This window comes from Pogona vitticeps, chromosome 3 (assembly GCF_051106095.1).
Source record: "Pogona vitticeps strain Pit_001003342236 chromosome 3, PviZW2.1, whole genome shotgun sequence".
Classification (NCBI taxonomy): domain Eukaryota; kingdom Metazoa; phylum Chordata; class Lepidosauria; order Squamata; family Agamidae; genus Pogona; species Pogona vitticeps.
In genome coordinates, this window is record NC_135785.1 from 242,263,126 (window position 1) to 242,368,348 (window position 105,223).

At 39.5% G+C, this 105,223-nt stretch overlaps 1 protein-coding gene and 3 long non-coding RNA genes across 14 annotated transcripts; 2 read left to right on the plus strand and 2 right to left on the minus strand.

The window, feature by feature from the left end:
* Positions 1-3,246: 3,246 nt before the first annotated feature.
* Positions 3,247-77,719, minus strand: TNFRSF19 (TNF receptor superfamily member 19). 10 transcript variants are annotated; one of them, XR_013543368.1, is made up of 13 exons: positions 77,609-77,719; positions 76,860-77,114; positions 76,525-76,655; positions 58,520-58,618; positions 49,924-50,034; positions 40,505-40,683; positions 34,122-34,207; positions 13,797-13,961; positions 12,715-12,840; positions 11,364-11,466; positions 7,427-7,820; positions 5,962-6,157; positions 3,247-5,487 (listed from the first exon to the last, which is right to left on the minus strand). XR_013543368.1 is itself a non-coding variant. In XM_072993709.2 (12 exons), exons 4-11 carry the CDS (start codon positions 58,583-58,585, stop codon positions 7,433-7,435), a joined length of 1,224 nt encoding a protein of 407 aa, XP_072849810.2. In that variant the 5' UTR covers positions 58,586-58,618; positions 76,525-76,655; positions 76,860-77,114; positions 77,609-77,715; the 3' UTR covers positions 3,247-5,487; positions 7,427-7,432. The 10 variants fall into 10 exon arrangements, 7 of the variants coding, with proteins under 7 accessions (XP_072849810.2, XP_072849811.2, XP_072849812.2 ...); XM_072993709.2 differs by lacking the exon at positions 5,962-6,157 and having other exon boundaries at positions 77,609-77,715; XR_013543369.1 differs by lacking the exons at positions 76,525-76,655; positions 76,860-77,114; positions 77,609-77,719 and adding an exon at positions 67,607-67,733.
* On the plus strand, positions 17,119-28,025 carry LOC140705597 (uncharacterized). Of its 2 annotated transcripts, none has more exons than XR_013543371.1 (3): positions 17,119-21,452; positions 21,835-21,953; positions 22,258-28,025. It is a non-coding gene; the product is annotated as an uncharacterized LOC140705597 (long non-coding RNA). The 2 variants fall into 2 exon arrangements; XR_012085001.2 differs by having other exon boundaries at positions 23,795-28,025.
* Positions 40,687-46,975, minus strand: LOC144588047 (uncharacterized). The gene is made up of 2 exons (XR_013543372.1): positions 45,350-46,975; positions 40,687-44,865 (listed from the first exon to the last, which is right to left on the minus strand). It is a non-coding gene; the product is annotated as an uncharacterized LOC144588047 (long non-coding RNA).
* LOC144588048 (uncharacterized) lies at positions 67,458-76,471 on the plus strand. The gene is made up of 2 exons (XR_013543373.1): positions 67,458-67,870; positions 68,030-76,471. It is a non-coding gene; the product is annotated as an uncharacterized LOC144588048 (long non-coding RNA).
* Positions 77,720-105,223: the final 27,504 nt, after the last annotated feature.

Genomic DNA, 105,223 nt, shown 5'->3' on the forward strand with positions numbered 1-105,223 from the left:
CATGTTTCTGTGTAAAATGTTCATACTGTTGCAGTCTTACTTGATTAGTAGCTGTTCTTCCCTAGTAGTAGAAGATATACAGGTAAGAGCAATCAGTTTATGCACCCCGCTGCTTAGCAGAGTTACACACAGAGAGAGACAGATATTATCTTTTATAATTCTGTCCTAGATGCTGGTGAGAGTTTCCTGTTACATCAGGAATAGGCAAAGTGGGTTGCATGTGTGGTCCTTAGTCCTCTTCCCCTCCGCCAGTCCAGACCCTGGGCCTTCACAGACCCTCTGAAACCTCTCATCACACAGTTTGCCTCAAGATCACAAATGATACTCCTACAGAAGCTAACGGTGTGTGTGTTTGTAATTTGCTGTTAAACATAAACTGGACCTCAATGTCTGTTTCAAACACTGCAAGTCCCATTTGTAGCAACTGAAAGTAATGGGCTGGATTTCTGGTTTGGGAAAACCCCAAGATTTTTCAGAGTATGTGGAGCTGGAAGCTGTGAGAGGCTTTCCAAGGTACAGGGGAAGGCAAAAAGAGTCTTGGGACCCTTGGAAAACGCCAACCAACATTATCTCTGGCCCTGCTGGATCATCTCCCTTTGCACCATTTTATTCAGGCATAACATGCTGCTGTGTGTAGGTAGATATGTCGGGACTGGAGCCATTATGTCACTGATGGAATTTTTATTCACACTCTCTCACACACATATATAAATAATTGATGTAGTAACAACTTTTAGCTTGAGTTCCTTTTGCATCCTGCCTCAATTCTGGTTCCCAGCAGGACTTTTTCAAGGTTCAAAGGACAGCAACAGTCTGTAATCCTCTTATTATCTGTCCTGTGAAGGCTGAAAGAGTTCTTTTCCCAGCTTTAAAAACATCCCTTCTAACCGATGATGCCTTTGAACTTTTTTTTTTACTGCCACAGCACTAATCAGCTCAGTCAAATCTGAAGCCATCTCCGTTCTCATCTCTTTGAATTCTGAACGATTTTATTGAATTAACTTGAAATCAGAGAGAATTTCTGCCTGAGCCTTCATATTGAGTTCAAACATTTGTTGGAAGAAAACTGCTCACTTTGAAATGTGAATCATGGTTGTGTGCTGCACAGCTGCAATGAAGAAAAGAATGATTGAAATTTTTAAAAGGGCAGTAATCTAATTCTGCAAATGTTTAATAGGCATTTCTGACCTGGTGAAAAATTAAAGGAATTAAATTCCCTATGAGGATGACTGAGAACTCTATATAGAAGGGATGTCATCCTTCATATAGAAGATACTTTCTTTCTTTCTTTCTTTCTTTCTTTCTTTCTTTCTTTCTTTCTTTCTTTCTTTCTTTCTTTCTTTCTTTCTTTCTTTCTTTCTTTCTTACTTACTTACTTACTTACTTACTTACTTACTTACTTACTTACTTACTTACTTACTTACTTACTTACTTACTTACTTACTTACTTACTTATTTATTTGACTTGTATGCCGCCCGCACTCTGCAAGAGTCTCTGGGTGGCTTCCAACATCAATTAAAACAGTTCAGTTAAAAACAGACCCTAAAAACCAATACGGCCACATCCACTCTACAAAATCAAAATCAAAAACAATATACAAAATCAGTCTAGATCCATGACTCTATTATTAAAATTAAAACTTTCAATTAAAAACATCCGGAACAGGAAGGGTTTAACTTTTAAATGTCAGTAACATTGGCGCCCATCGGATGTCGTTTGGAAGGAGATTCCAAAGACCGGGGGAAGCTGCCAAAAAGGACCTCCACCTACAGGCCATCTCTCTCACCTCCCTGAGGGACGGCTCTTTCAGGAGGGCCTTCTGGCTAGATCTCAGTGGCTGGGTAGGTTTGTATGGAACGAGGCGGTCCTTCAGGTATCCAGGGCCCAAGCCGTTTAGGGATTTATAGGTCAAAACAAGCACTTCGAATTGGGCCAGGGCAACAACGGGTAGCCAGTGTAACTCTTGAATTAGACTTCTCAGCCACACTAGACGCTGTTCCAAGTCCTCCATACAGAGCACAATACCATAGTCTTTCGAGACTGAAGGATGCCTAATCAATTTGCTGCCATGCCACCCTACACAGCTCCCATCAGTACAATATAACAGAATATTTTTGCTAATCCCATCCTTTACTACAGATGTGAAAAACAACAGGTTTGCTGGCACATCCACCTGCAGCTATTCTGCTGTATAGAAGGGTCTGCATTGCAGTATACAATCAAAAGAGCTTCTGTGCAATGTGCGGGCCAAGGACAGCTTGCTAGCACTCTTGCCTAATTCAAGTATGGATTAAATTGCACCCTGCTAAAACAGAGTGTGCATTGTGCTCCTTTGTTATGCAAGTATACTAGTCACAATCTCTTCTTGTAAAGAGCGCACATTAGCTCCAATAAGGGGTCTTTGTTTTGTCCTTTTCTTTCTTTTTGAAAAAAAAAAAAGAAGTGACTGAGTTGGAATGTACTTCAGGTAGTAATATAACCTCCCAGTCACAGGGCTCAGAAGGGAGGGGGAGAACATCAATTCATTCCATGGGAGATATGTTGGAGGGAACTTTATGGTACACATAACTGAAGTTCTTCCAAATGCCCACAATAAAGAAATCTTAACTATGCTGCACTTATATTGGACAAAAAAGTGTCTCACTGACAGCTAGCTGTGCCTTGTAACACCACATGGTGATTATTCTGCTGGCAAGAAATATAGTAAGAGAACATTTTAAAATGCAAAATATTGTTTCTGAGGTAAAATGTTAATAGGATACTAATATGTACCACATTGCATCTTGGTGGGTTGTTCATAGTCAACTTGCCACTTGAAACTTACACATGATGTACAAACCTTAAACTGGTCCTGTTTAAGTAGAATAGCCATGTTCAATTTTTTGATAAAAATACTGCCATGACATACTTCTAATTTGTATGGTAATGATTAATCACCAAGTGCTCTCTGTGTGTACACATCTTTCATATTACTAACCCTAGTGTCCTTTTTCAAAGAAGTCTGTCAATTTGGACTCAGAAGAGAAAATCTCCTTTTCTATCCCTGCTTCACACCAGACCTGCAATCAGCAACAAAGGAAGTATAAAATGACCTTAAAATAAACTCAGAATTATAAATACATTAAGAGGCTGAAATGGCCAGTGGATTGTCTAAATAAAAGAGTTTGTTTTACAACAGTTGGCCAAAGATATCCCATATTATTTATATGGAAGTCTATACTCTGAAACACACATATAAATTGAGATTATTTCAATGGCTATTTATTAACAAATAGAAAAACATATGCATATAAAAATGTACACGAGGTTGCAATTTACAACTTTCAAAAATTCCTGCATATAAAATAATATTGGAAACACTTTCTTGTTTGAAGGCAGTCTAAAAATATCTGAGTTTTCTATTGGCATATACATGCTCACCATAGGCAACATAAATCAAGACCAATCTGGTTAAATCAAACATTTTGTAAACTGTTTTTACACAATACATACATTTTAAAGCCCTGTTATTGCTTTATTGTTAATATTTGATCTTAAAGAAACTGGTAAAAAATAATACAAAGTGTAAATTCCAATGGCAAACTTATGCCTTAATGAACAAAAATAACAAAGAGGCATTTTCAAAGCAGTTACAATAGGTAAACAGTTGTCTCTATGTATAGTCTATTAACAGTTTTGCAGAATACTGAAATGCATGTTGGATTCTTTTATTTACAATATTTACACAAATACATGTCTTCATGTAAAAATTATACAGAACGTTTGCTAGTTTTTCTTAGTGTGAATTTCATAGCAACAGCTTTATGACACTCTAGTGCAGGCTTGTCCAACGTTGGCCCTCCAGATGTTCTTATACTACAGCTCCCAGAAGCCTTCAGCACAACCTCTGCTGGTCAGGATTTCTGGGAGTTGAAGTCCAAGAACATCTGGAGGGCCAAGGTTGGACAAGCCTGCTCTAGTGCCTGATACTATGCCTCTTTACTTCAAAGTTCCAATGAATTCAACAGGACTTGCCTCTAATGTGTACACAGAACTGCAGCTTTATTTTTATATTTCAGATACACTTGTCACTCCAGTACAATCCTATATCTAAGTTCAGCTGTATTCAGTGGGAGTTATTGATAGGTAAGTGGTTAGATGATAACTAAATTTTATTCCTTTGTTAAAACTTTAAAAAAATAGGATTAAATCAATTATTGACAAAAATCCAGTTGCTTAGCACAGTAAAATCACATTAAACTATTAAATCAATGGGGATTTAATGAGTGCTAAAGTACCTTACAGTTACAGCAGACCCATATAAATCAGGGGAACCTATAGAAAAATTGATTCACAAAATTGCCATTGATTTAATGGGCCTACTTTAGTGCAGTTTACTAAGTTATGCAACAGGTTGTGGTTATTGTTATCAGACCAGACCCATCAAACATTGCTGCACACATTTATATGTAAATTCCATTGATTCAATGAGCCTACACTAGCTGGGACAAAGAATTACATTTAGCCTATAGGTAAAATGTATCTTTAGGCTAAATCCTCTTTTAGTGCAACAAAACAACCATTCCAACAGAAATGAAACAAGAGTCTTTTTTTGCTAGATAATGCTAACAATTTTGTATGCCATGATAAAAATGCCCCCAAAATTATGGGTGAAATGTTTCACTTGAAGTTGAAATAATTTTAGCAAAGAGAAGTTGTAATAGAAAGTTGTTGCCCTATTAGGATTGCAGTCCTGATATTTCCTTGAGAGTTAACATCACTGAAAACAACAGAATAGAGTTCTAAATAAATATACATATGATTACATTGAAAACATTGCCAGAAAAACTTTAGTATACTTGCAAGTTTCGTAGCAAGTCTTTCCCTCACAAATAATTAATGCACACAGTATTGTAACAGTCACATAGTGTAGTTTCCAAGTTCACAATCAGTTTGTACAACAAAGTATTTTATTTATTTCAATTTATTTACTTTTCTTTTTTTAAAAAAACAGCTCTCCAATACTGGACTTATGGCACATTCTGCAATGAATCAGAGTGGCCCAACATATTAGAAATCCTATAAAATGCTTCCTTTTGCTAAAAGCTAAAAGACAACACACACCCCTTGATGTGCACACCTACTGTTAGTAGCCATATACTCATACAAATCTGTTGCTCCTTATATTTACATAATCTGCTTAGCTGTGATTGCTAAGCTTTGATTGTATGTCCATGAGGCACAGAAGTTTCCCATTCAAAGAAAAAGAGAACAGCATGGATCTGCCTTTGGTCTTTTACCAGGTTTCTCCTTCAAGTTTTCCCATACAGCTGCTGTGTCTCAAATACAACTGCCCCAATGCTTTGAAATGCTGCCAATTTATTTCAGCTGTTTCTGAAACCTTGTAATGTCAATATCCAGGCTGCATTCCATTCACAAGTGTTTGAAGAGAGGCATGGAGGGAAGCACTCCATTTTAAAGACCGCCAGGAAATGTCCTTTAGACTCCTAAAAGCAAACAAGATGGCAGATGTTAGTCAAATGTTTAAACACATGCACTATACCTTCCCATATTCTAAATCACAGTTACTATTATAATAGGATACTTCTTCCATTAACTTTGTAGTTTTAACTAAAACATGGTTTTGCAACATAAGGTTTGTATCCAAAATGAAAAGTCATAAGGATGGAGCCTGCCCATCTGTAGCTACTAACCTAACATCTTAATTTGATTGGACAATGTTAAATGTCTCAAATTGAGGTTGGCTGGTGTGGGACAAGGATCTCTTTCCAAAATACATGGAAGGTACATTTTTTAAAAATAGAATAAAATAGAGATGTGAATATGCACAATATGCATGTTATTCAAAAACAGTACCATAGTCTAAAAATATATGCCCAATAATCCTAAAGAATATTACCTGAAAAATAGCAGGGACAGTATTTACATGTGTGGCACCAGCTATGGCGTGATTTAGATACCTGTTAAAAAGCTCCTTTCTTCACTCGTGCCTTCCTTAGCTCATTTTCCTAATCATTTTGTAAATGGCTGTGTCTTACTTTTTCTGGTTTCAGATATTTTAATTGATGAGAACGTGTATATATTTTCATGAGGTTTGTCTTGCTTACTTGATGTTGAACTGTAAATTGCTTCAATTTTTTACATATGGTAAGCAATCTACGAATGGAGTAAATAAATAAAACAAATCCAACATTATCCAGTTCAACAGGAGATTAGTATGCAAATTATGCAGAAATAACATTCATCCTGACCACCTAGATAAATATTTTGATGCACTAATACAGACATGTCCTCACTGAGGGCCAATACTTCTTTTAGTTGACTGTGTATTCTGTGTCATCAAGTCAAAACTGACTTATAGCGACTCCAATAAAGCTTTCCTGGTAAGTGAGATATTTAAGGAGTGGTTTTACCAGTTCCACTCCCCCAGTCAATTTTCATGGACAAGAGAGGATGTGAACCCACTGCAATGTAAACTGATCCTGCACCATTATGACACAGTGGTTAAATTGCTGTACTACAGCCAAAACTGTGCTCACAACCCGGGGTTCAATCCCAGGTAGCTGGTTCAAGATTAACTCAGCTCCCTATCCTTCTGAGGTCGGTAAAATGTACCCAGCTTGCTGGGGGAGGGGAGCAATGTGTAGCCTGCATAATTAACTTATAAACTGCTCAGAGAGTGCTTTAAGTGCTGTGGGGTGGTATATAAGCATGGAATTGCATCTGCATGACTTTCCACAATGGCTTTAATGCAGGAGTGGGCAATCTTCAGAGGTAAAAGTGTTACACATCCCCATCCGTAAATATCATAGCACATCTGAAGGAGCCTTGTGGTGCAGTGGTTTTAAACTGCAGTACTGCAGCTAAAACTCTGCTCATAACCCAGGTTCAGTCCCAGTAGTTAGCTCAAGGTTCACTCAGCCTTCCATCCTTCCAAGACTGGTAAATTGATACTGAGCTTGCTAAGGCAGGGGGGACAATGTGTAGCTTGCATAATTAAATTGTAAACCACCCAGAGAGTGCTTAAGTGCTATGGGGTGGTATATAAGCATTTTATTTGCTCCTGTGACTATTATCCCCATTTTTTCTTACGAAAATGTAAGGGGGAACTGAAAACACCTCCTTCCTCCCACAATGGCACATCTCCTGATTGTTTTGAAAGTATTAGAAGCTGGTGTTCTGAATTATACACAGAAATACTGAGACACATGCTTACAAACAGCAGCACTAGAAGCTTGTCTCAATTTGTGTAATTCTTCTGGGTCTTTTTTCTGAGACATGAAGTTTATATAGAAATAATAAGACTTAGTGGTTGAGGACTCATTTTAATTAGATAAGGATATCATTACTCAATAATAGCAACCTTTTCAGTGATATTGCATAGCAAACTATTTTCTATGTAACTATTAATAGCTTTATCCTTACCTGTCATCAGTTTGTGGAATCACTAACAATCCTGTCAGGCTGTGTCACTGACAGTGGTTCAGCAACTACAAACTGGTTTAAAGTAGCATTGATATAATACGTCTTATTTGGAAGTTCAGTTGACTCTGTCAAACTTCCAAAAGGAGATTTAGAAGATGCTAATGTACTTAGATCCTGTTCATTATCCGAATCCATAACAGCTACTTTTTCAGTCTCTATGCTGAAAGAATTTTCATCTTCTCCTATTAGCTCAGGATATGATTCACAGAAAGAGATGCTGTCACAACAAGTTGGATTTTGGATAAGGGGCCAACCATCTGAAATTTCTCCACACGCAGAATGTGAAAGAGAACCAAGGAATGCAGGAATCATTTCGCCAACAGAATTTGAATTCCTGTAAAAAGTGATGGCAAATGAGAACTAATTTTAACAAGTTTCAAAAATAATATTACAATCAAGAGTTGATATTAAGATATAGTGACCTTCCTTCACTCCTAGCATATCAGAAAATTCTACATAGTATCTGTATCATGTAAGTATATTTCATACCATATTCACATCTGAAATACCTAAGAGGATGTTGGGTGCCAAGATTAAAAGTTTACAAAGTGACAAAATAATGGCATTTTAGCCCTGCAAAACTGAAACAGCACTTCAATGGAAATGCAACCTTAAGTATCTGCTCTTCCACTACATTTACTGAAAATATTCTTAGATGTTTTGCTAGTGATAGTAGCACTGTTTCAAGCAAACTGCCTGTCAAGTCTATTACATATAGCACTGTACACATCAAACACCAGGGAACTGCCTCAGTTTTCTAGTTCTCTCAAAGACGATAAACAATTGTGTGGGTAACCAGCCAGAAATAATTTCCTATGTTTTTAATTTGTCAGAATTCAGACCATAAGAACTGACTCTCAGAGTTTTTTTGGTACAAAACTATGGACAGTTTATTTGCAACTGTGGCTCTTTGTGTGGTCAACCTATAGCTTTTGTACTTGCACAAAACCCTGCTTCAGAACCTTCTGGAGTTTAAGAATTTCATCAGGAGTTCCACTGCTTCACCTCACAGCACAAGCACCAAGGAAAGGCTACTGATGATTTTAGTCAGAACACCACAGTATGTCTAACAACAAAGAAATGAGGAACAGTGTATTGTGTGGTTGCACATATGACAAGTCAAAGGATCATAGTTACAAGTGAACAACTTGTTCTTATCTTGTTTTCAGGCATCACACATATCATTGAGCAGCAAGGTGAGATGAAGATACAGAAGACAAGAAAGCACCACTCAGCCAAAAGCATTGTCTGCTTGTGCCTAGATATCAAGGTGATGGGTTGAACCAATGTACAGTGGTGCCTCACATTGCGACGTTAATTTGTTCAGCAAAAATCGCTACAGTACGAAAACGTCGCTATGTGATATTAAAAAGCCCGTAGAAACACATTGAAACCCCTTCAATGCGTTCCTATGGGCTTAAAACTCACCATTCAGCGAAGATCCTCCATAGCGCCGCCATTTTTGCTGCCTCTTAAGCGAGGAATCCGTCCCTAAACACAGCGGGCGGCCATTTTGTTTACCCAGTGGCCATTTTGAAACAACCGATCAGCTGTTTTAAAATCGTCGCTTTGTGTTGCTCAGTTCCCAAAGCAGGGAAACGAGCATTGCAAAGGGAAATTCCCCCATAGGGAACATCGCAAAGTGATCACTTTTGCGAGTGCAAAAAATGCGTCGCAAAGCGATTTCATCGCTAAACAGAGCGATCGCAATGCGAGGCACCACTGTAGATGGCTGCAATCATGCAACAGCTCTGCAAATATTAATCACTAGCACAGCCTTCAGAAATGCTACAAAGTGGAGACAGATCTAGCAGAAAGGTTAGTAAGTTGCTCAGGTAACAGTAGTTCAGCTAATTGGGAATTCAATCTAATTGGGTTCATAACATATTCTGCAAAATGTTGAGAAGTTACTCCACTCTCTATGGATTTCAAGTAATAAAAGTAAAGAAAATAGGTCTTTCTAAGCAAGAAATGTGGTCAACCTAAAAGCCTGGAGTATCATGTTAATCTAATTCACTGCTGAGGTAGTTCTGAGTATAGAGTAGGGGAAAATGCTGATGAAGATATACAGTAATTCAGAAATCAAGTTAAGCAGAAAGAATGCATCTGCTCTAATGATCATTTTATCCCCAAACCACAGCAGGAAACATTCATCAACCCCTAAGGTATCCAATACACTGGCCCTTTTGGTTGTTGGTTAATATCACTGTAAGTTCATGTTGAAGGTGACAACCTCTCTGAGTACTGACTATAAACACCACAAAGCTGCTTCTTAACATCTGACACCATGAAGAGAGGAAAGCAGGAAGTTTATAAACATTGATAGATGAGAAGGCTAAATGAGAATCAACTAATGGAAAAAGAAATGGAACAAAAAAACCTTCCAAGAATTGGAATAAGAATGTGGCTGCAAACCTAGTCAATCAGCTTATGCACAACGCTCTTCTTATTTGTAAGAATGTATAACTGATGGCTTCACAGACACCACTAAAATTGAAAGGACTCAGATAACTTCCTCATGGCCAAATCCTGAGGCTATGAGCTTGAGACCTTTAATGTCTGGATATAGCACATACTCTCCTTTTCCTGGAAGAATGTGACCAGCTAACAAGGAAACACTGCGCGCCCACACACACAGTGAAATTTGACAGACACAAAGTAGACCAGGTTTTTTGTGTCAGGCATATAACCATAATGAAAATGTGAATCATCCTGTTGAGATGAGTCTTGGCCACTACGTTTGCATGAAGCAGAAATGGAAGGCAGACTTAAAAGAAGATTATGTTCTATTAGTGTAGAAAGGTATCACTGAAGGAACTCAATCTATAGTTCACTTGAGTGCAAACATAGTGAATCAAAAATGATTTTCTGAACTCCCCTTTCATGTCATCTTTCTTTCAGGTATCAAGGCAGTCACACAAGCCTTGGAAATAGCCATACATTAAAGGATGTGAAGAAGAATCTAACTGAAACATTCTCAAAGGAGAATTGGACTGTATCATCTCTAAATACGAGTGCATGACTCCAATATAAACAGCAGTGCCAACACAGCTTTTTGATATTTACATTTTCTTTCTCCCTTATGCTTCCCATAATCCAATATATCTACCCAGTATTGTCTGTGGTGAACATCCTCTCCCACAGGCTACAATGTTGTAATTATTGTTGTCTCCAGTGCTTTGATCCCAGAAACAGTAGCCCAAGGGCTAGAGCATCTGGGATCAACACTTGTTTTCACAGTGACCTAGTAAAATCAGCAAGGGGACCTACATTTCACAAAGTCATATAGCAGACATCTTAGGAGAATCTTTCATGAACTAAATAACTTTTTCCTGCAGATATGGCTTAAGTCTCTCAGTCTGCTATTAACCCAGTAAAAAGCTAGAAAAATTAAATGAAGTATCACACAGTGAACTGTGATTAAGAACAAATAAACACACACAAATACACACACACACCTGGGAAAAGGAAAAACAAAGAACTGGCAAAATAGAAGCAGCAAATAAGAGCATGACTATTTAAAAGAAGACAACAGCTCCTCAAACTATCCCAAAACTCAAGTTACATGGGTTATTGCTGTAGCAGTTAAAGTAGAACTAAGTGGTTGTCTTGCAGTAAGTCTAAGTTGGGTCTATGCAGTAAAGTAGGGGATCCCCCCCAAAAAACTCGACAAGTTTTTGAAACAGTGTTATATGCAAATAAAGAACCAGTATGTACAATCAACAGAGACCATGATAAATAATGATAAACTTTTCCATGAAGCAGGTAGAAATTCATCCCACTGGAATAAGTATACCCTGTAATAAATCTAATACTCTATTAGATTATTAACAGAGAGAATAATTAGAGATGTACGTAAGTGAGAAGGATAAATTACCTTTCATGAAGTGTAGTCCTAGAGTGAAAAGGACAGCTATGGCAGCTGTGTTCCAGGCTACATGTCTCCTCACAGCACAGTGATGGAATCAAATGCACTGGGCCTTAAAAACAAACACCACATTGAATACTTAGTTAACAAATGGTACATATCTAGATATATTGCACATTAGTCCAAAGCCTAAAAAAATCATAGATCAACCTTAAAAATTAGATATATGTACAAGTATAACTGGCTACCACTAGCAGCCTAATTCTTAATTTATTCTCAGAAGTTCAAAATTAACACTTTTTTCTAGAACTATTTAGGATTTCTTTAGAATCGACTATGTGCTGGTTCACATAAATTCTTTTGATTAAAACTGATGCCTAATATGTAACAAGAAACAAACTGTGTATAGTTCACAGAGCAAGAGAACTGAATGTATTTGCATACATACGCATCAGTCATCTGATCAACTTAATTTGGAGGTGGTGATAGGAAAGATCTAATATGAATCAGGAACATACCAGTTTATATACACTGGAGGAAGCCTTTAACTACTGAAACCTTACTAGCAGTATTGTTGTTTCACATTATATACCATCTCATAGTGTTAAAGCACTCTGTTCCCCACAGCAAGAGTCAAAAAGGAACTAAAACTTTTGAGTGGCGGTGCATGCATTGTGTGAGAGGGTGAGGCTAATGGCTTTTTACAAGGTGTAGAAGATTCCGGCGATGCCTGCGCAGATACAGAAGGAATAATTGGTGTGAATCACAGAGACCATGAAAAACTGTGTTTTATACTGATTAAACTGCAGATGAGGGTATTATATATAGTTAGTAACTAGCTACAGTGTTCGTTATCTCTGCATCTTTTGTGCCTGTTGCTTGGATTAATCTTGCTTTCAAAGAATTCCCATGAGAGAACTGCACTTACGACTAGGGGTGAAAATTCCTGCATATCCCATTCTTGTGTTTGAGCAAGAGAAATATCATTTACTTCTCCTTACCTACAAGTCTTTCTGTTAACCTCAATCACTGTTTCCACATGTGAGAGACTAACTTTTTGCATTAATTGCACAACTGTACAAAACCGTGATATCTGACTGCTGCTCTTCACATGGACTTTTCAAAGAACTGTATGATCAACCAACCACTACTTCTGTGTTTAAGTCCTTGTGTTAGCTTTACAAGGGCAAATGACCCCTGACTGCAAAACACTCAACAAAATAACCGTACTTATCTCACACTGATGGCAAGACATATCTTAGGGATTACAGAATACCCAGGAGATTGTCTTGGCCTGTAGAGGTAATCTGTTTCAATGATAATGAGAGAACGAACAAGATTTTTTCAGATCCCTACTTACCACATATCTGTGATGGGTCCCGCTGACACTGGCAGCATGTTCTACGTGCATAGACATTAAGCTGTGGTCTGTCAAAACATGAAAGTTCAGAGCCTTCATAGTGAACATCCTGTGATCTTGCAAACCCTTCAGAGTAGAGAAGACGTTGACACTGGATATTATTAAACTGTTTTAATAGTATTAAAGCATTCTCTAATCATAGCTAGTAAAATTTCACATTCACATATAAAGTGTAAATTGGAACATATATTCAAGGATTCCAGAAGTTCAAAAATAAGATTAATAATTTAATTTCATTCAGATCTTCATGCTCTAGACCAGTGGTTCTTAACCTTTGTTACTCGGATGTTTTTGAACTGCAACTCCCAGAAACCCCAGCCAGCACAGTTGGTGGTGAAGGCTTCTGGGAGTTGCAGTCCAAAACTCCTGAGTAACCCAAGGTTAAGAACCAGTGCTCTAGACTATTGACTGTTACTATGTATGAGTAATTGGAGTTCACCACTTCAAGATAAGGAAAACTTAATTTATTTCAAGCCACCAGTCCAGAGTGGCTTCTGATTCACATTTCAAGCAGAAAACAATCCATAACTGATGGAAAAAGTTTCCTTTATTGTTTTTCTTTTTAAAGGAAAAATGCATATTTTAGTATTGTTTGTGAAACAAGAAACCCTAGGCCTTCTTCTATTTCTCTCAGTGCTGATTCATAAAACTGTTTTCATACAACAAACCATTTTTGGGCACTCATCTTGCAGTATTTGTACAGTCTTGTTATGGGTTTACTATGTGCCAGGCAAAACTAACAAATCAGATACATTGTCAGGGGTTGGGCATATGGTCAACTCATCCACACAGCTGGCTGACACAATTTTCCTCTATGATGCAATTGTTCAAAGTAGACAAATGTTTTACAGATTAGATCCAAATTATAGCTAATGAATCAAAAATGATTTTCTGAACTCCCCTTTCATGTCATCTTATTGTCTTTGTGGAAAAAGAGGCTCAACACGAACATTCTATGATTTTTTTTTAATGAAATAGGTAGCAATATTAATTCAAAATACTGTATAGTGTAGGAAACTTACAGTTTGGTTTCTTTTCCATGAATTGTCTTTTGCAGTAGATAACACACAGAATGAGGAGAGCTAAAAGTACAGTAGCCAATGCACTGCATATCACAGCAGCTAGAGCAGTGTCTCGTGGGCTAGAGGCAGTTGATGGAATTTTCATCAGATTCACTTTGGCAGTGCCTGAAGAAAGATAAATGCAAACCTCTTTTTTGCAATGTGCACTCAGCATCGAGAAATATCATTAAAAGATGTTACTGCATAAATGTCTGCTTCTATAACAAAGTACTGTTCAAGCAGGAAATGTAACATGAGTATGTTAATTTAACTTATTCTTCAGTGCATTCCAGGTGGAAATGTGTTATCATTTATATTTTGTACAAGGATAACTTTTTCAGATATTCAGAAAAAAAGTGACAACTAGATAGCCACACAGTCTCCTTCAGTTTTACATTCAGCTAGGAAAAATGTATGCTTTTTTTTTTTTTTACTGTGATCCATGGCTATTTCTTGAAACTTCAAATTCAAATTTTAGGAAGAGTCCATGAATTTGATTCCATGAAAAAAGATGGTATAATTCAACAACATATAAAATATCAGTTTGTATAAAAATCACAGAGAAACTATTTTTTTCAAGCTTCTCTTTTTGATTTAGTTAAATAATTAGCTAAAACATGGCCAGTGGAATGCTGAAAAAGGTGTTAAAATATTGTAATAATTGAATTATCTCTGAACATTCAAACTGTCATTTCAAAAGAAAAAGAAGGTGTAATTGTCATTATAGCAAGCTGAAATATATATTAATAGGAAAATATTTCATTTGCTCTTTTCAATCTTTCAGTCTTTGTAGAAACAAAATACATACATATTTTTGTTTAATAAATAATTTTTATACTAGATAACTATTCCTTGGGCTGTCTTCAATAATCCCCCCCCTTTGAACCAATAACTGTTATGCAAATTTTATATACATGGAAATAATGTCCCCCCCTTTTTGCAGGAAAAGTGAGGTTGATATTAAACATATAATTCCCAACTTTGTCATAAAAAGAATTGCTAATGTGCAGAACAGCTTAATTCTTCCAGCAAACTTACAGTGTGTACTCAGCCTACATTAGAAGAAAATAAAAGTAAAAATTTGCTTATTTTATCCAGCATCTCCTACCCTGTCCTGTGTCATTATGAACTTTCCAGTACAGTGGTGCCTCACACAACGATGTTAATTGGTTCCAAAAAAATCAACGTTGTGTGAAACATCGTTCTGTGAAACACCATTTCTCATAGGAATGCATTGAAAACCGGTTAATCCGTTCCAATTGGAACGGATTGCCATCGTTCAGTGAAAATCTGCAGGTACATGGACTATTAATGGGGTATACAGTTTTGCTGCCAGTGATTTAGTTGTGTTAAGAACATAATAGCTGAAATCCTGTTGCTTAGAGTAGTAAGCCACATTTAGAATATGTCCAGTGAATCAATGGAACTTATAGAATTGACTCACCAAATCACCACTGATTCAATGGGCCTACTGAGGAGCCTTGTGGCATAGTGGTTAAGCGGTTCAATCCCACATAGCTAGCTTGGGGTTCACTCAGCCTTCCAAGGTCTGTAAATTGAGCACCCAGCTTGCGGAGAGGGGGCAATATGTAGTCGGCATAAATATGCTTTATGCCCAGAGTGTGCTTTAAGAATTGTGGTATATAAGTAGCACATTTTTACTCTGGTTTTACTCTGGTTGCAACTTACTAAGCAACAAATGTTCAGTCGATGAAAACTGATGGATGATACCAAACGCGAATCTATATCTGCTCTTTGTTTGCACAGTGGTCAATCACAGCCTATGGGAAGCCCCCAAGAAATACTTGAGTAGTACAGCACTTGTGCTTATGTTATATGTACACTTAAAATACTATATTTTCTCAGTTGTTTCCCACATATATAATTTATCGGGAAGAGACCAGATGTTTTTCTAGAATAGATACCAACAAAGAAATATTCCTGTTTTCTTGGACTTCTCTAAGTTGTTGAATCCAGCGGCACCTGAAAGACAACCAAACCTCTTAACCTTCAAAATGCCACAAGACTCTGTTATTTCTGTTGTAACAGTCTATCAAAATAATTTCTCCCTCTGCACTAGATGGCAGTTTTTGGGAGAATGGTGTGCTTTCCTAATTTCTAAAGACATCTGAACTACAATGGAAAGTGTGAATAATTCACAGATTTTGAGATGAAACCATTTTTTATTTTTGTATTTTATTTATACAACTGATTTAGCAGCATTACAATTCCTAATACACTATCATTGGGCTGTGTCATTTGTTCTATAGTCAACCCATCTCCTCAGTCAAAAACATGGGCACATCAATACACTCTTCTTGTACTTTCATTCCAAGGAAGTTAGTACATCAGGTGAGCTCTATTCTTTAATTCTCTAAAAGGGCAGACCTCTTTTATTCTCTCTCACCCACATCACTGGTGATGCACTATATCAGAAAGTGGGATAGCTGGTGGGACTGTGCTGTAGTGTTTACATAAGATGGAAGTTAAGGTACATCTAAGTGCCCATTTTCTGAGTGAGGGGGGGTTGATCTGTGGTCCAAATATCTTCCCTTTGAGGAGGGTATAGTTTCTAAAACTGAGTATTTCTCTCTCTTTTTTTAAAATTGAGGAATATACAGATATCCACATTGGGAAAAGTATTTTCTTGGCTAAGCAGCTTAAGGTAAGAAGATATTATTAAAGCCACCACATACATATGGAAACAGTCAACAAACAACAACATAACTTCAACTCACCAGCATTTACCAAACAGAAATCTAAAAACTGGATCTCTAAAGAAATCGCACCAGAAAGAATGTAACAGGGCTGAGAAGTAGAACTGCAAGTAAATAATGGCCACAATAAAAGGTTGCCAAAAATAGAAAATAACGCTTCTTTCTTTTGGTGGTGGGATAACAGTTCTCATCAACCATAACTATATGATGGCTAAAGTCACTATACACTTAAAATATTAGGTCTATGCTGCATTCCTGCTATTGCCCCAAAAGAACAGCATCAAGAGTTGCCCCACAGAAACTAGTATATATACACATACATACATACATACATACATACATACATACATACATACATACATACATACATACATACATACATACATACATACATACATACATACATACATACATACATACATACATACATACATACATACATACATACTTCCAGGCATGTATACATTACTGAAATAGCGATGTCTACGTTGGCTTGGGTATGTTATGAGAATGGCTGATGGTTGGATTCCAAAAGATCTCCTGTATGGAGAATTAGTGCAGGGAAATCGCCCCAGAGGGAGACCACAGCTGCAATACAAGGATATCTGCAAGCAAGATCTGAAGGCCTTAGGAATGGACCTCAACAGATGGGAAACCTTGACATCTGAGTGTTCAGCCTGGAGGCAGGCAGTGCAGCATGACCTCTCTCAATTTGAAGAGATACTTGTTCAGCAGGCCGAGGCAAAGAGGCAGTCCCGAAAGCAGCAAAATCAGGGAGCTGGACAGGGGACAGACTGTATTTGTCTTCACTGTTCCAAGTTCTCCATACAGAACATGTTATAGTGTCTTGAGACTGAAGGATGCCTGCAACTTCCAGGCAAAGTTTTTCACCCCTTCCACCAAAGCAATGATTCTTGACCTTTTGTATCTTACATCCCACCAATCTTTCTATGAAAGACTCTGGGTCCTACCATGACAAAAACACACAAACATAAACAAACCACTTTTCTGAAGTTACATTTATATGTTTACAGGTATTCAATTAATGTATTTATTTATATTAAGTTTTAAATTCATAATTTACAGTAGTATTGCTGAGAATAAACACAAATTAAAAATAGTAATTCCATGAGTAACTGAACATTTTTATACTACTTCTGTATATAAGTGTCACCTATACTGCAACTGTTCAGCGCAAAGATGATGGACAGGAGAAAAGGATGTAAGGAGAAACACCATGAATATCCAATGTTACTACCAGCATTTCAGATGTTACTACTGGTTGTTACCAAAAGCTGACAGATGGACAATCCTTTGTAAGTATGATTAAGAAGAGATGGGACATTGTTCTTCCAGGAAAGCATGCTGATTGAGATACTGCAAATTTCTGGGAACTATTATAAAAACCTTGCAGCTCACCCACAATACATCTGAAGAATCTTACACATATCCTGTGGTGAAAACTGTTGTCCTAGAGTGCCTAGCAACTTGTTCATAAGAGCTCTGATCATTGTCCTATTCCTGCTTGTTGTAGAGCTAGTTTGTGACAGACTGCCTGTCTGCTGGAAACCTGGGAAGAACAAGCTAATGCATGCACCCAAAGGAAGTTAGACATTCCACCTGGGAATTTAGGGACAGGGACACACCTGATACTTCAGTGGCCCAAAGTGGTAGCACTCCTTCAAAGAAGGAAGGGTGATATGGGTGTCGGGGCAACAGGATTTCATCCTTTATTAGAACTTCTAACTTCTAACCTGAGGAACTACAAAACATGGTATGTAATATAAATAATAATTTGCGGCCAAGTCAATTCTGACTTATGGCAACTCTCTTCAGTGTTTTCCAGGTAAAGAGCACTTCAGAAGTGGTTAACCATCCCCTTTTCTAGGAGGTGTCCTGGCACTGGGCAGCTTGCCCAAGGCCACACAGTCTGGCACTACTTGCAGGAGGTACAGTGGAGAATCAAACTCCCAACCTCTGGCTCTGCAGCCAGATATATAAACCACTGAGCTCTCCAGCCAGTATGGTATGTATAGCCTGGGGTAAAAAAAAATAGCATTTTTGAAGTATGTTACTTCATTATACAGACAAAAATGAAATGTCACTAAAAACCCATTTCAAGACATTGAAGCTGATGGTACTGTAAATTCTGAGCACAAACAACAAATATATGATAATGTCCTTGGATAAGAATCATGCAATCTATTTGTTTAATGAGCTGTATCTAGCAGATTAGTCACTAATTAACATCAAATGTTGCTTTCTAAATTCAAAGTATGAATACACAAGTATTGTAAAAGCCCTTAAAGGTCAAATAAATAAATATGTAAGAAAAACCACAGAGGGTATTCATTCAGTATAGGTCAATCATTATCCCATTCCACCTGAAGAATTTCAAGTTTGCCTAAATCTGATAACTGAGCAGCTATCTCTCTGTTAATAAAAAGTAATGAATAAGTTAAATATTTTGCAGACATAGTATACCTAAAACAAACACTCACTCAGCCTCTGGCAAAGAAGGATGCTAATTATAAGCTTGACTCATAAGATGAAAGGTACATTCTAGTACTAACTTGTGCAGAAGTTGGTTATGAGAAATACTGATATTCTCAAACTCTGTAGCTAAAATTAACACTTTCATTTCCTTTCTCAGAAAAAAATGCCAAATATCACAGACTACTGAAACAGCATTCCTGAATACAGCAGGATGCACATAGTGCACAACCAATGATTAACTGATCCATTTACTATACAATACAATATGTTAAAACACCAATGTCTAAAATTATAAAAGTAAGAGAACACTCAAACATATTCCAAACCAGCCAAACCACTTGGCATACAATTTTGCACAAGAGATTTAACAATTTAAAATAGAGCCATAAACTAAAGAAGGGTTCAATTCAAGTATTTTTTAAAATTCTACATAAAATAAAACATGTTATTTGAACAGGATGGCTTGTTAATTCCCATACCCTACATCCTGCTCCCCAAAAGTCAGCCAAACTTTTCACTGTTCAGCATGAAGTGTATTCATGTGATCAGAATTGCTGATCACATTAACACACCGCTGCCTCTTCTGAACCTCTGAGTGACTTCTGGGTGGAGGAAAATTTGGGGCACATGACTTGTATGTGTGCTGTCCTCTTCACCATGCATACAGCCCCAAACAATTACAGTACTGTTTATAATACCTGAATAGGGCCAAAAAGTGTTCAGGAACAGAACATCACAAATATAAGAAGACCACTGAAAAGGTTTCCATCTCTTTTGCTTACTAATCTGCTAATCATATTGATAAGCATATTAGCAATTGATCTTAGTACCCATGCAGGTCCATATGGGTACAGAAGCAACCTGGTAAGCACTTGATTCCCAAATTCTCTTAAAAGCAGGCAATAAATAAAGCCATATATAAACCTAAGTGGACAGTAGCCACTGCTACCACAGCAGCTGCCTGGTAAAACAGATCAACCACAAACCTGACGGCATAATCCCAATCAGAATTAGCTGCAGCCTACATTTTTGTGGTCAAATTTACAGCAACTTTTCTGGATTAGTCTCCAGTCTGCTCATCCTTATCCATGCCAAGGAGCTTTCAGACACTTATTCAATAGTTTAATGGCGACATAGGATAAATAGATGAAAACAGATAGGATTAGATTTCAACCTTGGACTGAAAATATCTTACATCAATCTCTGGATGGTTTCCTCATGTAACTTTCAGTATGAGGGACTTTCAGGAACCTTATGGTACACCCCCCCTCCCAAGTCTCATATCAACACTGTCCATGTTTGCTCCATCAGAAAGTCCAAGAACAACAGTGTCTTCCAGGCTGACTGCAGGATCATATCTTGATTCTTTCACATTGAACACTTGGAAGCTAGGAGGATATCCTGATTCTTTCACATTGAACACTAGGAAACATGTCATAATAATTTAGTATCTTGCTCAGAAATGGAACTGAGTATCTGCATAATATGGCATATCTGTAGAACATTCAGGCTCAAAAGGGGCTTAGTATCCAAACTAACCATACATCCAGAATTTGGTCAGTAGCCATACATTAAAGATATTTGACATCTATACACACAAATGTATATTCTAATGAAAAAGAGACACAATATCTATAAAGTGAGAAGTATAAGATATTCTATCTGTGGATCATTAATATAAAGCCCCCTCCCTTTCCAAGTAAAATTTAACAAGCAGAATGAATAAGCATATATGCAACTGACTTCCAGACTGCTTGGAAGACATAATGGAGCAAAGATCCCCTGGGGTGCAGGTGAACTTTCACTCATTTGGAGTCTCTTCAGGAGGGTGAGGCTCCATCAGAGAATAAAACATTGAGACTGTGCTTTCAAAGGCAGCTTTTAAAAAGCTAGATGAAAAGAAGCTTGAACAGAAATACAAATGTACAGTAGTTGCTAATCCAGAGGTACCTCAGAGGACCTCTCAGCTCCAGGGAAAGAGAAGTCTAGACAGAAGATGATGAGTGGGGAGTGCAATGCATTATAAATAAAATGATTTTACTGTTGACAGAGAAGCCCTGACTGTTGTGTTTTTGGGCTTCTATTACATATCTACTTATTACAGAGGCTGGATGCTGATGATGGGGGCAAACAAGACTTGGGGAATAATTTGAAGTAATGCGATTAGATTTTCTCTCTTGTCTGGAGGAAGAAAGGCGCGAGCTTGTGTGGAATCTGTGCATGTGCCTATATAATGAATAATCTTTCTAGGTCTCTAATTTGATTTCTGTTTGTTGACAGCGAGACCGAGATTGCGAAGGAAGATAAGGGTGAAGTGAGTGTCTCGTTGGGCCTTGCAACAGGAATGAGCTACGAGGAGCCAATTGTTGATATATGGAAATATGAGAATCGTTTGCAACCTGAGGTAAGCAGCTACCGGTGCCATGGTGAACACTCTTGGAGCTGTTGCAAGGCTAAAAGGAAGCCTTTTGAATTGGTAGGCTTGTGATCCTAGCTCAAATTGAAGGAATTTTCTAAGGGATGTAAGGAAATATGGAAGTATGCGTCTTTGAGATCTATGACAGTAAACAAGTCCTTTTTGCAGAGTCAAGGGAGAACTGATTCGAGGGTAACCATACAGAACTTTGTGGTAATGATGCATTTGTTTAACTCTGGTAGGTCTAAGATAGGACAAAGACCTCCATCCTTTTTGGTACGGTGAAATAGCGAGAGAAGAACCCTTTGTTCTGTTGTGAGATGGGTTGTATGGCGTCTTTGAGGAGTAAATTTTTTATTTCCTCTTGTAGTGTTGGAGATGGTGGAGTGATGGCGTGTGTTGCCGGAGGAAGTTGGAAGAAATGGATGCGATAGCCATTGCAGATGATGGACAGAACCCAGGCATCTGTAGTGATGGATTCCCAAACAGGTAGGTGTTTCCAGAGGGCAGGATGGGTGGAGTGGTATGCAATCTTGGTCATGGGAACGTCAAACATGATGTTTGGGCCTGCGGTCGTTGCACCTAGTAATGGGTTTTTGGCGGGATTTATTTCTTTGATTTCTGAAATAGGGTGTATAAGATATTTGTTTTGGAGGATCACATTGGAATTTTTGATATGAGTTGTACGATTATCTCCGTTGGTTTTGTTGGGCGTATTGTTGGTAAGATGGGTAAACTCCCCAACATCTAGCTGCTGATCTATTCTTTTGCACGTTTTCCAAAATATCATCAGTTTCAGCATTAAAGAGGCCTGCCCCCTCGAATGGAAGGTCTTTGGTATGTGCACGGGCATCCTCAGCCAGGCCAGCTGTCCTTAGCCAAGAGAAACATCATAAGGCTACTGAAGTGGCCATGGACTTTGCTGTGGCGTCTACCATGTGGCTAGCAGAAAGCATCTGTCGTTTGGCAACAGAAAGACCTTCTTGTTGAAAGGTATGAGCGAGTAGTTTTTTATCTTCTGGTAAAGATCCGATAAAGGTTGACATATTGTCCCAAAGGAAACGTTGATATGCACTCATGGCTCCCTGGTAGTTAGTGACACACATGGTGAATGCTGCTGATTAATAAAGCCATCTCCCCATTGAGTCAACCCTACTGTCTTTATTTGGTGGCATGAGGGTTTGTCAAGATCTGGATTATGAGGCTTCGACAAAAATAGAGTTTGGAGCTGGTTGTTTTTGAAGAAATAGACCTCCAGGATCATGGACACTGTAGAGGTTATTGATTCATTTAGACATGGTATGGGAAGAGGCTGGGTTTGTCCAGGATGGTTGAGCGGTGCTGAGTAGAGACGGAAGCATCAAGATGTGTACTGGAGTAGTTGTATCTTTAGAGATTGGGTCATATAGACAACTGGCCTGTTCTGTCAAAGGACGGTGGATTTGGAGATTGAGAGACTTAGCTATACGGATCATACGTTGGGAGTAAGTTTGGAAGTCTTCCACCAGTGATGGTTGGTCGGCATTGACAAGGTCGGATTCCGGTGAGGTAAGTAATACTGACTGCATCTGAGGTCTGGATCCATGATCAGAATAATCGGGATCGCATTGGGAATCGACGGATTGTCGATCGACTTCGGTGTTGATAGGTTGAGTGTCCTAGTATTGATGTTTGTGCTTTAGACTTATGCTGTTTAGATCTTTTAGGCGGAGAAAGTTCCAGAACCAAAGAGGCTTCAGTGGACATTTGACGTTTAGTGGAGAGCTTTGATATCGAGGATTTTGGTATCGAGCACTTCGATTTATGGGTTTTTGAAGTTTTAGACGAAGTGGATGGAGTGGGATGGTGTGGTGATGGACATTGTTTTGAGGCTTCAGAAAGAGCCTTCTCCATTGCTTTGGTTTGTGAGGTGGCCTTACAAGGAGGTTGGGCCGTTTTGGTTGGTTGAAGGGACTGTACCCAAAGACAGAGTTTTAATCTGAATAAGCAAGAATGGAGGACTTCACGCTTGAAGTTCTTACAATGATGGCAGGAAGATGCCTGGTGTGCCTCTCCCAAGCAAAAAAAAAAAAAATGGCATGGCCGTCAGAGAGTAGTATTTTGTTATCACAGACCACACAGTGTTTAAGCGGGCCCAAAGGGGCCATGAATAGGAGAAAAATAATTTGAGGAGAAAAAGCGATGATGGGGGGGTTGCTGCGGCCAGAGGTCAAACGAAGCAGAAAGGAAAAAATCTCTGATATAATGAATTTGTATCTAAAAATTTAAAGGAAAAACGATTGATAACAGGAAGGAATCAAGAATAAACTCTCTTTCTCTTTTACTCACAGAAGCAGAACTATGAGGCTCTCAACATGGTGGTTGAAAGAAACTGAAAGGGGAGTGTTGGTGCCAAGGTACTTATACGAGGGGGGAGGGGCCTTATTCTAATGTGTTTCATGCTACCACAGAAGCTCTAGAACTTTTTGATGAGGCTCCGCGCATGCATGGATCACCCAGAGTGTGATTCACAGAGGCCAAGAAGAAGAACCTGCTTTCTCAGTTTTCACATAGCAGTGGAATAACTATGGAAGTTCTTGCCACGTCTTTCTTAAAGCACTTTAATTTATTTAAACTAATGTGAGATCTTTTCCAAAAAAGTGAATTTTGGTGTATCTCTGAACAGCACTTCAATAGCATCACAATCTCAACAGCAACTACATCAGTCTTAAGCCAAACAACATATGGTGGAATACAGTAGCCAATATAGTGGGCAAATTTTCCCTTCCACAAGCTTCAATTAATCACTAGCTAAATAAGGCCGCATCAACATGACATCCATGCTCAGAAGCTTCCTCTTCAGACGTACTGCACTTTCTTATTCCTCCTCTGATCTCCTACTGAAATACATTCTTTTCTTCTTTCACCTCCTAGGCTTCCAACTTTTAAAAGTTGATCATCAGCAGTGCCAGAATAAGTCTATTCCTTTCTTCTTTCATTTCCTAGGCTTCCAACTTTTAAAAGTTGGTCATCAGCAGTGCCAGAATGAGTCTATGAGGACAAAGAGTTATTGCTCCTCTGGTTTAGTTGCCTTGACATCACAACAGGGCTGGACTGCCTTAGGTAAAGGTAAAGGTTCCCCTTGACATTTTAGTCAGTTGTGTTCGACTCTAGGGGGTGGTGCTCATCCCCGTTTCCAAGCCGTAGAGCCAGTGTTTGTCCGAAGACAGTTTCCGTTGTCACGTGGCCAGTGCGGCTATACACGGAATGCTGTTTACCTTCCCACCGAGATGGTACCTGTCTACTCGCATGCACATGCTTTTGAACTGCTAGGTTGGCGGGGAGCTGGGACAAACGACGGGAGCTCACTCCGTCACGTGAATTCCATCTTACGACTGCTGGTGTTCTGACCCTGCAGCACACAAAGACTTCTGCAGTTTAGCCCGCAGCACCATCACGTGCCTTACAGAAGTCAGTTATTCAGCACTAAGAAACATAGGAAGTTATAAGCAGCTATGGTATGAGCAACTAGGGTGAAGTTAAGGCAGCCATTATGGGGTATGGATTTGGCTGACAGAACAAGGATAATAACTGTGACTTATAAAAAAAGGACAGCTTGCAGGAAACCACTGTAAATTGACTGTACTCACAGTGTGGGAGGGAAAGTTGTGATAGTATAAGTTCACCACACAGAAAACAGTTGTCAGTGCAAGATATAGTTTTGTGAATCTGTTTTAGGTTCACTTACAGAACACAGTGGCCAATAAACTACAATACTAGAATTCTGTATTATCAGCCTCAAAGACATCTGGAATTAGATAAATGAGAAAATCATTAACAAGCTAGGAAGACTTAAGCATTTGAATCAAAAAACTTCATTCAGGAAAGAACACTGTGATGGTAGAAAAGGAAGTCAGAATAAAGTTACAATAAGCCCCTTTTCTTTCTTTCAGACTGTCAGATTGTGTAGATTAATTTAAATCACAAGAGTCTATATTGAAAGAGATCATCTAATTCACAAGAAGTCATATGTGCCTGATCAACCAAATAAACCAATTACATAATGAAATACTTTAAAGTCATCTTGTGACTTGCTTTGCTGGCAGCTTTTCAGAATCCTGTAAAGTTTCAGCAATGATAAATACACAAACACAAAGCTACAGTTAATATTAGGGTCCAGTGTTATACTGGTATATCAGCCCTGTCTGCTGTGGCATTGACACTCCTGGCTTAGTAGCTGCTATCAGCAGTAAAGGAACATGTATGTGGCACAGAAACATTAAACATGTGAGTGAAGACAGCAGAAGAGAAGAAGAGATGAACTCATTACCACATCCTAGGGTCCGCATACTCAAAGCTATGTTTTTTCCAGTAGTAATGTATGGAAGTGAGAGCTGGACCATAAAGAAGACTGACCGCCGAAGAATTAATGCTTTTGAATTGTGGTGCTGGAGGAGACTCTTGAGAATTCTCTGGACTGCAAGGAGATCAAACCTATCCATTCTTAAGGAAATCAAGCTCACTAGAAGGACAGATCCTGAAGCCGAGGCTCCAATACTTTGGCCATTTCATGAGAAGAGTCCCTAGAAAAGACCCTGATGTTGGGAAAGTGTGAAGGCAAGAAGAGAAGGGGACGACAGAGGACGAGATGGTTGGACAGTGTCATCGAAGATACTGTCGTGCACCCCCAGTGTCCCCTGTTTGTTTTCCCACTTGCAGGTCTACTTTTGGACACGACTTGTTCTTTTTACCCTTTTACGCTGCCTCCAGAGGTATTACCCTCACTGTACCAATCATGAATCTCAGATTATCGCTGCCAAATATAACATGGTTTATTTATGGTTTGGTAGGTAAATCACAGAAGCAAAATCATCGATGTTCTTTTATTATTCATTCAATAAATGTGGCTTTGATCACATGTAAGCTTGCTGGTATTTATTCACTTTAATCAAGGTCTTAATATATTCTGACTATGTATTTCTTATTACTTTTAACTCTTTTATATTCTCTAACACACCAACTTTCCAATCTCTTGTCTAAACACTTCACAATCTTCTTCCTAACTGCTTTTCTGTCTCTCTCAGTTCTCTTGACTCTGCCCCTCCTGTCCTGTCACAGGCTCCTGCACTAGAGCTCTAAAATAACTGACAGGAGTGATGTGTGGGCTGTCCGCCTCAGCTACCAAAATGAATTTGACCAAACTCCAGGAGGCAGTGGAAGACAGGAGGGCCTGGTGTGCTCTGGTCCATTGGGTCACAAAGAGTTGGACACGACTTAGCAACTAAACAACAAAAGCTAGAATCATGGTCACTTACACAACTGCAGATGGGCAACTGTGCAAGCATATCCTTCCAGCAGATCCTTTTTGCACAAATGATCACTGACTACTTGTTCCTGTGCAACCAATCATGTATAGACTAAGCCTCCAGAGGGGAAACCAGCTGTACTACTACAGTTGCACATGATATTTGCCTGTTTCATTCCATATTCTGAAAATACACTAACAGCTCATCATTGTCTTGAAAATTTATATATTCTTTATTTAAAACTGGCTCATGTATCTCACATTTCTGTTCTCAAACTGTGGCTATAACCCTGTTTCCCAAGTTATGTGATGTAATTGTGTGACATCAGGTGCAGCTGTGCTGCAGCCATTTTAGGGATATTAAAAGTTTCCTTCCCCACCCAAGTTCTGGGGATCCCTAGGGAACAACCTGGGGAAGCTCTTGGGAACCACAGAATAGAGCAAAGAATTCTTTAATGCCTAAAGATCACTGCTGCCAGTTCCAGCCCCGTTGGGTGGATTTATGGTCGTGATTTTTTGACATTAAACAATTCCTTCCCTCTTCCATGGTTCCCAAGGACTTCCTGAGATCAAAGTGGTTCCCTAGAGATTCCCTGAGGGAGGAAAGAAGCTTTTAGTGTCCCCCCAATTGGCTGCAGCACAGCTGCAGCTGATGATGTCACACAAATTACACCACATAACTTGGGAAACAGGATTCTAACCTGTATTTCAGTCAATATTTACTCCTAGGGGAGCCATAAGAACAATTCCAAGCTGAATTACAACGCAGACGGTAGTAAGACCTGGACAGAATGTAAGATAGTAATAGTTTCATTTGAGTTATTTTCTCAAGTCTTTTTTTCTAGCAGCCTACTCATTAACAGCGAGGTTGCAACATATTTAATGATGAACTTGCTAAAGAAATCCCAAAATTAAAACTGCTTTTCATTAACATCTAAGGCAGTCTGTGGATTTGGCAGGTATTCAGTTTAATTGCAGGGCTGATGGAATTCACTGCATTCATTATTGCTGAAATCAACAAACAGGTTCACAGATCAATTGATGCAACTGGAAGCATTTCTCCAATTGTTATAAGGAAGTATTTAGAGAGGAGTTTCTGGCTGGTGGGAAAAGAGCTAAAAGTTCACATGCCATGGCCTCAAACTAGCTCAGCCTCTGGCCCTGCCTGATCCAACTATTTATTAAAGATAACATCTAGTTTCTGTGTCTTATAAGCATGACTTTTTAATTTTCTGGTGAGTCCATTAATTCATGCTAAAAACCATCTACAAAACAAACACTCTAACTCCACCAATTTTTGCACCTGAGTGATACAACACCATAAATTTTATAACCCTAGTTCTTGCAATGAGAAAATTCAATACAGTGGTGCCTTGCTAGACAATTGCCTCTTGGGATGAAAAACCCGCCAGACAATTGGTTTTTGCGATCACTATGGTGCCACGCAAGACATTTTTTTTCTATGACCATGCTTCGCAAGACTTTTTTTTGAGACCGATGCTTCGCAAGACTTTTTTTTTAGACCGATGCATAGGGAACCTCGCAAGATGATTTTTTTCATAAGACAACGATTTTCGCAGAATGAATTAAAATCGTCTTGTGAGGCACCACTGTATAAGAATGTTTATGCTTAGCCAAACAGCTGCGGAAAAGGAATCAGATGGATGGCATATTTTGGCACCATTCTTCATTCACCTTCAACAGGAAGCCTCGTGTTGCAGAAAGAAGTCTTGCACACAGTAGACTATGTCTAGATGGGCGGCATATAAATGCAATAAATAAATAAATAAATAAACAGTAGCAGCTCCTGGCGCCCCCAGGAACACAGATCAGGCTAATCATGCACATACAGATCAGGCTAATCATGCACATTCCCAAATCAGCCAAGAGTTTGGATATGAAATACTCTGTTCGCAGGTAGCCAGTGGCACTTACAGCAAAGCCTGATGCTAAGAAGTGTAGTTGTTATGCCTTCAAGTTTGTTTTAAGTTTCTTTGCTGGGAGGGAAGAATGGGACCCAAACCACAAACAGAACATAGAGCTCAGAACTTCAGTGAAGTGTACAGGAATTCAGAAACATGTTCTCAAACTTTGATGAGGAGCAAAGTAGGTGGTTAAAACTAGTAATGAAGGCAAATTAGTAATTTAAAATGAATGTGTATGTGCTGATAAGAAAAATAGTAATGGTACAGCTGAAACATGACTTCTGGGCAAATGTAACACTCTCCTACATCTAAGCCATACCAGCAGGTTCTAACTGAAGTTGAAAAGCTGCTAGGACTTTCCTTTGACTGTGATTTGGTGTAATTATTTCTATTTAACTCTCACTATTGTTTGTTCTTTTTGTAATTGTTACATGCTGCCTGGAAGATACATCCATTTACTGGTTCTGCTTAATTTATTTTTAAGATGTCATTCTGCTCACAACAAGAAAAAAGGCTGACTAAATCATCCCTTAATTTAGCATTCTTTAAAAGAAGTTTTTAAAAATGCAACCTGCACTGCCACTACAAGGCTCAAAATTCTACCATAACAAGATGCAGATGTTTGAACTTGGTATTTAAAATAAATTTATGCAAAAACCTTATTTGCTATTATCAAGTGACAGAGAATTCAATGTTTACCTTACAAAGTTTACCTAGGAATATTTACAGTTCTCCTGGCCTTTTACACTCCTTACTTGTCTATTACAGAATCCTTTCAACTTTCTGATGGTCTTTTAACAACCACAACCAGCTTTTTCATGAGTAAATATTTAAACCACAACTCTGTTTTAAAAGGTCTGCAGACAGAGAGAAGATGAAAGCTAGCTCTGAAATTTATAGCTAACTGGGTAATAATCAACTGCTACCAGCATTCTGCAGTTCTCATTAATGTCTCAGTCCTATTAGGAAACTTTTAGCTCAGGAAGTCTGTGTCCCCCACTCAGGTTCAAGAACAAATGAAAATCTGCTACAGCATGGACATTATAATTAATTTATGCAGAAACATAACATTTAATAGTTGCTCTTTTCATATACATCATCCAGAATTAGCTGCATTCAAACCTTTAGTTCTTAGATGAAAGACTCCGAACCATTATATGCATAAGTAACCATTCTAACTGTTCAGAATGTTATCTATATAATATTTTATTATTTTGTAACACCAACATAGATGTTTCTTTAAAAATGAAACAAATAAAAATAAACTAGAACAGTGATGGTGAATCTTTTTGGGCCCGAGTGCCCAAACTGCAACACAAAATCAACTTATTTATTTCAAAGTGCCAATACTGCAATTAAAACCCGAATGCTGAGGTTTCAGTTTAGAAAAACAACAACTGCTGCAGCACTGCAAGGGTTAAATGCTCCCCCCCCATGGGCGGTATTAACAAAGAAATACTTACTGGTCCTCCAATCCCCCATTGGGCTAGACTGGTAATGGTCGCCATTGCATCCTTCTGCTGGAGCACTACACCAGCAGAGAAGAGTGCCAAAATCCGGGATTGGAGGACAGGTAAGTATTTCTCTATGGCAACTTACGGCTCATGTGCCCACAGAGAGGGTTCTGTGTCCCAGCTGTGGCATACGTGCCATAGGTTCGCCATCGCTGAACTAGAACATAAATTTGTTATCTAATAGTAACAAATTATCCAAAAAGATTGTTTGTGTTTTTAACTTATGTTCTTGAAGCTTGGAACTTAATTGGTGATCAGCACAGTTAGATTTTATGAGAGCTTACTGCCTCCAAAGCTTTTGTACTACAACGGGGGAATGATAGAACATACAACATCCATCATGAAAGAGTTAAAAGATTGCACTACTTTAGTTTTGCATGAACATCTATTCTACAAAGCCAACTCTAAATGAAGTCATTTTTGTTAGCTTATATAAATGTGGATAACTAGTCCATGATTACATTTTGTATAACTCCTCTTGTTATACAAAGATGTCTGTCTTTCTGTTTTTAATGAATAAATTTTAAAAACAAAATTAAAAGTACACTATGACCATTTTGGCGGTTACTTGGAGTTCCCCCAAACCTGATGACAACACTTTCTTGGGCATGAGTGACTATAACCACTGTTGCCGTCCTAGCTATGTGACTCTATTAAAATGAGTTCAGAAATACAGCAGTACCTTGACTTATAAACGTCCCTACTTACAACCATTTCAAGTTACAACCAGCTCCAGCCGCAAAATTTTGCTTCTGCTTGCGGCCAGAGCTTCCACTTATGAATAGAAAAAGGCAGAGGGAAAAGGCGGGAAATTCAAATTTCTAACTGTAGGTGGCAACAAGGCTGCTTATTTGTAGCTCTTTCCCCCCAGCGGTTAGTGTGTGTGCAATTGGAGAAGGCTGCCTGGTTAAAAACTGTTCTGGGTGTTTTTGCAGCATGGTTTTGGGATGAGGGGTTATACTTCTGTGCTGTGATGGGTCTTGGGTGGTTTATTTGGTTTTTTGGGGGGATTTCCCCCCCATTTCCAATGGGTCTTGGGGGTTTGTTTCTTTGTTGGTGCTTTGCTTTTTCCCCATTTCTGATCTGTCTTGCATGCTTCGCTTGCTTTTTGCATTGCTCATTTCCGATCTGTCTTGCATGCTTCACTTGCTTTTTGCATTGCTTTTTCCCCATTTCCGATCTATCTTGCATGCTTCGTTTGCTTTTTGCATTGCTTTCCCCCCATTTCCATCTGTCTTGCATGCTCTGCTTACTTTTCTTTGTTATTTTATTTATTTATTTATTTATTTTATTTATATCCCGCCTATCTAGTCACTTAAGACCACTTAAGACCGGTAGGGATTAATCGTGTTTCCGATGGGTCTTCCAGTGATTTTTTTTTTGGTAATTTTTTTTTCATTTCAATGGGAAATGGTACTTCGACATGACCATTTCGACTTATGCCCATCTTCTGGAACGGATTAAGTTTGTAAGTCGAGGCACCACTGTAAAGCACACTGGAGAAACAACAGAGTAACCCGACAGGTCTGACAGCTAGACCTGAGGATCTAAAACTGATCCATGATAGAACAAGATATAGGCAGTGATATAGGCACAACTCCATCAACAGTTAAGTTTTTTTAAAATTAAGGAATAGATAGTTAACATGGGAGATAGAATGTGAGATAATTAATTTAAGTCTGTTGTTGTCCCATGTGCAAATAGTTGTATTAAGCTTTAAATGATTCCAGAGCTAAAGTTAGTTTAACTAGTGAATGCATCGTGTTTTAAAATTTTGATCTTGAGTTTTTGTTCTTCACATTGATCCCTGTTTTCCATTCTGAGTATATATGCTGTACACTGACCCTTATTTCCATCTGTAAACCCTATCTTTTTGCCCATAAATAAATAAGCCCCACTTAGAACATTCACTAAATCCTATGGTGCAATTATAAAGATTCCTTGTTTGCATACTTTATCCTCAACCCCACTTATCAAGTCAAGGATTATTAAGTTGAAGTGTATTCTTCGGGGAATAGGGCAAACAGCAGGTGATAGGGATGCAAATATTAGGTCAATGTAATTCTTGCAAGTGAAGTAAAAATATCAGAAATTTTCTCCTTACCAGTAAAGATCATGAATAGTTTTGTCTATTCTTTACATTTCAGAACCTTTTTTCAAAATAAAAATCATGGCAGTGTGTGTGTATGTGTGCGTGTGCATGGTGTGTGCAAAAACATATTTTAAAAATATAAAATACTTTTTGTTCTGGCTAATGGTGTTGCTGACAAAAAAAAAACCTGGTTTTTTGCTTTCATCCAAAAGTGAAAAATGTTGCAGAGATCATCAGTTTTCTGAATAGAGTGCCTCAATGCCTCTAGACACTCTTTTACATCAAAGACAAGGAAATTTTATATCCTTACAGAAGGGTGGCAATGAGACTACCTGAATAGGCTTGTAGTATACCTAGTCACTGGTAATGCAATGCCTCATAAGATCTAGGAATGTGACATACACAAAACATAATAATCATCAATAATAAATATGGGCACAATTTTCAAAGTAATTGGAATCATTGCAATTGTGATTACAGTGGGAAAGATACAAACACATGCATTGCTTTCCTTCTGAAATGTATGTGAGCTATATGCGTTTAAACTGGATCACCTTTATTTCCCCATTATTTTTGCTTTTTAAATTGTAGCTGACTTCAGTGATGTGACATTTACTTTTTTCAGAAAGTTAATTATGGGAACAAGCCAATTTCAGTGATTTATTGATTTATTTATTAGATTTCTATTCCACCCATCTGGACCAAGGCTCTACTCTGGGCAGTTTACAAATTTAAAAACAAAAACATATAAGTCCAAGATGGCGAAGTATAAGTAATTAAGATATGGCAGTTAAGATCTGGCAGGAGGGAAAGCCTGCCCAAATAGCCAGGTTTTAAGTTTATTCCTGAAAACACCCAGAGAGGGGAGCCAGGTGGATCTCCACTGGCAAGTTATTCCAAAGGCGAAGGGCCACTGCCAAGAAGGCTCTACTCCTTGTTCTTTCCTTCTGGACCTCCCTCGGCATTAGGCCCCTCAGCCACCTGGCCTGGCTGGAACGAGTGACTCCGGCAGAACTGGGTGGGAGAAGGCTCTCTGCCAGATATCGAGGTCCTAAACCATTTAGGGCTTTATATGTAATTATAAGAACTTTGAAATCAACGTAGAAATGGATGGGCAGCCAATGCAAGGCGGCCAGCATGGGGGAAATATGCTGGTGCCTTTTCACCCCAGTAAGAAGTCTGGCTGCCACATTTTGTACCATCTGAAGTTTCCGCATCAGTCTCAAAGGCAGCCCCACATAGAGTGCATTACAGTAGTCTAATCTTGAGAATACAAGCGCATGGACCAACGTAGTGAGCACCCCCACATCAAGATAGGGACGCAGCTGGGCAATCCACTGAAGGTGGAAATGTACGGAATGGAGCACTGATGATACCTGGGTCTCGATGGTGAGCGCCAGATCCAGATGTACACCCAAACTGCGAACCTCACTCTTGGTGGTAAGAATCATCCCCCCCACAAAGGAAAGGGAGTTTCCCAGACCACTGTTATCTGGGACACATGATCTGTTTCAATAAGTTTATTTGTACTTTAAAAATTCCCAAATGTCATGTGTGACGTTCACCTCCTACGTTTTGTGCCCTCACAAAGGTTCCAGTTGTTCTTCAGATGTACACAATATTCTCTTGCCATATAACGTCCACCAACTATATCTATTTATCTTAACCAGTCTCTAATTCAATCTCTATCTCTTCTGTCTCTGACTCTGACTAACTCACTGACTCTCTCCTGACTGACTCCTCCTCTCAGGCTCCGCCTCTCAACCACATTTGCATAGAACATGACTTATACCTAACAAAGGATGAACGCTACATCATTATTTTATTATCAAGAGTACTTACAGTGAGGTTCATAAGGGGGAGGTGGATCACCACAAGGAACACACTCCATATCCTGAAAACCTCCAAGCTTTGTCTTTCTATAGAATCTGCAACACAGAGAAACAGTGTAAGTCGAAGAGTGAGAGAGACACCCTCCCGTCAACCGCTGAGAAAGTAAGTCAAACCCCACCTGTTCCCCTACCTAGGAAGACAAGGCCTCCTGGACCTGACCTGGGGCGCACAGAGAAAGATTTAAAAGGACTAATGGTCAAAGAGACTGGGACTATCTTGGCAGGCGTGGGAGAAAAAGGGCAGGTGGTGGTAGAGGTGGAATTAGGTGATATAAAAAGAGGGGAAGGAGAGTTATCAGCAGGCTGGGAGTGGATTTGGGTTGAAAATCCCTGGACAGGGAGGACAGAAAAACTGAGGGTCCCGAAGGAAGAGGCGGATGCCCGGAGGAGAGAACATAACCCCAAACCATCATTTTGAGGTGAGAAAGAGACAAAGGAGTGGTGGAGGAAATTGAGAGAGGAAAGAGAGAGGGTTGAAAGAGAACGACGGGAGAGATTGGAATGGAGGATGTGAGAGACACAACAGAGGGGATTCCTGGAACCCCGTGGCAGATGAGGGAATCCACCCGGGAGTGTGACCGGGTGGACATTTGAGAGGAGGACACCATCCCCTTGCTGGAAGGAGAAGAGGGACTACTATTAAACTCCAATACCCCACCGGAGTGGCTGGGGCCCTGGAATGACCAGAGTGGAAACCCTTTCAAGTTGGAAGAATGGAACCCTCCGTCAGACCTGTTGTCAAAAGGGGAGAAGGTTTGTAACACGTTTGTAGATACAGGACTCTTGTTGAATAACCCAATAAATGTTACCTCTATTTCTAAACTGAAGAGATCTGTTGCGTTATTTGAAAAAGAACCAGAGCTAACCACTGAACCCTCACATACAGATTTCATATTTCTCATATATGGTTACTGACACAGCTTAACATAGGCCCTGATTAGTTCACTGCTTTTTTTTCTGGTCACACGATGCACAGTCAACATTAAATTATTTTCCTAGCCAGCGGTGTAACTGTGAAACATTTCTCCTTCACTGTGAGAGTTGTGTTATTTTGTACTTCTGTTGGACTGGTGCATTCCTTACTGGGACTGCCTGTGTGCTCAACCTGCCCTGCTTCTTTTCATAATTGAAGCCAGGAAGGTGGCCACTATTATTGCAGTGTGTGTATTGATTTTTTAAATTTTTCACAGCTAGCATGTCAATACGGTACATTGGCAAAAGAATTTCATGGGAGGGCACCATCATTATATTACTGGCGGGTAATAATTTTTCTTTATTTCTGTGGAAGATACATCAAACCTGATGACAGGTATGCCACTGTCATCAGGTGGGGGTGATTGCCAGTATTGCGCATGGATTTCCCCCCCCCACATTACCTGTGCATAGCTGCCTATTTGTACGTATGTCTAGGCACTAGCTACCGTCCCTTCTGCTGAGTGTGCGCTTTCTTTTTTCATAGCCACCACAGCCATAGACGGTGGTCCCATGTCCATTGTGTGCAATGCATTTCTGCAGGAGCAGCCAGTGCAACAGAGGACACTTTCCCAAACAGAAAGCCCTTGCTGATATATCAATGTATCGATAAGTATTTTAAATCAATCAATCAATCAATCAATCAATAAAGGAGCTAAATTGCCCCTTGAAGCAAAAGAGAAAATAAACTGGTACCGTGGAGTAGCTGGCCATAACAATTCAAACAGGAGGAAATAAATCGGTAACGTTAAATGTTTTGGGGACATTATATACCATATGATTGTGATTCAGTACAACAGAGGTATGGAAAGTATTGGAAGAACTAGACCAGGATCATAGAGAACTAATTTCCTAGGTATGCTAAATAGTAATAAGCAGACAATCGTAGGGATGGAATTTTTTTTTACTACAAATCCCATAATTCTGCATTCTGGGAGTTCTATCTGCCAAATAGAAGTCTTTCTAAAAAAAACTCAGTAAATTACATTCAAATTCATCTGGGAATATTTTAAAATACTGCCCCAAATCCTGTTGTGAAGTTACACAAAAGGTGTAACTTTTAGCAGCAAATTGCCATAAATTAAGAATTATCTACAAGCACTATTTGTTGCATATATGGTGTGCAACAGATAATATTTGAGGAGATTTCTTAATGTATGCTAATTCACTGATAAAAGTTACACCTTTTGTATAACTGTGCAACAGGATTTTGGCCACTGTCTTATAAGTACAGTGGTGCCTCGCATAGCGATCGCTCCATATAGCGATGAAATTGCTTTGCGATGGACTTTTTGCCATCACAAGAGTGATCGCTTTGTGATGGCCCCTACGGGGAAATTTTGCTTTGCGATGATCGCAGGGAAGCGATCATCGCAAAGCCCCCATTTTTGGCCAGCTGATCGGCGGTTCAAAAATGGCCGCCAGGTAAACAAAATGGCCGCCCGCTGTTTTGCCTCGCTTTAGAGGCACTGAAAATGGCCACCACAATGGAGGATTTTCGCATAAGGTTAGTTTTTAAGCCCTTGTGTAGGCATCCTTCAGTCTCGAGAGACTATGGTATCGTGCTCTGTATGGAGATCTTGGAACAGTGTCTTGTGTGGCTGAGAAGGCCAATTCGAGAGTGACAATCCCTTCCACACTGGAGACAAATCCAATCTGTCCCCTGGCCAGCTCCCTGGTTTTGCTTGTTTCGGGACTGCCTCTTTGCCTCAGCCTGCTGTACAAGTGTCTCTTCAAATTGGGAGAGGCCATGATGCACCGCCTGCCTCCAGGCTGAACGCTCAGACGTCAACGTTTGCCATCTGTTGAGGTCCATTCCTAAGGCCTTCAGATCCCGCTTGCAGATGTCCTTGTAACGCAGCTGTGGTCTCCCTCGGGGGCGGCTTCCCTTCACTAATTCTCCATACAGGAGATCTTTTGGAATCCGACCATCAGCCATTCTCACGACGTGCCCAAGCCAACGTATACGGCGCTGTTTCAATATTGTATACATGCTGAAAATTCCAGCTCGTTCTAGGACTACTCTATTTGGAACTTTGTCCTGCCAGGTGATACCAAAAATGCGTCGGAGACAACGCATATGGAAGGTGTTCAGCTTTCTCTCCTGCCGTGCACAAAGGGTCCAGGACTCGCTGCAGTATAGGAGTGTGCTCAGGACACAGGCTCTATAGACCTGTATTTTGGTGTATGCCGTCAACTTCTTATTAAGCCATACTCTCTTTGTGAGTCTAGAGAACATGGTAGCTGCTTTCCCAATGCGTTTATCCAGCTCGACATCTAGGGAGAGAGTGTCAGAGATTGTTGAGCCAAGGTACACAAATTCATGAACAACCTCCAGTTCTTGCATGGAGATAGTAATAGAGGGAGGTGAGTCCACGCCCTGGCACATGACTTGTGTTTTCTTCAGGCTGATAGTTAGTCCAAAGTCTTGGCAGGCCTTGCTAAAATGATTTATGAGTTGTTGGAGGTCTTCAGCAGAGTGGGCAACAATGGCTGCATCATCAGCAAAGAGGAAGTCCTGCATGCATTTCAGTTGGACTTTGGTCTTCGCTCTCAATCTAGTGAGATTAAAGAGCTTTCCATCTGATCTAGTCCGGAGATAGACACCTTCTGTTGCAGTTCCAAAGGCCTGCTTCAGCATGACAGCAAAGAAGATCCCAAACAGGGTCGGCGCAAGGACACAGCCTTGTTTTACTCCGCTTCGGATGTCAAAGGGATCTGATGTTGAGCCATCAAAAACTACAGTGCCCTTCATTTCCTCATGAAAGGACCTGATGATATTAAGGAGTTGAGGTGGACATCCAATCTTGGGAAGTATTTTAAAAAGTCCATCCCTGCTAACCAAGTCAAAGGCCTTTGTGAGATCTATGAAGGCCACAAAGAGTGGCTGTTGTTGTTCCCTGCATTTCTCCTGCAACTGTCTGAGGGAAAATATCATGTCGGTGGTGGATCTATTAGCTCGAAAACCACACTGTGATTCTGGATACACTCTGTCTGCAAGCACCTGAAGTCTCTTCAGCACAACACGGGCCAGCAGCTTCCCTACCACGCTGAGAAGAGAGATACCACGGTAGTTATTGCAGTCACCCCTGTCGCCTTTGTTCTTATACAATGTGACGATGTTTGCGTCCTTCATGTCCTGTGGTACTCCACCTTCTCTCCAGCAAAGACAAAAGAGTTCATACAGCTCAGTGGTGATGATCTCTTTACAGCACTTCAAAACTTCAACGGGGATGTTGTCCTTTCCAGGTGCCTTGCCAGAGGCAAGGGAATCCAAGGCCGCTTTTATTTCTGCTAAAGTTGGTTCACTGTCCAGCTCTTCCAAGAGAGGCAGGCACTCAATGTTATTTAGTGCCTCTTCCGTTACTACATTCTCTTTAGAATATAGCTCAGAGTAGTGCTGCACCCAGCGTTCCATCTGCTGTGCTCGGTCCTGGATGATCACGCCTGTAGTAGACTTCAAGGGAGCAGATTTCTTCTGTATTGGACCTAAAGCCTGCTTGATACCGTCATACATTCCCTTGATGTTACCTGTGTCCGCTGCTATCTGTATCTGAGAGCAGAGCTGAAGCCAATAATCATTGGAACATCTCCTGGCAGTCTGTTGGACTTGGCTACGAGCAGCTCGAAGAGCCTGCAAGTTGTACTCACTAGGACAGGCTTTGTATGCTGCTAGAGCTCTCCTCTTATCCTCGATGGCTGGAATCAGCTCCTCTGAATGGGCTTCGAACCAGTCAGCCGTCTTTTTGGTCTTCTTGCCAAATGTGGACAGGGCAGTGTTATAAACAGCGTTCTTGAAGTGTTCCCATCGTTCAGGTGCATTCGCATCAGCTGGGCCTGGAAGGGTTTCCTGAAGCGCTTGGGCAAATTCCTCCACTTTTCTTTGATTGTGAATCTTGTTGATATCTATACGTGGCCTTCCTTCCTTTTTAGTGTGATACAATCTCTTTGTTTGCAGTTTTATTCTGCTACATACCAGGGAATGATCAGTATCACAATCAGCACTCTGGTAACTGCGTGTGATCGTAATACTAGATAGGCTAGAACGTCTAGTGAGGATCAAATCAAGCTGATGCCAATGCTTCGATCTTGGATGTCTCCAGGAAACTTTGTGTTGAGGCTTTGTATTAAAGAACGTGTTGGTGACACAAAGACCATAATAACAGCAAAACTCCAGCAAGCGTTGGCCATTTTCATTCATCTTCCCAATGCCAAAACGGCCTAGGCAGGTGGGCCAAGAGTTGTGATCAGCACCAACTCTAGCGTTAAAGTCTCCGAGAATGAACAGCGGCTCTCTCTCAGGGACTTTTTTGATAGCAGCTGCCAAATCATCATAGAATTTGTCTTTGACTTCTGTTGTGGATGACAGTGTTGGTGCATATGCACTGATAAGGGTGACCAGTCCCGCTGATGACTGGAGGAGCAGAGTGGGTAGGTGGGACTCGTCAGCCATGTAAGGCAGCCCATCTAAGAGAAGGAAAACTCTGATTTCAAACCTCCACTGCCTTGTGGCTATATCCACTGATGGAAAAGGCTTCAGGAGATAACCTCGAGGCAAAATCCAGAGCCGGAGTCCCGTAGACAGTTCGTGTTGTTCTGCAAACTCCTGCGACGTCGCTGGAACCAGTTGTATTGGCTCTTGCCTCTCCACTGGACTATTTCAGTGACGTGGAGAGGGGGGATTTGCTGCTTGGGTAACAGCCTATCCTCCATATTATTCTACCCAGACTTCGTGCTCTGGAGAGGACACTCCAGCTTTGCATACAGTGTCGAAATAACAAAGGAACTAGCAGTTTAAGCCCATAGGAACGCATTAAACACGTTTTAATGCATTTCTATGGGCTTTTAAAAATCGCTTAGTGATTTTTGCTGCACCGATTAACATTGCTAAGCGAGGCACCACTGTATATAGTGTCTTCAAAGATAGTGCCACCTATTTAACACAAATGTATGTGCACTGATGTGCAAGGAATCAGGTCAGTAACACTAAGTAAGCATTTTAAATAGGGAAGACATTGATAAAGTTAGTGTGATCAAGATTTAGAATATGTTTGAATAATCTGTTTAAGTTCCCAATGATTTTAAATTGGACCAGGGAAGAGACGTACATGTTATTTCTGAGTTTATTACCTTTGAAACAGTGCTTGATTAAATAATTAATTTCAAGGCACTGAAATATCTACTGCTAACACAAATTAGTGTTTGAGATCCATATCGCTTTTCTTCAGCTGAAAGCAATCTGGTCAGAGTGACAGAGCAAGCCAAGACTAAGACCATAGGATTTTCTGAATCTAAGCCCTCTTCTACTGGCACTGCAGATACCTTATGTGCAGATTTCTTGGGACTCTTTTTACAACTCACCCTGGTAAGCAGTCTCCACATACAGCATTGCTGGTAGCAGAACAATTGGTCTTCTGAAACCGATTTACTATAGCACAGTCCAAACATGGTTTGCACTTCTGAAAACCCCAATCCTCCTTGAATCTGTTTGGTCGGCATGTCATGCACTGGGCATCTTCACCATATCCAAAGCCACATTCCTGATGGGATTAACAAGCAAGAACACGCTATTCAGAAAACATGAATAGAAGGAGACTGCAAGGATGAAATGAAGACTCAGTGTAATTATTTTCTGAGAATAAGGACTGCCTAGAAACAAAAGCACACTGTTCAGTGAGTTCACGTGTTTCTTCAACTACTAATAATCTCCTTTACTCTTATAAGCAATACTTATTCATTCAGTTAATTTTAGGAACCATGAGCATTTGAATGATAAAAGGTTTAATAGCCTCCCACTGTTACATTATTACTAGCCTATTGAAATTACTGAGCTGTCCATTTTTTAATTAAGGCAGATATGTGAAACTTCAGAAGCTGGAATATGTGAAGTGTTCCGTGAACTACACAAAAAGCAAAAAATATAATTTTGATGTTATGAACCTGAAAAAGTGTATGAATCAAAAACAGCTGTTCAGAATACCTTTGTTGTAGGCATTGTGATTGACAGGAAAATGTAGATTAATATTTTAAAGAAAGGGTTTGATGGTTCTAAAAATGCCCATAAATTCTGAAAAAAATATTATGTATTCATACATTATTTAACAGCAGCTCCAGATTTTTAGGAGCTGTTGCCATGCCCATACATACTGTAGCAAATGTTCAATTTTAAAACAAACAAGAGTGCTAGTTTATTTAAGGAATTGCTATACTAGTCTTCAATATAGAGGCCTAATGTAGCCTCTATATTGTACAAAAGTATACAGAATAAATATCTCTTAAGAGGAAGAATGTAAACCAGCAATGTAAAATACTGTGGATTGGAGATAACTTGAAGGCACATAACAAGAAAATACTATCAAGTTAAAGGGTATTTGCCTGTTGCTGAAAAGGCATTAACAGAGGAACCAAGCAAACTTCCTCAGTAGACAATCCAACTAGTAAGGTGTCACAACTGAGAAGGCTTTCTCTCCAGTATGGATACACTTCAATTTGGATGAGATTACCCATGAAATAGTCTTTGAAGAAGGACCTCAATGGTCAAATACATTGCTACAGGAGCAGAATATCTATTAAGCTGCCATTTGAGATGGGGTAGAGGCTTCATTACAAAGCTTTGCTTTCTTTTTTCTCAAGTGTTTTCACACTTGTTTTGTAGCCACTGCTACAAGCTTTGTTATCTATTCACATTGCCAGTTATTTTATGAAATGAAAGACATTCTCCCTGAATGTTTGTTTTGGATCATATTAACAATATACTTTAGAAGATGCTGCTAATTTATAATTTATAATGAATAAATGCATCCTCTCACATTTACAAATGTTTCATGAAAAATATTCAAATTTGTCACAATTTCAAAGAGTTACTAATGACTTAATGATGACTTTTTAACAGACCGATTCTCTGTCATATAGAGGAGGCGCAGGATCTCTTCTCGATCATCCTAGAGTGCAGGACACACAACAATGGGCTCAAGATACAGGAAGTCAGATTTCGGTTGAATATCAGGAAAAACTTCTTAACTGTTAGAGCAGTATGGCAATAGAACCAATTACCTCATGGTGAGTGCTCCAGTACTGGAGGCATTCAAGAGAAATTTAGACAACAACCTGGCAGATATCCTTTGCTTTATATTTCTGCATTGAGAAGGGGGTTGAACTCCATGGTCTTATAGGTCCCTTCCAACTTCACTATTCTATGATTCTATGAAAACAAACAGCAAGCTTTCGTGGATGAAATCTACTTCCTCAGGTTCTAAGCACATGCCCTCCATGGATGGTGCAAAATAATTGTCCAGAAATTGATGCTACATATCTGACAGATAAGGTCAGTTCTGGGCCTCTTACTGTCTCTCTAGCAAGGTCAGGAATTTTTCCACCCTGGCTCTTGACATCAAAAGGCTTCAACTGTGATCGGCCCTGGCTTCACACACATGTTCTCACATTGTTTGCTTGGAAAAAGTTTCCTTTAGCTATGGGGTGGGGAAAAATAACACAAAGACAGCAGCTTTCAGCACAAGTAAGGGCCCACAATTTGGTTAATTCCTCAACTAGAAATAGTCAATTGTGCCAAAGTGAAAGTCAGATTAATGTTTTTACCTGGTGAGCATAAGTTTATACTCTGGTTATCTCTAGATGGTGTGAAGAATTAATGTCACTGAGTTGCACACAATGATTAAACCATAGCAGGAATTCTAATTAATAGAGACCTGCCATTGCAGTGACATGATTTTTCCTACAGTGGAATAATGTTATGCAAGAAGATTTTAGCTAGTGTCAAGAAAAGGTTATTGTCACAAGGTGGCTAGTCATATACCTGAAAGCATTAGCCTTGTACACTTGAAACTGTGTACAAGGCTAAAAAGGCGGTGGAATTGGATGCACACATTTGAGTCTTGCCCACATGGCATCTCCTCAACTAGAAGTCAAGGAAATCTTTATGTGAGAAACCATGTTCTGAAACAGAGACTGGTAAGTGTGGTTTGGCTCACATGACTGGGGGCTCACATGACTGGGGGCTCAGCCTTATCAGGGCTCCAAGCATTGTAAGCATATTGAACCAAATGCTTTGCTTCAACCTTTCAACCATATTGAACTTACAGGCTTTGCTTCAACCTTTACATTTTTCACATGAAGATCACCTGAATAGGGCAAGTGATTACACTGTTGATGATTCAAACAGGATTAACGAATCAGATGACTTAGAGCAGTAGTTCTCAACCTTGAGTCCTCATATGCTCTTGGATTGCAACTTCCTGGGGAACCAAGGTTGGGAGCCACTGAGTTAGAGGAACTGGCCGGTCTTCTCTGAGTTATCAGCAGTAGCATCAAAGACATGCCACCACATGCTGCTGAGCCTTCCTTGCAATGAGTCAGTTCATAAATTAAATGAACTGACAGGTAAGTTTGTAATGGATTATAATGGTGAGTGGTGTACTCTGCTACCAACCATTATTATACATGTTACATAAAAAGTGGGCTACTTTTAACTTTCCAGAATCCCCACTTTTTCTCTCTTGGACAAAAACAAAAGCTTCCAATAGAAAGTAATCAAGAAGTCAAGGGTTTTAGAAATGTCATAACTGAGCAGTAGCATGTAAGACACCAGTATGATACTTTCAGCTCTGAAGTTCTAAGATGATGATAATGATAATAATCACACAGGCACTTACACAGAATAGCACTGAAGACAGGAGTTTGTGGACTTGCCACTCAATCTGATCTTGAATGCTTGTGCTCCAAGATAAGATGCAATGTTCAAGTATTTTCCATGGCACCAATGTTCTACCAGTCTCAGAAGCTTACAGATCTGTTTTGGTTTTTTTAAAGTTTAGAAAACTTATTTACTTCTTTCTATAAAGGAATCCATTGCATATGAAGACATTACTACTTTAGTTTTTAGTAGCCACATTTGACTTTCACACTGAGACACATGTGGCCAATGAAATTTAACACTGAACAGAGTAATAGCTAAAGAACAGGAAGAAAGACCTCTGCTTATGGAAACTGAAGCAGTATAAATTGTTGGACTAAAATCAACAATAGAAGTTAATATTTTAATTAATAGCACTGTTTCAAAATGTCAGGACCTTTAACAATCTATCCAGAAATAAAGATGAAAAGCAAGTCAGCTGAGGTTTTCACATAAGATGGTGCTCATCCCCCAATCTTAAACCAAACAGACTACATACCACTGATGCAAACTAAACACTGCTACAAATATTTATGCTAACTCTGTCTTTGCATCTGCTCTGGCAACAAACAATACTCCAACAGTGTCACAAACAACATTGGGGTGTTTACTTGTACCTCTTCTAATGCCATCAATAAAATCCTTTGCCAAAAATGCCTTTTTGCATTCTATTTAGAGCAAAAGGGACAATCTCCATGCAAAATGGACATAGATCTGACATCAAATGGACATAAATCTGACATCAGAAACAGCAACACACAAAACCCTTTTTCAGAATATTTCAGTCTATCTGGATACTCTCTGAATGACCTGAAAGTGATTCTTTTAGGAAAAAAATATTACAGAACAGATATGAAAGAGAAACATCTGAAATACGATACATATGGAAGCTGGATATCCATTCAAATGGACTGGATATCATCAAGAGTTCCTAAATGCTCTGCTACATAATTGTTGTTGATATCTGGCATGTGTAATGTAGCATGGAACTGCCTTGTTATGATGAGCTGAATGCCCTGGGTGCGTGTCCTATCTCCACTGTTACATACAGCACTGATGGTACCTGTCTGTCATGGGTTTGGAGGGAAAGTTCCATCCTATGGGGAGTGGAAGGCGGGACATCAGGGGGAGGAGCTGTACTGTATATATATTTGGAACTGGTGTGGAGAGTGAGGAGTTGGAGTCTGTGTGTCAGACTGAGTACAACTGTGTGTCAGTTAGTACCTACCTGATAGGTTCAGGTTTCTTTATAGGTAGCCAGAACTGATAGGTTCAGGGTCTGTGCTTTACTTTAAAGTGTTCTGTGTGAACTAATTTGTTGTATGTATGATTGAGACTAAGCCACGTTACAGTATCTTATTTAATTGATCTTTTTATTTACCCTGTTTGTTATTTAAATAAACCTTGTTCTTTTGTTTGTTAAAAATCCATTCCTGGTCTGTGTGACTTCTTATAGGGAATGGTTGGTGGCAGCATAATTAAAGTGTGGCATATTCCAGTAGGTCTGGGGTTGTCACATCCACATATATACTGTGTAACAGTTTAAATATGCGTTCACTTCCTGCCCTTCTGTAAGCATCCTGATCTGCAGGGTTTGCGTGTTTTAAAGTCCTTGAAATCCAACAACTTATTAAAATTCTGTTTTTAAAATTCTGTTGTGCCACAGTCTTTGTGACTCTAGGGGTTTGCAATTTCATATGGGGCTAACCTCTATTATTATGGTTTCATTTTGTTTTGACTATCAATTTTTGCAGAACTTGGACTGATAGAACTCTGTAACTATAAGCCTCTAGACCAGTGGTTCCCAACCTTGGGTCCCCTGATATTATTGGACTGCAACTCCCAGAAGACCTCACCACTAGCTGCAGTCCAATAGCATCTGGGACCCATGGTTAGGAACCACTGCTCTATACCAACAGAGACTTATTGCATCAAGAGTCCAAGATTCTAGACAATTGCTAAATTATATATTCTGATCATCAGTGGGGTGTGCTATATTCTTCCCCTACAGTAGTTTTTGACCCTCATTTGTATTATCTACTTCAGGGGTCAGGGAACTTTTTTACCTTTTACTCCCCCCCAAAAAAATTTATATACACCGACATTACCTCCTTGATTCGAAAGGAAGGAAACCATACATTATTCGAATTAAAAATATTATTGAATCTACACAGGCTGTGTACCGAACTAGCAGGATTCTACTTCAATTGTTGCCACATGGCTTCATTGTTTGCTGCTTGGGATAATGGTTGGGATTTTAATTCTATTGTAAACTGCCTAGGGCAGTGATCTTTCACTGAACAGGCAGTATAAAAAACAAGCATGTAAATAAACAAACCCCCCAAAAACTCTATTTTCATATAAACAATAACTCCACAACATCATTCAGCTCATGATGTCATCACATATTTCAGTTTACTTCCACACTAAACTAACAGACATGAATTAAATTGATATCTTGTTGTCACGTTACCTAGAAAAAAGCCAAATGTTTTGCAAACAATTAGAATTAATTTAAATTATTCTTCTAAGATGTACTTTTAAACGTACTTTCATCTTCACTGCAACTTTTCCTATATCCCCTTTAATAATTTTAAACCTTGTAATCACACATGTTCAATTCTTCACAATCACCAAGTATGAAATCCTGCACTGATTCCCACAGTTTAACACTTGTGTCAACAATGCTGTTCCTCCTACCTTGCATACTCATGAATGAAATTATTCACAGCTTTATTCCTTTTTTAATTAATCATTGTTAATGGTGGTAAAACAACTTATGCACATATGTATGAGAGAGAAAGAAAGAGAGAGAAGAGAGGGGGAAGAACCTATGCCCATTACTGTGGATGAAGATGAGAAAAGAATATGTTGACTAACTGTCTGTGCTCAATGTCAAAGTGTAGATTGATTTAGAAGAATCTTCTTTACTGTTACAGAAGGATTGAAGAATGTAATCAACCCACTGAATGTTTATTACAGTTGTTAACAGTCACTTGCAAAGTACACTTCCTTATCTATGCACAACACTGCATATGTAGAAAAATGAAAAGTTTATTTGCTATAAGAATGTGTAACCTGAAGCCAAACCTGTCAACCTGTGTGTAGTCTGCTCCCAAGTCACTTATTTAACATATACCAGAAACAAGTATGCACTATATGCACTAGATAGGCCACAGTCAGTAAGGATGGGATCTCACCATTCTTCTACCCTGGTACTAAGTACAGGAGCTCCCCAGGGCTGCGTGCTAAGTCCCTTCCTCTATTCCCTGTACACACATGATTGCACCCCACTGTATAACACCAATGCAATTATTAAATTTGCGGATGATACGACAGTGGTGGGGCTCATAAATAAGAACAATGAGTCTGCTTATAGAAAGGAAGTACAAAGGTTGATACTTTGGTGTAAAGAAAATCATCTCACACTTAACATCAAAAAAACTAAAGAACTCATAATTGATTTTAGGAGGAAGAGATATGTACATTTACCACTGTACATAAACGGTGAGGAAGTGGAGAGAGTTGGTAGTTTTAAATTTCTGGGTACTTACATCTCAGAGGACCTCTCATGGACTATAAATGCCAACATGCTAATGAAGAAGGCACAGAAGAGGCTGTATTTCCTGAGAATGCTCGGCAAGTTAAATTTATCTCAGCATTTGCTTCTGTCATACTATCGTAGCACCATTGAGAGTGTCCTAACCTATGGCATTCTGGCATGGTTTGGGAGTAGCTCTGTAGCGGACAAAAAAGCTCTACAGAGAACCATTAAAATTGCCCAGAATATCATCGGGCTCCAGCTACCAACCCTGGATGACATCTTCACATCCCGCTGTCTAAGGAAATCACATAGCATCCTGAGAGACTCTTCCCATCCTGCTTATAACTTTTTTGAACTGTTACCATCTGGCAGAAGATATAGAACAATTAAGACTCGGACCACACGTTTTCTCAATAGTTTTTATCCCAGAGCTATAATTGCAATTAATAATGAGCTTAAAGACCACCAGTAGTGAATAATTAGTTGGACTGTGTAACTTGGCCTGCGGTGTAGATGTTTGTATTTTTAGTGGGGGACTTTTAGTGGGTGGGGAGTGTTTGGGAATTTTATGTGTGTGCATGTGTCTGGTCTCTGGGTGTCTGTGAATTTCGTTGTATGTGTATATACTTACAATGACAATAAATTATTATTATTATTATTATTATTATTATTATTATTATTATTATTATTATTATTATTATTATTATTATTATTATTATTATTATTATTATTATCATGAAAAATACCAACTATTCCTTATGTAATAAGAGGCACATAGAATAATCATTAAATCCAGTTATAGCACACAAATGCTTTGTAACATTCATAGTGTGGTAAAGAAAGGATATGTTTTCTTTTAAGACTAAAATCTCCTTATAACTTTTAAGCTTATGGATTTTTTTAGCAAATCTTTCAAACCACTCAGAAACCACAAAGCTCCAGTTTTTTCTCCCTTGACTAGAATACAGCTATACATTTAAGAAAGGCCTATTTTAACATTTTTTAAAAGAAAGGAATAACCACAACTATTACTTTTAAAATATGAAAACCTTGATAAGCTTTAAAAAATCTTATTGGTGCATAAAATGACCTTGTCGGGGAGTCACACAATGGATATTTACAAGATTTCCAAAACAGTAACTTTGCATTTACAAGTATTGTTTCATCACATATAGTAATTCAATATTTTGTTGTTGTTTAGTTGTTAAGTCATGTCTGACTCTTCGTGACCCCATGGACCAGAGCATGCCAGGCCCTCCTGTCTTCCACTGCCTCCCGGAGTTGGGTCAAACTCATGTTGGTAGCTTCGATGACACTGTCCAACCATCTCGTCCTCTGTCATCCCCTTCTCCTCTTGCCCTCACGCTTTCCCAGCATCAGGGTCTTTTCCAGGGAGTCTTCTCTTCTCATAAGATGGCCAAAGTATTGGAGCCTCAGCTTCAGGATCTGTCCTCCCAGGGAGCACTCAGGGCTGATTTCCTTTGGAATGCACAAATTTGTTCTCTTTGCAGTCCAGGGGAATCCCAGGAGTCTACTCCAGCACCACAATTCAAAAGCATCAATTCTTCGGCAGTCAGCCTTCTTTATGGTCCAATTCTCACATCCATACATTGCTACTGGAAAAACCATTGCTTTGGCTATGTGGACTTTTGTCGGCAAGGTGATGTCTCTGCTTTATAAGATGATGTCTAGGTTTGTCATTGCTTTCCTCCCTAGAAACAGGTGTCTTTTAACTTCTTGGCTGCTGTCACCATCTGCAGTGATCATCGAGCCCAAGAAAGGAAAATCTGTCACTGCCTCCATATCGTCCCCTTCTAATTGCCAGGAGGTGATGGGACCAGTGGTCATGATCTTAGTTGTTGTTTTTTTTTATGTTGAGCTTCAGACCATTTTTGGAACTCTCCTCTTTCACCCTCATTAAGAGGTTCTTCAATTCCTCCTCACTTTCTGCCATCAGAGTGGTATCATCTGCATCTCTGAGGTTGTTGATATTTCTTCTGGCAATCTTAATTCTGGTTTGGGATTCCTCCAGTCCTGCCTTTCTCATGATGTATTCTGCATATAAGTTAAATAAGCAGGGGGACAATGTTCAGCCTTGTCGTACTCCTTTCCCAATTTTGAACCAGTCAGTTGTTCCATATCCAGTTCTAACTCTTGCTTCCTGTCCCACATATAGATTTCTCAGGAGATAGATAAGGTGGTCAGGCACTCCCATTTCTTTAAAAACTTGCCATAGTTTGTTGTGGTCAACACAGTCAAAGGCTTTTGCATAGTCAATGAAGCAGAAGTTTTTCTGGAACTCTCTGGCTTTCTATATAATCCAGCGCATGATAGCAATTTGGTCTCTAGTTCCTCTGCCCCTCAAATTTCAGCTTGTACTTCTGGGAGTTCTCGGTCCACATACTGCTGTAGCCTACCTTGTAGGATTCTGAGCATAACCTTGCAATATACATACATACAATTGCAGAAAAATATTCAAGTTAATAGTGCCCCACAAAAACAAAGAACATCTAGAAAATGATTTACATTTATATGTAACATACATACCTTAGAGAGTTCCATTCCAGGTCCACATTGTTCACACAGCATGCAATTTCCATCATGATCTCTGAACTCTTGCTCCCTACAGTCCCCTGTTTCACAAATCACATTATTTAACTGAAAAAAGAAACAAAAAGAATTAAAATCATGTATTAGTCAACCTGAAATTTCTACTTTTGCAATGCTACATACAACTATTAAGAAGTTTCCCAATAAATTCAATTATAGTTACTCCCAACTAAATGTATATAACCTAAATCTAGTTCCCTATAAAGGAGACAGACAGCTCCAGAGAGGGAGAAGGCAAAGGGCAAAGGAACCCTTGCCAAAAGACACAGGAGCTCTGCCACAGACTAAGATGGATCCACTCTCCACAGCAGTTACTGGGCAGCAGTGGTAGACACTGGCTGAGAAGGCAACAGCAATGACACTCAAGCTAACTTTTGTTAGTATTGCAGCATAGGTGGCAATGTTAAGCCCCTGCTGAACTTTCCTTACTACAATACCCCCATGATGAGACGCCCCCAAATTAAACAAGAGATAGTGCTAGAAGACAAGATTCGCAGGTGGAAAGCACTCAATCAACTACTAGGGAAAAGCACAAGTACAAATAACTCTTATCAGTAATGACACAACTAAATTAAAGCTGAAAGGACATCTAGTGGCTGACATGCAGAGAAGTAAACATAAAGTCTGATGCTGTACAACACAACTGGAACATGGAACGTGAGAAATATGAATCAAGGTAAACTGGAAATCGTAAAGCAAGAAATGGGACATTTAAACATTGTAGTGCTTGATGTCAGTGAACTAAAGTTGACTGGAAAGGGGTATTTTCAGTCAGATAACTGAAATGTGTTCTAGTTTAGAAATAACAAAACTCAGAAGTAGTGGAGTGGCTCTTGAGGCAAGTTGTAACATGGTCAATTAGAGGCTAAAATGCAGGATCTGACTGAATAATATAATCAGAATTCATGGAAAACCTATTAACATAACCATAATACAGGTCTATGCTTCAGCTACCAATGTTGCTAAAGATGAAATTGAAATCTTTTATGTAAGCATCCCAGAGGGAATTGATCACATACTAAAACAAGGCATGCTTATAAACAAAGGTGACTGGAATGCGGAAGCAGGGAATAAGATGAATCAAATGTTGCTAGAAAATTTAGCCTGGGGACAGAAATGAAGCAGGAAAACAAAATTCCTACAGGAGCAGTGGTTAAACTGCAGTACTGCAATGAAGACTCTGTTCACGATGTGAGTTCAATCCTGGTCTCAGGCAGCCAACTCAGAGTTGACTCAGCCTTCCATCCTTCCAAGTTTGGTGAACTGAGTACCTGGCTTGTGGAACGGGGGGGGGGGATGTGTAGCCTACATAATTAGGTTATAAACCACCCAAAGAGTGGTTTTTTCAGATCACTAATGCGATCGCTTAACGTTTTTCTAATCGGGGAAAATTCGCTTTGTGAAGACCGGTAAGCGTTTTGCTTACCGATCTTCGCAAAACGAAGCCCGACGATCAGCTGTTCGGCGGCCAAAATGGCCGCCGGAAGCCCGGAAATGGCCCAAAATGGCCGCGTGCAGCGTTTTCGCGCCCTCGTTAAGCGAGGCGAGGGCGCGAAAATGGCTGCCGGCCATTAAGAAGCTTCGCTGAACGGTGAGTATTTGGCCCATTTGGAACGCATTAAACCATGTTTAATGCGTTCCAATGGAAATCCCTGCCCCGTTCAACGATGCTTCAGCATAGCGAAGGTTAATCCGGAACGGATTAACCTCGCTATGCGAGGCACCACTGTACCATGTTTCCCCGAAAATAAGACACTGTCTTATATTAATTTTTGCTCCAAAAATGCATTAGGGCTTATTTTCAGAGGATGTTTTATTGTTTTCATGTTCAACAATTTACATTTATTCAAATACAGTCATGTCATCATCTTCTGGTTACTGCACAATGCTGCACAATGGTGGAGGGTGGGGTTTCACTTATCTAGAGCTTATTTTGGGGGTAGGGTTTATATTACGAGCATCCTGAAAAATCATACTAGGGCTTATTTTCAGGTTAGGTCTTATTTTCAGGGAAACAGGGTGTATTGATGACCTGTACAAAAGAGAAAAAGGGATGACAGACTCCTTTGAAGAGTAATCCTATGACAAAGAACCTGTACTTCTAGAAAATGAAGTGAAAGCTGCTTTGAAAGAAATAAGCTAGGAAGAAATAAATCACCAGGAGTAGATGCAACACCAATAGAAGCCATGAACACAAAATCTGTCAAAACTAGTATTTTGAAGGTTGCAGGAAAAAAGGAAGAGCAAATACAAGATGGATTGACTTCCTAAAGGAATCCACAGGCTATAGTTTGCAAGAGTTGAGCTGAACTGCTGAGTACAGAACACTTTGGAGACTGCTCATTCATACGGTTGCCATAAATTGGAGGCAACTTGACAGCACATAACAACAGCAGCAGCAACAACCCAAACCTTCTAAAATTAAGGTATTATACAACATCCAAGCTGAAATATCTGAGCGCTTCATTTATCTTAAACATCTTAAACTCTTTCTGAAATAAAGCTAAATGTATTTGTGGTATTTTAGAATATGACTAATACAGTGGTGCCTCGCTTAGCGATTGCTTCATTTAACGATGAAATCGCTTAGCGAGGACTTTTTTGGAGCGATCTTGCGCTCCATTTAACAATGGTTCCTCCGGGCGATTTTCGCATAGCGATGTTTGGGGCCATGCTTCGCATGGCGATGACAGTTTGGGTCCCCCTGTTTCGCTTAACGATGGTTTTGACAGCCTCATGATGGCTGTTTTTTAAATGTTTAGAAATGTTTAAAAATGTTTAGAATCATAAGTGCACTTAATAAACCCTTTGTTAAACTAATTTGACTTTGTTTCGACTCTTTTTAAATTTGTTGTAATTTTCCCCCCCACTGAGATGCATTGAATAGGTTTCAATGCATTTCAATTGGGGAACAGTGTTTCGCTTAGCGATGTTTCCTATGGCGATTTTCGCTTAAGGACGGCAATCCGTTCCCATTGGAATGGATTATCTGGTTTTCAATGCATTTCTGTGGGAAACCGTGTTTCGCTTAGCGATGAAATCACTTAACATCGATTTTTTGGGAACCAATTATCATCGTTAAGCGAGGCACCACTGTATTTTTATTTTACCTAGAACACATTCATAAACAATTACTCCTCAATGTAAGCTTAATTATTATGGGTGGAATATCTACAGAGTAGTCTAATTAAAATTAATGGAGTTCATTAATCACAGCTAACTTGATCCCAACTAATTACATTGGTCTGTTTGGCAAGATTAACACTGAATTTAGCCCCTTTATTATTACAGTAAATGTAATTTCCCTGTTTTCGATCACACCTTGACATCTCTTTTGGGAAAGCTGACAGCAATATTGTCCGGAAGCTAGACTCTGTAAAATTGTATTCTAAGAGAGTTTCATAAAGGTGAAATTGTCAAAGCCAAGAAATTACACTAACATGCATCCGTCCTCTTCAGGAATTAATAGTCACATCAGCAAAAGATAGTTTGTAGTTTCAGTGGTAAGAGAGGTAGAAAAATTATTGAAGAATAGCTACTGTGCTGCAGCATTAGTGGAAGATGATACTGGTGAACAATCTTTCACAGACAATAGTAATGACACTCAATTTTACAAAAGTAAAAGGTGACAGAAATATGATCAGAATCCTAATTGGAATTTTTCAGTGACTTCCACACAAGGACAAAAAAAAATATCTAGCACCATAATCAGTGCAAAGAAATGGATGGGGGTAAAAGAAAAAAATCAATAAGATATTCAATAAGATAGAAACATAAATGAGAAATGAAAACAAAGATTAAGGATGTTGGAAGGCCAATAGGTCACTATATTGTATTATCTAATCAAGATAGGATACAGAAACAATGGAAATAATATGCTGAAGAATTATACAAAAAGGTACAAAAATGACAGACTCCTCTGAAGAAGAATCCTTTGATGAAATACCCTCAGTTTTAGAAAGTGATGTAAAATCTGTTCTCACACCAATTCAAAAAAATAAATGCCCAGGAATAATTGGGATGCAAGTAGAGATATTTCACACTACACTGCCTAAATTATTGCTGCATGCGAGTGCAATAATGTTCCTCTGCCAGGGCAAATCAGTATTTGTTATGGTATAGAAAAACAAAGAAAAAAACAAAAAACTAACTAACTAACTATAGGGCAATTCTAAAAATGGGTGCAGTCAAAACAAAACAAAATTTATAACTTTTAAACTGGGCTTCCCGTAAGCCCCATAGTTGTAGCAGACCATCTGCTCTTGCTCTGTGTCAAATCTGGGGGAGTTTGGGCAAAGAGTTTTCAAGTTATGATATTTTAAATGTAAAACTGTTTTAACCCATGTTCAGAAACCGGCAACTCTAAACATCCCCAGATTTAAAATATCTCATATAACTTGAAAATGCCAATCTTGCTTATCTGGAAAGAGAATGGTTGGCTCCATCTCCTTTTTTTTATTTGCAAAGAATCCAGGTTAGAGGTGCTGAAAAACTGGTCTTCAAAAATGCCTTTCAAAAGGGAGAAACAGAGAATCCTTATTAAACTGGATATGTGTGGAACAGGGTTGCAACAAGACGTTTTCAGAGTATATACATTGTGGAAGTTTTGTGGACTGGAAAGGGAGTTATTGGGACAGGAAGCAACAGTTAGAACTGGATATGGAAAAACTGATTGGTTCAAAAGTGGGAAAGGAGTATGACAAAGCTGTATATTGTCTCCCTGCTTATTTAACTTATATGCAGAATATATCATGAGAAAGGCAGGGCTGGACAAATCCTGAACGGTAATTAAGATTGCAGGAAGAAATATCAACAACCTCAGAGATGCAGATGATACCACTCTGGTGGCAGAAAGTGAGGAAGACTTAAAGAACCTCTTAATGAGGGTGAAAGAGGAGAGCTGCAAAAATGGTCTGAAGCTCAACATCAAAAAAACTAAGATTATGACCACTGATCCCATCACCTCCTGCAAAGAGAAGGGGATGATATGGAGGCAGTGACAGATTTTCCTTTCTTGGGCTCCATGATCACTGCAGATGGTGACAGCAGCCACGAAATTCAAAGACACCTCCTTCTTGGGAGAAAGCAATGACAAACCTAGACATCATCTTAAAAAGCAGAAACATCACCTTGCCAACAAAAGTCTGCATAGTCAAAGCTATGGTTTTTTCCAGTAGCGATGTACGGAAGTGAGAATTGGACCATAAAGAAGGCTGACCGCTGAAGAATTGATGCTTTTGAATTGTGGTGGTGGAGGAGACTCTTGAGAGTCCCCTGGACTGCAAAGAGAACAAACTTGTCTATTCCAAATCAGCCCTGAGTGCTCACTGGAAGGACAGATCCTGAAGCCTAGGCTGCAATACTTTGGTCATCTCATGAGAAGAAAAGACTCCCTGGAAAAGACCCTGATGTTGGGAAAGCATGAAGGCAAGAGGAGAAAGGGATAACAGAGGACAAGATGGTTGGACAGTGTCATCGAAGGTACCAACATGAATTTGACCAAACTCCAGGAGGCAGTGGAAGACAGGAGGGCCTGGCGTGCTCTGGTCCATGGGGGTCTCAAAGAGTCAGACATGACTTAATGACTAAACAACAACAAAATATAAAGGTCACTGAAAGAGTCAAAAGACAAGTTTTCTTTGAAGCGTCAAAAAACCCGGGCTTGCTTTAAAGAAAGCGATGGAGTGATAGTCCTCCAGAAAGGAGATACATTTTGCCATGTATCTCCAAAAAATTAGCATACAATTTTATAAGGCATATTCAAAATATTTCTGCAGTACAAAAGCACAGAGCAGTTAGTTATGTTTGTTCCAGCCATGAGTCCTTTCACTAAACATTATCTCCATATTTCTGGAGCCAGTCTCCTGAGATGTGCTTTCAAAAAAGAAATCAGCCCTAGGTCTGGTGCACTCTGAATTTTTGAACCTCTCAATCAGGACCCAATCGAATGTTTTACTCCTTCCTGGCCAAACAGGAAATCATGAGTGTAAAGGTTAACTGATGAAAAAAGGGAGTCAGCTTCTCGGATTTTTCCTTGCTTGGTGTTTCCTTGAGAATGGTAGTCAGCACAAGTGTGTATCCTATATACCACTTTGACTGCTGCCATTGAGGCTGCCCTTTGCTGTGTAAAGCTTGGCTTCCTTTTTCCTGCTAGCAGTGTGAGCATGATATTGTGGAGCAATATTGATCCATTTCCTGGTACAGTGGTGCCTTGCTAGACAGTTACCCTGCATGACAGTTTTTTCGCTAGACATTGGCTTTTTGCGATCGCTGTAGCAATTCGCAAAACCGTGATTCCTATGGGGGAATTTCGCTGGACAATGTTTGGTCCCTGCTTCGCAAACCGATTTTCGCTAGACGACGATTTTGACAGCTCCCTCCCTGCTCGCAAACAGGAGTTTTCGGGACCTAAGCTTCGCAAGACAGCGATTTAAACAGCTGATTGGCAGTTTGCAAAGCGGCTTTCCTATGGCCAATCTTCGCTAGACAATGATGACTCTTCCCCATTGGAACGCATTAAACAGGTTTCGATGCATTCCAGTGGGGAAATGCTTTTCGCTAGACAATGATTTCGCTAAACAGCGATTTCAGTGGAATGGATTATCATTGTCTAGCGAGGCACCACTGTATTTTGAATCATGGATAAAGAAGCACAATACGTATGTTACACTCATAAAACAGAAAGCCTGTTTAAAAAATGAACTGAATATTAACAAATATAGGCTAAAAACGTGTTCCATAGTTATGCCAGTAGAAAGGAACAGCCTAATTCATAGTGGTAAGTTACCACTAATTAATGAGCCCCCACTTGGTCTAATTATGCAATGCAACTTTGGCCACGGAAAACAAAACAATGGTCCACAAACTAGAAACATTTAACGGACACTCTAATCCCAAAGACAGGAAATACCAAAGACTGCAGTAAGTATAGAACCACAGCATTTGTTTACTATGGAAGCATAATAATGCTCAAGATTTTACAACAAAAACTTTACCCATATATAGCATAAGAAATGGCAAATGTTCATGCTAGATTTAGAAAAGGAAAAGGCACTACAGATGATATTGCAAATACTGTATAATGCTGGCTACAAGAACACAGCAAAGAATTTCAGAAGACAGTAATTTTGTGCTCTAGAGATTACAGTAACAACTCTAACAATATCACAGAATCATAGATTAATGGAGCTGGAAAAGGCCTGTCAGGCCATCAAGACCAAATGCAGGGATACTAGTTAAAGCATATCTGACAGTAAACTTTCTCTTGAATGCCTCCAATATTGGAGAGCTCTCTCTCACACACACACCCAAGGCAACTGGCTCCATTGTCGTACTGCTCTAATAGTCAGGATGTTTTTTCCATGTTCAACCAAAATCTGGCTTCCTGTAACCTGAGCTCATTATTACATGTCCTGCATTCTGAAATGACTGAGAACAGATCAGATCCTGCCCCTCTTTTGTAAGCAAATATTTCATGTCTTTAAAAAGTGCTGTCAGTGTCTCCTCTCACTCTTCCCTTCTCAAGTCTAAAGATATCCAGGTCTTTCCGTCTTTCCTCACATGGCTTGGTTTCCAATTCCCTGATCATCCTTCTTGCCTTCCTCTAAACTTGTTCTAGTTTGTTTGAGATGAGGCCTAACCAATGCCAAACAGGGAAATTGGTATTTTATGTGATTTGGAGAATATTCTTCAGTGAGTGTAGCCTAAAATAGCATTTTCTCTCTTTCATAGCCGCACCATGCTATTGACTCATATCCAGCTTGCAGTCTACAACCATTCCAAAATACGGTACTTCTCACATGTAATATTGCCAAACATCCCCATCTTGTAACTGTGTGTTTGGTTTCTTATTCCTAGGTGTAGAACTGTTGATTTCATCCTGGTGCTTGAGCCTATCAAGGTCTTCTTGAATTTTGTTTCTGTCTTCCACTGCATTAGCTATTCCACCCAATTTTGTCTCACCTGCAGATTTGATAAGTATTTCTTGTACCTACTTATCCAAGTCATTAATAAAATGTTGAAGAGGAATAGGCACAATACTGAGCCCCTTCACTGGTTACCTACTTCCAGTTTGAGAGGGATCCATTGAAAAGCACTCTCTGACTACGATTCTGGCTGGGGAGCTCTAATATTGGAAAATTGCTACCAGCAGTCCAAATCAGGAACTATTAAAAAGGTTTAAAACGTCAAATTAAATATAAAAGTCTTTAGCCGTTGGTGAGAGAAGTTGCACAACAGGATTCCACTTATTAAATGTTTCTTTGGGCTAGTCCACAGTGCTTTCATCAGCTCATCTTCATCAACAAAGAATCTAATGAGCTCTACAAAGTTATTCTTTAATTGTCACAGATTTATAAATAACTATGATCTCTGAGAACACTAAGTCATACCACAGGAACTTCATATTTAAGCAAGGAGCAATTCTTCTGCTGGAACTGAGCCAATAATGTAAAACTGTAGTTAGTCAAAGTGCAAGAAAATGATATTTCTGCAACTTGTTCATAATGCACAACAAAATTGTTTATTTACTTACAAAATATATCAGAAGTATCAGCAGGTTCACTATGGAGGATCGCCCATGGGACTTTTCAGTTTCCATTTCTGAAATCTTTCAGTTAACAAAACACTAATTCTGTGGACAAAAAGAAACAGACAAACCAAAAAATATTTAATCCTCAGGATGGAGAATGTAAACTGTAACCCATAAGGCTGAAGTATGCACAAGCAGAATGAGGCATTCTCAATCTAGATCTGTACAATGCTGAAGACAGGGGGCTGAGAAAAACCTGGGATAAACAGCACTTTATATACATATTAATCATCATTCTCAGAAACTGTTCTAGTTTTCCCACTTACCGTAGGTGGTAACTGAATGGGAATAATTTCTTGGAGTAGACCCAGGTTAAAAAAAAGTAAGAACCCTTCTCTCTGTCATCTGGCGTGTGGAGGGAATAGTTTGTACAGAGGATTCAATCATGCGATTCAGCACTCCACCCCAATGACAGGCTGAACTAGTATAGCCTAGATACCACCTAAGTCAGAACCAGCCTCTGTAAAGGCTCATATGAATAAGGTGCTCTTTATGTCATTTTTGTCCCTTGCCCTTAGGATTTTTTGTCCCTTGCCCATAGTACATATGTACTATATCTAGTACATATGTACTAGATATATGTATCTAGTACATATATTCAACTAGATAGTCCTACACTGAATTATCACCAAACCAGATGAGATTCTGAAGGGGTTGGTGATATGAATAAGGTGCTCTGTATCTTTTGCCTTCTGTCTTCCTCATATCCTCAGCATTGTACAGGTCCAGTAGTTTACAACACTGACATTTTACAACTGTGATTTTTCAGGAACTTTTTTCCCCAATTTAAAAATATATTATTTAATGTGACTACTACTGTGGCAGTTCCTATATGAAAACATATATATTTAACTTTACTCAAGCATATATGTGGTTCTGCAAAAGGAATAGTGATGTTATTGAAATACAGTAGGACCCCCATATCCACTGGGGATTGGTTCCAAGTCCTCCCATGGATGTTGAAAACTGGATAATAGAGAACATCAGAGAAATCGATAGATAGATAGATAGATAGATAGATAGATAGATAGATAGATAGATAGATAGATAGATAGATAGATAGATAGAGAGAGAGAGAGAGAGAGAGAGAGAGAGAGAGAGAGAGAGAGAGAGAGAGAGAGAGAGAGTTCACTAACAAGTATTCATTGCACAGTCTCTGGCCCCATCTGGTAATACACGTGAAAATAGTTTTCTCTGGATTTCTGGATATGCCACTTTTATTTTCTAAAAAAACTTACAGTGTATTAAACATGTGGACAAATGAAAGACAATCTACTACTACTTTTAAGTACACAATTAATAATTTATTTAAAAACTAGGTGTACTAGTTTTTATGATATGAAGGCCTAAAATAAAGTTGATATGCAAATAATGATTAAGCTTGTGGTGATGTTTCTTGATTCTCAGTTAACTCTCTCTTGGACTTGGGGTTCCTTGGTTCAAGGCGAATGGGAGCCACACACTACAATGAGCTGTTATTTACATTTATCATCTATCTTTCCAGTAGGCTCAAAGCAATGTACCGTATGTAACAATGTACTTTCTCTCTATTTTCTTCTTACAACAACCCTATAAGTTAGGTCAGGGTATGAGAGTAGTTGAAATCCAATAGGAATCTACAACTAGAACATATTCATTTAATCAATGGGGGATTTGGTGAGTCAACTCCTACCAATTCAATGGGCCTACTCCAGTTGCAACTTACAAATGTACTTCAGCTAATGACAGGTCCAAGGTTACTCAGCATCATGGCACAGTGAAAAAGAAAACATGAATCTCCTGTCCCAATCCAGCTCTTTAACTGCAACAGCATACTGGCTAACCTAAATATAAAGCTGAATTCCACCTAGGGGAGGTCACTTGTTCTCTGTTTCATTTTTGCTTGAAGTATACAAGAGCTAACCTCTGTGTGCTTTATTCCTGTGCATTGTATTCCGGTCCCAAATAAAAGAGGGCAACTTCTATTACCAACAATAATAAGGCAAATGGCAATGTAAAATAAAGTAAATTACAATTATAAATGTAACAGCTAGCTGGATAGCTCAGAAGTTTAAGTATCTGGCTGTGGAGCCGGCAGTTGTGCCGCTCAAAACAGCCAGCCTATGTAACCCTGGGCAAGCTACACAGCACAGGATGCCCCCAGTAGAAGGGAATGATAAATCACTTCTGAGTATTCTCTACCTGGAAAACCTGAAAAGGGTCACATTATTATTATCATTATTATAAATGTAACATATTCTGATTCATTCCTTCAGTGTACCTTTCAATTTCAATAGACCTTTTACAAAATTCTCAGAATACAGCACACTGGTCATATAGTTTGACATGTAATATTTATAGCTCGGTTTGTTTCCTGCCTTTTCTCCTGATAAAAACTGTAAATCTGGCAACGGTAGAACTAACCTAATATCAACAATTGGCAATACAATATTAGCAATTCTTAAGTGACAGAATAATATATATAAGAAACCTATACTAATGGAACAAAAATTCAGATTCAAACTCAGTCAAGGAATGCCTCGGAACAAAACATTCTAATGTCTTCACACAAGTGAGCCTTGACAGGTCTCATTCAGGAAGGCCTTCAACACCAAGAAACCTGAAGGCTCCTTCAGAAAACCTCAGCATGGGTACATGGTATGCAGACTAGCATTTAAATCTGCCAATTCTATATTATTTCAATCCCATCCAATGTCTTCGACTGGCTAACAATATGTTTAGGGAATCAACAGTTAGATTAAAACAGGGACTTCCCAAACAGGAAAAGCTAGGTTTCTTCTATGGGACCCAACTACTATATAGGCCCTCTTCATGCTCTACCACTGCCCCATCACTCTGAAGGCAGAGGTGACAAATACAGTAGCTCAGACAGCAAAGCAGCAATGGCCAACTTTGAACCCTTTGTATTTTACATTCTGTGCTGTCCTTGAGTTTTTCAAATGACCAACAGCAGAACATACATATAATCAACTAAAATCCACCTCTATACCTAATTATTCCTGGTTAACAAAAGCCAGCCAAAATTACAGAACAAAAGTTTATTTAACCATAAAAACTGTAGGTATACACTACTCTAAAACCACACATATTTTTGTCAGCTCTAATGTTTTCTCAAGTGATTGTTCAGTATATTTCTACTGAATGGCAAATCCAGTGTTTCCCTCTTAACAATGCCAAACCCAACACCAGGAATTTCATCTGCTAAAACCTAACATAAGCTTTTAAAAACCAAGCATTTCATATAGCCATGTATCTAGCACTTTGCCCAGTACATCTGCTCATTTTGCTGTGCAAAGCCAACTACCTCATTAGTACATTGAAAAACTACTAATCCTACAAAACAGTCCCTTCAAAAGGATCCAAACTGAAGTTTATGATTGTTGGAACTTCCAAAAAGAAGCTCTTGAACATCTGGATTTTGTATTTTCGAGAACCTGTAGAGCTTCAACAGTTAATTTTCTTCAGTACTTTAAGGCAGATACAGTATATCTGAACAAGCAAGCACAGGTCTTATATGCATTGACCAATTCATAAAAACATTCTGGGAGAAGATTTAGTTAATATATTTAAAATAATATCCAATGTAGCATGCAACACAATATACTGTAATAACATGGTGCTTTTCATACAGAAAATTAAATTAAAAGAGCTTGAGCCTACAAATAACAGACTGACTCGCCTGGAAGCAAGTCTTGAAAGAAGTGAAACAGTGCCAACTGGCTATTTCCTGCTTCTGTCTCCAGTTCAAACATTTCTGGCTTAAAAGACATTACTACACTTAATAATAGGCTGCTATTGGGCAAATTTGTTCTCTGCTGCTATCAAGTGGTATTGAACTGATGTCAGCTGGAAGCAAGCCACTCAGTCTTTCTTTTCCTTTGTATAAAGAGATAAAATTGATACAGAATTGGTCTGTCCATATATTCAGAAACTGTAGACATTTTCTTTCTACTTTTAAATACTAGTATTTGTGTGCTGTCAAGTCAGTATCAACTTAAAGCAACCCTAATAGGGCTTTCAAGTTAAATGAGATATTTAAGGAGTGTTTTTACCAGTTCCATGGCTGAGAAGGCATTTAAACCCAGGGCTCCCAAGTCCTTGTCCGTCACTCTGTCCACTACACCATACTGGGCAGACTGTTAATATTTACAATACTGTATGTTTTTACATAACAGTACAAAGACTTCAAAGGAAAAAAGGGGCAGTCGCATCTACCAAAAAAAAACTTTATTACAAAGCACTGCATAGTAAATAAAAATATGGTATATAATAAGTGTTCTTGCAAAAAGTCCAAATCCCAGAGTGTAGGCCAATTATACCATTGGGCTCTCATTCACATTCAGCAGAAATCAGCAAGGGAAGTACATGCCTAAAAACACATATCTATAGGTAAACTAAACCTGGGGAGAGTTATTAAAGTGTCAGGTAATACCTTTTTATCATGAATATGGACATATATATATATAGGCATCCTTCAGTCTCGAGAGACTATGGTAACATGCTCTAAATCGAGGAGTGTCCTCTCCAGAGCATGAAGCCCGGGTAAGGTAATATGGAGGATAGGCTGTTACCCAAGCAGCAGATCCCCCCTCTCCACATTGCTGAATATGGACAGGTATCTGTGAAATCTGATCCTCTCATTGCTTCCAAAAATGACATTCCCAAAATGTGCATCAGTCTGCATGCTGCAGCAGGCAAGTTTGTTATGTTTTGATGTACTGTAACTTAAAACACTTCCTGTTTTTAGCATGAAGGATCTGTAAACTGGGATTCTCCTCACTTTCCAAACAGATCCACTCTCAATATTCTGTAAAAATGATAACAACTAAATTTGAAGCAAATATATCCCGATTTGGAGAAAGTATTATTAAGTGTATTTGCAGAAGGCATTGGAAGAAAACACTGAAGTATTCTTAAAATACTGTTTCACCTGTTACTAACATTATAAACATCTGATTTTTAGAAAAATCACACCAATTTGTTTGCATAAGGGGAATTGCATACGCTTTGGTGGTAAATTGCCATTAATTAGCGAGGTGACTTCCTCATGCAAGTGTAGATTGGCAATAGGAATCCAGCCAGCATAATTTAAAAAAAAAATCTTATGAAGTTAAAAAACTCAAGACTACATAGGGCTACCTTTAATATATTTTTACCTTTAATGCAAAATGAAAAAATAATGTGCAATTTGCTCTCTCTCTATATATATAGTATTATCAGTGTTCATGACAACTTCTAAAGCAAACCACAGATGAAGATTTAGTATTATTATTAACAACTGATTGTTTATATATTGATTGTTTATATTTTCCTTTGCAAAAACCCATACATCTGACAACACTGAAATTAAAGGGGACAGCTGCCTCCTATTCCATTCTCCCCCTTGCCTAGTCAAGGTGCTCTACCCAGTTATTATGATTATCTAGTTTCCACTGCTTTGCTAATATTCCATTTCTACTTGTACGTACTGTAACAAGAATGAATAAGGAATTTCTAAAGCAGGTGTTAGACTGAACTAAATGTAACTTTTGTTTCTTCTAATTTTTTCTTTTTTAAAAAATCAAAAGCACTTGTGGAAGGCTGAAAACTTGTCTAGATGAGTGTCCCATGGGAAGGACTTCCGTGTTTAAACGAAAAGAGGCAAAACACGAAAGAGATTCTCTTTCATGTAATTCACATTCTTTCACTGATTCATAACCAGATCTGTTTAACACAAACGACTGCTCTTATGAAAGGTGTGCCAGAGTTACATGTTCCTGTTGTGTTCCCTTTTTTGTTTAAACTTTTGGTGCCCTTTCTTTCAAACTTTGTCAAATCATCTAAGAGGTTTTTCATCTAATAGCATTGCAAGGGCTGTCAGCAGCCAATCAGAATGTCTGAGGGAGTGGGAATTTTGAATCTGTAAAAGAACCTGGAACTTCATTTTTGGGGACATTTCTCCTATTTCTTTGGAGTATTTTTCCTGCTGCCTACAAGACTCAAAGAATAGAAGAGGAATAGTGATGGGAAGTGGGAGAAATCTCCCTATACTCTTGGACTTTTTTTGGGGGGGGGGGAAGGTTTTGATTATATGTGTTGCCTTTTTATTTGTGTTTCCATGGCAAGGAACTGGTTTAACTGCCATGGAAACAAAAATAAAAAGACCCCTTGTGCACATGAATAAGAGTCTTTAAGATCCTAAGCAAGAGTGTTAAATAGAATAGTCATGTGATAAAGTAGTGATAGTTCAATCACACCCAACCATGTTCTATTAGATGTTCCTTATGTCCATTCCTTTATTAAAAGGTTATGGTCCTGGATAGGCTTAATTGTATTAGTTATTCTTCCTGACTGAAATTAATAATAATCATTTATTTTCAAGTCAATTATAATTTATGGCGACTCTCTCAGGGTTTTCTAGGTATACTGTATACAAAAATGGTTTATCCATGTCTCCTTTTGGCAGCACTTTATGACTGTGCAGCTTGCCTAAGGCTGCATAGTGGCAGGGAACTTAACTACCTCAGCCCCACATCTCAGCTGGCCCCTCTCCCAGGAAGCATAGCAGGAATCTGAGCTCCCATCCCCTGGATCCACAGCCAGCTGCTCCTACTCACTAAGCTATACTAGCTCTATTAAAACAACTGCATCAAAATTATAGTTGCCTGAAATTACTGCAAAAGCAATCCTGTTTGGCACTTCTTTCCTTTTAACACTTGAATATTTATACACAGCAAAGGTGGATGTAAGACAGATCTGGGCTTCTTGGTATATTTCTTGTCTACTGCAGTAGACTGAAGAGCATTTCTGATTCCCAACTAACAAGGAGGATAATGACTTTCCCTCTACTAAATTTACCACTGCTGAAATGAAGAAAGCTAAGGGGCAAAAAACAAACAAACTGGAATTTGACATGAAATGACTGCAAACTCTGTTTAGTTCAAGAGTCAGACAAGCTCTTGAGCTCAAAGTTCTTTATGTATTGTCATGCGTACAGCCGCCAAGATTATAACACACAACCCCTACTGCTAGCGGTCCCATGACACAAAATGCCATCCAAACCATGAGTGTTTCAATAATCTGTATGTCACTTTATAATTATTAACTTCCTACCTTATTAGGGGCTCGTGACATTCCTTAAATTTTATTCATCTATTTATTGCATGTATATGCCACCCTTCTCCTAAGAGTGGGACTCTAAACAGCTCACAAATAATTAAAAGAACAACAAAATTAATAGCACCTGTGCAATCTCTTTTCTTTCACTGGGCAAAAATTTGGAAAGCACTGCATTAAAAAAGGAAATAATCAGTTACACTATCAATTAGGCTATAAAACAGGCCCAGAAGACTACGGTTTTCCCTTGAAGAAAAATGTTCCTATTTGCTACACAAAACAACACAGGGTGTGTCACCTTTAGGAATCAATCCAAAACAAACGAACAAGAATGAACTGTATTCAACAAGGCTAAAATCTCAATACCGGCAAACTCCCTTCATTCTTTAAGTGTTTTCTCAAACAGCCCTCCCTCTAAAGGAACACAGAGGTTCAAGCATGTTCCCTATCTATTTCTCAACATAAATATGGATTAGAACACCTACTGTCTCTGGAAGGGTGACAGTAGGAAAAATAAGCCTTTTAGGCACTTTAAACCTTACTGTAAGTAACATGGGATAAGAAAAGGGTGTTAAGGGATAATAAAGCCATCTGACAGGCTGCTGATTATCTACTCTTTATTTCTCATAGACTCCTTCTACACTTCCAGGTGTACAGCTAAGTCTTCAATGCAGTGCACACTTATTTGGACATAAGAACCAACAATATGTACTTCTGTGCATAGTATTAAATGGCACAGCCATTTAAATCTACTGTTAAAATAGTACAATATGATTTCGACAAATGCATTTGCAAAACAGGAGTCCAGGAGATGAGACCAGCTGCTGCAGAAGATAACAAGAGTTTGGTAGGACTGGACTAAGCACTATGGGATAGTATACTTTTTTTTTACTAAAAGCATCCTGCTTCTAGCAGTGGCCTTGTAATGCCTCTGGGAAGCAGGTGATCACCCACCCCATATGGTCATTGACTGTACACTTATTGTCAGACCAGGGACAACAAACACACAATAGATTTTGAAGTGGGAAAAACGTGGCTTACATGTTGCTCCAGCCCCTGCCAATGGTTAGGGAGTAGCAGCTGTCCAAAAACATCCAAGAGGCCACAACATATCTACCGTGGCATATGACATTTTAATGACCTATTTAAGCACTAGAGGCTAAAATCCTATATACACATACCTAACAGTAAGTAGAGTTTATTTCCAAGTAAATATGTATAGGATTACATACTTATCATACCCTTTTATATATATAAAACTTAAAGGAACTGCTTAAAGGCAGAGGTAGAAAGGATTAAGCACTAGCCCATCCTAAACATTCCTAATACAATAGCATGACAAAATCAACAGAAGGAATAACGGTCGCAATGCACCCACTGAAATCCAGCAAAACCACAGAAAGACATAAAAAGCCATTCATTCGTGTTAATTAAAATCGGGATCAACCAGGATGCCCTTTCTTCTGGCATTTAAAGGAGGACATTAGCAGTGACACAAGACATGCATCTCAAGGGAATAAGCTCTGAAATCCGGTTGCACCACAGAAAAATCCCACAAGGGGATGGATGATCACAGCAAGCGCGAACAGCCCACAGGCACCTTGTCTTCTGCTACCAAATCTCACCTCTCCACTGGCTTCTATTAGCGCCGCATCCTGTCCTCTTCCCGCCCGTGGTCCTCCGCCCCCCTTCCTCCTCACGGGTCTCGCAAACCTTTGACTCGGCTTTCCCCCCGCCCCCCCCCACACAGACATACCCTACACACTCCCGAAGCCCCACTGCCCAGACCCACGAGGCAAAGGGGCCAGTCTCACCGCCACATGGGTCGGCGAAAAGAGACCACAGCAGAAACCCACCGTTAAGAAGGGCCGGAAGGGGGGGGGGAGAGACAGAAGGAAGCGGAGGAATGGCAAGGTGTCCCTCGACATCACTCACCCGGGGGCCGCTCCAACGGCTCCCTCCCTCCCTCCTAGCAACGGCGCGTCCTCGCCCGGGCCATCTGCCGGCCTACCCTGCCTGTCCTTCTGCCCCATAGCAATCTTCCGTCACCAAGGCAACCACCCGCCGCGCCCCCTCCCAGCCCTGCCTGGCAAGCAGGAGCCAATCGCCAGCCGCTGTACCACGTGACCAACCCAGGAGGCGGCAACGCTCGAAACTCAAGGAGGCGACAGGGGGACGAAAGCTCTCGCTCTCTGTTGTGTGGGTTTTTTTGAGAGCGGGTCCATTTTGTGTGTGTGTTTGGGGGGGGGTCCATTTTCTCCCGGCCCCTGAACACATATGTGAGCAGGGAATGTTTTAAAGACCTGATAACCGTGTTTTGTTGAGTGGCCCAGAAATATTTTTTTCCTACACCTTCAGGACAGAGAACTCGTAAAGGTTCCTCTGAAACGGGGAGAAGCAATGTGGGAAGAGGGTCTGCCGGACCAAGATTGTCGTTATCAGGGCTAACAACACCCATCGCTAGCGGGGAGAATCCAGGAGATGCAGTCCAAGAAGTGACATTCCCTGAACTCTGAACATTTTCAGTTTCCTTTAATATATATGTCCCCTTTCCTCCAAAGACCTCAACGTCCTGCACCTCTTTTCCTCCTCAACTGCTGTGGGCTGGATGACCTATGAACAGTTCCTGTGTCCCAGTCCTTTCCACCTTGCTTACCCTGAGACTGCCTGGAATTATGCAAACCAATGTACAAACATCATTAATGTTATAATCCCATGTTAAACATATCTAGGAGCAAAGCTCAAGACACACAAGGAGAGTGTGACTTGTTTCTGTGTACCATTTGTATAGGATTGCTCTAAAATAAAGACCGAAGCACTCTAAGGACCACAAGTCAGACTGACATATTTTTAATTTTTTCACATTTCTCACTGCACTTGCTGTTTGTGAGCAAGCTACAGTATACTTTTTACTGTTAATGACAATGCACTTGGATAATTGTCACAATACATGATAAAAGCTAGTGTGGTGTAGTAGTTTGACGTGTTAGATTTGGAAGATGGCAGTTCATGTCCTCAACATGCCACAAAAGTGGGCACCCGATGACCGGATTGTGAAGATAAGGTGAGCATGAAGAGAGCTATTTAAGCTGCTTTGAACTTACTAGAGGAACCTTGAGATAGAAATAAATACATTTATGATTGTAGAACGGAAATATAAGGAGCCCCAAACAGTTTATTATCTAGAATTATAAAGTGCATTATGTATCTCTGCAGTGTAAGGGTCACCGTATCCTGGGAATGCCATCTGCTTTCTACAAATACTGCCTCAGATGGTCTGGGTGATAGTAACCTTAATGCACTGTTGTCTGTGGCAATATTGTGTCAAATGACTGTGTACAGAAGGCTGTGGCAAGTTCCTGAATGCACATAATACAGGATCATCCACAAAGTTTTTATCAAGCACTTAACTTATGACTGATATGATGAATAGTAACTCTCTAGAAGCAACCTGGACAGTTTTGTTAATATGCATCATAACTCTTGTACAGTACTATGGTTGTCGTCGTTTAGTCGTGTCCGACTCTTCGTGACCCCATGGACCAGAGCACACCAGGCCCTCCTATCTTCCACTGCTTCCGTACTATGGTACGGAATTGTAATATATTGCACTGCAGTTTTGGGAGCCAAATCATGGAAACAAACTCTGAGAAAAGCTCTGAAGGGAACATGAATGCAATCTAGCCCTGTATGCTCAGAGTGAAGCAAGGCAGTCAGTGGCTCTCTGTTTAATGAAATGGGCTGAAATGAGGCCTTTCATTGTGGAATTGCAGGAATGAGCTGGTTCTGATTGCATTGTCAGTGTCTTAGTATAGAAGTAGGACTTCCTGCTATCATTACTATCAAGAGCCAGTTTGGTTAGAGCACTAGGTTGGAGCTAGGCATATACAAGTTCTGGTCCCCCACTATCAGCCTGACCTATCTCACAGGGTTGTTGTGATGGCAAAGTAGAGGAGAGACAGTAATTTATGCCATCTTAAATTCATTAGAAGAATGATGGGATATAAATGTAGCTGATAAATGTTGTTGAAATGCTATAAATTTGCCTGACTGAGTCTATATTTGGTAAGGGCACCTCAATCTTTTTCCTTAGAGCCTCACAGTAATGCAGCATATGTTGGTTAATTGTGGAATAAACTACCTCATCTCCTAATTTTCTCAAGTGCTGTCTCCCTCTGAGTGACACTTGAGGCCTAGGGAATTCCCTTCAATTCAGCAGGCCACCTGAGAGATGTGATGAGTAAGAAAGGACAACTGATCTTCTGAGAATAAACTACTTCCCCTTTCACTTTTTCTCCTGTTCTGGATGGTCCTGTTGAACCTCATATTTTCTGTTGCCTTGTCGAAAGAGACAGGCTATGTGAATAGCTCCAGTCTTCCAAATTAAGGAGGTAAAGTGAATAATCTGGGAGCCAAACTAGACATCACATATACCCCATCATTAGAAGAGAGAACGTGTTAACTACAAAAAGTATATGATTGTCACCTCACCTCCTGTATCTTGCAAATTAGTCCACTTTGTTTTGTGATTGGTCTTAAAGAGCTAAGTTCAATTTTGTTAACAGTTCTGATTTCTCAGACTTAATGGTCTGCTTGAATCCCATGTCCTGAACACTAATAAGATTTTAGCCCTTCCTGATAGGTTACTTATTTGTAACATGGAGTTTGGCTTGTTCGTGTCGTTCTGCCAACTCCTGCGACGTTGCTGGAACCAGCTGCATTGGCTCTTGCCTTTCCATTGGACCATTTCAGCAATGTGGAGAGGGGAGTCAATCCATCTCATATTTGGTCTTCCTCTTTCTGCTGCCTTCCACCTTTGCCAATATTATTGCTTTTTCCACAGAATCTTGCCTTCTCATGATGTACCCAAAGTATCACAACCTCAGTTTAATAATTTTGCCTCTAGAGTTAGTTCAGACTTGATTTGCTCTAGGACCCACTTGTTTGTCTTTCTGGCAGTCCAGAGTTCTCCTCCAGCTCCATATTTCAGATGAATCTAATTTTTTTCTGCCAACTTTCTTTCCAGTCCAGTGTTCACACTTACACATGGTGATAGGGAACACAATAATATGGATGATCTTGGTCTTGGTTTCCAGTGATACATCCTTACAGGTCTTTTCTAATTCCTTCATTGCTGCTCTTCAAGGCATTACTCTTCTTCTGATTTCTTGGCTGCAGTCTCCCTTTGGATTGGTAATTGAACCAAGGTATACAAAATGGCTAACTATTTAAGTTTCTTCATTGTCAATATTTTTTGTAGTCCCAGCCAAAAAGAAACCTTGTGTTTCAATAATGAGCTATGGGGGGAGGGGGGAAATTATAATTCTAATCCACATGGTGAGAGGTGAAATCTGAAGCCTACCTGTCTGACCTGAGTCTGGCGCCTCTATTATGAAAAGTGCTTTTAACAAAGGAGCATGGCACACACTTCTGGCTACCATTTTTGGAACTTCTATGTTTATTCTGCACCACTCTCAAGCCTGTGGTTCCCAGTCTCATCAAGATCTGGATAGGGCTGAATAAAAGTACAGTATCACATATCCTGGTCTCTGGATTGCACACCATATATAGAATGGTGTATCCTTCCACAAGCATCTGTTTTCTACCTGCTGGACTTTGGTGTTGTACTGTAAATGAAGCAGATCCTGCTTGGGTTCCCATTAGAGTCCCAGCACATGTGCAATCTGCCCCGTGGTTACCATTTTCCCATTTGTTGTTACAAAGACCGCCTAGAGTGGTCTGGTAGTCCAGATAGGCGGGGTATCAATCAATCAATCAAATAAATAAATAAACAAACAAACAAACAAACAAACAAACAAAGAAAGAAAGAAAGAAAGAAAGAAAGAAAGAAAGAAAGAAAGAAAGAAAGAAAGAAAGAAAGAAAGAAAGAAAGGTGTATGGATGTTGGTAAAAGAGAAGTGAGAAGCATGAGAGTTTGTCAAGAATGGAACATGATGCCAAAAAGTTGGGGAATTGCTGACTTAGAACTTGTGCTGCAAGAAAATGTGGCAGTGTGGACTCCTCCTGTTCAGTGTTTCAGCTGGTCATCAATGTTATTTCCATTTCCTTCTCTCTGGCTTTCAGCTTTGTGTTTCCCAAGAGTTAGTCAGCAACTCTTGGCCATTTGGTATGCTTATTACTCATAGGGCTCCTTTTGGAAATTTTAAAAGAATGCCACTTTTTGTTTGTTTGTTTGTTTGTTTTGGAGGAGATGACTTCTGCAAATTCTGCAGTTTCCTCCTACCTGCAGATACCTCCCTCTTGTATGGTGATGTTGCTGTTTTGCTCCCATAAATAAGGTTGTAAAATAGAAGGAAAGATTCCTTGAGATTTGAAAAGATGTTGAGAGTAAATCAGGGGTTTTGATAGTACTAGGTAAACTGCAGAAAATTAACTCCCTCCGTTAAGGTGGAGAGTTCTCAAATGTGCTCCCATGTGCTCCCTTTTATACTGTTCTACCTTACTGCCTAATTTTGGTGACACATGGGCAAGCAAGAACAATCCCGTTTCGATTTACCCTTACCATATAGTAAAAATATCTGGAATATCATTTGAGTAAGCAAGCTCAGAAAGTGAGACAGCTCTAGAGACAGATCTGTCCTTGTTATGACAGCTGTTTGAAACTGATGTCAATATTATATTGCAGAGTGTTTTAGCAATCTTTACTTCTACTGGTTCTAAAATATGTTTATGGTGTCACTGGAGACAGTTTGATTGTAGAAAGGAATCAATAATTACTCACAGCTCCTAAGTAAATAAATAGTATATGTTCATGCGTCTCTTAAAGTCAGTTTAGTTGAAAACTTTATACTGAGGATTAAAGAATGTTTGTGTAGTATCTTGGAAGTCTATAGTATCATAAGTGCCAGGTATTACAATTAAATCCTTTATGAAACAGACCCATTAAAAGCTCAGTCACTCGACTGAGCTTAGGCTTTTTAGAATTGCTTTTCTGCACTGCTTCTGGTCATGTTTTCTATATTTTGAATTGTTCAACAGATATGTGCATTTATCACATTTCTATCTTGGGCTTCTTTCAAGGAGCTTAAGGAGCATAATGGCTTTAACCCATTCTGTTTCCTAAACAGACTAGTGAATTTGAAATAACTAAGCAAAATTACTTAATTGCAACTATTTGAAATCCTATTTAACTACTTAATTTAAATTCTGTTGCTTAGTTCAGTCAGTCACATTAGAGTAGGTCCATTGAAGCAGTGGGGATTTAGTGAGTCAGCTTCTCTGTGAGTCTCACTGATTCAAATAGGCCTATTCTAACTGCAATTTACTATGCTAAAGTGAGTTGCAACTAGAGCAGGCCCCTTTTGAATCAATTAGATTCATGGAGGTGTTGATTCACCAAATCCCCACTGACTCAATGGGCCTACTGTAGCATGACTAAACAACAGGATTTCAGCCAGGGTTGCTTTGCTAGTTTAATTTAATCACAGTTTGTTTTCAAGGCAAATTCAAACTGCTCATCTTTAAAGCCCTTAACGGCTAAAGGCCTGGATAACTATAGGTTTAGACCTTTTCATGTGTCCAAAGTGACATTTGGTAAACTGGTTGTTTGTATGTGTATCTTGACTGAAAAAACAAAAACCCACTTTTTGTAACTGGAAAGAATTATGATGTAATTTTTTAAAAAATTAATAAAATATGCATGTGCTTTGATTTTAATAGAAGCATCCATTATTAGTTGATTAGTTCATACCAATCTTTTGTCTGCACTGCATTAGGATGGTTAATTTAAAACATAATTGAATAGAATAATTATTATCAACATGGCGTGATTATGCCATGCCCAGATTCTTCCTTTTTAAAATTATTTGTCCTATTTTGAAAAATTCTAGCCTAATTTATGCTAAAATGGAGATTTCCTATTAATTTTATGAAATACAGTCTTTGGGTTGTTTTTTTCCCCTTACAGAAGCAATGCTGGATTTTCTGCAAGTTGTATTTAAGCAGGCTAGATATGGAACACATTTATTGTCTGTCCAGTGGTTCCCAAGCTTGGATCCCCAGATGTTTTTGGACTGAAACTCCCAGAAGCCTTCACCACTGGCCCTGCTGGCCAGGATTTCTTGGAGTTGTACTCAGGGAACATTTGGGGACCCAAGGTTGGGAATCACTAGTCCTTGCCATTAATTATAGTTAACATGACTATAAACAATATAGACTTGTCAAATTTTAACATATTGATAACATATAATTATCTTATATTGCAGCATAGTACTTATTCTTATTCAATATAACATAATTTCTGTTGATTCTGACGTAACTTTTCTCTAGCCCTCCATATTTTGTTTTTATCCAAGTCCACAAAACTATTTTAAGTGTTAGATCTGCACAAATTAAAACTCACAATGAAGCGTTGCATATTAAAACATTCCTCCTTGAAAGAATAGAAACCAAATACTGAAGGAAGAAAATCTATTAGAAAACAATATATTAGAAAACTTGAGATATAATATAAGTAGTGAAGGAAGGATTGATCAGGAACCACTACAAATCTAAAACAGAAATAACTGTGGTAAGACCTGCTATAAAACATTTGTAAGTCTCATAAAAGTCAAGAGGGTTGAATTCTTGATGTTGAAAGGAAAGCTAGATCAACTTACTATGTATGCATGCATGCTAATGGTAGGAACAAAGAGCACTATTGTGGAAAATTGATTTAAAAGGGGACAAAGGGATTGAAGATGATATAGTGGGGTACATCAGTAAGTTGATGAATAAATTGATGCAAGTTATTCAGAGACGCCACAACTATTTCAGCTGAGGTTATTAAATGAACAAATTATAGCCCTTTGGCAAAATGTTATTCTCTCGTAGGCATGAAACTCACTGAAGAGGCCACTACAATATATATTCTAGAACTGATTACATCATTTCCTTCAATAAATATTTTAGTAAGCATTAAGAAACCAAAGACTGGGAGAATACTTATGCTGGTAATGTGGCTTTGATAGCAAAACTGGTACAGAAGAGACTGTAAACAAAGGAATATTTTGCCTTTTAATATTAATGTATGCTTATAAGTTATGACTTTTACTTCAACAGTAGAGAGGAAAAATGCCTTATAAATGTTCACAGACTTTGCCTTTAGGTTCTTATAGAAATACTGGGTGATCAAAGCAAACTCTACTTCATGTTTGTACTGAGTTCATTAGAATACTGATCCATTTGTATTGCATCTTCATGCACCCACACTCTGCACCATTACTGAGGTTTCAAATACTTCAGCCTCACTTTAAGTCAACAAAACAATCAAGTGTTCTGCAGAGTATCTTAGCAATTAGACAGAAGCAGAAGACTGGGTCCTCAAAAATATGGCCCTGATCATCTACTGAGAGGCTGGATTTTCAAATATAACAACTAAAACCCAGTAACAGATGTTGAGTAGTAAAATCTTAGCAGCAGTTAGTCCTCAGTTAACAGTTCTGCGGTTCTAAGATGATGATGATGATTAACATGTTCCGAGCTTAGATGCTTGTAAAAAAACATTTGCAATCTGATTTGGCCATCTTATAGATGTTCTTTAAACATCTCCAGTTCACTTATTTATTTACACATAGACACACGTACAGAGATGGTTAAAGATAGATACAGATACCTGTAGCATGTGATCAAGATATGAATGAGCATGTAATAGAATCTACTGTATATAGCCTCTCTTATTTAAAATTCTATAAATCAATTCAGTGGATTTTTTAAAAGTGTGTTAATCTTCTTTCCATATGGGTGGCACAATAGAAATATAATTTTTCATTGTCAGGAACTTTATAACTTTGTAATCCTAAACTCTGTAGAAAGGCCTACTGCAGAGGATTGAAGCTGTTGCTACCAAAGAGTAGACTTTTAATGTACACATGTTTTAAGATTGTGATAAAATAGACAGATGATATCTATATGTGTATTAGGTTAAACTGTTGTCCACACATTAATGTTTGCACACAAAGAAGAAAAATCAAACAGACTTATTTTATGCTTAAGTAAATTTAGCATGGATCTGCAGCATCTTCATTGCCATTTGGAGCTGTCCTGACAATTCAGTGTGATTTAGATCCTGACTTAGTGCAGAGTTGGGAATACTGAGGCTCTTGGAGTAGAGGCAAAGTAAAAACTCCTGTAACAAAATACATTACCCAAAACTTACTCTGCAATCCAATGTAATAATGAGTAAACTCAAATTAAACCTCAGACTAAACAAGCTTAGTACAGCAATATTAGCATAACAGGGTATTCTGCATTCTCACTGGGATTAACAGGTCAATTCAGAACATAATTTGCTTAGAGGAGAGAGAGCCTTATTGATATCAGTTGGGTTCTAGGTATATCCTTTCAGAGAATCGCTGACATAAATGTGCAACTACAGGCCATGATACTCGAAATAATTTCAATACAATGTGTCTACTTTTCTCCAAAAAGATTGGGAGGATGCTTTGAAGTCATGAGGTGCTTAGATGCCATTTAAATGGCTCGAAACAATTCAGCCTGGCATATTTAGCTATGCATTTTTTCCCTGAAACAACACAGACTACCCACCGTGTAGTGCAAAATACAGTTGAGCTAACCGTAACTACAAATGAAATTGCAAATAATTTCGTACCCTCCCAAACAATATTTCAAGAGGCTTTATTCCTATAAGACTCTAGCACAAAAGGTTGTGCACATATAAATGTTGCTAAATTATTTCCGACATGGGAAGATAGATCTTTGCTATAGACTCCAAACAATGTGGGCAGATGTTTCATTCAGTATAGCCAACCTCCCAAATTAGATTTTCCATTCAAAAACAAAGTGACATGACATCAACACGCTGTAAAGTATAAACAATTAAAATAAAACAGTACCTGATGTATGCTGACACTTATCCAACAGCCACCTTTTCTGCAACTGAATTTCAGTCTACCAGAGCTTCTGTATTAAATGCCTTCATCTGCTCTTCTTTTTTTAAAAGTATGTCAGCACAAGCCCGGGCAACCTTCAAGTCCAGGAAAATAAAATTAAGTACGCAGATCAAAGGCAAACCAGCAGTGAAACCAAATGCCTGTAATCTGATCAGTGATCTGTTGCCATACATCAAAGGCTGTGCTTTGGAGACCAGAGAAAGAGCGTTCTTTTCAGCAGGTAGCTATGTTCCATGCTCTGCCTTCTCTGCCCCCCCATACATTTAATAAAAACTCACCCCTCTAGATCCACCTACACCCCCTTTTTTGTCGACAAGTGGGGAGAATGCATGATTCCCGGAGCTCAACGGCTGGATCTGCAGACTTTTCTTTTTTAAGTTCTCAAGCTGTGCTCGTCCCAGATTGTGTGTTGGAAGCTTTCCCCAGTGCCAGCGGGTTCCGCTTTCTGCCTTTCATCTCGCTGAACTGATCCCATGACATCATTCAATGCTGTGGGACTGGTTGGAGAAGAGAGAGCCGAGTTGTAATAGGGCCTGTGGAGAAACACAGCTGAATGGCAACAAGAGTCTGTGTGGTTTTTAATTGAGTTAGTGGCGGTAAACAGAGCAGGAAAGTCCTCCGCAGTTTCTGCCCCTTGGAATTTTCATATGAAGTCACGAAAGAAAAGACTGGGCTTTTGAAAAAGCCCTGTGTAATAAAATTAGCCGATAAATCTTTGAGGAAGGGTATTGTGTAGCGTTGCATTCTGACCAGAAGCAAAATTTCCCACACAGAGTCAAAGGATAAACTTGTAGGAAGATTTGCAACAGCTGCCAAGAATTTACCACTAAAACCACAGAAAGAATTATACTGTCTCCCTTCTCCACCCCCACCACCCGCCCCCAGAGCTCCACACTAAATTTCAGGCCTGAAGAGGCTTTAGAGGAAAATGTGCTTTATACTAAGTCCACAAATGGTTAAGCAATTTGAAATTCATCTGAGTTGGTTCAAAATTAAAGAATAGTACTCCAGCGTTATACATACTTACTCCGCAGTACTCCAAGTAAATATCCGTGCAATCTTCCTGTTACTGAAGTGAACTGTAAGGCTTAGAGCAACCACCTGGGAACCATTGCATTGTTTTGCTTGTTGTTGCTACTCGTGTAAGGCTTATGCAATATTCTTAATTAATACTTCTGTGCGAACTGAGTCTGTGCCTTGATCCACCCGCCCTTTCTTGCTGATCTATGGTGAAGGAAACCAATCGTACTGGTAGATTTTCATTCATCAGTCCTGCAAAGAACGATTTTTTTGTACGTGCACCATTCAAATGCCTCATCTTTCTTTGTGTACTCATATCATTTGTGGCATGAAATGCAATTTTCACACCAGATGAAAGGAGGCACAAGGAACCCTCTCATCAAGAGTGGCATACTGATGCAAAAGTACTAATTGGGAACTGAGTAAGCACAAGCATCAGAAACGTGGAGTGGAGGCTATCCGCCGGGAGCTCTCTCCTTTCTTGAACACAGTAGATCGAGCAGAGACGTCCAGCGCTCCGCCTTTCTGCATGAGATTTGATCTCTTTCAGCCTGTGACACCAGATATGGTGGACAAAACGCTTGACTGCTGTCGTGCCACCTCCTCCTCCCTTGACCCTTGCCTAGCCTGGCTAATCAAAGCAGCCAGGCCTACAGCAACCAAATGGGCCACGACAATAATTAATGGGTCTCTCCAGGAGGCCAAGGTTCCCTGTGACATTGTCACTTAGGAGTGTACTCACTTTTGTTGCCAGCAGTTTAGACATTAATGGCTGTGTGTTGTGTTATTTTGAGGGGACAGCACATTTACACTTATACAAGCTGTATACTCACTGCTTTACATTGTAGCCAAGTGTCATTTCTTCAATGTTGTAACATGAAAAGATAAACTAAAATATTTATGAAATGTGAGGAGGTGTACTCACATCTGTGATGTACTGTAAGATGGATACCATTAATAATAGGATTGAATCTTACATAAGGTCACCTTTAGATCATTGGTCTTAATCAAATTATTTTCTGTAAATAGACCAACTGAATCAATGAGACTTTGTTAATACTTGTGTGAGTTGCATTGATTTAATGGGTCTTCACGAGCTGGGACTAATAATTATTATTAGCCTATTGTGCACAATTCTGATTATCCTGATCCAAACACAATATTGAAGAGCTAAAAAGTACAGAAAGGGGCAACCAAATTTATTAAGGAGGTTACTTTGCAAGGAAAAGAAGTATTTGGGATATTTTAGGTTAGAAAAAAATGACGGGGCATGATAGAATTTTATTTAATTTAAGGTAGTATAAGAAAGTGGATGCAGGGATATTTTTATCTTTTCCCCCATAATACTGCAGCTTGCAATTAACCAGTTCAATTGATCAGCAGAAGAAGTAGGGCAGGAATGAGAAACTATCTCACAGGAGTACTTGTGGAATTTGCTGCTACAAGATAGAATGATGTCCACAAATCCAGGTGGCTTGAAAAGGAATTACACACATGTGTGATACATCAATGGCTGTGTTTCAAAATACCTCCATGTAAGCTTCAGATCCAGAGGCAATATGTCAGAAATTGCCAGCTTCAGGAATCTTCATTATTGTTTTCAAATCCTGTTTTTGATCTTCTAGAGGCTTCCATTTGGTTGGTCAGTGTGGGAAGCAGGATGCTGGTCCAGTAGAGTTCTTCTTATGGTCTTATGCGATGATCTCTTTGCATAAAGGGTGGGATAAAATGGTAGACTATTAAAATTCTGTACTAAATATCTCTCTTTCTCTATGTACTATCTCAGTTGCTGAGGTTAGCTACCATTACAGTATATTTCCACCAATCTCTTGCTGTGTGGATTAGTTGTTCTCTGTTGAGGCCCAGCCAGTTTCCAATACGTTATGGAAATGAAATGTAGAAATATGTGGATCAGAAATTGAAAATGTAGTACTTTTTCTGATCTTGATATTTACAGGTTGCTATAATTAGGATTGTGATTTTGAAGGAGATCTCATAGGAAGAGGAAAGATAAGTAGGAAAGGTCACGAGCCAAGCGAAAAGTATTTCCATCTCTATGGACAGTGTTGCGTTTCTTAAAAACTGGCTTCATATCATCAGATGTATCTCCCCAGCCAGGAAGGTGTAAAGACTGCCTTTAAAAATAACATAAGATGGATAAGATGTTGAATATCCTGTATGAGCTGTTAGAAGAATCCAGAGTGCGCATTTGCTGCCATAGCTGCAGGGTACATATGAAACACACATTGCATTTACATAGGAATCTGCAAATCATTTGTCGGGAGTGGGGGGTGGGGTGGGGCTGCTGTTATTGAAAAGTTCTGTGTGAATCTGTTCTGTTTTCTTTATGGCTGTGCAGCGGTGTTTCTTATTTTGGCACCTGGCATATGTTAATGAAACAGCTGCACGAGTTCATCTCAGAAAATTTAGTAAATGATTCTGATAAAGTTTCATTTATTTACAGCATTCTTAACCCATCACATGAAATCTGTAACAAAGAAAAAAGTCCCTCCCTTCAGAATTATAATCTACTCTAGGAGAGATAATTTTCCAAAGTTAAAACGGGTGAGGTATCAACAGAAAAACGGAATCACCAAACACCAATTCCTCAATTTACAAACCTCTCAGAACGACCTTGAATGGAAACAATTGAAGGACAAGAGGAGTCAAATGTATGGAAGTTTGAACTACCAAAGCAACTACTGTAGTTATGGTCACTTTATCTTTTTTTCCCATATAAAAAAATGGGAATTTCTCATATGCAACAGGTGTCCGACTACATGAACAGAATACAGTATTGGAATAGAGAGGCCTTTCGTCTGACCCAGCATGGCCTCTTACATTTTACATTTACATTTTACCTCTTACATTTACAGCTCTTCTTGTAATAAGGCTGATGGAGTGGCTTTGCTTTCACTCTCTTCCTATACAGCAGTGGTCCTCAATCTTGGGCCTCCAGATGTTCTTGGACTACAACTCCCAGAAGCCTTCACCACCACCTCTGCTGGCCAGGATTTCTGGGAGTTGAAGTCCAAGAACATCTGGAGGCCCAAGGTTGGGGACCACTGCTATACAGTACTTCTGCCTGATGGAATGGCTGCTGCTAGGTGACAGCTGAAGGTGGGAGGAGCTTGATGGTGGCCCTGCTTCCCCTTTTTCCCTCTACGGCATCCAGATGGCCATCTCACATCATCAAAGGCCATAAAAGACTGGATTATTTCCAGCCTCATGGTGGCCCATCCTCAGGATTTGTTTGTGTGAACTTTTATATGACTTCAAAAATTAGTTATTTTCCTATGAATTCTTTATGTGGGGGAGTGACTTTAATACAACTGTAGATAGAGGCTCATGAAATCTATATGCTTTTATTTTTTCCATATGTGTGTAAGTGAAAACAATGTATATTTAGCCTCAATATGTTTTGTACTAAATTTAGGTTGTAAACAGGTTTATTTTTCAAACCGCTTGTACAGAAATGTACTAAATATCTCATTTATTTTGTTTTTAAAACTTGGAGCACATCCCGGGTAAGTACTTTTAGGATGCAACAACTTAAAGGGGAGTGTTGAGAATCTTTTTAAATGTCTTCCAATGAAATCAATGGAAGATAAATATGTTCCATTCTGGATGGAGTATTTCCTTGTTTGTATACACTTTGAATAGAGTTACTCATGTTTAGTTTAGCCTTTCTTTGCCTATATCTGAAAACGATTCTATAAAGTTCACCGATTCTGAGATGGGATGCTTTCCTTGTGAGAAGTGCAAGAATGTGGTAGATCTAAACTGTGCACCATCATTTCAGAGGGAACTTGTCGAAGACAAAATTATTTTTACAATAAGCTTTGTGTCCTTGGATTTAAGGAAATGTCAAAGACTAAAGAACCTGAAGTGTTCTTGTTTTAGTCTAAAACTTTAAAAGGAAGGTGAAGATTATACTTTTTAAATTGTTGGTATTCATAATAGTGCTGTGCTTATTTTTTAAAAATGTGGTGCCCAGTAGTCTAGCCAGCCCAGCTTCTTCTTAAACGGTTTTCTGTCCAAATGACTTAGAAGTTATTAAGTAATGTTTGTCTTCGTGCCTGGGAACAACACAGTGTACACATGCAGCAAGTGCAAACTGGTTGCACTGTTGGAAGAGAAACTGGAGCAGCTAGTGGTCATGCTTAAGGCTATAAGAGAAGATGAAGAGTACACAGGCAGAACTCTAAAGCAGCAGCAGCAGCCAAGAGAGGCATTGGAGGTAGAAAAACAACAAGACAAAGCAGAGGAGGAGAATGCTAAGGAAGGAACAAACATAGTGGAGGAAGCACCATGGAGAAGAGTCACAGTTAGGAGAAAATACTCTTCACCAGTGGAACTGCAAAACCACTTTCAGATTCTTGAAGATGAGTCTGGCAGACAGCATGCAGAAGGAGACATACAGGAGACCCCCATGACAGGACATCAGAGAGGGTGAAACCCAGCCAAGCTGAATCCACACTCTACAAAAAGAAGAGAAGAGTACAGTGGTGCCTCGCATTACGACGTTAATTCGTTCCAGCGAAATTGCTGTAGAATGAAAACGTCGTAATGCGAAAATAAAAAGCCCACTGAAACGCATTGAAACCCCTTCAGTGCGTTCCAATGGGCAGGAAACTCACCGTCCAGCGAAGATCCTCCATAGGGCGGCCTTTTTCAGTTCCTGTGCAGCGAGGAATCCATCCCAGAAAACAGCGCAGAGCCATTTTATTTACCCGGTGGCCATTTTGAAACTGCCGATCAGCTGGAGGAAAATCGTCATTTTGTGAAGAATCGGTTCCCTGCTTCGGGAACCGATCATCGCAAAGCGAAAAAAAACCAATTCAGACCATCGTTTTGCAATCGCAATTGCAATCGCAAAAAGATCGTCATTATGCGGTTTCGACGTAATGTGGGGCAATCGTAAAACAAGGCACCACTGTAGTTGTAGTGGGAAACTCCCTTCTGTGAGGAATTGAAATAGGAATTGAAACTATGCCAGGAAGATTGATGGATGTCTCCCTAAAGGATGAATCTGGGATGTGATGGAAGGATTGCCATCACTCATAAAACCAGTGGATGCATTCCCTTTCTTCTTATCCACTTGGGAACAAATCACACAGCCAAAAAAACCCACGATGACCTAATATCAGACTTTGAAGCTCTGGGGAGGAAGCTCAAGGATTTGGAGGCCCAGCTAGTCTTCTTGTCTATCCTACCAGAAGAGGAACAGAAAGAGAAAAGGAAATATTTGGGAGGGATTTGGATTTTGGAGCCATAGGCTTCAGTTCCTGGAAGGCGAACTACTGCAAGTGATGGGTTGCACCTCACGTGGAATGGGAAGAATGTGTTTGACCACAACATGAAGAACTTTGTCAGGAAAGCTTTAAACTGAATTGGAAGGGGGAGAGAGATGCAAACTCAGGGTGTGACTACACTGTTGAATTAAAGTGAGAGGTAGTTTTTTTGCTTTTAGAATCGATGTAACAACACATCACAGTGTGTGTTTCCTCATGGAAACTGCACCCACCCCATGTCTTGCTTCTATGTTGTAAGTAGATGGCAAAAAGAGTGTTTCCTGCCTTCCACTCAGTGAAGGTTTCTCTCAGGCCAGGGATGGGTTGGGCAGGTATTGCAGCTGCTCCTCGCTCCGTAGACCAGTCACCCTGCTTTCCCCAACTGCCAGGAGCTCTGCAGAGTTGAGAGAGAGGGAGCAGTCCATGTTTTGGCTAGGGAGAGTTTCCAGGAATTGATCAGGACAGCAAGAATCACAAGTTAATCACAAGTTTTAGTGCAATTGCAGAGGTGACAGGAGCAGCAGCAGCAACCTGTCCCCAATTTCCTCATGTTTTTAATATTTAATTTTTAAAGTTGACCTGGCATGCCACCAGATTGATGCAATTATAAAATAGAAATGGATTTAAAAAAAAAAGAAAAGAAAAAGAGTTTGGACTGCAGGGTATCCCTTATACTTGGCACTCATTTCAGTAAACCCCACAAATGCCCACAGATACTACGTAGTCCAACACAAACGTTCCCACATACCAAAATTAGTAAAAAAAAATAGAATAAAATTGTGAGCTGAATTGACTTAAAATATGCAAATCTCTTGTGGGTGTTTAAAAATATTGTCTTTCCGATATATATATATCGGAAAGACAATATTTTTAAACATCCACAAGAGATAAATAAATAAATAAATAAATAAATAAATAAATAAATAAATAAATAAATAAATAAATAAACAAACAAACAAATAAATAAATAAATAAATAAATAAATATATGTGCACTTAGCAGTGAATTGTATAGGTGGATTTTTTAAAATTGATTTCAAGCTTGCTAAACCCAATGCAAATCTAGGATCATTATGACAGGTAGCAGAGCCCTAAAGAGGTAAAGAGTAACACCTGAAGGCTTATGCACAATAAGAAAAAACAGGGTGGGCAGCTCTAACAAGGCCAATAATAGTCTTCACAAAAATGTACACAATCTCCACTGTCTGTATATCAGTGATTCCCAACCTTCAGTAACCAAGGGGTTTTTAGATTGCAATTCCAAGAAGCCTTCACCACCAGCTGTGCTAGCCAGGGTATCTAGAAATTTCAGTCCAAGAACGCTTGAAGTATGGGAAATAAAAAAGAAGATCGGGAAATCCTAATTCATATAACTTGATAGGGAGAACTGAGGCTTGGTGGATGACTCCCATAACTGGAATACAACAACTGAAGGGTATAAAGTGTTCAAAAACAACAGAAAGAATAGAAGGGGTGGTGGAGTCACACTACATGTTAAAAATACATATTCCTGCACAAAAATATGGAAGGATGAGATAGGTTGTTCCATCAAGAGCATCTGGATTACTGTAATTAAAAAATTAAAACTTTCCTCTTTTCCTGATGCCTTCCATCTTTGGTTGTTGTAGGTTTTTTGGGCTGTTTGGCCATGTTCTCAAGGTTTTTCTTCCTAACGTTTTGCCAGTCTCCGTGGCCGGCATCTTCAGAGGACAGGAGTTAGAACTCTGTCTGTGTTCTGGTGTAGTGTGTGGAATAGTTGAGTATTTGTAGCTGTGGGATCAGTGTTTTGTCCTTTTCAGGAGGTTGGGTGATTATGGTGATCAGGATGTTTTTTGCTATGGGTGTATTGTTGTGATAAGGGGAGAGATGATCTGTCACTGTGATTGATGGGTGTTGTTAGCTAGTCTTTTGTCTGCAGTGATCACCGGTCCTTGTGGCTGGGTAGAGTTTGTTGACCTAACAAGTCAGAATTGATAGCACCTAATTATTATTATATGTTTAGAATAGTATTCTCGGTAAAATTCCATCTTTCCCTTACGCTCACTTGCACTGGCACAATGCAGTTGATGGACTGGATTATTTTTCATTGCTTGAGTTGAGCTGGATATAGACAATACAGTACACTGTAACTTCTCTTTTATGTTGTGGTCAAAGATTGGATCCTGCAGTGTTCATTTTGGTGTTCATATAAGCTCTACTTCTAGAAGTGCTGGAACAGAAGGAAGACAAGAAACAGTCATATTTGAGTTACAAAATGTTTCAGTTCAGTCGGACATTTATGACTGGTTTTGCCCCAAACAACTGTTGCTTGTCTGATTTTGGTTTATAGAACTATCAATAGATATTTTCTATTCTCCATTTTGCACACCTTAACTTTATTTTGTCACTTAAATTACTTTACATTTGTCCTCTGTTTTGCTGACCATTTACTGTTCTATTTAAAAGATGACAAGGATCTTTTGATGTGCCAAAGATCATCAGGAAAATAAGGAAGATGGCTCCTTGTACGTACAGTATATCACTCCAAAAGAAAAAAGCATAACTCAAGTAGAAGACATAGGAAGTGACCTCATACAAATTTAGACCAATATTCCATCTAGCTCAGTATTGTCAATACCTTCCAGGAGTTCAGTCAAGAGTTCTTCCATTATTTCTCTGAAATAAAAAGGAGCTGTGTGGTCAATACAAAATGCAATACTGTACAAGAATAGGTGAAATCCATTTTGCCAAGAACTTTTGGACTTTAAGTTCTTCATACGGGTACATGCCTGACAAAGCTACACAACTGAGAAGTTAGGAAGGCAAACTGAGTTGAATAGGACAGATTTTGCTTGTCATGCTTAACACCTATGCTAACTATGTTCCCACAAGAACTGAGAATAGGACATTTTTTGTCTTAGAATGAAACAGAGCTGGGTTTTCTGATGGCAGTTATCTGATTTTGCAATTTGTGAACATGGCTGGGTAGATGTCAGATTCCTGATCTGCACTTTGCCAAGCTATTTACTTAAACACAGCCTAGAGTGGAAGCTCAACATTAAGATATACATGTTACTTACTTCCCTTTAACTCATGCTGGCTTGTAATTAAAGTTAATGGTGCTGTTCTTTGATACCTTGTGGAAAGATATTTAAGATTCCATGACTGAGGTGCTGGAGGGAAGGAGAACTTTTTCTGTGGGTTTGAATAGTAGCCAAAGAATTTCATAACTATCACTTTGAAGCATTTTAACTGACCAAACAAAAATATTGGTTGCTGGTATTGTTTGCTGCTTGTACTTTCTTGATGTTCTTCCTGATCTCTAAACAGACATTTACAGCATCAACTTTAGTAAAATATATAGGTTCTGCTAGAATGTTTTGAGCGTATTTTCCATCATCTATCTTTTATATAAAGGGCTACATCTTAAATTGCAATGGAAGAGTTGCAATTCAGGGAGCTGATTTCATTTTACAACAATAATAGCTATTTTGGTGATGAACAGGTTATTGTGGGCTTACTTACATTTCAAAGCCGCCTAGAGTGGACTTATATTCCAGATAGGCGGGATATAAATTAAATAAATAATAATAATAATAATAAAAATAAATGACAAATACATTTTACTTATCTATTTAAAGTTTTATCTTAAAAGTTTTAAAGTGCCCAAAGGAATAAAAATGCCAAAATGAAAAGGGGGAAAAAAGAAAAGAAAAGAAAAAAGAAAAAGCAGATTGCTAGAACTGGATAAAATGATTATTTATGTGGTTGTGAATGAATGAGCTTTGGTTGGCTAGGTCTGATTTACTGTACTATGTATTGTCTTTCCTTCCTCTTTCCCTGTAACTCCTTTTTTTCTTCCTCATGGCTTTGTGTAACTAGATAGCTCAGTGGTTTTGGTATCTGGCTGTGGACCCAGAGGTTGGGAGTTTGATTCGCCATTATGCCTCCTTCACAATGGCTGGACTCAGTGTCCTATAAGGTCCTTCCAACTCTGCAATTCTAAGATTATTAGCTTATACCTAATCAGACAAAATTCCCCAATCTTTGCTTCATACAGAGGTTATATTTAAAATGTAGTGCTCCAGGGAAACATGGAAAGCTCTCCAGGCCCTCCTTTGATGAGCAGAGTTTTGAATGCCCAGATAAAAAGAGCACAGGGTTTCTGCACCTTTAATATTTGACATGGCATCTACATTGGCCAACATTTCCTATTCTATGTAACTTTTAGAAAGCCAGGCATTCTCTACTTTTTGCATCTGGCCACATTAACAAGTAAATGTTGATATCTGCATAAATTGTTACCGTACATAATCACAGTTAGAATGTGGAAACATGGCTTCTTCTTCTTCTTCTTCTTCTTCTTCTTCTTCTTCTTCTTCTTCTTCTTCTTCTTCTTCTTCTTCTTCTTCTTCTTCTTCTTCTTCTTCTTCTTCTTCTTCTTCGGATGACAGTCCCAAAATCTCTCAACCAGCATCACTTCACACCTGGATTGACATGAGATAATCTTAACTCTGGAGTTAAATCAGCAGGTGCTTTGGTAACTGGATAAATAAATAAAAATCTGTTACGGAACAACAATAGTTTTAATAACTTAATCTGTTGCCAGAAGATGTGGGGTGGGGAAGCAAAATATTATTGCACTTTCAAGATTAACAGTTTTATTTCAGTGTGACCTTATGTTTATTATGTCCATGGGCACAATCTATTGCACACCAATTTGGTCTACTCAGTATGAAACAGATAACACAGACAGAGATTCCTTTACTTATGGCAATTTGCTTTTAAAAATTACTCCCTTTGTGCAATTGCACAGCAGGATATCAGCCAGTATTTTGATTAATGGACTGAAAAGATTAATACCAGCAGGAAAGGCTGAGGATGAAATTGCTATTATGGGATGTAACCTGGGATTCTGAGGAAAGTCTTCCTCTTTCTAGCACCCTTCCCCTTGTGTTATATTAACAACTCTTATCCTCCCCAACAAACACAGCTCCTGATTTCCTGGCTGGAGATGGTAGGGATTGTACTGCAACATACCAGGAGGGTCCCCAGTTTGGGAAATGCCGTTGTCAGGACTGTGTCAAAGATGCCAAACTGTTTCTATATCACTAGAAAAGAAGAGCTGGAAATAAAACAAGGGGGCTCCCAAGAGCAGGCAAGCAGGCTGGCGGGCGGGCCAGCCCACTCCTCTAGAAAGTACCTACAGCAACTACTGAATTATGTTCCTGATACAAAAGCAACTATTATGCTTTTCTCAGCCGCATTATAAAAACGAATAACATTCAAAGGATATTTTATAATTATATTGATTATCATCTTAGGATACAAACTTTCATGTGTATCTTATAAGGCAAAGGAAGTATTAGTGCAAGGAGAACAAAGGAGAATAAGTACAAGGAAGGAGATTGAGTGGGGGGAATCAGAAAACAAAGATCACTTTGAATTGCTGGGAGCTGGAAAAGTGGATACATGCCACGATTTGAGGAAGTTCTATATTCTGGCTCCTTTGATATGATATAAATAGAATCTTCTTTAAGATGTGGTGTACCATCACAATAACAGTTGTATTACTCTAAGGCTTTTCGGATGAACAAGACAAAATAGTAACATCAGAAAATAAAAATGTGAAAGCTGGCGTTTTCAAACCTGAACTTGTCTTAAAATCCTTGATTTCAGAATGCTACTTTACTATGCAACTCATGATAACTAGAAAAATAGTAATTCTGTTGGGATACACTTCTTGATTTTAAAAGTGATTTGTTAGCCCTGGATAATGTGGGTAGTAACAATGGGGAAGACTGGAAAAATATAGAATAGCAGAAAGTTGTTATGTAGCTTGTTCAGCTCTAAATGGATCTGGAAAAAACACTAGGTATTTTTTTGCACACAAACAATTTCCATTTTGAACTGTTCTCAATTAAATAAAAAAAATGTGGTTTTAATGAAAATATTAATTGTAGTAAAATCTGATTAAAATAACCAGTGCCATCCTTTTACTGTATAAAATCCAACTAACAGATTGCTCATTTCAGGATTCCTTTCCCTCCCCCTTGCTATTCCGACATAAAATAAATGAAGAATTTAATGTCCAACAGTTCAGATTTCAGGTCCAAACAACTTTGCAAAGGGATCTATGCTGGCATGTGATCTGATAGTGAGTTGCTACATATCCTGCATCTGTACATTGGGGAGGGCAACTTTTGCAAGCTGGAGGAATAATCCACACACACACACTGGCAAACCCACTGTGGACTGCATCGCTTCCAATGAAAGCAGAAAATGAGCGTAAGTTCACTTATATAAAGAAAAACAAGCAACATTTCATTCTATAACACCCGATGGGGTGAAAGGTACAGCAACCAATGGTAGCAGAGCTGGGATAGAAATGAGTATTTATGCACAGGGAGAGAAACAAGCAAGTCCTCACACAGCAGCTTTCTGCCCTTCCTAAGAAGGCAGGCAGGAGCAGGATGTCTGGGGCATAATCCTGAGGTGGGTCAGTGCCACCATTGGTTTCACTGAAACAAGTCATCCAAGGAGCCGCTTGCCTTCTTTTGAAGAGGAAGGGCACTTCCTGAAGCTCCCAGGAGTGTGATTTCCCCTTCTTGAATGTAAGACATGAAATGGTGGCAGGTGGGAATCCAGAAATGCAAAAAAATGTGTGGAGAAACATATGAGGCCTGTAGAAACTGTGTGCTTTCCTTGATTCTATGTGGCTCTTACTAAGCAGAGCATGAAAGAAAACAGTCATTTGTGCTTATCATGACACTACTTGTTGCTTTGAGGAAGCTTTCCTGACAATCTTTTATTTTAGCTCTTTGCAGTTGGCCACCTAAATCTGCAGATTTCGTGTGAGAACTTTCCATTTAAGCACATAGCTCTTTAACAGTTTCATTCCACAGAGTCCATCGTCATGACGTTTATCAAGTACGTTTGCCCGTTCTTTTCCTGTGTCACTCTTCAGAAGTTTTTAACTAGTTGGGAGGCCGCCTCTTCCACTAGCAAGTGCCAGTTTCATCCCTGTATTTTTAAAGTTCCACATACTTATCTTTATCAAACCAAAAGAGCTCACAGGGCTTGAGATCCTGCATCAAGTGTTAGAATATCTACTTGAAAGAGTTTCAAGCATTAGCACACAAAGGGAATAACCCAGTCTCATTTATTTATAAAGTGTCTTTAGTCAAAATGCCAGAAGCCAGTAGTACTTCAAAGTGATATGGAAAGATCAAACACACTACACTATAAGATAATTATAACTATGTGCTTGAGAGGACTGTTTGAAAAACACAGGTTTGAATTTGGTGTTTCATGAAGGGAAGAGATTAATAGTTCTGCCTTTCGAAAGCAGTAGCTGAGCAAGGTTCTCCACACAGTTTTGCCATTGCTCTTATGTTTCAATTTCCCACAGTACTCTTCTGCACGTCGTTTCCCACATTTTCTTGCTCAAATATTGTGAACACAAGTAGAGACGGGGGTATTCATATGCGAATATCCACGTGCAGCTGGACTTAACAAGGGTCCGGCCCCCAGGGCTGGACCATCCACTCACACGTCCTGCTGCGGCCTCGCTCATCCTTCCAGTTGCGCCCCGAGTGCCACTTTCTTCCCACTTGGCTGGCCACTCCCCAGGCAGGGGGAGGGAGAACCGCTGCGTGGGGATATCCGTATGCGAATACAAATACCCCCATCTCTAAACACAACCTTTCTTTTGGAGTACAACAGATTCTTGGGACTTGCCTTCTTCTCCACTATGCGCCTCGCTAGGTTTCAGTATAAGCTGGTATAAGTTTATACACAAGGACACACACTGGGTAGTGGAACACCGGTTTGCAGTGCTGAGATGCAGAAAAAGATGACAACACAGGAGCCCTTTTTCTGCCTTTCCTAATATCTGGAGAGAATGAGCAAGAACACTGTGACAGCGAACATCTGAAAAGTGGGCAAATCTGGGCCTGAATGTCTCTTACCTGCCAGAGTTTGCTAATTAAATTGTTTCATTTTACTATTGGTCTTCAGGACTGAAGCATGGGATTCCTTTGAAGTCTGCTTTCTCAAACAAGAAAGTCTGCGTGAATCACATCCCTCCATCACAGACATACTTTCAGCTCTAATAATAAGTAAGCTATCATGTCAATTTCTGTTCTCTCAGCTGCTAGAGAAAACAGGCGGGAGACTCTTATCTCGTATGTGTTGCACTGCTTCCCACAGATGTCTGCTTGGCCACTGAATGAACAGCATGCTGGACTAGATGCACCTTTAGTCTGACCCAGGAAGGCTCTTTTTATGTCCTGATGAAATTTAGAGATGTAGGGTTAGCAACTCTGTTCCATTGGGTTTGTAAGCCAAAGCTTAATGATTACCATATTTACTCTATTATGCTACAGTTCTAAATTATATGTCACAAAGTACCGAATGCTTTATTTAGTAAACAAACTTCTAATGAAAACTTGGTGGGTTTCCTTTCTTTCTTTCTTTCTTTCTTTCTTTCTTTCTTTCTTTCTTTCTTTCTTTCTTTCTTTCTTTCTTTCTTTCTTTCTTTCTTTCTTTGTATATGTACTAGCAGTAAATCAGTCCTTTCGGACATCAACATATTGGATTTCTATATTTCTGTGAAAGGAAAAGCACCCCCCCACCCAATAAATGTCTTGGGACGATGCTACAAAAAGTCACCTATTGCTATCTAAAATATGCCTTCCAGCCAACCTGAAACAACAGAACTCCCAAGCTAATGAGCTCCAACTTTTCCTAAGGTTGCCAAGAGTTATTTTGCCAAAAGGCAGTACAGTACCCTTTGAAGGCTGCACCCTCTGCTGGCCAAGAACCTTTTGAAAAATGTTCAAGAATAAAACAGTGTTGGTCTTGAAGGCATAATCATCCTTCTGCTGGAATAAGTGAATTCTTCATGGGTTGATTTAAAACGGGTTTACATCCTAGCAGGTTTGTAGCCAAGATTGTACTGTTTTGTATGGCCTCTGGTGTAAAAGTGATTTCAAAGCTGTTTTTCAGAGATCTTCCAGAGATACCTTTTGTTTTATTTTATTTGCCCAATACATAGTTTTGTTGGTGATGTCACCAGTTTAATTTATGGCATCCAAATGGCATTCCTCTTCTTCGAATTTCTTTTTATCAAATTTCTATGAAATTCCTTTTTTAAAAAAATACACCTACTGAGTTGTGAGGGTTGTGCAGGCTTAATTACTCCACTTCTCTCATGTTTATGTATATGTTGTTGTTGTTTCAACTTACATATCACCCCACAGTGCAAGAACACTCTCTGGGAAGTTTACACTTTATCAGAATATAGCTCACATTATCCTGTGCTACTGAGTGTGCTGGCCAAGGGGTGATTATTGCTGAAGTCCAACATCTGGAAGGCCACAAGTTGCCCATTCCTGGGTTTAAAAAAATCATTTTTTACATAACTCTGTTTGTAATGGTAACCACCAGGAGACACATTTAATCTGATGTCCTTGTAACAACCCCTTAAACCAGCATAAGCTCTCCTGAGTACTGCAAATATGGTAAGAGGATAGGACATGTATTTAAAACACATAATCAAGTACTGGTAAAAATTGTGGAATTGCTGTATCATTATAGGCAGCTCCAAAGCAAAATGTATTTTGGCCCCCAGAAGGTGTGACTCTTCCTCTTTTTTATCATCAGCCGAGAACCCTGGACTCAAAACTTCATTGACATGAGAACATAAAAACCATGCCAGAGCAGACCAAAGTCCCCACTGGAGTCAAGCATTCTGTTCCCACAATAGCTAAGTGGATGCCTATGGAAAACTGGCAGAGAAATAAACACAATCACACTCTTCTACTTATCTTCCTCAGAGACAAATGTTGTCTTTGATACTATAGGCATACATAGCCATTGTGACTAGAAGTCAGGTTCTACAAAGACCACAGAGAAGGACATTTGTGTACTAGTTTCTGTAGCCTGAGAATATTCTGGAAGAAAGCTGTGTAGCAGAAGAGCAGGTGAGTCATCTACAATGCCATCCCTGAAATATCCAGTTATCTGTAATTCCTGAATATGTGACAACAGAAAAGGGTAATTGCTTCATGCAGGGTCAGCCAACAAAATTTCATGACTACATCTCACTTAATCTCTGAGAACTGTCCATACAGAGTGGGGCTCATGGGAACTGAAGCCCAAACATTTGGAAAGTTTGAGATTGCTTTTCTGTCTCTCTCTCTCTCTCTCTCTCTCTCTCTCTCTCTCTTTTTAAAGAGATTTTGATAGAATTGAGTTCTGTCAGGATTGGAGTGAAAATCCACTAATTGTTAAGCTTGTCCCCTTATTTGCTGGTGCATAAGGCTTTATGTAGTTAATCAAAAGAGAAATCCATTCTGTACCTGCTCAGAAGAACCATTTTTCATATATTCCAGGAACAGCTCTGGCATAAATTAAATTCTGCTTAACATCACTTAACTGATGGGAATTCTATAGAAGTGTGTAATAAAATGGACTATGGGGTTTCACTATTCTGCTGTATTATTTATAGTATGAAAACAATCCATTTGTATACCTAATGTCACAGCTATTCAGCAGTTCAATGAAATGCTAACAGTTTTGCTGAGAAACTGTACCAAATGATCATAAAATTTCAACCCATTTTTTACAAGAACAGCAAGGTAAGGTTTCAATAATCTAATTACTAGCAACTAATCTTTTTGGGTTTTTTCTTGAAAGAAAACATCTGCAGTTGTGTATCCATTATTATTTAGTCAATTTATTATAGATGGATGCAGATGATAATTTCCCTGCCTTTAAGATGAGCTGAACCCAATCCAATTTTTGTAAATTAAAAGCAGGTGTCCAGATGTTTGGAAATTACCAAATAAAGCAGATCTGTGCACATTCTCTTTTTCCTGCAGCATTAAGTTCTGTTGCCAAAAGTAGTTCATAACATGGAAGATTTAATGTCAGAAAATTGGCCCACATTAAGGTACATTACAATTAAGACTAGGTTTGTCAAGGATTAGATTTCATTGGTTAAAATTAAAACAGCTTTTAGCTGTTAGTAAATTATCCATGATGCAGAGTGCGACCTTCACACACAGGTTAATGTCAGATGGAGGACCCCTGACACTACCCATCAAACGTCCCTGTGCAGCCATTCCACCTTTTTCTTCTTTCTGTGCAGCAAAAAAATATGGAAAACATGGTTGGGAAAGACAGAATGGATGCAGAATTTTACCATTCTGGATGCAGAATGGTAACAAATGGAAAGCAACCAAATCTGGATAGCTATACAGTTCTGTAAATGTTAATAGTACCGGTAATTATGCAGACACTGGTAGAGCTGCTTGTTCTAAGTTGGCATTTGAACACCATACCTTGCACAATTTTTAAAAAATAACAAAGCATCTTACATAATTTTACAAGCTTTGGATGCAACCCTGTATTGAAATTCAGCTGCCTTTGAATGCATACATTTCTGCTTAAGTTTCTTGTGGAAGCAACCTTGTTTTTAATGTTTGTTACATTTATATTCTGTTTTTCTTCCAATTAGCTCAAGGATAAACATGTGATTCCCCATCTCCATGGCCCCGTGGGGTACATCAGGCCGGTCCAAGGTCACCGGTGAGTTTCATGGTGAAACAGGGATTTGAACCCAGGTGTCCCAGGACCTAATGCAATTCTTTAACCATTGTACCACCCTAGTTGGCTATCTTGTGCACTGTCAGACTGTGAGGAGTAAAATTGCCATCAGGAAAACTAAAGAGAAAAGGAGCACTTTGCACAGAACAATCTGTTTCTAGGGAACGTATGAAAAATCCACATAGTTGACAGTTCAGTCTAACAGGTTTGCTAGGTTAATCACCCATGAAATTCAGACACAAAAACCCAAGACTAAACTCCCCCCAACATGGCTGTGAAGGTAAGCAAGGAAAAGAGAGAAATATGGAGAGTATGGCCGTTGGGGCTGTCTCTCACTAGGATTGATTCCTTGCCTGGATCCATCTCTTGCAGCACCTGTGGCTCACTTATCCATGCCTTCCAGTGGCAGAGATCTCTAGCTACCAACCTCCTCCTTGTAAAATGGGGCTACCAACAGCAGCAGCTTCTTACAGTGTAACATGTAATGTTTGCATGGAGCAAGTGCTGGTTAGGGTTGCGGCATCTAAGCCAGTCTTTTTCCAAGGCACTCACAATGTATGAATCATAGCCAAAGGTCCAGTCTAATAAATCAATCACCTTAATAACAGGGAGCAGCCAGAGGCACAATTGACAAGTTGCAGGAAGTTCTGAGTGGTCTTGGCAGGCAGAGATGACTAGCAAGCAAAAGTCAACTTTATAAAATGTCTCCCACAAAACCTAACACTGTGCGAGAAAGGAGCAAGACAGCTTTTACAAGGGGTGAAATAGACTGCTTTTATTCAAAATGCACGTGGTCGGTGGAAAATAGGGCCAACAAGGCCTCACCAAAAGTGAACCAAATAGTGAGCTATATGCCCGTCTGATCATGCGCTTAGCTGGCAGAGTGCATAAATTTTAATTGATCTCAATGTGCCTCTCCCAGGCATGCAGTTGTTTTAGTCATCAAGAAACCTTGAAATGCTGCCATTGCTTCTGCTCCCTTTCAAGGCCACAGCCCACCTAATATATCACAGGGTAGCCACTGCAGTTAATACCATCCCCAGTGTCATTTTGGTAAAAGGTACTCATCCACGCAGGCTAAACAAAGATCGTGCTGAATCAAGCCAAAAAAGAATGCATGCCCCAGCCCTGTTCCAGAAAGGTGCACAACATCTCTTAAAGGGGAAGGATGGATCAAAAAAGCAAAAGCGTGCTGCTTATATCCCGCCCCATAGTGCTTCAAGCACTCTCTGGGCGGTTTACAAGTTAATTATGCAGGCTACACATTCTAAGAAGAAACATGTGTGAATACAGTCTTGGTTTTTTTAATCTAAATCATGCCAAAAGAGATCCATATAATGATCTATATGCCTATATGGACAGGCTGAAAGAGTGACTGATTTAACAAGAAGGGAGAAAAGTCTGTGGAAGCACCAAAAGCATTTAAATCAATCAAAAATGTAAAGGACATATCTGAACAATAAAATGGGAGTATGAAGTCTAGCAAAGATTTAATCCCAAGGCCATAAATAGGCGAGGGCAACTGAGTATATGCCATAGGGTGCCAAATTTGGAGGGCATGCACCTTTCCCTGCACTTCCCCAATTAGCTTTATGGCCTGGTTTGTTACCATAGGAATAGACTACAGTGGCCCAGGCCCTTGGGGCAGAGCTAAATTTTGGCAGACTGCTGGGAAGTGGATGAAAGATAGTTGGTATACTAGGACTGAGGCAGTGATAGATGCTCTCCTTCCTAGTCTTTTCTCAGCTTCCTCAAGAACCTCTTTTCTTTCTCCTTGTTTCCTTTTCTCTCTCCTCTGAAGCTCTTTAGCCCTACTGAGGCGTTTGTCTGAATGTGTAAATAGTCCTGAGGGAAACACTGGGAGGCATGTGAGCCAAACACATAAAAGATCTGACTTTCGGGACATGGAGGCAAGGCTCATATGCAGTCACATTTTCACCAAAACTAGAGCACTATTGAGACCAAGACTTGAACAGATCTTTTGATTATATTGGTCCCCAAGGGCAAAGACAGGTTGGATTTAATGGTGGCTTATGGTCCTAGTAGAATGGGAATTTATGGTTTTAATTGAATGGGGATTTCCGTTGAGGGTGGGTGGGTGTCTCCTGTTCCAGACACAAACCACCCAGAGGAATTCCACATATTCTGCTAAGTGTCTGATTGGATGAATCACACAGCGTTACATATGACTGTGGGGTGGATAGGAATGTAACTTACACCCGGACTAGGACAGGGGGGCATGTAACCATGGCAACATATCATGCTGTTAATACACACCCTCTGGATTTCAAACACATTTCAAACTTTCTAGTAAACTTAGGGCCTGTCCTGACAAGTATATAGATCACTATTTGGATCTCTATTGGAATAGTTGAGTGCAAACCCAGTTACAGCGTCCTCATGTGTTTCTAGGTAGGTAGATCCATCTTGTCTCTTTAAAAGCTGTCCCACTCCTTTCTGGCACAGTACTAGAGGCTTCGGGGTTTTTTGTCATGATTTGGTATGCTCCTAATTATCCTGTTGTGTAGCCCATTTGGATGGTATGTTTGCACCCCAATGGAGCTGTGGGCAGCATTAACAGATGAGATAACTCTGCATTAGATGGGTTGTGACTAGAGATGGGTGTATTTGTATACGAATATGAATATTCCCGCATAGGTGGCTTTAATGAGGGTCCATCCCCATGGGGCCGGACGGTCCACGCAGCGATCCACCGCAGAAGTGGACGGCGCAACTCTACAAATGGCTCCGCAGTGCGCAATCCCCTCGCCACTCTTCAACCTTGCAGGGAGGCTTGTCCTCCCGTCTCCTGCCAGGACTGGCGAGCAGATCGCGCACTGCAGAGCCATTTGTAGAATCGCACCGTCCGCATCTGTGGCAGATCGGTGAGTGGACCGTCCGGCCCCATGCGGCTGGACCCTCGTTAACGCCACCTGTGTGGGGATATTTGTATATGAATACCCCCAGCGCTAGGTGTGACAAAGAGTGGACAGTGAAGCCCTCTCCATTATCTTTGTCCTTTTAAAAAAATATTTCTCTGACTGATGCAGCTACATTCTAATACCATGCCAGGTTGATGCATTGCCATTTTGACACACCACTTACTTTGTTTAAAAATAACGGAAAAGAGTTGAATGATAGCTGTGGGTAAAGGTGGGAAGGGGGCTAGTCAACTCCATGGGCTCTGCCCCAAGAAAGCAATGAAGGCCCAGAAGACCCCTGGCTGAGGAGAAAAGAGGAGTTACCTCCCTCCCATCTCCCCAGCCTTCACCCAAACATTTTCCCCTCATGCTGCCACTGTCCTCTGCTGCTGCTGCCTCCTTACTCACGAGTAAACTAGTAATCCAAAGATCTGTGTAGGCATTTCTCATGGGAGAATAAACATCTCCAGTGTGAACAGAAGGATCCCTCAACTTGAGATAAAATAGATCCCACTGAAGATAAGAACCTTTTAATTGTGAACCAAACCGCTCCAAATGCCCCTGCCTGGATAAGTTCATATATTGTGTATCAGTACTGTACTTTGATCATGGTACTGTGAGCCAAAGCTTGGAATACTCAGCTTTTAAAATTGCAACTTCAAGAATACTTGGCCAAGCTTAACTCTTCCAGTCTCTGCTGTGGACGCATATATTACATGTACAGACAGAGCTTCTTGTTCCAGAACATCATTTACTTATTTGTGCTATTATTAAATTATTCTTAAGATAGCAAAATATTTTGAAATGTAACCTAGCTCCTGCAGTTTAAAGGCATGATTATTTCCATATTCAGTAGGCAAATTAATTTCGATCTTGCTTTACACAATATGAAAGTGTTACTGTATGCATCCCCTCCCCACCTCAGTCTTTTCTGCTTAGCTGCCTGGCAGTAACATTGTTTTTATTTCCAGGTGTTTTTTTTAAAAAAATCATAGACTTTGATTCCTCTTTGGGTTCCCCCCCCCCCCGTTCATTTAACTCTGTGCTTTTATGACTATCAGATGGCTGATGTATTTTTGAAGGATGAGTTTATCCAAAATACTATATTACAGTTGCAGCAAATGGCCAGAATTTTAAAAATGACACCATGCTAGCATTCAAAACCATTCCGAGCTGGAACAACGTTGGCACTACCAATTATGAACCTTATGATGTGCTTCGGAGTTACATCTTCCTGTTCAACAAGTCATAAATAGTTTTATAGTGCTGGTTTTGAGTCTATAATTTAGCTCCTTTGTTTTAGTTTTGATCTTTCTTCTGTAAAATGGTATTTCTTTCACTCTTTAATGATAGGCTGACTTTTTTGTTTTCTTCTAATCGGTGGCCAGAAAGCTTTTCTGAATTTTCCATGAGGTTTTGTAGTGCCACCACATTCGATTTTATAAAGTAGTTATTATGAAAAAAAAAAGCAGGATCTGCATTGTGCTTTGCATCTTGGATATATCAGGGTATTTCTACCATACAGCTGCATTTTCTTCTTTGTGGTCTCTATGACTCACACATACAGATTCTTATTCCTGTGCAGAGCCTAATTGGGAATTGTTCAGAGCGCTGTAGCTTTTTAGCAGGATTCTGTACCCTTCTCGTAATGCACATGCAATCATATGCCCAAAGGCAATAGTTCCCAACCTTGGGCCCCCAGATGTTCTTGGACTACAACTCCCAGAAATCCTAGCCAGCAGAGCTAGTGGTGAGTTTCTGGAAGTTATAGTCCAAGAACACCTGGGGACCCAGGGTTGGGCATCACTGCCCTAAAGGTTTCCTCAGTGCCCTCTTTTTCACCCTGCAAGTGGTCAGCAACGAAAGGGATTGCCTTTGTTGTGGTAGCCTTCTGTATTGTTAGCTGTCTAGTAGCCTATTTTCTTATCACTTCTTTTATTAGTTTTATTCTTATCATTCTTATCACCATAAAAAAAAACCTTGTGATCAGCTAGCTTTCTTTCATCATGTCCTTCTTCTTCAAAAATGTCTAGTTTATAATGATGGCGAGGAAATTAGCCCCCTTAGACAGACATTCTGCCGTGGAGAAGCTCCTGTCAATCAGCAGTGGTTTTTACAAATGTTGGTATGGAAAATGGGGCATTAAAACTGTAGTGTTACTTCTTGGAAAAATGCCATCAGGCATCACATCTGGCAGCAAAAAAATTAACCAACAATCATAAAATTAAAAGAAAGAGAAAAAAACTTGTCAAGGATAATTTCTACGCTGAGGCAGAACCAGGCTTATGATAATCAGCAGCCATATTGGACAGGTGGGCAAAATGCTGAGCCATGCAGGATATATATTAAAATGAAGTAGTGTCTGGGGTGATGCAATGTCCTTACTGATTGGCTATATGTAAATGTGCATGTGTATAAAAGTGTGGACACGTGGAGAATATGTAAGATCGCTTCTGATGAATGTCATGCTGGCAGTACTGCTAGGACTTCTGTATATATTGTAAATATACGTGGTGTTGGAAAGAACCTGCCTGTGTATGTGCTATTCAAGTGGACTGCCTGGACTGGCACAAAACTCTGCTAAATGCTACATATTTGCTCCAACAGAACTCAGAGGCTCTTTCAGAACTTGGGGAGCTTACCATCTTGGACTACCAGAATCCTATGGTTGCTGGAAAATTCTGGGGGTTCCTCTTCAAAAAGGGTAACTTTTTTTACCTCCAAACATTTGTTGAGTTAGATTTCTCAAAGTTATTTTCATCGCATTCACAGACAGCTCCAAAACATGCTGGAGTTTTTGCAACCTTGCATGCTGTCTGTACTGTAGTTTGTTTGACTGGGAGAGACTTTTCTGGGCTAGTATTACTGTCAATCTATCCAACACTAATTAATTGCTCCCTCCCACCTCTGAATTCAAAGAGAATCCTGCCTCTCTGCTGAGTCTCCTTTCTCTTTCTTTAGTCTGTTGGAAGTCAGTTTGTCTATTGCTTGTTTGTTGTTAATCTGTTCACAACTGTAAGTAATGAAATGTTTTAATTCTTTCTGCTACAAACATCTCAGAGTAAGTTATTGAGATTTTAAGTGCCAGTTAATGAGAAAGGGGTGGACTATCTGGGGTACTTGAAGCTATTCTCTGTGAGTCTCTGTACGTCTACTGTATACCATAAGAAATTTTAATCAGAAATTCAAAATGCTGCAACAAAATTCTGTTGTGAAAATCTGTGTAAGGAAGAACAATTGTGCAGTGGTTTCTCCCTTATTTTCTCAGTTACCTGCACAACTAGTCATGTGCCTGATTTTGCAACCAGAGCACAACCGTCTGAAAGACAGTCTGCCAGAGGGGGAGAAGGGGCTTGTGAAATTGCCGTTTATATCTTTGTTTCTCCAGTAGGATTCTGGCCTTAGAATTATAGTTGCAGTATATATTAGCAGAAGAGAGCAACAACATACATAAGCACATTCGTATGAAGTCATAATAGAGTGATCAAGAGAATCTTGGAAAATGAGTCCTGAAAGAAGCTCACTGTACAGTGGTGCCCCGCATAGCGATGTTAATCCGTTCCGGATTAATTGTCGCTATGCAAAAACATCGCTAAACGGATGAAAAACCCCCAAACTCACCGTTCAGCGAAGTTCCTCGGTAAGGGCATCCAGCAGCCATTTTGGAACCGCCGATCAGCTGTTTAAAAAAACATCGCAATGCAAAGATCGGTACGCGAAACACTTACCGATCATCGCAATGCGATGTTTTGCCATTGAAAACATCGCAATGCGATCGCATTAGCAATCTGAAAAAACAGATCGCTATGCGGATTCGTCATTAAACGGTGCACTCGTTAAGCGAGGCACCACTGTATATCTAAAAGTTGACTCATGGCAACTGGACTTCTTTCATATTAGGTTGAAACATTTGGCTACTCATCCAAGTAACTTCTTCAGTCTGAGGAGAGCTGGCAGGAGATCCCTGATATATCCTCCACGCTGATTTCACTCCCCCCTGGTCTGAATAGTCTCGGTTAGATGGACAAAGATGGGGGGGAGTGAAAAATCCCACTTCTGCAGTCCTTCTCCACCCACTGTCATGGGCCGTTTACAGCTGTTATCAGTGGTCTTTCTGGTGTGTGTGGTCCTGATCTTTCTGGGAAGGGATGAAAGGGCAGCAAGATAAAGAGGAGACAGATTGTGTCTAAGGCCTCCACCCCTGTTGAGTGAGGGATTTTCTATATACACATATATGGTCTCCCTGACCCCTCTCTCAAACCACCTATCTTCTTGGTTCAAAAGATGGCACACATACAATGTTATCCATCCATATTTCAATAAAGTCACACTTTCCAAAATGATTGATTTTGGAGACATGGTGCTTATGTTGTCTTTGTTTGATTCACAGAATTAACAAAAAGATGACAAGGAGAATTAAAAGAGTGCTGTACAAGTTTCTTCATCAAATGAATTCCATGTGTGAGTTTTTCTATCACTGCCAAAGCACTGCTCGGGTCCAATACTCAACTAAACAAAGCTCATCTTCCATTGTAACTGTTTTCTGTTGAGTAGCTACCGCTGACAACACAATCAGATCTTTCTATAAAATGTCTTGAATTTAGCAATAAAAAAGGTTACCATCATGGCCAAATCCTATTTGCAATTTAAATGTATGTAAAGGAAATTGCCTATGTCTTGGAAGCAAATTACAACTCATTGACAAGGTGCTGGTTGCATTCCTAGATGTGTGACTATTATGTAATCTGGCTTATGTCCAGGAAGACAACCAGCACATTGTCAACGAGCAGCAATTTGCTGCCAAGGTCTTTACAATTTCCCTCGTGCAAGTGTAAATTGCAAGACAGATGCTGGGCATTTTGTTACAAGTACAATCTCCCTTTGCACCGGCTTCCAAATACTTTTCATGACTATATATAGTATTCTGACCACAAATGGAAATATTATACAGTCTATACACCATCTTAAAAAATAGTGGATTCATTGTCCAAATGTAATGTAACCTTTAAAATGTAAGGTCTATTTTGGATCAGATTCAAGACCTATCTGCTCTTTCATTCTGTCCCCACAGTGACCATCCAGCAGAGAGGGAAAAAGTGACTCTCTGGGGATGGCTGTTGCCAGAATATCACGAGACACCAGGACGGGCACTGATAATGGTATTCTGGGAGTAGCCAACAATATCAGTTAGCTCTGCCAACTGAATACCTACAGGGAACCCACTAAGGCTTTTAATGCACTATCACCCTCCTACATCTTACTCAGAAACTGGTGTTGAGAAGCAAATTGTTTTCAATCTTGGGACTAATATGCAGCCATTAGGACTAGTAGTTGTTGCTAGCCATATCGTCCAAAAATGTGTCTAATATTTATGTGACAAATTAATATATTTATACTGCCAGCCTTTTGGGCTAGGATCGATTGCCAGGCTATAGATTGTCTATATTCCTCAGAGGCTACCATAGTTGCAGATTTAATTGCTTTTATGACCCAGATAGAAGAGAAACTAGGCTACTATGGTTATGCAAAAGACCAAGTCTTTTTTATGAGAACTCTCTTTAAACTCTTTAACAAGGAGGCTAATAGGCTTCTAGTTGATCTTGCCTCTTTGCTAGGCAGGTAAAGGCAAACAAAACTTCTTTAGCAACTGAGGATATTATTTTGCATGAACACCTTCCAGAGAGGACAATTCAAGAGAACTAGACAATGGAGTTAGAAGACCTGGCTATACACCCTTCAAATGTCTTCTAGGAGGTAAAAGATTAAATTAGATTAAATGTTTAGCGCGTTTTAAAAGGTTCAGTATGTTTTTTAGGTAGTAGAAAATGTCTCTTTGCAATACTGCATGACTTTCTTTATTTAGAAATCTGGTATTTGGCATCCTTTGTGTCTTCTTCAGAAGAAAGGCAGCGTATAAGTATTTTAAGTAAGTATATTTTAGCCCTGTTGTCTGAATGGTCAGTGGAAGGTGAACAGAAGTTTTATTTGCAAGTCTGAACCCTCAGACATTACTTTCCTTGCTATGAGTAAAGAATAGTACCAACTAGCATGACTCTGATTAAAGGGAAGAAAACAAAAAAAAAGTTCTTTTCTGAGCAACATGTCCAAGGTCTGTGAGTGGCCGCCAATGTGTTGGTTGGGATCTTAGATATGGTTTCAGTGTAGCAGATGGGTTGACCCTTCAGGCTTCAAGAGCAACTCATGCCTGCGGGGCTGCCATTGAAAACTTCTCTTTATCTGCCTTTTGTTCCAAATTAGTCTACATTAGAGATGGGCACTTACCATGGCTCAGCCAGTCCAACACGGTTTGCAGGATCAGGCCAACAGGTGTTGCACAGGCACCCTAGATTCCATGTTCTGCTTCCTCCTGGGGAGACTTTGTCAGAAGCAGCATCACCTCCCTGCCCCACCCCCTCCTCCGAGGGGGCATCTGTGGGGGGCACGGAATCCAGGGTGCCCATGCAATACCTGTGGGCCCAGTCTGGTGAACCATGCTGAATTGCCAAGACACAGTGAGTGACCATCTCTAGGTTGTGTGATAGTTTATTATTTATTTATTTATTCAATTTATATGCCACCCAAACTACCCAGAGGTCTCTGGGCGGCTTACAATAGTTACGAAAGGAAGTAAAATTCACCTTCTGCAAGAGAGCAGAAGGAAGCAATTGGGGATTAAAACATTAGTGTGGACCAGTTTTTTTTTATGTGTAGGCCTGCAAAAGAAGCTGAATTGTGCTGGCAGACCACTTGATAGAGACAAGAGTTGGTGGAACAATCCATTGCCCTCTTACACATAGTCACAGTTGTTCCTAGTTTTGCAGGGTGGTGTATATGCACTGATTTAGACTAGGGGGTGATGGGCAGAGTGGACTGCTCCAGAGGTGTGAAAATACACTTTTTTGGACCACAGTTCCCCTAACACTGACTGGCTGGGGGATTATGGGAGTTGTAGTCCAAAACGTTGTCAATTTCTGATGACATGTATATATAGTCCTCTGGCAGTGACTGTCTTTAATGTATGTTTAAAGCAGGGATGGGCGCTTTCAAGAGACAGATTTTCTTTCCCCTGAGTCTTGAAGAACAGTCCCCTGAACATCCCAAATAATGTGACAATCTTATCCCCAAACCAACCCTTCCCTCCCCTGCAAATCTTCAGGGGTGGTGGTTTGCCATATACATGTATCTTCCAAGGGCCTCTTTTAGGCCTTAAAAGGCCTTCTTAAGGGAACAGGAATGAATTATTTATATAGCAAATCCATTTCCCAGAGGTTTCTTTGGATACAACCGGTGATGTGGGGTTGAATTTGTGTTTTCAAAGGTTCAGATGTTTTTGAGATGCAGAGACCTGGCAAAGTATAAGAGGAAAACACTGAGGGAGTGGACTTTGCCCATCCCTGATTTAAAGACAAGAGATCAAACACTTTGTATGTTTTACCAGTATTTTTGCCTAGATGTAAGTAGTATTCCTTTTCTGATCAGGACTCATTTCTATGTAATTTTCTAAAGACAAAAATCTCATTCTTGCCAATTACATTTGATTGCATAAATCTAAACAGCTGATTGCTATCAATTTGCCCTTTTATATTGATATATATCTCTTGTTATCCAATCTTTTGAACCATCCTACTGGAAATGTTGCTTGTTTAGTGCCCTGACTCAAAGGCAACTGGGGACAAGCTCAAATGGTATTACATGTACAGTATAGCTTAATTTTTGAAACTGGCATACAAATTAAGATGTTTTGCCCATTGATTTACCTGCAGTCACACTTTGCAGTAGCTTTTACAGAAATTTGAAAAAAGAAAATTTAATACTT

Excerpts from the sequence above, each read along its gene's own strand:
- TNFRSF19 (XM_072993710.2), bottom strand. The coding sequence starts at position 58,585 with ATGGAAACTGAAAAGTCCCATGGGCGATCCTCCATAGTGAACCTGCTG. Across the intron at positions 50,035-58,519 it reads TGATACTTCTGATATATTTT|TTAAATAATGTGATTTGTGA; the intron begins GTAAGTAAATAA and ends TTCTTTTTTCAG. Across the intron at positions 13,962-34,121 it reads TCCCCCTTATGAACCTCACT|GCACTGCCAAAGTGAATCTG; the intron begins GTAAGTACTCTT and ends ATCTTTCTTCAG.